Raw genomic sequence first — 121896 nt, forward strand, 5'->3', positions numbered from 1 at the left:
TCGCCATATGCACTGTGATAACTACTGCCCTATATGTGGGGACCCTGATGATTCAGTAACTCATGCCATCTTTGAATGTCCACCGGCCCAACAAGCATGGACACTATTAGCAACACAGTCCAGGTCAAACATCTTTCCATTACCAAGTGCTTATGCCAATATGGATTATCTTTTTGGAGTAAGAATAGTTTTGAAGATCAAGAGCTGGATAGGGATCCTCCTATGGATAATCTACTATATATGGAAATATAGGAATAAAAACTATTCATAGGGATATACATGGATCCCTCAAGATCTAATCATACACTCAGAAGGAGAATGCCAAGCTTTGTTCTCAGGGAATGTGATTGTTCCTACAATATCACATCCACTAAGTAACACTGACTCACAAGCCATATACTTGGTAACCATTTGTTTGGTAGATAGATCATGGACTCAAACCTCTCAATTAAGTGGATGCGGTTGGGTATGGAAATACATCTATGGACAAAACCAACTATTTGGGATAAGGAACCTTCGACGCCGAGAATTAGTTTTGCATTCAGAATTAGAAGCACTTATTTTCGCGATAGAGAATATGCTGAAACATTTGACTCGCCATAATTTTAGGACAGACTTCAACGACATTATGACAATGATTAAAGAGCCTTATGCATCGCCAAATTTTTCAACAAAACTAGAAGAGATAAAGACCTTCCAAAGTCGATTTCAAACATTCAAGATATTTAATTTATGCTCCACGGAGGCAAACTGCAATTTCTGATTTTCTAGCTAGAATTGTTTGATCATTCCATATGGAACTCTATTAAGTTGGTTGTTCTATTCCGGTCTAGTTTTCTGGATCATCTCAAGTTTGAGTAGTAAAATAGCCGTTAGATGTTAAAAAAAATATCGAGTATTAATTTATAGAATTACTACTATATATATTTTAGAGTTATTCTTGGGTCAGCCGGTGAACCTCTAGGTTGACCAGTAATAAAATAACCAATAAAAAATTGCATAGTCCTATTATGTTTTAAACATAAAAAAAGAGGTAACAACAAATAAAAATAGTAGTAATTACCAAAAAAAAGATTTTTTTAACGTTGTTAACACCCTTAGTAAAACCATAAACCCTAAATCATAAATCATAAATACTAAACATAAACTCTAAACCCATTGATAAACCCTAAATCATAAATCATAAATACTAAACATAAACTCTAAACCCATGGATAAACCCTAAACCCTTGGATAAATTTTAAATTTTAATAGGTGTTCCTCAGAGTTTAGGGTTTACCCAGGGGTTTAGAATTTATCTAAGGGTTAAGGATTTACCCGAAGATTTAGGGTTTACTCAAAATTTTAGAGTTTAATGTTTAGGGTCTAGGATGTTAACTACGTTAAAAAGAAAAAAAATTTTGGGCAATTGCAACAATTTTTTATTTGTTTTTTCTAAATTTTAGAAACATAATATGATTTGATAATTTTTTTTATTAATTGTGATACTATTTGTTGATAATCGACCAATAATGAAAATATTTTTTCTTTTCTTTGTTCCATAATCTTGTTTTAATATTTCCCGATTTAATGAGTAAGAATCGGTCTTTATTGAGATGATATCTTTGATTTCCTTTTTTTAGGATATTTTGTGGATCCGGTTGTAACTTTGTCTTCCATATAAGAATGTTTACGTTGTCGAAAACCATTAACTCATTCTGCCAATTAACTTCTATCTTGAAACTTTGATCTAGACGTATCAGTTGCTATCAAAGCTTTTATCGTGGCATCATAGATTAAAGCTCTGATACCAATTGATATGGTTAGATCAAAGCTTTAATGTAGAGGTAAATTTGCAGAAAACATAGAAAGATGTATTTAGACTATTAACATCTTGCAATTGGATTGCCGCCTCTCATTGAAAAATAATTAGTTTCTTAAGGAATTTGGTTCATTCGATTCCACGATTCTTTCGTTCTGATGGGATTTTTTTTTTGATTAATAATTCTTAACTCTACTGTTATTTGATTGTATGTAATTTGATAAGGGAATGTTGGAGTGTTTTTACACAAATTATGTGAGTTTTTTTTTTTTTGAACACATTATCTGAGTTTCTTGTGATTAAAGGTTATACTCATACCTTTTTCAAATAAAAAGAAGGTTATACTCTAGAAAATACAAACCTACTTATCGAGATACTTGTTCCAGATTTAGTTTTATCTGAAAATTAATAAAAGCTTAGATGGTTTTGGTTTTTATCGTCTTAGGAGTCATCCTTGGTTTTCATTATTATATGTACATCACCTTGTCCAAATTGGCTTTCTGTGCCAAGCTAAACAACAATACACACCTTTAGCCAAGATGAGGGCAGACGAGTATGCAAAGAGAATTGGCTGTTTCGATTAACTAAATCAAAATCCGAGATACGTTGCAAGTGCGTTGTGATGGCAAAAACATAACCACGACAAACTCTTCTTTTAACGTCGAAGAATCCTTAAGAGTAAACAAAGGCCCATCAATGTCCCATCCAATTAAGGCCCTGCAGACCAAACTGTTGGACAAACTAAAGCGCGTATTAATTACTATTAAGACACGTGAATGAAATGATGGGCTTAATTTCATAAAATTGTCTTTTGGTAGTTTGTTCTTGAGAAAGAAAGGTTGGCGTGTTAAGATGATGTGAGTTTCTTGCCATCGAAACATAAAACCTATATTTATATATTTGACTAGGGCCCGCCCTACGGACGGAATGAAAATTAACAAATAATTTAAGTAAATAGAGTACATATTATATATATTATATATATATATATATTGTTATTATTTAAAATATACATATTAATTATATTTTGTACATATTGTATATGAACACTAAATAAACAATGTTATCTGAAAAATTAGTTTTTTTTAAAAAATTAAATATTAATTTTTATTTTTTAAGATGATTTTATTTGTTAAGTAATCTATGTTTTAATTATATGCTAAGAATTGGATGTGGCATTACATCATCATCTTTTTTGTTAGTATAAAAGAAACAACCTTGTAAATAAATTCACATATTTTTTGTTTAATTTTATATACTTTAGTGGATTATCAAATGTTCTTATTAAATTTAGTTTTTGCAGTAGATTATTGTTAAAATTTTGTTTGAGTTAAAATGTATAATTAATTATAAAATTATATATGTAATATTAGATACTTAATTAATATATTTGACCGAGATAATAGAAAATATACATGTTTGATATAACTTTTTATATTTAGTATATTTGAAAATAAATTAAACCATGTTTTTTTATATAAATGATTATTATTTGTGAAATAAATGTTACTGATTAGTTGACAAAAATGTTACTGATTAGTTTTCATAACATAAATTTTAAATTTTAATTTCCTAAAATTCATTGTTTTTATTATAAATTTACTAAATTTTACGATAGATTATTGTTGAAACTTTATTTGAGTTAAAATGTATAATTAACTATAGTATTATTGGTCCTTCTTATGAACCACATACCTACGACTTAAGGTTTCGTACCAATTAACATGATTTAACCCGAGCTAGGCCTAAAGTACTTGCCATTAAACCATGGCTATAAAGTACAAGTAAACAAATCCAAGCAAATCAGTAATAATATTCAATTGGTGCCCCCACATTCTTCCCAGTAAACAATGGATTCCCATATAATATTTAATCTATTAAATCAGAGTTCTATTTTTTCTCTAATGTTAACAAGTCATACTATGACCATCTAAAACACTACTTAATATGACCTATTTCATTATTTACATTAATAATAAAACAAATATAAATATAAATTTATTTTTAAGTATAATAAAGTCTGTTGAGAAAGAATCTAACAAAATCCTACCAACCTTCTAAATATTTTTATAAAATAACACTTAATTAATTTCGTAAATACTAATATAACTTTATAATTCAATGTTAATTAAAAATTTATTATAAAACAAGAAAATAAAATTCAATACTATTTTTATATATTTTTAAATTGTATTATATATTATTTTAAAATAGAAGTATTATATGAATTAAATATGGGTAAATTTATCTATTTTATTTTTAAATTTATCTATTTTATTTTTAAAATAGTTTCATTTAAATAAATTATCACTCATCATTAAAATGTGTTAAAATTCGTAAACTATACTATATTTTTTAGAAAAATAAATTTATAAACATAAATTTATTAACATAGGTTAAACTTTTATATCTACAACTACATATTATTTTATTTTTTATTTTGATACTCTCAATAATATATTGTTTAAAAAAATAATATACAAAAAATATAATAGTTTATAACTAACCTTTAGTTCATATACTATTTAAAAATATGTTATTAGACAACTATGAATTTAACAATTCATCCAAAATATCAATGACAAATCAAATTTTAATTATAAATTTAATATTTATATTAATTTTAAAAATATTCTGAGAGATATATAAAAATCTTACCGACATTAAAATTATTTATATAAAATAATGTATTAGTCTAGTAACAAAACAATTTCGAAAATCATATAATCTCCCACCTCAAATATAGTTGTGTAATTTTCCAAACAATTTTGATAAAATATAAAACTTTAAAAATAAGTATGCAAACTTAAATGATAATGTTTTAAATTTTTCAAAAGGTATAATCATATATAATAAAGAATAACTTCTTGATATGTAACACAAAAAAAAAACTATGTTGTAAAAATTAAAGTAATCTAATATTTTGAAGTCTTAATTTAATAACAAAAAAAAAGAAAACTTAATATCATAACATCCAAAAAATATTCTATATCAATAAAATTTATTAAAATAATATGATGGATGCTACCAAGTATACAATTTACGAAAATAATAGGTTTATATTCACAATATATAATACTAAAATTAAAATTATATACTTAAAATATTTATAATAAATCAAAAGTATACATTCATAAAATGAAAAATATCCGCACGAATTTGCGGATCAAAATCTAGTTAATATTAATACACCGGTCAATAAGTAAATCTAGTTTAATATTTTTTTTTAATTTAAGAATTTGTTTTATTTTTGTGTGGGTTATTATTTTTAAAGTTGGTTTCTTTAAAAAAATTATCATTTTTTGTTGGACTTGCTTGTTGTCAGAGACTCGAGGAATTTTGTTACTATTAAATAAGTTTTATAATTCAATTATTGTGATTATTAATGAAGTTGTGTTATATTTTTATTACATCGGCATAGATATTTTAAATTATTTGTTTAATATAAATTATCTAATTTATCTTTTTTATTTATTTGTTATCTGGCTAATTTATATTGTGTCTTTTTGAATTATATAAAAAAAATTCAATTTTATAAAAATTAAAATTATTTTTGAAATTATTTAATACATAATAATTTAATTTTTATATTTTTTTATTAACACCAATTTAATGAAAATTCTTACAATAATATATTTTTTGTATTTAATGAAAAGTCAAAGCTATTTTAATTTATTTTCAATATATGTAACATTAATTTTCTCAATTTTAAAATTCTAATTGATTGGATTTAATACAAAAACATAGACAATTCCTTTTGATATGTTTATTTCTTGTATTTAGTTTAATTTTGTTCATTTTTATTAAAAATCATGATTTATATGATCATGAAAAGGAATAACTGTATCATTATAACGAAAAACGTATTTTAAATCAGGTACACAACACAAAAACCTAATACTAATTGATTCTAATTAGAAAAGATACATGTTTGTTTGGATTTTTTATATGTGTGTATTTAAAATCCAAATAAACTATACTATCCTAATAAATAACTATGATTTTCAGAACAAAAGATACTGATTTATTATTAGAAAAATAATTTTTAATATTAACCTCATCAAATATAATTGATTTATAATGTATTAACAATTTACTATCTATTCTATAACTACATCTAAATAATTGATTGTTATTTATTGATATTCTTATTGTACTTCAAAATTAGTTACTTATATATAATGTAAAAAATATTATTAAGCTATTACTTTTTTCATAGTAATAATGATTAATGATTATATGACCATTTAATAAATCTCGTAATTTCTAACAAAATAGTTTTTTCACAGCATAAAAGTAAATGTTAAGATGTTAATGACAAAATGATCAAAAAAGTGAGAACTAATTTTCAAGTTTATATATATAGAAAGTTAAAAAAAAAATTATATATAGGTAAATTTTATCGGCCATATTCGCTTTTTTTTAAACGAAATACCCAATAGGACAAATTACAAAGTCTGATAAGCCCATTTCATTCTATTTACATCCTTCTATTGCTAAGGGAAGAGGAAAAAAAAGTCACACGTCTGTACACGTATTGAGGCATGAGAAAAGAAATTTTGAGACGGAGACGTCACCAGCAATTCTAGGAACCTTCATAGTTCCGTCGTCGGGGATATCAAACATCCGTTTAGCTCCTTCTTCACTGTGTAATCCAACGTTCTTCACGGCAATCTAAATACATTTAAGAAGCATCACACTTGATCTGTTGAACATTTAGGTAGTCGTTTAACCTTTCAGCCTAAACTGTGAACATTGTTGAGCAGAGAAGACCTCAGGATCTCAGTCATCTAAAGCCAAAATCTGCCCAAAACCAGAGAAGCAACTCTTACCCAATAAAACAGAGGCATGCATAGCCTGCTATAGTCTCAGAGAATCATCAGCCCAAATGTCGCTCCCATCGTTCCTGTACATACACAGAAAGAAAAAAGACAATATCATGAGAGAACATAATGGGTTTCAGACTTGATAAGATTAAGAGTCTTTCTGCCTTCATTGTTGTTGCCCGCCATGATATAAGCTTATGAAGCTCGGAACTCAAGCTTTTCTATCTCAGATTATCAATCTACAGAGGAAACTCCACCCATACCTAATTAAATAAGCCCACCAAAAGGGAAGACAAAGATTCTATTCCTGTACGCAAGAAAATCTGAAAACAACAAAGGATTGAAAACCACATATCAGATTTCGTGTTCAAATCTGAAAAAAAAAACTGAATCTGATTTAGATAGAAGTTAATATATCCGGTTACAATCATGGGACAGATCAATTTGTAACCAGAACCAAAACATCAAACTAACAAAAGGTATAAACAATTGATTCAAAGGATGAATCGGAAGGGAAGAACAAAAAACGTTGCTTTTCTCTCTCTCTAAGATGTGTAGAGAGAGAACTGACAGAGAAAGATCACCATCACGTTTGACGTTCCTCGCCTCCCAGAACCGCAGGAGACGTGCCTCGACGACGGAAGAGCACTTGCCGGTTTTCATGTCGGAGAAAAAAACTCTCAAAATTAGCCATAACAACACGAATCAGAATATTGGAAGAGATAGGAAAAGAAGATGAGTTTGAAGCAAGAAGAACTCACATATTTATACAGATCCATACCGCATAGGAGATACAAAGTTATAACTCCGCCCGTTTCAGTCAGAGGAAAGAATCACAGGCGTCATGGGTTGCCGTCGCAGGAATGGAGAGACGGAATGCAGATCTACGATCGAGCAATTAGGGTTAGAGGGTTCATTCAACCGTCTCGGGCCGAACAGAACAACAAACCGGAGGCCAACACGCGATGAATGTCAAAAGCCCATAAGAACTGGCGTTTAAATGAAACGATGGGTTTCGTTACTGAGTGACACGTGTCGGCCTGAGAGAGCTCGACTTATCTATGTGGCAGAGGATGTGGCGCAAGGAGAAGGGATTAAACTATACTTTATAATAATAGATTTTATGTTTCATGTTATTTTGTAAGAAAATAAGTTGTTTTAAATGCAAACAAGTATATAAAAATACATAATTTTTTAGATGCGTCAAAGATTTAGCAATTAATAGAAGATTTTACACCGATAGATTGAGTTTTTTGGACATAAGATAAAGAATGGAATTAGATTACATATGAAAGTGGTTTGAGTATTGATCCAACGGTACGAACAGAAGTTATGCACATTTAACTGAAAACTAGTCTCTTTTCCAGATTAATTATATTTGCTATTTTAGAGCATTTGATGAGGTTTGCACAATCGGACGCCAACCTTGATCTCACCCTTCAACTTTATTTTTCGTCAGACTTTAGAGTTTTATAGTTTTGGGAAGACAAATTTGTTCTCTATCATACAATGTTTTACTTACTAATACCGTTTCCTATATATTAATCCTGGAGCATTAGTCACGTTTCATCACTAAGATGATTTTTAAAATCCTTAGAAATTGGTCCATATAAATGTATATTATATTTTTATTAAACTAACTATCAAATTGATTATCAGTGTACAAAGGAATATTCTCAATTCTTTCTTTAAATAAAAACTACAAAATTACCAAATACGATAAACATATATATGACAATTAAAGATTATGACTAATACATATTTTATAACCATTTTTGTATCCTTTATATTTTATGTTTAATTTTATATTATTAGAAGAAATTAAACAATCACATCATGCATATAATAAAAATATTATATTTTTTCTTATATGTTATATTTTGAATTGTTTTAAACGACTAGAAATTACTAAAAATTGTAAAAGTCCCACATTGAAAATTTTGTGACCAATGGTTTAACTTTTTTTTTGTTAAAGTAAAATACAAATGATCATAAATCTTATGAATATGAAGTCTCATTAATAAATATTCATATTATATATGCATATTAATATCATTTAAGTAAAATTATGTACTATATAAAAATATAAAATATGTTAATTTCAAAATTTTCTTTGAAAACTTATTTAGATCCTAATATTAAATGATAACTTATACCAAGGCAATAGTAAACAAACCGAGAGCAGAAAGCTTAATCCGTTTTCGTCATCTTACAATCGATGTTGTCTTTCTGGTTTTGGTGATTTGTGTCAGCCGCAAAACTTAATTTTTTTGTGCATATAAAGTCTTAAAAATAATTAAAATGATTTATAATACGTTAACTCTTCAACAATGGTGATACATTAAGAGACCAAAATATTAGTATAAAAACTCAGTCCGCTATGCACGTGGATTATCATCTAGTTATGTAGTATTTATCATTGATCTGTGTATTCACCAGAGTAGATCCATAATTAATTTTATAGTTTAAACGAAACCCATGGATTGATGATTGTAATCTGTTAGAATATGGAATGGAATAATCTATCAGTTTCTTCATCCAATTTTATTATAATGCTTGAACTTGATGGATCATCTAGTACATGATTCTTAAGTTGGTTAATGCACCAAAAGTGAATGTTTAATTTTTTAATATAATTTTAGATGAACTAGTATTCTTAACCAACATAAGTTGATATTAGAGAGTTCCCTGAACCAATCAAACCAATTATTATTGCATGTTTAGGTTGGTGAATTTAATGGGAGGTAGTCATCATATATTTGAACATACGGGTTAGTTGTTCAAGAGAATGCTAGTTTAGCTAAGAAGTTTGAATTCTATAATAGTTCTTCTTGCATTCACTTTATAACCCGAGACCTAACACTTTTTTATTCATAACTTTAATCATTTAAATTTTTTATTATTTACTTTCCTGCATTTGAAAACAACAAAACAAGCACTTGTTGTCATCTCCACTCTCTCAAAGATTTGTAGTGTAATCTTGTTGATTTCTGTAGATTCAATTTCTTAATTGTAATTTGATTTATAGAAAGGTAGACACTTATCGGAAGACCTTGAGATGAAGCAACTGAGAGCCACAACTCTTCCAGTTAGCCTTTGTACTTCCCGTTTATTCTTTTGGTAGGCCATTTCGATTAGTGCATTAATCTGCTTCAGGTTAGCGTCAGTTCCTCGGTATGTGACGATGAAGCCAAGGAATTTGCCGATGTTACAGCAAACCGGTATTTGGTCGGGTTCAATTTCATATTGTTCAGATTCAATCTCTTGTAGCATTCTCGCAGATGTGCGATGTGTTCACGTTCTTCCAGAGATTTTACAAGCATATCGTCAATGTAAACCTCCATGGTTTTCTCGAGTTGCTCGGAAAACATACGATTCACGAGTCTTTGATAGGCACACCTGCGTTCTTGAAGCCAAATGACATCACCTTGTAGCAGTACGTACCGCGATCGGTGATGAAATCCATTTTCTCACGCTCGTATGGGTTCATCATGATCTGATTGTACCCGGAGAGGTATCCATGAATGAGATGAGCTTGTATCCTGCCGTTGCTTTGACTAGACAGTCGATATGCGGCAAGGGGTAGCTGTCTTTTGGATATGCTTTGTTGATATCGGTAAAATCTACGCAGACTCGCCATTTTCCGTTTTTCTTTTTTTCCACCACAGGATTGGCGAGCCAGACAGGATATCTGAAGTCTGTTATGGATCCGACATTCAAAAGTCTTTCGACTTCATCGTTAACTGCAATGGCGCGCTCTGGTCCCAACTTTCGCCTTTTTTTGTTTGACTGGTTTGCAAGTCGGATCACATAAAGTTCATGACATGTTATGTTGATGTCAATACCCGACATGTCCTCTGCAGCCTAGGTGAACATGTGTAAGTTCTCCTTGAGACAGGCTATGAGATCCGTTTTTAATGGTTAAGCGCCGGTCTCGACGCAGCGTTCAGGAAACTCATCATCGAGGCATACCAAAATCACATGCTCGTAGGTCGGCTCACGTTTTTCTTCTAGGGCCTCGGCTTTCAGTAATTGCCAAAAGATTTTTGTTTCATCTTTTTCTGGGGCAAATTCGTCAGAAGCCGATTTCCTTTTCTTTTTCAAAGTAGTTTCCATCGGGGACTGTTTTCGCTTTTATTCTGCGGCAAAACAAATTTTCCGATACTTTCCAATCTCACCATATTGTTTCGACTTCTTCTGGAGTCGGAAACTTAAGGCACAGGTCATATGCTGATGGAATAGCTTGAATGGAATTTAGCGAAGGAGTGCCCATGATCCCGTTGTATGATGTTGGGCGGTCAATGACCAAAAATTCCACGACTTTGGTAATACTCGAGCTTTAACCTCGAGGTTAATTACAGAGGGTCATGGTAGTTTCCCTTGAGAATCCCACTATTGGGCTCAGACTTTCTGCGATTTCAGATAGTGCAACTTTCATTCTCTCGACGGTGTTTTTGAAGATGATATCAGCCGAGCCTCATGTGTCGACTAGTATTCTTGCGACATCGATGTCTTAGATTATCAATTCAATGACCATGAGGTCGTTGTGGGGTTGTCCAGATCGGACGTGCCCAATTTTTAAAAGATACGATGTCGCTGCCTGCTTGCATATTGTCCTTTGATCGTTCGGCGATTTAAAGTTAGAGAATTCGAAAGGTCCTCCTTCTAGCGCAAACTGTGGGAACCGAAATTCGTACTGTCGATTTTAGTGAACGGAGAAAAGCCAAGATTCTCGACTTTCCTTAAGGACCTGGATTCCCTGCGAAAACACACGAATACGAAAAAGAAGACAAATAACTGGAAATCGCAAGAAATTGCACAAAAGCATTTTAATGATTAATATGAGTAAAGTAATAAAGTTTCACCGAAAACAAGATGAACAGAAAATCGTCAACAATAGAGAACAAGAAAACGAAGCTGTAAAACGCTCTAAGTATGGAACTTGCTAGTCTAGCCGCCTAAGCTCTAAGTTTTCCTAAAGCTAACAAAAATTTCCTAAGGTCTAAATTTTTGGATCCCTTGCGCACTCTGTTTTGGCTCTCCTTATATATGCGTCCAAAGTCGGCGAGCTTTTTCTTTTTGCCCTCGATTCTAGTTTATCCCTTTGTGGACATTTCCTTATCTTCTCGATATTCATGTTTATCTTGAAAAATTAACATTTATCTTTTTTCCTGTTTATTTCTTGTCGAAACTGAAAAGACCGTTATTGTTGTTAGGCCAATTCTCGGGTTTTAAATCATACTAGACCTTGACCCGCCCGACCGGGCGGGTATTTATTTTATGTTTTTAGTTTTTTTTGTTTATATTAAATGACGTATTTGTAATATTAAAACATAAATTTATATTGAAAATTAATCTTTATAGTTATAATAAAAATAAAAATTAAAAGTTTAATAAAATATTCTGATATAAATTTTAAATTTCGTAATTAAAGACAAAGAAAATAAATTTATAAATACATAAAATATATAAACTTATTTGGAACTATAATTTCAATTAAAAGAAATTTGTTAAAGAAAAATAATCTTACTGTTGTTATTTATTTCTAGAGCTTGACCCGTGACCGTATAAATATTTGCTTTCATTTTATTTTTTTTCTTTGTACTAATGGTATAATATATATATGTAAATTAAAATATATTACATAACTGTTAATATAACATTTTTAAACATGACAATTTTATTTATTACTTTGAATGATTATATTTTGTGATTTTAATCGTCTATTATATCACAATGTATCATATAAACAAATCCAATATTTATAACTAATTGGACTTATATTATGAAAGCATTATACTAATATATGAATAAACTATTTTATATTTTATTTATATGTTATATAAATTGATTATGATGTGTGATTTTTTATTTTATTATGTATTACTTATAAATATTAAAAATATTGAGTATGTTAATACGAAATATATTAGGAAATTTATTTTGGTTATGATTTGATAAATGAAATCTATTATTTAAATTTTGGAAAGATATTAAATGCTTAAATCTATGATTTAAATTAGGAAAAGACAAGCATGCTTAAATATAGGTTCAATAAATACCTCAATGGCATTCTAATGTAAATAAGTAGTAAAACTAAGGGGTATTTTTATTTTGTACTTCTGTTTTAATAAAGTAGAAGTGAACTTTTATCGTGTTCTAGACCGTTTGGGCTATTTTACAATTCAAACATTTTTACGATTTCTTTTGGAGAATTTGTCTTTTATACGATGTTCGTTCCCATATCGTTGGTTTTGTGGAACGATGAACCCTCTGTTGAATTTTTCCATTAAAAAAAACATTAGATCGTCCCTGTAACATCAATGCGTCATTTCTATTTGTTTGCACCTTGAATGATATCTAATCCTTCTTTCATTTGCATCTTTATCATCTTAAGTAATTAGTATGAATTTTACAAAAAAAAAAAAAAAGTAATTAGTATGAAAAGCTTATAAAGACTCATCTAAGGAGAAACGTTGAACAACTTCGTCTGAGGATAAACATCTAATATATTAATTTTTCAAAGTTGAGACATTTTTTAAACTCGGATTTATAGGAAGTTGTTTGGTATTTTTGACTTAAAATTTTATATGGATTCTGATATGAGTTTTTTTTTCTACAAGTATTTTCAATAGGCATATCTAATACTCAAATATTGCATACGCAAATTTATTTGTCAATAAATTTTTTATTGTGAAAAATTTGAAGTTAAGACTAGGCATTGATCTGCACAACCGCTCGAGTGTTTGCTTTCATTTTTATATACATAAATGTTTTTATACATCGTTATTAGTAAATATTCTTAACATTAACCATATTTTCAAACGTTTATGGTTTTGAACAAAATAATGTTATAGTTAACATGTATGGTTTTCTTCTTCTTTTACTTCTTCTACAATTTTTGCAGATAATTTCATAATTTTAAGGTTATATATTTGTTTCCTATTACTCAATAAAATTTTGTAGTATATATTTTAAATTATTTTTCAGAAACAAAAACGTATATCACAAAATAAAGTTGCATCTTCAATTATAAATTTAGATTAAAAACTAAACTATTCAGTTATAAAAAAGTTAAACTAAAATTTTAATAAAATATTATGATATAAATTCCAATTATTCATACTAAAACAATATAAGGTTGGGTCATAAATCTTTCTAATTCCAAAATTTTAGTTCCTCTTTTAATAAATAAATAAATTTAAAAAAATTAGAATTATAATTTCTATTAAAAAAATTTGTTAAAAAAAATTATCCTGTGTTGTCATTGTTTATTGCTAGAGTTTGACCTTTGACCATTTGAATTTTTTTTTTCACTTTAAAATTTGTTTGTACTAAATGGTATAATATATATTTTTAAATTAAAATTTATTAACTAATTGTTAGTATAAAATTTTAAAACATAAAATTTTTATTTATCACTTTTGAATAATTATACTTTTGTTATTTTAATCGTTTATTATATCACAGTGTTTCATAAATCCCATATATATTAATTGAGAAACATTACAATTTCTTTTTGTAGCCACGTGTCATCACTAGGATGATTCTTAAAATCACTAGAGAAATATGTTGATCCATCTAATTATATAATAAGCTTTTTCTTAAACTAACCATAAATTCATTATTAATATTAATTTTTAATTCCTTAAATAAAAGTTCCGGAATTGGCTAATGTGGTTAAAGTATATAGAAAAATAAATTATTTTGAGTAATAAAGATTTCATAAAAATTAGTGTATATTCTATCATTTTTTTTTAATTTTAAATTATTAAAATAGATTAGAAAACCAAATTAACCATATAATAAAATTTAGATTTTTCTGTATATGTTATATTTTGAATTTTTAAAAACGACTATAAATTACAAAAACTGTTAAAAGTCTCACATTTAATTATTTGACCCATGATTTAAAATTTTTGTTATGATACAATATAAATGATTACAATATCATATAAGTAATTTAATTAATCATTAAAATTAAGAGATATATATATATATATATATATATATATATATATATATATATATATATATATATATGTTGTTTTAAATTACAATATATACCATATAAAATCCATAAATATTTTAATTTCAAAATTTCACTTGAACAATTTTTTTGATAAAATCTTTAAACAAACATTCACAACTTAAAATTTTAAAAATTATAAATTACTAAAACTATTAATCCAACAATGAAGATTTTGTTATTAGCAGTTTAAACTTTTTGCTATAAATGATACAAGTGATCAAAAAAACATATGAGTAGAAATATACTATATATGTTATATCATTTAAATTAATTATATATTCTATCAGATAGAAAAAATTATGGTTTGCATTAATTAAATTGATTTATATGTTCACCTTAATTTAATTATATATGTAATAGTTACTGACTTTTAATTATTCAATATATATTTATTATTTCATAATATGTAAAAACAATAATTTATATATAATGTTTATTCTGCGCAAGGTGCGGATCTTAATCTAGTTTTTAGTATAATGTTTTTCATATATATAAGTCCAATTAGTTAACTGAATTTATATATATGAAAACATTATACCAATAATTATGAATAGATTATTTTATATCAATTTATATATTACATCAATTTATTATGATATGTGGTTTTTATTTTATTATTTATTACTAATAAATTTTGGAAAAACATTAATACGTAATACGAAATATATTAGGAAATCTATTAGAAAATATATTTTAATTAAAATTTGATTAAAAAATCTATAATTTAAAGGGAAAATTGCCAAAACGGAACAAAAATTCAGCATAGTTGTCCCTTTAGTATAAACACTTTTTGTCCATTTTTTCTCTCTTTTGCCCTTTCCAATTCTAAAAGTTAATGAAATAAATAGTTTCATAAATAAATGTTTTTTGTAAAAAATAGAAACAATTGATAAAACACCCATATATACAAACTCATTTTTTTGGTTGAAAAATTTGATAAATTAAATATTAAAATTATGTTCTACTAAAAGTAGAATTCATCTTCTACTGAAAATGAGTTAGTAGAAAGTGAATTCTAGACTAAACAAGTTTTTCTATTATTTTTAGAACGAACAATCTACTTTTACTTGAAATCCTAAATAGGGAGAATGTGAATTCTACTAATTGTAAAGAAACTACTTTTCTATCGAATGCAACTTCTACTTTTATTACGTATTCTATAACTCCCGGAATGTTAAATCTAGACACTAATCTGACGGCTACATGAGGTAGAATCTTCTTATGGAATTTTTGTCTTCGTTCTACGAAGTGTAGAAAGTATCTTCTACAGATAAAAAATCTGATTTTTATGAACAATTAAGAAATTTCAGTTAGAAAAATATTCTAAAAATATTTGAAATATTATAACTTCCTAAAACGTATACATTTGGCCACAAAAATATTCTAAAAAATATTTGTAATCTCCGTTCTTGCTAAAACGTTACAAAAATATATTTTGATTTTTTATATATATGTATATTTATATATCCAACTTTTTTATATATTTAAAAACATATATCGACTAAAAATTATATATGTAAATTTATTTTTGTTGATATACTTATTTATAGAATTATTTGAAACTCAATTGTGTATATCACGGTAATATATAAATGTTTGGTCTATGCATGAGAATATTTTATTTTTAATTAACTTTATATATTGAAATTAATAATTGAATTTTAGTATATAAGTATCGTAAAAATATTAGTATATAAGTGTTAGTTATTATGACTGTTTAAAGTATAAAATTTTTTATCAAATTTGATTTCTCATTTAAAATATTTAATAACAATTTAAGATATTTAAATAATTTATAAAATAGTTAACATACACTAAAAATTATACTAAAGGGATAACTTAATGATGATATTATACCAAAAGGACAACTATGTTGAATATTTGTTCCGTTTTAGCAATTTTACCATGATTCATTTAAAACTAATTATATGCAAAAATATTTATGTATTAAAACTCCCGATTGCAAATATGTTAGAAATAAAAAAGCTCTCTCTCTATGGTATCATGTAGAGTTGTCATCTCCTATATAGTAATCATATAGCATTACAACATATTTTCGAAGCCACGTGTCATTACTAGGATGATTATTAGAATCCTTAGAAAAACAAGTTGGTCCATAATATATATTATATTTTTTTATTAAACTAGCTATCAAATTGATTAGTAGTGTACAAAAGAATATTTTCAATTCTTTTTTTTAAATAAAACCTACGGAATTACCTAATATAATTAACATATTTATGACAATTAATGATTATGAATAATACATATTTGATAACAATTTTTGTATCTTCTCTTTTTTGTTTGTTTAATTTTATATTATTAAAAGAAATTAAAAAATCACATTAAGCATATAATAAAAAAAACAAGATTTTTTCCTTATATGTTATATTTTGAATTTTTTAAAACGATTATAAATTACTAAAAATGGTAAAAGTCTCACACTAAAAAAATTGTGATAAATTGTTTAACTTTTTTTTGTTCAAGCTAGATAAAAATGATCATAAATCGTATAAATATGAAGTCTCATTAATAAATATTCATATTATATATCTATATATATATATATATTAATATCATTAAAATCAAATTATATACTTTATAAAAATATTAAATATGTTAAATATGTTAAATTAAATTTTCATTGAAAAGTTATTGAGATATTACTATTTTAATTTTGAAATTCGTATTAAAAAATCTCACATTAAAACTTTCATGATTAACAAATTAAATTTTTGTTACAATAAATATACAAATTTTAATAAACTTATTTGAGTAGAAAGTGTCAATAATAAAAATTTATATTAAAATATACTATATATATGTGTATATATATATATATCTATGTCAATATCACTAAAGTTTAATTATATATCGTATAAAATTATTGTTTTGATTTATTTACCAAAAACATGATTGTAAATAAACAAAAGTTATTGGTTTTGATTTATGTGCTTACTCTAATGTATATACTGTTATGTATACAAATTATTTTTTAAATAGGTGGTTTCTAGTATGTTTTTGATCTTGACAATCTGAGAAATGCACTTCTTCAAATCGAAGTGATTTTTAATATTGGAAGCACTATATATATTTATATTTTTTTATTCAGATTAAATAATTTAGTCTTGATTTTTATTCCTAAAAAGTTTTAATGAATTATCATGACAAAATTCCAGTCACCTCCTTTTGAGTTTGTTCGAAGAGTGAGATATTTGATCATTCGTCTAATATTTGTTTCTTTCTAATACCCTATCTACCTATTATAATTGTAAGAATGAGAGATTTGAACTATTTATTATATGTTTTCTGGTTTATCATTTAATACTTTATACACATAGTTTACATATACTAGAATAGTAAAGTATTGTATATATAAAATATATATATATATATATATATGTATATATATATTTTATTGGTATACTCGTAATAACTAAAACTTAAAAGTGTAGGTTAATAAAATAAGTAATTTTTGTTGTTCAAGAATTAGATGATTTTTATATCGAAATTATGAATATATACTAGGCACACATTTATATTTTGAGTTTGCACTTATATTCTATAACAGCTTGATATAATTGATTTGAACACTAACGTGTGAATAGAGTTTTTCTGGTGATTTTTTCAAAAATTTGATTCTTATATATGTATCTGGAGTGGAACTAATTTTTACAAATGTCCATCTTTTTAAATTGACACTTATGTAATGCACCGAATTCACAGAAGAAGTTAAAAAAATAAACAAAATTCATATCAGTGAAACAGAAACGAGAACGAAAGCATAATTTTAAAGAGGTAAAAAATGAAATCACTTATGGAGAGTCAATAGTAAACAAATCGAGAGCATAAAACCTAATCATCTTTCGTCATCTTACAATCGATGTTGCCTATCTAGTTTTAGTGATTTGAGTCAAGCGCAAAACTTAATTTTCTTTTCTGCATATGAAGTCTTAAAAATAATTAAAATGAGCTGCAGTGTGTTAACTCTTCAACAACGATGATACATTTAAGATACCAACATTTGTAATCGTCATTTTACCGTTGATAAAAAATTATAGTGTTGCAAATTGTTAAAACTATTTAATGAACAAACATTAATGTAAAAAATCACTCTGTGCATGCACGGATTATCATTAGTTTTTATTAATCGTCGGAGTGTTAAAAAGAAGTAGGTGAACCACATCTCACGTACCACTTGGCTTGGGATGAACACTATAAGCTGATAGTCGATAAAGCTATATATCACATTTTAAATATTTTATTACATTTAGTTATGTTGGACAATCGGACGAAACAATTTACGTGGTGTGAGTGGGTTTGGCAGCATCATAACACATGCCTGTTCGAGAATAGTTCTTTTATTGTATAGTACTTAAATGATAGCGTTACAGTAATTAAATAAATAATGAAATGACGAAAAACAGTGTGGATTATGTTTTGTGTCACGTTTCTACTTTCTAACAAGTTCGGGAGAGTCCAACGGCCGAGAATGAGATCACACCATCGCCAATATAATGGCGTTTCAGCGATCGGATGGGCAAAAAAGAAGATGACGATAATGCTTTAAAAATACCCATTTAAAGCAGTGAAAAGCCCACTCTCAGTGCAGAGAGATGCCGTTTGGACTCTCTCTTGCCTCTGCCATTCTATTTCTTTATTCCTGAAAATGCATCATGGCTTCGCCCCCTCTCGTCCCGTTCTCTCTGTCAATAATAACATCCCCGCACGTGCAAAACTCAATTCTAATGTTAAAAATCTTGAAACAAATGGTTCTAATTGGTGACCACATTTTATGAAAAAAATAATGGTAAAATTCTTATTCCTCAATTTTGATACCAATCATGTTGATTTTTTTGTCAAATTACAAACACATGGGTCCTACTCTATTCCTCTCATTTCTTCAAGGATGAAAGATTTTAAGAAGCAAAAATTCCTCTTCCATGTTACCAAAAAAAAAAAATTCCTCTTCCAATTTTGAAAGGGAATAAATTAAACATAAATTCCTATATTTATATCTTTTCATTTCCTCTACTGATTTTTTGTTCTTTATTTTTTTTTTCATTTTTCTGTTCAATTAAACGGTTACCAATTGAATTACATGCAGCATGCCTCTCTTTACATTTTTCTTTAAACGATTTTGATCAAATTATTTATCTTTCCGTTCATCTAAAAATCCTCTTTGGATATCTTTTGGCATTGATATCATACATGCATGGTAACAAATGTTTTTAAAATATGTCGCTTAGATATCTATACACATACGTTTTAAAAATACCTTTATAGATTCCGTTTTTGTCATTGATTCACATACACGTTCTTATTGATTTGAGTTGCATATTTGCATAGTTAACGTGTTTAATAAGAACTTTACTTGCAAAACAAATGTTAGGGGAAAATAAAAGCAAGTCATAAAATTACTGGAATCAGCACTCCACCTTCAAATTTATAGAAAGAATTCCTAAACAAAGGATTAGCACTTCAACAAAAGAAATCACTTTCTAGATGCCAAGTATTACTTCTTTTTTTTCCTTTTTTCTTCCAAATGACAAATAATCATATTTTTTCTCAAAAAAGAAGAAGAAATTTTAAGAATGGCAATTTGCAACTTTTAATTAGGAAGATGATTCTATAGGAAAAAAAACCTATGTAGAGAATCAAGTGAAATAACTTATCTTCCTCCCTATTCTCGGGTCTCTTGCAATGAATAATTTGGCTATGCATATACCTTTCAGAAAAAAGTTGCTGATTTCATATTTTAGAAAACTGATAAATGAGATATTATGAACAAAAAAACAAGAAATAAGTACATCGAATGTAAAAGTGCCTTTATTTCATTCAGATTTGCATTCCATCACATGCTTTTATTACTATATATTGTCTTTTTTCATTTACATATCCACTCTTTGAGCCCAAAATATACAGGCACAAGTATTCCTTTCATACTTCATTCTATTATCTTTTCCCTCTTGTTTTACACTTTCATATCTAACTTGACACTATGATGTTAAGCTTTTCTTTTGACATTGCTTTACCATTATAGACATATATATATATATATATATATATATATATATATACATACTTTTATACATACCCCACAAACTACTAGTGATGGTTAATAGCATAAGACTATATACATTACCACTTTCTTAGTATTCTATGATTAGTCCCCCAAGAGGAGCACGGTGCGGTATTCCCTTCCTTCGTTTTGCAATTCGACGATACACGGCAGATAGAGGTGGTGTTGATGGTGTGAAACTATTATGAATCATGTCATCATTCTTCTTGAGCCTCCCTATACTAGTAGAACTGCTATACGAATCATTAGAATCTGAAAGATTGTTTGTCCAATCCTTTCTTTTCTTGTCGAAACTCTTGGATATTCCAGAGATCTAGTAAAGAAAGTCAATAGAATTATTTACAACGTTAGGATTACGGTTATCATAATAGTTATTTCCGACAAGGAAGAAGATGAATGTAGAAATCCATGAAAAGAACGTATGAGAATGAAAAGACCATTGCTTAAGGACGAAGCCTTAGATTGACTAAGATTTTTCTCCTCGTCAACCCAAGTGCTAGTAGACTAGTATTATTTTTTTTTCAAAACTCCACAATTTCTTGAAGTTGGCTATCATTGTCCCCACATATTTTCTCGCCCACCCAACAAGCAAATCTGTTTTTTTATTTGTCATTTTCTCAATTCCCATCAAAGAAAGATCTATACTATTATTTGCAAAGTAAATTTTTGGAATCGAGTTCTTACGTTAAAAGTTAGAGTGATTAATATCGTTTATACTCTTAATGAATAAAATATATAACTAAATTGAAAAATAAAAACGAAATTTAATTTAATTTATTTGATTAGATAATTGATTAAAATTAATAATAGTAAGAATTATCCAAAATATGAAAATATAATTTTAAAAGGAGATAATTTATGTATATATTGTTATCTGAAAAAGTCTTTTAGTAAAAAGTTAAAAACATGAATTATATAACTAAATACTAATCAAATAAAATTGAACTTTTTGGAATCGAGCTCTCACGTTAAAAGTTAGAGTGGTTCATATCGTTTATACCCTTAATGAATAAAATGTATAACTAAATTCAAAAATAAAAACAAAATTTAATTTAATTTATTTGATTAGATAATTGATTAAAATTAATACTAGTAAGAATTATTCACAATCTGAAAATATAATTTTAAAAGGAGATAATTTTTTGTATATATTGTATTATCATCTGAAAAAGTCTTTTACTAAAAAGTTAAAAACATGAATTATATAACTAATTACTAATCAAATAAAATTCTTAATTATATAATCAAAAATAGAATATTGAATTATCCAGAATCTAAAAATATAATTAAAAAAAGATAATTTCGATATATATTGTATTGTTATTTGAAAAAGTATTTTATTAAAAAGTTAAAACATAAATTATATAATTAAATACTAATCAAATATTTTTTAAATTATATAATTAAAAATAGAATATTGAATTATTTTAAGATTTATTTTAGTATAATTAATATAGTGTACTAAGAACTTTTTAAAAATTTATGAAAATGTTTAAGTTCGCGTCGCGGGCAAAACACTTAGTCACCGAATAAAATACGGTTTAAGTAGAAAATCAATATTAATAAAGAAATGATTGAATAGTAGTTAGCTTACCTATTCAACCAAGTTTATACTTATTCTAATATTCTCCTACCTAAAATAGCCTTTTGGTTCAGGATATTGACTCCCTCGGTTAACTTTCTCCACAAGTAAATATATTGATATATATATATAGTATATTTCCAAACCCAAAATACATAGAATCTCTTGTTATTTTCTCAGACTTCATCAACCAAACAACATCCAACTAACCCTTAAAGCATTTAAGTTCAAAGATATTAACTCTTTTGACTCTGTTTTTCACCCATTTTTACTGTAATTTCGTTTCTCCTAAGCATATTTTTCTCGAGAAAATAAACAAAAAAAATGTTTTCTTTTTCTCGTTACCTTGCAGCCAAGAGAGCAGAATCTGAAAGAATCAACGAGGCTTCGATAACAGACTTCGCAGGTGTTGACGACACCTTTGCCTGGTCGAGGCTGAGGTCTCTCATTCAAGAAGACAACCTTAGCACTGTTAATCACATATGTCTGAACTCCTGTAATGTCCAGAAATTTCTGAATCTCTGATACTCTGATCACATCGTGATACGATGATCTCCTTATCTGTGATATAAACATCACCAAGAAAAACGAATGAAAACAATTTAGTAGATCACCAACAAAACTAACAAAAAATCAACAAGATGCTTTTTTTCTTTTTCTCTCAGTAAAAAAAAAATATAAACTTTCTGGTTTAATTAACTGGAAAGAATCTAACAAGAGAGAGAGTCAAGAAATAATTACGAACCTGAATGGCATGATGATCCTTGTGGAAAGAGAGGCAGAGAGAACAGAGAGGGCCACTGGTACAGTCTAAACAGTACATGTTACACTCACTCTTGTGTGAATCTGCGTGTAATTTGCATTGTACGAAGAACTTCTCTCGAAGCAGAGGTTTAAGCCATGGAGGCCACATCTTGTTTTTTTCTTCTTCAGCTCCCTGTTATCAAAAAGAGGATCAGAATTAAAAAAAAAAACCAGAGAATGAGACATACTGAATAGATACATGTTCTTATCGGGAGAGAGTATAGGTTTTTGACAGAATCAATTTGGGTGAAAAACATTCGAACTTTAAAGAACCCAATTCGGGAAAAAGAAAGATTGATTAGAGCTGATAAAGACACGGAGATGTCTTGTTGAATCAATCTCTGAAGTAAAGATAAAAGCAGAGCATTTATAACCAAAATGAAGAGAACCCATTTGAGGAAATAAATGGATTATTATTATAATTACCATGATGATTCTTTTGTTCGTCGGTTTGCTTTCTCTGACAGTAGTAGCTTGCTTATTCTCTTCGATCCCCAGTTTCTAGAGGAGAGAGAGTGGCAGAAGCAGGGCAAGAGCAGAGGAGAGAGAAAAAGATGCGCGTGTAAAATCAAGAACGAAGAAGCGTTTTTATCCGCACAAGTCGACTACTCCCGAACCTAAAACCGAACCTGAAACCCGAAGCTGAGATATTGCTTTCGCTATGGAGAGTTCAATGAACATATCCTTCCACTAGGCATGGACACATATATACGGAACTGAAAAACCGAACCTAACCAAAAAATAAAGTTCGGTTTGGTTTAGACCCTATTAATTTCTAGGGAAATTTGGCTGTATAACCTTCAAACAAATTATAATTCACTAGATAACTAAAACCCCTAACTTTCATCTACAGTACATATATTTTATGTAATAATGCTATATTACCCTTCAATTTAACCTGTGTGACCTGCTGAGAGTTATTTATCAAAAGAAATATTAAATAAATAATTTAATAAATTGTGGTTATCATTCTTCCACATCTCTTTATCTTCTTCTTCCTCTTCTCCTCCAATCTCTGTTTTTTTATACATACGAACACAAACCACTAGATTAAGAAATAATATGGATTTTGGACTTGTGGAATTGAGTTTGGAGGAGAAGATGACACCGTAGACAACAACGAGGTGACATCACAATTTCTTTTTTTTTTAGTTTTTTTCAATGTTGTTCATCTTGATTTTTTTCATTGTTATTTAAATTGTTATAGTATGCTGTATTAATATGGTATGATGAAGAATAATTACTCTGGACTAGTGAATGTGTGTATCACCATGTCTGTAAAAAGAGGAAGATGTGAAGAAGATGAACTCGTCGACTATACTATATGTAGTGAAAGAAAATTATAGTATAGTACGATTCTTATATTTTTGTAAAATTCGCAAGTACCAAACTAAATAGTATGCTACGGTTGTTGTATTATTGTACCATCGATTGTTTGATAAATTTATTATTTATCAATTTCTTGTTTACAACTATATGTGCTATACTATTTATTTTGTTCTATACTATTTGGGTTTAGAGTTTATACTTGGGTTTAGGTTTAATGATTAAGATTTAGGGTTTAGTATTTGGAAGGTGGGGGTTGATGTTTGGGTTTAGTGACCGTATTATGTATGTTCTATTTGACGATTAAAAAAGAGTGTTTTTTTTTTACTTACCAATTTATACTATACTATGTATTTTGTTCCATTCTATTTGGGTTTATAGTCTATACTTGGGTTTAGGGTTTAGTGACTAGGATTTAGGGTTTAGTATTTGGAAGGTGGGAGTTTAGATTTGGGTTTAGTGATAGCATTTTTGGGTTTAGTATTCAAAAGTTAGGTCTGAGTTTAGCATTGAGGAGTTTTGTTTGGATTTAGTTTAATATTATATAATATCATATACTATTTTCAGATTTTGATAATTGGGTTTAAAGTTTATATTTGGGTTTAGGGTTCAGTAATTAGGGTTTAGGGTTTAGTATTTAGATGGAAGGGTGATGTTTAAAGTTTAGGGTTTATTATTTTAGAGTTGAGATTTGGATTAAAGTAGTATTTACTAGGTGATAATTAATTGTGGGGGTGTCAAATGTGATGTCATCAGTTTCTCTCTCTATTACTGGCAACTTGAACAAAAAAAGGGCATTACCGGATAGAAATTGACATAATTGTTATGGACTTTATTATGTCAAAATCAATGCTATACACTTAATTTCCTTCTCAAATTTGGTCATTTAGCTAATTCACCCTAATTTCTAAGTGGAGCCTATATTCTTAGAACAAAAAAAAGTTTAAAATGGAACCAGAACCAAATCAAATATCAAATGGTTACCCAAATTTTAATAATATAGTTTATATAAATATTAACTATATTTAGTTCAAAAATAATCAAATAAGTTAAAATATTATTTATATATCAAAATACCCAAAAAGTTCAATTATTAGAATATTTTTATCCTAAAACCCGAAAATTGATATTTAATCTCAAAAATTCAGTTTTTTCTATTTTTAATCCGAATTAACCAAAAATCAGATCTGAGTCCGAACCAAGTGGGATCCTAAATTACTTGGGATATTAACCATTTCTCAACTTTGTTATACAAATGGAAAATCAAAATAACCGAACCAAATTTTCTAAATATCTGAACAGATTCTAAACCTGAAGAAATGAAAAAACCAAACCTGGTCCCATCGCTACCTCCCACTTTCCTTTGTTCTTCTTCTTTGTCACACTTATGCGGAACAAAAGGTCACAGTCACTCATCCCTCTGTTATCTCCCCTTCTTCTATGTCCTGGCATTCCTCCTCTATTGTCTGATATACCATACTTTTTACCACTTTTAATACCATGGCAAAAGTCCTTTATTGAGTCTATTATATGTGTTTAGAGTGCGTTTTAGAGTATTTTTAGGTTTATGTACGTTTTGGAGAACTTTGGTAGTTTTAGAGCTATCAGAGGTGCATGACTGCACATATGCATTAAATGCTTAGCTATGGATGGAAGACTTTACATGGTGCGATTGAGCTCATATTTGGATACAATATAGAGTTTTGAGTTAGCTTTCCGTGTTTGAATTTCATTCGACGGTTAGATCTGAAGTTATGCCCACTTTACTGAAGAGTGAATTGTATAACTCGCGAGAGGAAGTTGTTAAAGATATTAAGAAGTGTCGGTCGACACTAATACCTTAGTGTCGAATGACAATGATGCCAGAAGACGGGCCGATTCTTTTCATGGCCGACGTGGGCCCATAAGTCACCACAAATTACCCGAATGTTCCTGGACGACTTGATACCTATTTTTTATAGTTTTCTAAGCCATTGTTGACGGCTAAGCTATATTATATTGTCTTACTTTAGGTTTTCTCTAAGGTTTGGAGAGAAGATCAATTCTCATTTATAGATTGATTGTAACTCCTTTGGTTTTATATATGATTTCTATTACAATTTTTGATTTATGTTTCGGCTTTCATGTCTGAGTAGAATTCCTGTTAGATTTAGGGATTTGATGAGCTTAATGTCAAACTGATAATCTGCTAGGATTGCTAGGGTTGTTATAGATTTCTACACCAAGGTGGATTGTAATACTAGGATCTAGAGTAGTTGGAATAATAAGTTATTGTGTCTAATTGCTTGAACTTAGAATCATAGGACAGTTGAGAAGCACGAGAGTGCAATCAATTAACGGAACCCGAACTTTGATGGATTACCTAGGCGAAATAGATATTTGCTCTAGGAATTTAGTTGAATAACATCGCTCTGAGCTTAACACTTGTTTAAAAGAGGTATCGATCGACACTTTATAAGTGTATCAATCGTAATTCGTTCAGTATTTACATGCGAGAGTATGAATATAGATTTACTCATGTAGACTCACAGCGAGAGCTGGATATCTTACAATTGAATTCAATTTCTAAAATTAAACATATAAAACCCTTACCATGCTTGATTTGTGTTTTGAATCCCTTGATTGATAAATCTCTAGATCTAGCGTTGTTTCCTCCTTATCGTTTACGACCGTTCTATTTATTTATTGCTTTATTTACTGTTTTCTATTATTGATCTAGCTTAGTCTGAAACCAATAGACTATCGTGTAAAAGATATAGTCTCTGTGGATACAATCCTCAAGTACTATATCAAACCTCTTATTTGAGAGAGTAGCTTGAAGGTTAATTTTGAACACATACTATATCCTCATTATCCTCCTCGATCCCAATCAACGGACTGAAACGTGGCGGAGATCCAATGGTCTTTGATCCCTCAGCCTGATTAGACTCATGAACACTGACTATAGACTGAGAAGCTTTAGTTTACACTGTAGACCAATGCCCTACCTTTATAGCTGGAAACACCTATGTAGTAGGCTCAGGGAGCTGTATCCTCGGGAACCCTCCCTCGTCGGTTCCTTAGGAGCTGCTTGAACTGGGGTTATAGCATTGAGTTCAGGAATCAAGTCAAAAGTTTCATTGGCCACTGGCTTAGCTTCCTTCATAACCTCCACATGAACCAAAGCAAACTTCAGACCCATCTCCTCCTCTATCCTCTTCTTCATAATATGCATTCCTTTCCCCTTACACTCCACTCCCTTATGCCCCTAGCTTCGAATTCCCTCGCTTATTCTTAATGGAAATCTTTTCCACCGATAGCTTATTAAGATCCACTTCTACTAGAACCCGAGCAACATCCAAGCTGATACATTGTTATGTGTTTGGGTGCAGTTTCACAAAATGACCCAGCACTCTAGACAGACATTTCAAGCTCTTATGCGAATAGAGATCGTTTGGTACTCCTCGAATATCAACCCACAGCTTGCAGATAAGTCCAGAGGGTAGAAATCAGATTCCGGCATCCAAACATTTACCACTAATGGAACATCCGCGATGTGCCAGTACTTACACTGATTTACTTGAGCACGCATTTGACTGTTCTCTATGCGAAATAGAACCGTTTTCTTCTCGATAAATTGAACATCAATCTTCGTGCCAGCATTTGCTGAAGACTGGATGCAGTTCACAGACACATGAATCGAACCGACATGGGGAGCATCACCGATGAAATAGCCAACCAGGTAGCTATGCACAATAACTATGACTCATCAAATATCTCATCTGGGATCTGAATCGAACCAACCCCATTTACAATATCAACCTTCGGCTGAACATCACTCGGAGACGTTTTTTTCCACGGTGAGGAGCGATTCAAAATCTCTTTCACCGAATCCCCTCCTGATCCATCACAAGCCCTCATCTCTTCAATAAAAACCTTTATCCTCCTATCACCCCCTTTTGTACCATTGCAAACCTTTGCCCCTTCAGTGACACCCATCAAAGTGCTATCACCCAAATCCCTCTCTTCAACATCGCAGGTTTGATATAGTTCATAGACCCGAGCTCTTCGTGTGTTGTTGGCTCAACCACCAGATTTAATCCTTTTGAGAGAGATCTCGCCATCGCTATGGTTATTGGAGAAATCATTCCTATTGTCCCTCGATCAAAAAAGAAAAACTCAAATATCCCTCTTCTAATAATAATTATTCATTATTATTTTTTTGGAAATCAAGTCATTTACCAATTTACCCCTAGACCTAATTATAAAACGTGTTCAGTTTTTTGTTTTTCCTCACATCCGTCTTCTTCTCTTATCATCTTCCTCTCTCTTTTGCTTCATCTCTTCTTACTTTTCGTTTTTCATCTTCTTTCTTCGTAGATCTGAAATCCAGGATATAAAATGTATCCACGATGACTCCGCCTGATGTAACACCGACATAGCTTAGATCCACGACGGTTCAGCCAGAGAAAACGGTGAAGAAGATGACGAAATTACAGAAAAAAAAAGATTTGAAGAACATCTGGGTTTTGATTTATGATTTTTCTTGTTCTGAGGTTTTGATTTACGATTCTTATGGTTCTAGATTTAAGAATTCAAGGTTATTTAGGAGAATCCTGGTTTTTCTATGGTTTTAGGGTTCTTCTTGTTCTTATTCTCCCTTTCAAAATATTTTTTTCTGTTTTTATTTATTTAGTCTTCAGATCTGGATTTAGTATAACTCAGTATTACTAACTTAGTCGAACTCGGTACAACTAGTCTAATATTACTTAGTACTACGCAGTATAACCAGTATAACTCAGTCGAATTCGGTATAACAAACTCAGTTTTATGCTGTATAACCAATACAATTATGTAGAACTTAGTAAAACTACATAAGCACAACTACGTAGAATTCAGTTAAACTACATAAGTACAACTAAGTAAAACTCAGTACAACTACATGAGTATTACTAATAGAACTCGGCACAACTACATGAGTATAACTAAAAGAACTCAATATAATTAGTTGAAGCAATATAACTAATTGGACTAGTTGTCCATCGATAATTAAAATTTGAACTTTAAAAAAGAAAAAAATCAAATTTTGAAAATTTGAAATTCTGGAAAGAGGGAAACTTTGAAAATTTGAAAATTTAAAAATTTGAAAATTTCAATTTGTTCTAAAAATAATAAATAATTTTTTAAAAGAATAAGGGTAAAATCGGGTTTTCATATTTTTATTAAATGTTGAAGGGTATTGAGATTAGTGAGGGATATAGCAGATTTGTTTTTATCAGATAAGGGCAAATGAGATGATGGCTCTGGTTATTGTCGCCAAAAGGGTCGCCGTCATTGTTCATGCGAAATTAATTTTAATTGATATCTACTGTTCACATGACATTACCATTCACAATATTATCTATATTTAAATTAATAAAGTATTGCCTAATATTTTCTAGTATTACGTAACATTATTTAGTATTACTAATTGTAAAAAATAAAATAAAAACAATACATGTCGAAACCCAAAAAATAAATAATATTTTTTGTTTAAATTGTTGAAGTATTGCGTAGTGTTACTTAACATTGTTTAGTATTACAAATTTTATAAAAACCTAGAAAATCCGAAATGTCAAAACCAAAATTCAATATTGTTTTTCATACACTGAACGAAGTATTACCTATTATTTGAAATATTACTTACTATTACCTAGTTCTACTAATTGTGAGAACCTGAAAAATCAGAAGTGTCAAATTCATAAATTCCAAAAAAAATTTATAAATTGTCTAGTATTACTTATTATCATACAATGTGTTCATATTGTAAGTTCACACTATAAGTTTACACTATATGTTCACTGAAGAATTGACATGTGGCAGAGTAAAAGACCCTTAATTTTCATATAGTTATTCATATGTTTCAAGTATTATTTAGCTGCAAATAGTTGTATTTTTTTGGTGTTTTAACTTATATAGTTTTTTTAGTGTTCCAAAAAAAAAGTGTTTCAAAAAAAAAACTTATATAGTTTTACCTTACATTAAAAAAATATTTTGTTTTACTGATGATTTAGGCGATTAAGGTAGATTTTTTATTTTTCCATGCATTGATATTTACTAAATAATGTTTTATATATATTTTTCATCATAAGTCATTAATATTAACAAAGTGAACATAAAAGTATAATGTATTGTTGTGTAACCATTATAATAATGACCTTAAATCTATAAACTATTTTATGTAACTAAAAATGATTTTATTTATAAAATTTGTTTATAACATATATTTTGTGACTTTTTCCTATAATTATTTAGTATGAATCAATTAATGATATTAATTATAATAGTTATATTTTTGTCTATTTTTACCTGTTGTACACTGATGTAACTCAAATTGAATGATTTCGGGTTGAATCCATTATGATTTATAATGATTTACTTATAATTATCTAAAATTGATATCTTTATTTTAATAATAATTATTATTATTATTATCATTATTATTATTAAATAATGAACGGGTCGTGGTTCTTGGTTGGATTGGGTCCGTCCAACCAAAACTTATTTTTATGTTTTTTATCTTTAGTTATTTATATCTAATAACGTAAGCGTTTATTTGAAATTTCTTATTGTCATTAAAGTTGAGTTTGGTCCAGGAGTATATCGACTAAGTGAGGGTTGAATAGATTTTTGGAGAATGGAGCATTTCAGCCGTTATCCCTTTTAGGCTCTGAGTGGATGGATAGATATTTTAGAGTAACAATTTACTCTAAAATTTAAGTTACTCTAAATTCAATAAAAAATTCACCAGTTAAATTATATATCAGTTCTGATATTTATTCTCATTACTGTTAAAAGAATGAAATAGAGTAATATTTACTCTAGGTTATATTAGAGTTATAAGATTTACTCTACCTTTTCTCTTCTTCTTTTTTTTTTCATTTTCACCTTTTTTTATGTTTTCACAATTTCTTATACTTATTTTTCCTCCGTTTACTCTAAAACGACCAATCACACTCTTATTATTATTAAATATTTCCAAAACAATATATAAATTCTTTGTTCAATACCTTGTGTGATGGGAAATAATCAAAATATTTTTTTTACTTCAAGACTTATTGGAGACAAATAAAAAGGTTAATTTGCTAAATGACTAAAATCTTAATAATATTAAGAAAATAGCATATGTAATAAAAAATAGATCATTCTATAACATTTGTTCCTTTTTCCTTTGGTTTTATCCCTATCTATATTGATTACGGATGAGTAAATAATACGGCGGTGATAAAACCAAGGAAGCGGAAACGGTCAAAGTGGCAAACCGGAGTAAGCGGCGACCATAGATATGAAGGAAGCGGTTGTCTTATGTAGAAGCATAATTGGTGGTGGCCATGATAGTGGCGGTTGGCAGGATGCATATATGGTGGAAATAATAATGTGTATGTAAGAAGAAATTTAAACAATATAAAATGAAATGGATCAGATTAAAAATATAATACATATTACCGAATTTAAATTTATTTAGAAAATAGAAGAAATGGAGGAAGATGAGAAATATAAGGATGAGGAGGAGTAAAGTGATCATATTTTAACCATTAAATTCAGACCGCAAGTGCACATCACTGCATGAAAGTACGTAGAGATCAAATCCAAAAGGACCAAGGTTACACAACAACTCTCGAGATTAGAGTAAAGTTAAGACAAAATAGATTTATTTGTAATTTTAAGTCGCAAGAATGTAAACAGAATGTAAGGATAATTAATAAAAAAAAAACAGGTATCGGGAAATCTCAGGAAACACAAACTGAATGAATTGATTGTTCGATAGGGAATGTACTAAGAACCGTTCTAAAACCCAAATCTCTTAATTAGACTAGCCTACTTCCGAACTACTAAAGCCTATTTACTAGAGTTCTTATGAGTAACTTCCATTTAATTCCATATATTAAATGGTTAAATCTATCAAACTTGTTCTTATGAGTAACTTCCATCTAAAGATTAACTTCCATTGAATTTCAGATTCTAAACATGCAATAAGAACAATTTGGTTAGATTCACAGAACTCCCTAACATCAAATTCCGTTGGCTAAGAATATTTCGGTCATGTAAGTTAGTTCATGCATTTAATCAAACACTTTCAGTGCATTAAATAACCTATGGATCAGGAACTAGGTGATCAACCAAATTCAAGCTTCAAGAACAACCTATATGAAGAAACTCATAGATTATTCTCTATTCTAATAAATGACAATCAACATTCCCTGAATTCTCTTGAAACCCAAACCTAACCAATGAACTACACATACAAGGCATATAGACACAAAGAGATGATGAATATTTCATAATCTAACAATACTAAAAGGGAGATATGCTTAAAGGAGAAGCATGTCACATCCTCAAAAAAAATCAACCAATCAGGATATTTTAATCTACCAGGTCAGCATTACTTATGTCGACTAAAGATGAAAATAGGCCCTTACATTTTTAAACGGTCCAATTTATGTTTAAGTTTTATTTTCGTGACATATGACCCAGCAAAATTATCTCTTCCTTCTTCACGCCGAGCAGTCTCTTCATTTTCCTATGCAATTTTGATTCTCAACTGTAATAGTTGCTCTCCACTACTATAATAATTCATCAAGGCCTCTTCAATACTATGAATACAATGGCAAGCAACCCCTTCATTCTCCCTTTCTTCACCTTATATATGTTACTTTGTTTTATCAATTCTCCGTAGAACTGCTAACAAATAATCTACTGCATCCATGGCAAACAAAACTTGGAAATCAACTACAACGGTTTCAGCTGCTATATTATGTTGTCTCCGGATGATGAAAAGAAATGATGTAGCTATAAGATGAGACTATTTCTCTGATAGCACTAACCCTCAAACTTAAGAGGACCTTGATCTTCATGACACCGGTTTAGAGCCGGTGGACAAGTCAAACGGCCATCTCATTCTGGGTTTGTCTTAAGTCTCTAACTTTTAATCTCATTATCTTAATTTAATTGACTGGATTCGATTTTGAGCTCAGACAATGTAGCAGTGTTTTCTTTAATCAACATTGTACACAACTATACAACAAAATCCATACATGTCTTGGTTTGATTCAGAAAAAAAAATCATTTTTATTTGCAGGAGGTTAATTGGCTACAAATTCGGTGAAACCAGAACTTACTGCTCTCTGCTCACATTGGCGGTTCTTTGTTTAAGTGGATATGTTTCAGGTGAAAGCTTTGCATCACAATGTTACTAGCAAAAAACTTTGGTGTGGGCGATCCTCACTCTCATGTCTTTTAAAACTTTGAGGCCATATTCTTCTCTTAAATTATAATCTCAGTTTATGTGGGGGTTAATTAACACATTAAAACTTTACTCTCATGTTTGTTTTGCAGTGATATTGCTTTGTCGATGGTGATGAAATATGCAGACAATATTGTAAAGATAATAAATTGGCAAATGCATATTCAAATCGCCAGCATATGCCCTAAGTAGTAGTCACTTTTCTACACAGGGATTAGCCTTTATCAATCTGTTACATCAGGGGCAATGCTTTATCATTGTATTTCTATTCAGTTTCTGTCTTCTCTTTCCTCGGCTCAAAGTAAAGTTAACCACATTTGCCTCTGCCAATACAATTCATCTATTATTGTACCATAAAATTTCCTAACGAAAGAGCTGATACTTATTGTGTTCCCACTTTGCAGGGTCGTCACTATTTCAGTATATTTGTATTTCGCTGGGAACCTACGATGCTAGCAAATAAGGATCTAAATACTTCAGCTGCCAGAAAAAAGAATGTCACTATTCTAGCACATGGATAAATCTTATTTAACAAATGAGATTTTGTATACCCGGTAATCTTCGCATTTGTATTCCTACTTCGGTTATATTGTCTCAGACCATGCATTTGGAGTACTTGCAAGTTGCAACATCTTCTCATGATATGGTTACGAAAACAAACTTACTTGTGCTTTACAAGCTTAGGCACATATATGGTTCTTTACATAATAACATGCTATATTCAGCATAGATTGTTATAGGACTTAGGATACTAAAGAAATTTTCCGTCTTTTCAGGATAAGCCGGTTCATAGTAGGAGTCATCAAAAATATGGAAGCTATTAAGCATATATTTTCTCTTGGTATCCGATTCAGAATGAGATTTAAAGGAGAAGAGTCCCCTGAGAGGATGTAAGATTCCATTTTTATCCTTTTGATCATTAATTCAGTGTTTTTGATTATTGATCATTGAGTTTCTTCAGATTTTACAGGGTACGATTCCAGGAACTGGAGATCTATCTTCACAATTGCCAGCTTCTCAATGGAGATCATTGCAAGTTCAGTTAACCATTCAACGTTCTTTCAGTTTCACCGCTTCTTCTTATTATGCAGTTATCGTTTTCCTATACAAGATTGTCTCTTCCTCTTTAGGTCTAATGGGATGAGCCAACAACAAAGTAGAGACCCGGCAGAATCTTGCCATCTTCCCCTGTTTCAACGCCTGCTCAACCATCACAACCAAAGTGCAAGGGGTCAAGACCAATCAAATCATCCAGAAAAGCAACTTAAAAATACATATGGAGTTCCCAGTTGGCAAGAACCCATCACTCCAAGCGCAGCTAATGAGCCGTAACAAAAATTGACAACCTAACCAAAGTAATCATTTTATCACTTGAAAACTCAGATAGATGCATTGCAACAAAGTTCTGAAATGTGATCTTCTTTGAAATTGGATTCAAAGGTACAAATGCAAGGTATCTGCTGGTCGTGCGGTTGATTTACGTCTGTTGAAATGATTAAAAAGCTTGGAGAGATGTTTGAGATCCAAGGACAATTTCTTCCTCATAACAAATGGATTGTTGTCTTCACAGATGATGAAGGAGACATGATGTTTTCTCGAGATAGATCCATGGAAGTAAGCAATTATCACATGTAGTAAAAGCCGTTTTCTGTTTAGTCTGAACTAAACCAGATCTGGTTGAAAACTATTATTACTCTTAACGGTTTGCTAATAAATGTTTTGTTTTTCTATGGAATTGTGCAGTCAGTGTTGCAAGATGGCCAAGAAAATATTTATATATACGAGTGGTGAGGTCAATAGAATGGCAACGAAATTGAAGATTTCTTTGTCGTTAGAGAATGAAGACATAATGGATTAATAATCGTCATTAAATGTGATAGTTTATCTAAGTTAAAGTTATTTAGCGACGTTGTTTTAGTAACTTATGGTCGTAACGGTCTCTAGGCTATAGATTATCAATCTGTGTATAAAGACTTCCATAGTCTTGGGAGTTATTTTCCCCGTTCGTGTCGGTTTTAAAATTGGCAATCTAAAATATTTTGGTTTGGGACAGTGATTTATGGGTTGGTTCCATAACAATTCAGTTTTCAAACCAAGTACGTCATTACAAGTTTACAGCATCAGTAAAACATGGGTGGGATGTTTGAACACATTTTCGTAATCAAATAATGTTATACGAGCTACTCAAACTTGCAACAAGAAGCAAGATATGGTTACTGAAGATGATGAGAATGATCAGCGCATCCAAACTTCAACATGTTTTAACTCCAGTGGTTGTATATGTACCTCTTTTAGATAAAATGTTTATAAATGGGATAAAATATTCTAATTTCGGTCTTCCGATAAATAGAATTTGAGAAAAAATCAAGAAAAAGTTAAAGCCATCACAATTATTTGATAAAATCAAAGTCCCTCAAAACTATGAAGTAATAAAGTGAACTGCATATCTTTGTTAAACAGTAGTATTTTTTTTTGGGTAAAAAAACAGTAGTATTAAGCATTAAAACGTAGGTTGTTTCATATGACTGAAAATATTATATAAGTGGTAAGGTGAACTGACAGAATACTATGAAAACAACGTCTAAGCAATAAAAAAGAAATCTAAAACAAAAATATATATTTTTCGTAAGCAAAAATATAGATCACTATCATAATATTTATATTTTACAAATTTTTAATTCATCTCATCTTATAAACTAATAAATTTATTTACTAAATTCATTATTGTATCATTAGAGATATTTAGAAAATGGTCTTAGGTCTCGATTGACAAAGCATTTATAATGCATTATGCTCTTTACTATCCAATCAACACTTATTGGAAAAACATTTACAAGATTCAAAAGTTTTCCAAATTTTTTTTTGCTGAATACTTTTATATGGAGCTTTTGGTAAAACATTTGCATTTAGAATATATAAATTAAAATTTAATTATAAAAAAAATAGTTTATTTTATAATAAAAATAAAAAATATTATACTAAAAATAAATTTTAAATATAATTTTTTATACAATAAACATGATTCATTATTTCGACACAAAATAAAAAAAATTAATATAAATATGTGTACATATATATATATATATATTATAGATAAACAAATAATATATCATATACTAATTTTATGATAATTTTATATGTAAATTATTTACTACTTTATAATTTTATAACGTAAACCTAAATAATATTTTAAATATAATATCGGAGTATTTATATCTCCATGCATTTGTTTATGATGAATTTGCGATTTTTTTTAACTAAAATAATACAAACCATATAAATAATAGTATAGAGTTACTAAACGTACAAAAAAGGAATCCCAACTACCTTCATTTTTGGTTTCATACAATAGAAATATAAATAGAAATATATTATACAATATCATAAACTATGTGCTATAGTGAGAAGAAATTTAAAGCTAAAATTCTACATATCTACGAATAAGTAATGGTCATAATGCCATTAAAAAAGATTTTATTTCAACAAACATATTTCAACAACTGAGAACAGATAATAACAACAAACTATATTACTCTTGTTTAATGTGCTAAATATCAAAATATTTTTTTTGGTTTCAATAAAACATATATTAGAATATATGAAGATACATGATATAGAATTTAAAAGTTAACAATCACACTTTAAATTTATTGGAATAAACAAAGAAAAAATTAATACAATTATTTTGTTAAAACTGGTTAAACTACAAATAACAAATATTTATGCAAAATAAATACAAGTTCAAGAAAAAATAATAATATACTAATAAAATGAAAAATTAACAAATTAAAAAATACAAAAACCGCGCGAAGCGCGGCGAAAGACCTAGTTGATTTAAAATTCAAAAACAAGGTTCATAAATCTTCTTTAAAGTTATCGGTTTGTCTCCCCAAAAACTCCAAAACAACAAGTCTGGTAAAAACAAATGTACCTGAACATTATAGAAAAATATTTTTATAAATAGTATTAAATTTAAAAATAAAGAAGAACTAGGTAATTTTTCCGTGCTCATGCACAGACATAAATATTTATAAAATAAATATAATATAATAATTAATTGATATTTACTTTTAATTTTAAATTAATTTATATTAATTTATTTTTTTGTATGTATAATTTATATTAATTATATCATATTACTTTAATTAAATATTTATCTAATTGGTTTTGTTGTTTTTTCAATCAATTTAGTTGTCATTTGGACATATTGGATTCTATCTATTTATTTGAATTCAACTATAATATTTATTTTTGTAAATATATTAATTTTGATTAATTTTCTTATTTGCATTTTAGGTTGGTTGTTGTCTTAAACATATAAGTATATTTTATTAAGATTATGTATAATTTAAGATATATTGTGATTAGAATGAAATAAAAAATAAACTAAAATGTCTGATTCCAAATTACATAAATTAATATAATGATAATATTCTAAAGTCTCATGCATATATATAAATTTTACAAAAGATCTAAAATGTAACAGTGAGTTAATATTTTATTTATCATTTGTTAATATATTTTAAGTCATCATATAATTTAAATTTATAAAATAAATAATTTATTATTATATAAACAAAATAAATAAATTATACATTCTCATTGTAGTTACATTTATGATTTTATATAGGGGAAATTACATGTTTACCACTTTTATAGTACCACTTTTCATTTTTACCATCACTAATGAGACATTTTCAAAAATACATTTTTCATTAAGTTGCAAAAGACTCTTATGCTCTTGTTATTTATATATATAATAAATCATTATTTAAATAAATAAATAAAAATGTAAACTTTTTTTTATGTTTTTGAATTATACTTTTCAAATTCGAACTTTTTTATAAAAAAAAAATTTTGAATTTTTTTCGAATTTTTTTATTTATTTTTGTTTTCAAATTTCTTTTTGAAAAACGAAAATTATGTTTGAAACTATTTTTTAAAATTTTTTATATATATTTTTAAGTATTTATATATTTATTAGAATCATAAATTTCACATTACAAAAACCCTACCCCACCCCTTAACTCTAAACCCTAAATCTAGATTAGTTAACCTAAGGGTATAATTGTATTTTACCGTTCATTAAAAATGAAGATAAAAGTAGTTAGTGTAAACATGAAAAGTAGTATTATGAATGTGGTATTTGTGGCAATTTCCCTTTTATATATAAGTTGGGTTAGTTGCTAATAAATTATATATTCTTATTGTAGTTACATCTATGATTTTTTAAATATAAGTTGGATTAGTTGTTAATATGTTCATTTGTTAATATGTTTATTGCTAAAATTTATTTTTAGTTTTTTCAATATATCTTAAAATATGCAGTAAAAATGTGATTGTATTTTATAAATTATATTATATAAGTAAAATAAAATTTATTTATTTTTCCGTAATTGTAAGATACTATAGTAAACTAAATATATTAAAAACATAAAAAAAATATTTCAATAATAATAATAATAAATTATTTTTTGTCAACTAAAACAATATACGTTTATGTTACTTAATTATTTTATGTAATCATTAAAAAATATATAGATATATATCAAAAAATTCAATTACTTTGAAAATATATATTTGTTTTGTGTAAAATTATGTTTTAAAAGAAAAATATTTCTTTTCTAATATCATGATCATTTGTGTGAACTTTGTTTTATGAAATCACATTATATACAAATATATTTTTTCATCTAAGAAGATGTAGATAAAAAATGTATTTTATTACTTCAAAAGTATATTTTTTGTTAATTAAAGATATCTTTTAAATAGAATATTACTATTTTGTGAACTTTCCTTTTTTTATAAAATCATATTATATATACATATATTTTTCGTTTTTAAATAATTTTTAAAACTTTATAAATATTTCCTTTTTATTTATATTGTTATTTGGAAAATTTTAAAAAGTAAAAACTAATATTTAAATGTACTTTTTTTATTTCATTAGGGGTATTGTAGTAATCAACCATCGTGAAAGTTAACATGAGCGTGACACCTAGAAAAGTGACTTCTCAAATAATGGGGGTGATTGGTTGGGCTTTATCTCTATACTTTAGCTTTATTTATTTTTAAATCACTAAATTTTACCAATCATGCTTTAGTTTTACTTTTAAAAATTAAAATCTACATCAAGTTTTTATTTAATTTTACCAATCATGCTTCAGCTTTATTTTTAAAGCTACAGCAAAAAAATAAAGCAAAACTTTTTATTATGCATTTTAGGCAAAAATGCTACATAATATTTTTATAGGCTGTAGAATCTGTAAAATGTAAAAAAAGATATCTATAATATCAAATAAATTATATAATCATAATAAAAACTTTTATAAATATTTTAATTTTGAATTTGAGTGTTTTTTAATTATTAAGATTTTTAAATAATATAAATATTATTAACATATCACTTTTTAAATTACAACAAATTTTGATAATTTATAAACAAAAATATTAATATAAATTATTTTAATTCATATAAAGTAATAATTTTATATATACAACACATATTTTATATATTTTATTTTAAAATATCTACAGCCTATAACTTACAGGTACAACAAATTTAACTACAGCAAAAGTCTACAGTAACAACTTTACAGCTACAACCAATTTATCTACAGATAAATTTTTTAAGCCATAGAGATTGACTATTCCAACTCATTCATTTGGTCACCACCATTTGGACCCTATATAATTCCTTAATTAAATGAATGAGTAAGAACATTAAGGAAAAAGTATTCTTTATAAATGATATCAAATCTAAGAAATAAAGAGGAGTTGACTATTCTCATTCCTTCTTATCTTAATGTGTTTCATGTTTCCCATTAAAAAGATTTTGGATGATCTTTTTTTGAATTTTTTTTTGGAAGATCTTTAATCGTATTATAATAATTTAGTATATCTTCCATAACTGATTTAAGAGTATTACTCCCCCATTATTCGTTCTTAATCGTTCCGAAACAATTAAGCTCCTCTCTGCTCTTTCTTCCAGGTTTTGCTTCCCTCGTCTCTCTTATCATTCGTTTAGTTGATAGACAAACACTTTTTCGTGTTTTAACTTCTTAGTCCTAACCTTTTTAAGTTTGAAGGAGACAAAACACTCCAGGGAAATGTCTGAGATTACTAAAGAAGATTCTGGTATGCGTTTGAGTATTTTTCTTTTCATGCACTTCGTTCTTTAATTGTTTTAATCTCAAAATACTCCTCCGTTTTCTTGCTATGTCCTACTCTATGTTTTCATGGTCCGTTTTTATTCAAAATTTGTTATTTTTTAATAATTTTCATACCTATCCCACGCAGCAAACCCTTCTGAATTATATGGGACATATACATGGAAGATTGGAAAATTTTCAGAAATATGTAAGAAAGAGATCCGTAGCAATGTTTTTGAAATTGGCGGCCATCAGTGGTAAATGACATTTTGTTCTCGGGTGGATATATTAATACACTTCAAATGTTCTTAATCTATATCCTATTTTCTTATTTGTTCTATACCTATCATAGGTATATTGTATTCTATCCACAAGGGTGTGAAATATGCAACCATCTCTCTGTGTTTCTCTGTGCTGCAAACCATCAGAAACTTCTTCCAGGTGAGTATTATTGTCTCGATCGGCAAACCTATTTAAACTAATTTATCATTGAGGTTAACAGCTTTTGGAGACAGGTTGGAATCATTTTGCTTTGTTTACGGTATCGTTGATGAATAACCATCCAAATAAATCGAAGCATTCAGGTTATTGTTTGACGCTTTTACTTTATCCCATTATACCTAGACTAAACTGAACAGGTTTCTTGCAGATACATTACACAAGTTTTATAAGAGAGAGCATGATTGGGGATGGAAAAAGTTTATAGAGTTACCTAGATTACTGGATGGTTTCATAGACGACTCTGGCTCTCTTATAATTAAGGCTCAAGTACAGGTCATTAGGTACATCTGCGAAGATTTTGAGTGTATCTAGAGTGATTCCATTTTTTCATGGCACCATTGACACACAACCAAACTTATCTTTAAAGTTGATCCTTGCAGAAAGAGTGTGAATGGACCTTTTCCCTGCCTTGATAGTCAGTACAGAAAGGAACTTCTTAGGGTTTATTTTACAGTTGTAAAGCAGATTTTTTTGAGGTTTATGAAAGAAAAACGAAACAAGTTGATGGAGGACAAGACAAGATGGACAAGGTACATTTTTCATGTTTGTTAATTAATTCTTGATAAATTTTCTCAAAATGTTTTAAGTAAATTAATTGCATCATATATAACAAAGAATGTATCCTGTTAATACCTTGGTACGCAGCTTATGCGCATTCTGGTTAGGGATGGACCAAAAACCAAGGCGAGCGATGTCTCGAGAGAAAATGGATGTGATTCAGAAACTAGCTGTGAAGCACTTTTTCATCAACAAAAACGTTACATCCCCTTTGGTGATGGATTTCTTGTTTAAGGGGTTAAATTCTCTTGTTTTGGATACCAACAAGGAAAAAATAATACTCACAATCTCAAAACAAATTGTGAGGCTCCTCAAGGATGATTCGGATGCTTCGGAAAATACATTGAAGACTCTTGAAGACGAGCCTAAGAAAGAGATAGCATTTGCTGCCAAAGAATTGGCAGTTCCCATTGTTAGTGTGGACAATGATATGTTTGTTTTAGCTGATGATGCGATGTTACTCCTGGAGAAAGCTGTTCTTGAGCCATTTCCAGATGAAAGGGTTCCTCCAAACCGTATTGAGGTTAGTTTCACATTGTTTATATGGCTCCATATCGATTAAAAATTATTTTTATTGATGGTCTTATATTATTCTTTAAGGTTGATTATGACGAAGAGAGTGATGATGAGAAGCTGTTAACTGAATATGCTAGACACACTCTGGAGGTATTTGTTCTTGATCATATCTTCTGCAACAAAATTGAAATTGCATATAAAGAAGCCAGTGAACTGAAAATGCATGAGGAGCTTATTCGTGAAGAAGATCTGAAGAAGAGAAGAGTAAATTCAACTAAAAGTTCGTGAAGAATAAGAAGTTTTTGCTTTGTTGGAAAAACTAAGTCTACTAAATTTATTTTAGTGTCTGATTTCTATAATCCCTTTTTAACAAATAACATCGTTCTGATTTTAGTCTTTCTCTATATATAAGCAAAGATACGATAAAATATGCTGGTTCTTGCTCAATTTTATAGACTCTCTCCATTTTCAGAAATATTTTTTTGAAATATTAAATTATTAATGTTTTAAAGCAATTTTATTAGTTAATAATGGTAAATTATAAATTTTTAAAAATAATTGAATATATTGAGTTATAATCAATTAAAATTGTTAACTATAGAAAATTTTAATCAAGTTTTAATAAATTTAAGAACATGAAAAAGCCTATAAATTGGAAATAGAAAATATTTTGTTAGATCCTTAATTGCTGACAAAAACTCATTAGAAACAAATGAACCGTTTTACACTCCCTATGTTTCAAAATGTATATCTATACTATTAAAAGGGAATCACTCCTAAAAAATCTACTTAAACAAAATTGTTAGACCATTTCATTAGACTTAACTATTTATTTGATCTTAACTTATATTTCTCTAACTATATAAATACTTTACATAATTTAAATGAATTCATTTATTATTTTCTCATAATCTATTATATAATTGCTCTAACAATAAATCCATATGAATATATGATAGATTATTCAAATGTGATCATTACCACATATAATTCTATTAATAGTATAAATTTTCAATGATTTATTTATGTTTAATAGATATATAATTTGTATTTTAAAATTTTAAGTACTCATTTGGTCCTTACTTTGGTTTCTATTTTTTCTATACTCTATTATTTATGAAATTCAGCTTAATTTTGAGTTTTTTTTCCCAGTTTGGCACGGTTCAGTGCACTCGGGTAAATGTACTCAAACCTATACATTATCTCTTATATAAGAAAAATTTATTTAATTTCAAAAATAAATCCGCGCTTTCTAAGCGCGGGTCGAAATCTAGTAGTTTAGTTAAAAGCACTCATATTAAGAATGTGGTTACTTGTTAAAAGCATCATTTAATATATATTTCAACCAATTATAAAAAATACATAATTTAATTGATCATATAATATTAAATAATATAAATGTTGTATTTAAAAATTTAAAACTACTTACACTGTGGAACATTTTTTTTTTAAATTACTTATATCGAAATAGAGTGAGTCTCACTGTCACAATTATATTTGTTACCCTTTGGGCGAAATAATAAAAAAAATACAATACAAAACAGCTTTTGAATCATAAATAAGAATCTAACGCAATTATTTAGATAGATTTTAATTAACAAATTACTATATTTTATTATTAAATATAAAAAATATTTTTATATATTAAATATTTACATTTTCTCTAAAATAAATAAATAATATAAAGTTTTTTAAAAATATTATTTTGTTATAATTTTGGATTAAATAACACTCATTAAATTATCTCTTTTAAGCATAATTTTTAAAACTAATATAAATTTTATTAGTATAACTAAATTTATTAATTATATTATTTAGTATATTATGTTAAATGTTTCTGGTTTAGGATAGAAGTGACAAATGACATTTCATATTCTTTTCGATGTGTTTATATTTATAATATATCTAAATTATTAAAAAGATAAATAAAATTTTATATTCATTTCAAACTAATATTTATATATTCAAATAAAATATTGATATGATTTGATATATAAGTAAATAATGATACTAGCTATTACTGAGTTTATTGCTTAAAAAGAAAATTTAGTCTTAAAGGTATTAATATATATATAACTAAATTACTAACTTTATTATTTGTTAGAAAATTGTATTGAAAAAATATTTATGATTTTAGAATTCATGGTTTAATTGGATGAAAGGTAATATTAATAATAAAATAGTGGTAGACTATTTATATTAAGAGGATGAAAGATGCGTGAAATTTCAAAAAATCTTACAAAAAAAATTATTGATAGAGAGATGAGAAGAGACATTTCTTTGTAGACTATATTAAATTTCACTGGGTCCATGTCGAAAATAGCAGGGCAGTATGCATATGGACAAAATTTTTGGTTAAGTGTTTTTTTAATTAACGTAATGTATGGCCTAAAACATTACCTCATATTCATGTGGCGTGAATACGAAGTGTACTGGAGGTTTTTCAAACCTAGGCAGGGGCGGACCCAGTAAGGGCTTGGGTGGAGCTTGTGCCCCATGCTGAATTTTTTTTTTACTTTGAAAAAATTAACCCATAATTTATGTGTATGTCCTTGCTTTAAATATATTTTACATTAGTGCCCCATATTAATTTGGTTGCTGGATCCGCCCCTGAACCTAGGTTACTAAGCAACCTAAAGTGTGTAGTACTTTATGATGTAATGTAAAGGAAAAAAATGTATATCCTTCTTAACCCAACCGCACAGTTGGGCCTAGCACAATTCTAAGCATGGGGCTTTTTTCCATAGGAAAGAGGCCTCGAACTGATACGAAAGGACAAAAGTGCATCTGGAATCAGTCGTCAAAACCGTTATAAACATAAATATAGAAAGGCTCCACCACACATTGACATGGGCAATTTAGAATAAGAGAGGTTTAGAGAGATTCTATAAGATTTTATGTTCGAATAATGATTAATTATGATATTGAAGATCATCAGAAATCTCTTGTACTATGAAGTTTTTGTTTGGCTTATCACTAAATCAAACAAGTATTATATTATATCCTCTGTAATCATCATCATTAACATTAGAGAGTGTGAATAAGGTGACACTAGAATCTGATCCATATCCTCTTCACAAATTTGTTACTAACTTTTGGCTTACAACCAAATTTTAGCAAAAAAACTTTTGGCTTACAAGATGTTAACCAAGAATTTTTTTTTTTTTTTGAACTTTGGTTAACCAAGACCTTGATTTGATGAAACACTATTTGTTACTTGTCTAAAATCAGAAACAAGAGACTGAAGAAACAGAGAGAGGGTAAGAGAAGTTGTTAGCATACAGAAAGGAGAGTGTCTGTCCAGGAGCAAGAGGTTGACCGTCTTTAACCAGACAATTATCATAGGAAAGTCGCCTGAAAACTGTAGGGTTAACCAGTCTGACCGAGCTAAACCAGCCATAAGTGACGTTGATCACCGTGATCTTACAGTCCGAGACACATGGTGTTGAAGATCTCAACTGTGAAGGCAGGAATTCCATATGGAAGTGAAACCGTTGAGCCTTGAAAGACAACAATATCATCTTTTGAGCAATCTTGTCTGATCCTTTTGTCCCGTCGACAGTATCTGAAAATATCCCCCGAAAATGCGTCTTTCACGTTATTATAAATGAAAACAAAGATATATCTTTGATTACGGTGAAATAACGTATACATGGAAAAATTTTCTGATAATTTCTCTTTAGGGTTCTTACAACATAAAAACAGAGATATTGATCTTTTAACTGATATGTGAAGCCAACAATGCCTAGATGAGTTAATGGATATAATCATTTGTCTGGGGATCCTCAAAACATAAAACAGAGACTGGTGTTATATGTGAAGTTGATATTAACACTCGATTCGAGAGAGAAGAAATGAGCTGGAATTTTTTTTAATTCACATTAATGTTAACTATACAAACTTAATTACACGCTTATATACATAACCGGTATGTACAAGTAAACCGGGTTGTCATTTAATCAACAATAACCGGACTGTACCAACTATCCTAAGACGCCCCCTCAAGTCTTTAGCTTCTGTGTCTGGTTGAAGATAAAGACTTGACATTGAGAATCGCCGTAAGAGAGAATGATAAGGACTAGGATGCAGAGCCTTGGTTAAGATATATGCAAGTTGATTACCTGTAAAGACATAGTGTTTGTAAACGACATGCCTTCAGCTGATCTCGTACCGTGTGACAATCAATGTCAATGTGTTTGGTACGTTCGTGGAAGACCGAATTCATGGCAATATGGATCGCTGATTTGTTGTTGCAGAAGAGCTTCACAACTGAAGTGACTGAGATATGAAGATCAGGAAGCAACTGTTGCAACCAAATCAACTCAAAAGTAGCAAGGGCCATGCTTTTATATTCTGCTTCCGTACTGCTTCTACGCACGACGGACTGTTTCTTAGACTTCCAAGATACCATAGAAGTTCCTAAGCAAACACAGAATCCTGTAACAGAACGCCTTGTATCTCTACATGTTGCCCAATCTGCATCTGCAAAGGTGTTGAGTCAAAGTTCTGTGTCTGCAGGATAGAACAAACCAAGAAATGGATTCCCTTTTAAGTAGTGTAACACCTTATGAGCCGCTTGTAGATGAACATCAGTGGGGGCTGATAGAAACTGGCTCAACTTGTGAACCGCAAAGGTGATATCAACTCTTGTTATAGTCAGATAGGGAAGACGCCCAATGAGCTCCCGATACTCCATAGGACTAGGCAGTGGCTTCCCTAAATATTTAGACAAATGAAGAGAAGGATCCATAGGAATGGTGCTAGGTTTACATCCCAACAATCCAGAGTCTTCAAGGAGATTCAACGCGTACTTCCGTTGACATACAGCAATGCCTTTAGAAGATCGAGTTATCTCAAGCCCAAGAAAGAAATTAGCCTGACCAAGATCTTTAATCTTGAACTCTGATCTCAGTAAATTATGTAACTCCAGCAAGACATCATTGTTATCACTCGCAATCAAGATGTCATCAACATATACTAGTACTGGAATAAAAGTAGTCTTGGTCTTCTTCACAAAGAGTGTATTATATGCCGATGATTGTACGAAATTGGCACCAAGCAAGACAGATGAAAACCTCTTATACCACTGACGTGAAGCCTGCTTAAGACCATATAAAGACTTCCGTAGCCTGCATACTGGATTAGGAGGAAGATCAGTGCCTGGCGGAGGAGTATAACCCTGTGGTAAACGCATATAGATCTCCTCATCCAACTCGCCATGTAAGAAAGCATTAGACACATCTATCTGATTCAAAGACCATCCTTTAGCTGCAGCCAAGCCAATCAAAAGCTTCACACTTGTGAGTTTCGCAACAGGAGAAAAGATATCCATATAATCAAGACCCTCCTGCTGTGTAAAACTCTGAGCAACCAAACGTGACTTTGGCCTCTCGATAGTACCATCAGCATTGTACTTAAGAGTATGAACCCATTTGCAACCCACCACATTCTTTCCCGGAGACAAGCTCTCAACATCCCAAGTTCCGTTTTGCTCGAGAGTCTCAAATTCCGCATTGACAGAACCGTACCACATCTCATATGCCATAGCCTCCTTGAAAATTTTTGGTTCGGTTTCAAGGGTATAGGCGAGTATAGAAGCTTGGATTTGAGGATTGAGGTTATCATATTTCAAGACAGAAGATATTTGATAAGGTGTTTTCTGCTCAGTGGGAATAGATGTGGAAGAAAAAGAAGTAAAAGGGAGCAAAGCACAATGATACTCAGATAGATAACTAGGGGGCTTAGTCGATCGTTTAGGCCTAGCAATGTCTACAGAGCCAACACCAGTATCTAATGCACTATCCATATTAGCAGTATGAGAAGATGATGCATGATCACTAGCAACAACGGGAACAGACTCAAATAGATGTGAATCATTAGCAGGAACATAAGAAGTCAGAGGATGAGAACAATCAAAATGTAAATTCTCAAACAAAGAAAATGTCTCAACAAATTGAAAAGGAACAGGTAAAGGCAAAACACTATTTGGAAACACATCAGCAGCAGTAGAGACTAAATCATTTTGCATAAAAAGAAAATCTGATTCATGAAACAAAAACATTCCTAGAAATTGAAACAGAGTGAGACTCTAAATCTAGGACTTTAAAACCTTTATAACCAAGAGGATAACCCAAGAAAATACAAGGCTTAGCCCGTGGAAAAAACTTGTTTCGATCTTTCAAATTCGTAGACACATAACACAAAGAACTAAAAGTTTTCAACAGTGAATAGTCATGCTTCGTACCTAGCATTAGTTCATATGGTGATTTGAAACCAAACAAAGGAGAAGGCAATTTGTTGATTATAAACACTGCAGTCAAGACACAATCACTCCAATATGCTAAAGGAACCTGAGACTGGAAAAGCAAAGCACGAGCCATATTAAGAAAATGTTGGTGTTTACGTTCAACTACTGAATTCTGCTGAGGAGTGTATGCACAAGAGTAGTAGTGTGTCATACCTTTTTCCTTTATAAGATCCGGAAAAGGCTAATTCAGAAGCATTATCAGAGCGTATTGCTTTCACTTGAGTCTTAAATTGAGTTGAAACAAGATTTAAGAAAGCAAGGAATGAAACTGAAACACATTTTTATTTCTCAGCATATAAATCCAAGTCATTCTTGTAAAATCATCCACTAATGTAAAGAAATATCGAAACCTTCAACAAACTCTGTACTAAAAAGACCCCAAATGTCTATATGAACTAAATCAAATGGTTTAAACGACAAGTTGTTATGAGAAACATAAGCTAGCCTTTTCTGTTTAGCTAATGGACACACTGAACAATGAGACTCTGTAGAAGATGAAACCGACTTCAAACTTGGTAAATCTTGTAACAGTTTTTGAAAAACACCAGACGAAGGATGTCCTAGACGAAGATGCCACACATGCTCATCAACCAATAAAGATCCACAAAAGAACGTAGCAGGAGATGATGTTGAGAGGGAAGGTGGAGATGTCTCAAGAATTTAGAGATTGTGAAAAAGATTACCCCTCCCAATCATCAATCCTTGTGAAAGTTCTTGTAACAGACAAACATGAGCAAAGAAATGAGCAAAACAAAACAATGTCCGTAAAAGACTATTCACACTAATGAGATTAAAATGAAAATCAGGAACATGCAAAACATTATGTAATACTAATGTATTTGTGATATGAATAACTCATGTATGAGTAATGGGAACTTTAGAGCCATTAGGTAAAGTGACCCTAACATCATGAACAGGTGTGAGCTCTGTGAACATTGACAAATCTGAACAAACATTACTTGATGCCCCACTATCTATAATCCAAGCATCACGTGGAAGAAAGGAATGAATCGTGGAAAGACAGTGATCACGAAAAGTAAGGGCAGTGTGTTCATACTCGAGAGTGGTAGAAGGAAAAGTAAATGTACCAGAAGAGGAGGCATGAGCTATAGCACCATGTTCTGTGATCGTGGCTCTGGATGAAGTAATGTGAGGCTCTTGAACTCGAACTTGATAATTGGACGGAGAGATTAAATGTTGAATCTGCTATGGTATGAACTCTTGAAGAGTCATATTAGCACCCCCACTGGTGATGTGAGGAACTCCAGGTTGACCGTAAGAGAGTTTTGAAAAACAAAGATCAGTATGAACATTAGCAATAGCATTAGCCTGTTGAGAGACAGAAGGACTCGTAAGCTGTAGTTGTTGTGACACAGGACGAGCTTGTTGTTGTTGTTGATTCTTTGGAGCATGCTGATTCTTTGATCCATAACCAGAACCATTTGTCTTATACCCTGAAGGAAAGCCAATCAGCTTGAAACATTTCTAGATAGTGTGACCACTCTTGCCACAATGAGTACAAACAGGACTTTGAGTCTGTTGACGAAGTGTGTTATACACTGCAATATAGGCATTATTCTCCAATGTAGCCAAGGAAGAATCAGAGGTTGGTGCCATCGCCTGGAAAGCGACATTATCCACCTTTGTAGAAGGCTTAATAGCACGTTGTCTCTCATCTTGGGTTACAATGTTGAATGCTTCCTCAATAGTCGGTATCGGCTTCAGCATAAGAATATGACACCGAGACTGCTCATATGATTCATTCAACCCATCAGAAACTTCGTGACTCTACTCCTCTGTTGCAACTTCTTCCAAAGATGAGCAGCATCACACTCGCAACGACCACACATACACACAGAAAGCTCCATATAGTTCTTATGCTCCTCCCACAATGTCACTAACTCAATATAGTAAGTAAACGTCCATTGAACCTTGTTATATCTTACTCAATCTCTGCTCAAGATCATAAACCCTGGAAGCATCATCCTGCTTAAAACGTGAGATCAAGTTGTTCCAAATCCTTTCAGCCGTGGAGATGAACAAGAGACTCTGTCCAATTTTCTTAGAAACAGAATTCATCAACCAAGTCGCGACAATGTCATTGCAACGAAACCACACGCCATAATCTCTATGAGTAAGATGAGGACAAGGAATCGTACCATCAGTGAAGCCTAACTTGTTGCGAACATTCAACGCCACACGAACAGATCTCCTCCAAGAATGAAACTCTGATGCGGTATTCAATCGCTCATAAACCAGAACAAGGCCAGGATGATATGTATCATGCAGATAGTATGGATTATCATACTGATTATGACGAGATACATTCGGATTCATTGTCGCCGTTGCACTCGGAGAAATCGATTCCGAATTCAGATTCACCATCGCGAAGAATCAAGAATCCGAAAAACAAACAATCAAGCAATATGAAACGACGAAAATTAGAGAAATCGTTCGTAAGAGGTCAATCAAAGAGAAATGTAAAGAAAAAGAAAGAGAAAACAGCTCAGAACTCCTCAAAACAACTCATCAATGGCGAGAATCATCAAGAACACGAATCGCAAAATTTGCAGCAATGGAACACTCGTGATGCAAATCAAGTGAAGCAGAAGATCAATGAGATTGCTCTTGTATCATATTAACACTCGATTCAAGCTCGATGAAGATCGATACAAAGAGATTCGAGAAAGAAGAAACGAGCTGGAAAAAGTTTGTTATTCACATTTGATAAAAACCTCCCAAGGAATACACTCTGAAATTAGTAAGGGTTAAGCCTTGCACCGAATGAGTCCGAAAGCAACAAACAATCAAGGGATGTGGATTGAAAGGTGACACAAGAGGCGCAGAAAGTCTCTTGATACTACCCTATAATGACCGCCTCTAGATATGACACACTAGATTAGACCAAGTTAGACTGAAGGATATTACACACCAACAATCATAAAAATTTTGACCAATGGATATGACACACCATGATCGAAAACAAGTTTGAGAATCACTCTCAAGGTTCCAAAAATATAAACTCAACTCTTATTTTATTGCAATAGAGATTACAACTTATTTATAGGAAACAAAACTTGCTCACAAAGCTAGATATTTATTACATTGAAAATGATAAAACAAGTGCATAGATGAGAGAGAGTGTTCTTGAAACAAGGATTCCTTGTATGTAGGAGAGAGAAGCTTTTCATGCAATTAACCACCTAATTTTCGTAACTCTTCTTGGACAGCAAATAACCCACTTGTTTATGAATATTTTTGGGCTTGTAACTTGATAAAAATGGGCTGGACATGCTACCTAACATCATGGATCAATTTCTGAATGTCTTTCATGTCCATAGCTTCATATATCAGCCCATGATCACATCAACATTAATGTTAACTATACAAACTTAATTACACGCTTATATACATAACCGGTATGTACAAGTAAACCGGATTGTCACTTAATCAACAATAACCGGCACTGTAACAACTATCCTAAGAGGTGAAGTCAAACTTAAGATGAATTATTACTATTGTTAGGAAGTGTGATAAATTTTTTGAATAGGTCTCTTTAGAGTTTCATAAAACATACAAAAAGAGACTCTGATCTTAATGGATATCTTAAGTCAACCAAGCAGTGTCTGAGTTACCAAGAGATAGCATAAGCTTTTCTGGAAACGGCGATGTGGTTATAGTAATTGAAAACAAAGTTTATTGCATTGAGAATAATGCCTTTTTTTATCATTGGAACCTTCCAAGACGTTACACTTCATAACAGCTGCAACAGTGATAAAAGCCAAACATGGAAGTAGTAAGGAAAAGACAGAAGAGAATGAGAGAGGTATAAAACTGTATTTAAATGAAGCAAGAAGACACAACAACATTTCCAGTCTTCCAAACCTATAAAGATGACAATTATGTTCAGCTTCTTCTCTATTTTATAGATGCATAATACACATGCACGCAGGGGAGACCCACCTGTATAGAAAGTGTGGCACGGGCCCATGCTTTTTAATTGTTTTTTCCTTTAGTAATCAAAAAAGAAAAATCTGTATATGAAAAAAGGAAAAAATAGAAGTGTCCCACCCAACTAAAACTAAAGGTTCATTTGGGTGAATAACCAAAACAAAAATAAAAATTAGGTAAGTGGACTTTTTTTTTATTAATTGGCAAATCAGGATAAACAACTGCATGGAAAGTCCATATTAACCTTGTTGCAATCGACGGAATCCATCTCTATTTTACCTGCTACCGGCTACTTCTTTGCCAAGCTTTGGGTTGCTGCTTCTCCAATCGCTTCCCCATCCCCAAATCCATCATTCTATATTTTGAATTACAAAATTTAGGATTACTTCTAAGATCGCCGGCCGTTCCGGCGCCCCCATGATCTGATTTCTTCGAGGCTTCTGATCTTCTCATCCTCGTATCTTCCTGTTTCTGATCTCACACGCGTTGCAAAGAGACTACACAAAACAATCAGAATAAAACAATACATTATCAAATCAGACAAAACAAGTTTATGACCTTCCAGAAATTCAAAAAAAAAAGCATAGGACTTTCCAGAAACCAACAAAAACCTTTAGTGAAAGAGAGATCTATAAAGAAATGAATCAAGAACATGAGAGGATTGCATTATTACCACAGAGACTGAGCTGCTAGAAAGACGCAACTTCTGTTCATCTTCTCAGCACAAGCACAGTCAATTATTAATTTTCGAGGCCAACCTGTTCAAGAGAAACCAAACAGAGTCAGTGGACATTTGATCTGGTTCCCTATAACAAGAAGAACCAGGCTAATGAGAGAAATAGAGAGAAATAGATCCTCTGTTTGACTTACCAGTACTGTACCACCAAAATCTGCTTTTCTATGTCCAATGATAAAAGTGCCAAAGGAGAGAGCCATAGTGCACACGAGATCAAGATCAACTGGGCGGATTGTACTGCAACACGAGATTATTGCAGAGATTCTCCCGATCTCTAAAAGAGGGATCAACAAAATAAATCAAAAACAAGAGAGAGAGATTGGATTATTACCAAAAAAATTGAAAAAGTTTCAGGGCCGATTGAAAGAATTAGGGTTTTAAGCCTTGTCTGAAATTTTTTGTCAAGAAAAAACAGTTCTTGATTTAGAAAAAAAATAGGACTTTCTTCAACCAAACAAGAAGAATAGAGAGAGAGAGAGAGAGAGAGAGTGAAGTATAGACTTAGCTCTACGAAGAGAGAAGAGAAACAGTTAAAATTAGGTCAGATTGTCAATCTATGCACACAGGTTTGTGGGGTTGAGTAGGGTTTTTATTGGTATTAATAAAAAAGTACAATTGCATATCCATTTGCCTAATAAAATTTTTATCTATAGTTATGGACCGCAAATTCCCAAAACTAAAATACTACCCAGTTAAAAATATGAGTAAATATTGTAGCATAATTAACAGTAAGATTAAAAACATAGCCCACTTAAGATACAATAATCTAATTATAACCTACAATAACTATCAGACTCAAAATGTGTTCCGTACTGTGGCTCCTTTAAAAAAAAATAGAAAAAAATTATTTATATACTTTCTTCTCGCAATAATTTGTTGTTTGGTGTAGAAGACGATTCCATAAAACCTGTTTCGACATCTTTGCTAAGTAAATATATATATCGCTATGTAATAATTTGCTATATATTTTTCTTTTTGCTAATTCAATTTTGCTATATATTTGTTTCTTTAGTTTAGTCACTTCTTCTCATTGTTTATCATGTTTTAGAATACTAATATAATTTTTATTAGGTACCGATGGGAAAATATTTTCGTGCCACAGTCTAATTAAATTTCTAGATCCGTCCTGCATGCACGCCTGCACGGTGGGAGAGAGAGATAAATACTTGAAAAGAAACTTAAGAAAGGCAAGGTATGTGATTGCATGTATGTCTGCTGGTTCCAGAAGGTATGGACATATCCCTTGTTCCACCTCAAAATCTATCGACCTCGAGATTCATACATGCATAAATATTACCAATCTTTTCGTTAAATTTTTGAAAAAGAGCTAACACGAAGATGCTGTCCATTAATTACACAAAACCGTACCTATCAACTTAGTTTTGTTTGGCACAACATTGTTATCTATTTTATTTCACATTGACCAATACACTACGAGAACATAGAAAAGTTCAAACTAAGAAACAAAAAGATAAAATCTTGATCACTTGGTCTTTAATTTGATGGGGGAAAGCAACCTTGTTCCATTTATACATAAAGTGGGAGTAAACACTCAGTTATATAACACATGCAAACGGTTAACATTTCTTTAGCAAAACATCAAGTTTCTGGCTTACAAAAGAAGCATCATGTTCCTCCACAAGCCTGAAATCATTTCCGTGTATGTTGTAAAATTAAACAACACTCTTTTAGGAGAGGGGACTACAAAAAGAAAAATCCCACACTCTTTTAGAAGAGGAGGCTACAAAAAGATAAATCCCAAGAATCATCCATTTTACAAGCCTTCATTCATGTCAAAGCTAATAAGGTGGATGATGCTTGGGATTTATCTTGTTATCACCCAAACAAAAAGAAAGAGTGGACAGTAACACACTAAGAGACCTGGCACATTATAAGACAAAAAAAGATAAATCCATTTTCACTCAGGACATCATAGTCCTTTACTCTCTTAAGACTTTGCAAAAATCGATTCATGAGATCATTATAAGTCACTTCGTTTGGGAAAGCAACACTTGATTACCAAATGCAGTGACTTATAATACTCTCATAAAACAATCTTCAGCAACTTCTCAAGAAAAGATAAATCAAGAGAGAGAGAGAGTAAATAATATCTGCAAAAACATTTTGTTATATACTTAATCGGATCCAAATACCCTGAGATCCGTTTCCATCCCACCTGCAGATATAAGATCAAATCATCATAGTTCAATTGAAAAGCCAGACTATCCAGATTTATCAAGAATAGTTTAGGATCTACCTTTTCAGATTATGAAGTTGCTTTCTTCGCAGTCTCAATGGATCGATTCTTGCTCGAGCTGATTGAGATGGATCCAGAGCTCTGTTTCGTGAGTAACAATGTAAACGGCGTACGGCTTTACCCTAATAGAGTTCGTTTGAGTGGAGGAGCGTTATTATTATTATAGGCTAAGATAAGAAAACCGGTTAAGCGACGGTTTAGACTTGCCAACCCGGTTAAAGTAAAATTTAGGAAAGAACGGGTGTGCCCTAAATCCCTAGGTTAGCGTTTTTACTTTTAGATGTTAAATCTATTCTATTAAAAGGGAAGCAATCTTAATAAATCTACTTATAAAGGTTGTTTGGACTCTTTCATTTCTTAGTCCAACCTATTATATATAACTAAATCTTATAACCAACCTATTTTATAGCAACCAAATAAAAATCTCCTACATTTAAATAAAACATATTACTGTTTATTGACTTTAAATATTATAATTTAAACTGTCGACCTATAGCCTTTTAAATATGTACGTAGGTTTTGTATGAACCATTGTTTTATTAGTAATGTTTATATAATATGTTTGTATCGAATGATGGTATGAAATTATTATAAACCAACATTATACCTCATATAACATGACTTTAATGAACCATATATTAGATATCTATTATTTAAATGAGTCAGTGTTTTCATCACAAAATATAACAAATTAGTGTTTTCATCAAAGCATTTTAACAACTTGCAGGTTTGGTAAAATGTTCATACTTAAGAAAGAGTTATATAAGAGTGTACATATATTTGAACAAAAAAAGAATACATACAAAATCTTAAATAAATTAATTCATGAATTATATAATTTAAATAAGTTATTTTTTGACATCATATGATTTTGTAACATAATAATTTACAACATTTTCAAAATATTAATTCACAAATTTTGTATATAATCCAAAGGAAAACCCGCGCTTTCAAAAATCTAGTTGTTAATTAATAATTAGGGTTACTATTACTGAGCCTGCTGCCTGGCCCGTAGAAAGCTCGGCCTATCATGAGCCCGGATCCACTATAAACCCTCCACATTGTACACGAGATATAAGTTTAAAATTTTGATTAGTTGTCATATTTTATCAAAATCACTAATTATCAAAAGAACAATACTTAGGTTCACCCCAGGGGTGAACCTTTAAATTCACCACTTTCCTTATATCTAATAAATTTCCATATATATAAATAAACAGTATATATTAAATTAAAAAGCTAAAATAACTAAAAAAATAACTAAATCCTAAACTCTAAATCATAAACCATTAAACCTAAACCCAAATCCTATACCCTAAATTTTAAATCCGAATCATAGATCATAAACTCAAACCTTATATCCAAATTCTACACCTTAAACCCTAAATCTAAACCCAAATCCTAGATCCTAAACCCTAAATCCTAAACCCAAACCCTAAACCCTAAATCAAACCGTAAACCCTAAACCCAAATCGTAAACCCTAAACCCAAACTTTAGATCTTAAACCCTAAACCCAAAACTAGAGTTTAAGATCTAGAGTTTGGGTTTAGGGTTTACGGTTTGGGTTTAGGGTTTACGGTTTGGATTTAGGGTTTAGAGTTTAGGTTTAGGATTTAGGGTTTAGGGTCTAGGATTTAGGGTTTAGGTCTAGGATTTAGGGTTTAGATTTAGGGTTTAAGGTGTAGAATTTGGGTATAGGATTTGAGTTTATGATCTAGGATTTGGGTTTAAAATTTAGGGTATAAGATTTGGATTTGGGTTTAGAGTTTGTGTTTAGAATTAAGGTTTAGTGATTTATGATTTAGAGTTTAGAGTTTAGTTATTTTTTAAGTTATTTTAGCTTTTTAATTTAATATATATTATTTATTTACATATATGGAAATTTATTGGATATAAAGAAAGTAGTGAATTTCAAGGTTCACCTTAGGGGTGAACCTAAGTACTGTTCTTATCAAAAATGGAGGTTTGCTGGTTGTTTTTTCTTTTGTCAACGATGCTGCTGGTTGGTAAATCACTTCTTCAAATAGTACGTATTACAAAGACTATTGTATTATGTGATATTATTTTAATTATATTAGTTGTTTTTAAATTTAATTATTTTTGTTACTTGCGACTAAGCGGGTCCAAATCGGGTAAAAACTTATCTAGACACGAAACAGACTTCAGGTTCCGTGCTCACTCCTAATATGAGATAGCTTCAGTAATTAAAACGTCTATAAAGTAAGTCATCTCAACGTCTTACTAACTATTCAAAGTATTCCAGTTTTTTTTTTAACTTATAAAGAAGTCACTAAACGTTTCCATAAGGATGATGATGATGAGGCCCCGTCGGAGGAGGAGGGTACGCCGCGGGTGGTACAGATGTGACCCCGGGAGGATTATGCCTGTAACCATGTCCTATAACTGGCGCAGGAGCCGGCACAGGGGCGCCATGAGTCACGTGACCTTGAGAAAGGTGGTAGTGAGATTGCTTAGCCATAAGCTTTTCCTCGGCATGAGTAGCTTTAGCCATGTGCATATCCATGTTAGCCTCTGCTTCCTTGGCCTTTCGACGTTGGTGTGCTATCTCTTTTTCCTCTTTTGTACGTGCCATCGCCTGTTCCGCCTGTCATGATTAACATTCAAGTTAACCAAACAAGTCGTATAGTTAACTTCATATCAAACGCTAAACATAAAATAAAAATAAAAATTTGATTAGAACCTTCTCAGCCGCTTTTGCTTCACATACCACCATCCTCTCCTTGGCGGTACTAGCCATATCGCTTAGCTTCTGTTTCGCCGATTGCATTTTTCTCGTTAGGCTCTTTCTGTTGTGTACAATTGAATTGGGATTTTTTTGTTTCATTTAAATAAAATGTATGAGCAGCCTCGTTGGTTTCAAATGAGGTGATATTAATGGCACGTGTTATTGATGTCGTTACGTGTCTTGCTGAAAAACACGAAGCTGCCAAATAGCTGCCACGTCGAAATAACTGGTTGGCCAGATGTGATTTACGCGATCTATCCAACAAAAATTGGTCGCAAATCGTTGGTTTAGCAACCGAGATCACTGAATTTGTTAAACCGGAAACTCTCTTCCGGTTCATGATCTCTTCTCTCGGTTGCTCTCTCTCTCTCTCTCTTATCTTCAACCTTTACACGTAAAGCCCTTTAGAAAAAATGGCTCTGGTATTTCACTGTACATCTTGTACTTGGCTTCAGAGAAAGACTTTTCCGATTAATCGGAGATATTCTACGAACATCCGACGAGGAGCTACGACGTGTGAGTATAGAATTCCAGTAGAAATCTCCAGTCCAGCAGATAGAGGAGCTTTGGCTGTTCCTTCGCACAAGGTCACTGTACACGATCGTCAGCGAGGAGTCGTTCACGAGTTTGAGGTTCCAGAGGTATATATTATTCTTTGCTAATATGATGTTTCTTCCTTCGTTATATCAAATTAGAAGCTGAATCAGTTCATAGCTTAGGTTACTTATACAGTTGGACTGTATGCTTTAGATTGCAACTTAGAACGCAATGTATCCTCTGGATCCTAGATTCTTTGTTATGATTAGAGCTATTTCATCTGGATATATTTATTTTGCTAATGGTACAAATTGAGAATCTATTATGGAAATGCAGGATCAGTATATATTGCACTCAGCTGAATCTCAGAACATTAATCTTCCCTTTGCTTGCAGGCATGGTACTCTCTTCTCTTCACTCCCTCTCTTTTTGTTTCCTAAGAAACACCTTCTAAAGTTTGTTGTATGTGTTACTGTTTTCAAGGGTAATGTAGATTATTAGGATTTGTTAGAGGGATGATATGCATGACGCATAGTTTACGTGCTAATAAAATTCCTTGGCAGTCCAAATGTGTTGGTGAGGTTTACCTGTTTAGAGTCGCTTTGCCTAAGCGCTTCAACTCGTCTACAGTTTTGAGTTATGAAGGCTTGAATGTTCCTTCTTATGTTGGTAGGTTGCTGTACTAGCTGTGCCGTACGTGTTAAATCTGGAGACCTAAGGCAGCCACAAGCATTGGGAATATCAGCTGAACTCAAGTCCCAGGTAATAATATCCATTTACCTTAGTGCTGGAGCCTACAACTTCATTGACTAGCTGTCTAGCAACCCTTATTGAGTCAACGAGAACAAGGCTAAGCCTTAACCAATTACTCGATTATATGTTGATTTTCCCTACATTATACAGTGTCAAAGAGAGAATGTCTAGCGTAGTTCAGGTGGAATAACTTCCTCTTCTTAGAAATCAAATTATATTGAAGCATATGGTTAAACCAATGGGTGTACTAATCCTTTACAAAGCATACTGGTTTTGGGTCTTAGATCTTTTATTTCAAGTTTATCTTGCATCCCATATATAAGTTATGTGGCTTTTTACATGTAGGGATATGCACTTCTGTGTGTGGGTTTCCCTACATCTGATCTTGAAGTAGAAACCCAAGATGAGGACGAGGTAACTTATTCATAAGTAATTTACTCTTCTCAAAGTCCAAAAACTGCTTGCAGGTTGCAACAATATTTATTCTTCTTTCATTTCATTCTAGTGACACAGTTCTGTATGTTATGGATCACACAGGTCTACTGGCTACAATTTGGAAGATACTTCGCTCGTGGACCGATTGTAAGTTCTCACAGCAAAAAAAACAAAACAAAAAACCTTGGTTCACTTTTCTTGTTACAAATCTTCTAAATCTAACCAACGAACGAGATGGTGAAGTAGTTCTATCTAAGTCGATAGATTGATGGTGAAGTGTATAGATAGATTGACTGTTAAGAAACTCAGGTTTACTAGGACTATCTATATATAATTGATGTTGTCAAAGAAAATCAAAACATAGTATTATCTTATCAAGACGCACAATAGTATATAACTCTTTCTAGTCTTGGGATTTGAACAGTTGTATCAACGTTACATTGCAGGAGAGAGATGACTACGCCCTTGAACTCGCCATGGGAGACGAGTAGAAACAATAAGAGTTACAGAAGTGAGTGTTACTTTTTTTAGTCCTGAATCTCGTGGTGCATCCTTGTAAATCTCTTAATGAACTCGACTATATTCCGAGAAAACTTCCCAACAAATCAAACATTTTATGAAAGCTTATGAACCTTCCCATCATGAACTCCAAATTTCAAAACATAACATATGTTTGCACATCTCTAGCCTCTAGTGAACTACAACATTTGGTCCTGTCCTAATTCCTAAGTAATGGTAGAAAATTGTATTCTTCATTGTTGGATTTAGAATACATAATCACATGCTTGTGGTCTGTTTGAGAGGGGAATGTAATGCTCTTGTGACCATAAGAGACTAGATGAGATAATAGTGTGGGGATTTGATGTGCTTTTGTTCCTTTGCTCTCCACCTAGCTTTATTCTTGTACATGCATATAGATTTTATTTTAGTTAAGTCTAGACCCTTGCACAGAATATACCTAATTGATATTTTCTCAAGGATGGACCTCTTTTGACCTAACGACACAACCGACGGAAGAACACACACCAACCCTTTCCATAGTGATATGTTACTTTCTCAGTTTTTGTGTGCAAAAACACCGAAAGTTTCTGGCCTGATTTAGTTTGGCAACTGTTTACAGCTGTCAGATTTTCAATGGACTCTTAGAGCATGAGCATCAAAGGTTCACGGGAGAAGTTCTCACACATCCAAAAAAAAATATATATAATAATAGAATCTGATGAACTCGTCTCGCAGGGGTGCCTCCGAACGAACCCGGTTCATCACTGTTTCGCAGGCCCCACGCCACGTGGTGGCTCTCTATTGGTCCGCATATTTTTTTTTAAATCAAACGAAGAAATTAATAAACAATTAAAGTTGTGAACCCCTCCCTCCCTCCGGTTCATTGATGCGCATGCTCTTAGATGGTCCATCATCCATGTACTTTTTGAATGTGATGCATTCCACGTGGTGGCTCTCTATTGGTCCGCATATTTTTTTTAAATCAAACGAAGAAATTAATAAACAATTAAAGTTGTGAACCTCTCCCTCCCCTCCCCCCCGGTTCATTGATGTGCATGCTCTTGATGGTCCATCATCCATGTACTTTTTGAATGTGATGCATTCCCCTCCAGAGTAGTTTGGGTCCCCGATTGTTTTCTTCGTTTCTTTTGGCGTGTATGTGTTCGTTTCGTGTATTTTTTCACATTTATATGTTTTGTTATTTTATTGAAAATATCCATAGGATCGTTTTTTTCTAAATTTTTTGTCACAAAAATAATGAGAAAAAACAAAGAAGTTTAATTAAAAAGTAAAAATGCATTTATATTCGGAGTTTTTGCCAAAACTAACCCACAACTTGATTTTAATCTCAAACTTATACCCAAACTTGAATCAAATGCAAAACTAACCTAAAAGCCTAGTGAAATTACAGCTCAGCCCCTTATGACAAAAAAAAAACAGAAGCCATTTTTACGAATATAGCCCCAGTAAATCGTCTGAGTCGTCTGAGATGTTGGAAGTCGTTTGGACGACTGAAGTGTAAGTCGTCTGGTACCAGTTTATTTTAAAAATAATTTATAAATCTTGTAAAAAAATATTTTGATGCGTAAAAAATAAAAATCAAGTAATTATAAACAGTTTTAACTGATATAAATTAAGATATGATAAAATTGATTTGTTTTGAAGATAAATGAGTGGAAGTAGTGAATCATGAAATACTTTGGTTTAGGAGTTTGGCAAACATATGTTGTAGTATTGTATAATATTGTTAGGGTTAGATTTTGGAAAACTAAAATGTTTTTTTCAAAAATTAGTTTTCACCTATATGTGTTTATTTCTGTGTATAGTAAACATTTTTCAAGTTTGATTTGGTTTTATGAAGTGTTTAATTAGATAATTAAGTTTAGGGGTTATGTTTAGGGTGTGGACGACTTATATTTCAGTCGTCTGTTGAATAATTTACCCGGACGACGTATATTTCAGTCGTGCACATCGTACCGAACCTTATATTTTACCAATGTACGTTTTAACCTAACCGGATCATTTTACTCGGACGACTTACATTTCAGTCGTCTGGTGAAGAAATTAAAACAGACGACTTACATGTAAGTCGTCCAAATATTCCCGCCTAAAATTTTTTAAAAAAATTATTTTCCCGCTTAAATAATTTAAACCAGACGTCTTACTTGTAAGTCGTCTGGAAAGTCTTCTATTTTAGTTTCCCGCTAAAAATATTTAATTTCCCGCTAAAAATATTAAACTCTTCTGGACGACTTACATGTAAGTCGTCTGTTTTAATTTCTTCACCAGACGACTGAAATGTAAGTCGTCCAGGAAGTCGTCTGAGTCAAAAATATTTAACCTAATTGGATTTTTTGTCTCCATATATAAAGAAAAATTTACACATTCTCTATCCTCCTCTCAAATGGCTGCAACAAAAATGTAATGTTTATCATTCTAAAACTCTCCAACCTCTCTCTAATCTCTTTGACTTGAAAACACCAAACTTTATATGAATTTTTCAGTTTTGTCTCATGTATTTCTTACTAATCTATCTCTTTTGCAGGTTTTTAATCAAATGGTACTCATCTTCCACTAATTTAGAGGTAGATCTATTAATTTTAGATATGTATTTTTGTGTGTTCTATAAATGTAGATTTATCTAATCTTCCACTCATTTTCTCTATTTTTAAGTCATTTGAACGTTTTTTGATATGCAGGTTTTTCAGATTTGGATTTGATGTGCAGGTTTTTCAGATCTGGAAGACTTCTGGGACGACTTACCTGTTAGTCGTCTGGAAGTCGTCTGAAAGTCGTCTGGACTTCTTGGAAGTCTTCTGACAAAGTCGTCTGGACTTCCAGGAAGTCGTCTGGACTTTTAGGAAGTCGTCTGGATTTTTCTGAGCGTTTTGGTAAGTTCTTATGTCTGATTTTTCTTCATTTCGTAACTTCTTGTTGTATAAAGTTCTTACTTTTTTCCCAAACTAAAACTCTTCAAACCCACTCTAATCTCTTTGACTTGAAAACACCAAACTTTATATGAATTTTTCAATTTTGTCTCATGTCTTTCTTACTAATCTATTTTTTATTGCAGGTTTCTAATTAGATGGTACTCATCTTCCACTAATTTAAAGGTAGATCTATTATTTTTAGATATGTATTTTTGTGTGTTCTGTAAAGGTAGATTTATCTAATCTTTCACTCATTTTTTTCTGTTTTTAAGCCATTTGAACGTTTTTGAATATGCAGGTTTTTCAAATCTGGATTTAATATGCAGGTTTTTCAGATCTGGAAGACTTCTGGGACGACTTACGTGTTAGTCGTCTGGAAGTCGTCTAGAAGTCGTCTGGACTTCCTAAAAGTCATCTGGACTTCCTGTAAAGTCGTCTGGAAGTCGTCTGAACTTCCTAAAAGTCTTCTGACAAAGTCGTTTGAACTTCCTGGAAGTCGTCTGGACTTCTTAGAAGTCGTCTGGTCTTGTCTACTCAAGTGGAATCCAAGCTTGTCTTTGTAGATGAATGATCTATAATAGTTTTGTTTGTGGTCTGTTTTGTGAATTGCATGTATACTCTTTTAGTTGTGAATTGTTTGTAAAATCAGTAATAATGTTTTCCAAGATGTATTAAATGTGCTAACAATGTGTTTACACATTTACAAATCAATGAAATAATAGACTTCAGTAGCATTTTTCTTATCTTTGGATCTCTCATATGCAATAATAAACTTCAATAGCCTTTTTCTCATCTTAATAAACAAGAATGTTGGTAGCTTCATATTGATACAACATTTTAAGAAGCATTTTACCCTTCTTCCAACTCATAACAATAGTCATCATTATTTTCTATAACAATAATACTTAAGAGATGGAAACAAACAATAGTAACTAATCAAAGCATATCATATTTTTTATAAGTTTGCATTAAAAAACTTAGTCAAATTTAGTAAAACTAAGGGAGAGAACATATTTTGTAAATATGAGTTTTACATATCTTGAAGTTACTTATCACTCTTAAAAATACAAGTTATTCAAAAACTAACGTAGAAGACTTAAAAACTAGTGGAGAAGACGCGGACGACTTCAATCTAAGTTGTCTAGACGACTAAACTATATGTCGTCTGGTCAACGCAGAGGTTATTTTTGCAATTGACTTTGAAATCTGTTATTTCGGACGACTGAAAGTTAAGTCGTCTACTATTGTTTGGTTAAAAAAAAAACTCCAAAAAAGCTAGACGACTTACATTTCAGTCGTCAGAGGTTAGTTTTGCATTTGACTGGATTATTTCAGAAGTTTGACTTTTTGGACGACTTACATTTCAGTCGTCTAGTTAAAATTAAAATAATAATATTTTTTAAAAGTAGACGACTTACAGTTAAGTCGTCATAGGTTAGTTTTGCAATTGAAAAAAAAACTTCAAGATTTAATTATATACAGACGACTTATAATTCAGTCGTCCACGAGACGACTGAAATGTAAGTCGTCCAGGATTTACGAGGTTTGACCAGAATCTCGGAAAAAAATCCTGGACGACTTACAATTAAGTCGTCTGGTGGACGACTGAATTATAAGTCGTCTGTGTATAATAAATCTTGAAGTTTTTTTTTTCAATTGCAAAACTATCCTATGACTACTTAATTGTAAGTCGTTTACTTTAAAAAAAATATTATTATTTTAATTTTCGCCAGACGACTGAAATGTAAGTCGTCTGGGGAAGTCAAACTTCTGAAATTATCCAGTCAAATGCAAAACTAACCTATGACGACTGAAATGTAAGTCGTCTAGGTTCTTTGGAATTTTTTTTGAAACCAAACAATAGTAGACGACTTAACTTTCAGTCGTCTCAGGTTACAGATTTCAAAGTCAATTGCAAAAATAACCTCTGCGTTGACCAGACGACTTCCAGGTAAGTCGTCTACAGCCAGACGACTTCCAGGTAAGTCGTCTACAGCCAGACGACTTCCAGGTAAGTCGTCTACAGCCAGACAACTTCCCAAGTAAGTCATCTGACGAACAGATCTGGAAAAAAACTCGATGTCATACCTTAAATTGGTGAGATAAGTTCCTTAGCATACATAAGGCTTCTCCAAGCACACAGAATCACAAACGAAAGTCACCCACCCATAATCGTTAGCTTCTATGACTCTATGAACCATAAAATTTTTAGAATCAAAATCTTGGGTTTTTTTAGCTTGTTGTGGAGAGAAAGTGAGAGATATGTTGTGTTTAGTTCACAAGAATGAAAAAAGAAGAAGGGTAAATCGATTTTGGGAGCATTAAGAGCTTCAAATTGGTTGTTCATGGTGGTTGTGGTATTGATGACAGTGACAATCTTGTAATTACTTGAAGATGATGAGGGTGAGAGAGTAAAAATGTCATTTTCGAAAAGAAAAAAAAATTGATGGCATTTTCGTAAATTATATGAACTTGTGGGGTGAATAGGGCAAAACCAATTTAAAAAAAAAAAGAGGTTAGTTTTGTGTTTGACTTTAAGTTGTAGGTCAATTTTGCAAAACCCTTTTATATTATAGGATTAGCTAATCTAGAATTGAGGTTTATAATTAAAGGGTAGGGTTTTGAAGATAGGGTTTCAAATTTTAAAAAATAAAAAATTTAAATTTAAATTTTCAAAATAAAAAGTGGACATTTTGATCATTTTTATTGAAGATTATTTTTGTGATAAAAACATAAAAAATATTATTTGAAAAAATTTCCTATTTTACTATTTGTTTAACAAAAATGTTTTTTATCAATTCTGGTAGAAATGCACTTAGTGATATAGTGCGAACTCTTTTTTTAAAGGGCCACCATAGTGTCAGACCGAAATTTGAAAAAAAATAATATGAATTATGCTATATAATAATCAGATAATCTGTTATCAGATTAACACATAAATTGTATGAACTGAAATCATAGCTATATTTTATTGTGTTTATTTCTGTTTTTCTATTCCTATATGTAGTTTTCAAATATTATTATTTTATATATAAAAGATCTACTAGAGAGAATGTTATTCAATAGTGAATTTCAAGTTTAATTATCTTAGGTTCCATAATCAATATCTTTTCAGTGATTAGTTTTAAATTTGTTATATTAAAATCTAGTATTATTGGTTATTATATTTAGAAAATTTTAACAAAATATTTTTAATCTAATGTTATTGATTTTTCTTTATACTCTTTTTCATTAAGTGTTTTTAAAATATTTGAATATAACTTTTTGAAAAGTTATGTAATAAATATTTGATAGATTATTATAATTTAACTAACTTGAAAATATGAAAATAGTTTTGAGTATAATCTCATATATACACTATATCAAAATCTGACATTTTACAATTCAGATTTATAATCATTGCTTATTATCTAAACTAGAGTCTTTGTCCGCGCTACGCGCGGAAAATGGGTTTAAATATATTATGTTTAGGATTTAAATCTGTAAATAATATTAAGAATTTATTTGATATGTTTAATTAAGTTTTGTTTCAATGTTGATATTGAAAAAAATATATGAAAGATAATTGTGTGTTGACTCTTTTAATATTTGGCGTTAGTTGTGTCAAAAAATATTACTTGTTTGAACTAATTTGGACCCGGTAATTAAAACTAAAAAATTGTAGTTGCATGCTTTTAATGTGAAACTCATGCAGATGTTAATTATATGATGCCTATTATTAAATATATGGGAGCAAAGTTTATTTGATATTATAACGTACTACTATAAAGGTTTTAAAAACCAAACTGTTTCCAAAGTAAATGCAAAAGTATGAAATAAGCAATTTGAGAAGGAAGAGTCAAACATAACCAAAAATACTGAAAAGTGAAAACAAATAAGTTTGTTGAACCATGCAGTCTTCGCAAAGATGAGAAGCCAATAATTGGATATGCTATTGGTTCTGGTATAGATGGTGGAGCAAATGGAGACAGGACTTTCGTGTCCTGGAATAGATGGTGTTCTGTTATCACTCATGTCCTACTAGATAGATTGTGCTCAGTCACCTTTACATTAAACTTGTGTGTTTATCATTTGAAAAGACGCTTCCTTCTCTCTTTAAAAAACCTCTCTTCCATCTCAAAGAAAAAAAAAACCTAGATCTACCATTTGGGTGGTCGGAGTTTCTTCGCCTCCGGTCACCCCCTCCCCCCCCCCCCCACCACCCTCTTTCAATTTATTTTCTCCGTCTCGTCTCTCTACAGCCCTCCCTCTGTGTTTCCTTTCCTGATGCTCTAGGTCCTCACCACCGCGGTTCTGTTCTGGTGAGTTTGGCTCGGAGTCTCGGAGAAGCTCGGAGGTCGGTTATGCTGAGGGGTTTCTTTGGATGGGCTCGGTGGCGGAGGCTTTCGATCTGGTGTCAGATCTGGTCTTTGGAAGTGGATATCCTCCCTTCCCCTGGCTCCCCTGTCCCTTCTTCTCGGCGTGGGGGAGTTAACTCTCTCGATCTGCATATGTGCCTGGGATTTCTGAGACTGCGGGGGTTCGGTGTTCCTGTGCTTGTTTCTTAGGTTTCGGCGGCGAGTGTCTTAGGGTCAGACAGTCAAGCTCTCGTTTGGCCTCTTCGGTTGCTCAGGTTCAGATCTGGTAAGCTCTACTGTGGGTTCTCTGCTGTGGGCGCGTGAGAGGAGGTTTGTTGTCGGTCTTGTCAACCACAACTCTCGTTTTTGGTGGCGTTGCGCGTTGAGACAGCTAGCTTCAGGAGCATGATCTAGGGCTGCTTCCTGTCCTCCCTTCCAGGTGGTGCGTGCTTTCTCTAACTTCTTGGTATCGGTCCATGGCTTGTGGCTAGCTTCGGAGGCCATTCTTTCCAAATAAAGCTTGGTCTAGTCTTTGCGGGTGTGCTTGGCCTCTGCTGGTGTTGTCTCTTTGTGTAGGTGGGTGCTTAGTAAGCCTTCTGCAAGCTGTTCTTGGTGGGGCCGAATCTTAAAGAGTAGATCATCGGGGCGGCCAATTATACCGGGTTCTAGCTCTCGGTTTAACTGCGGCTCTTCTCTTTGCGGCAAGTGGTTCGTGCTTTCTAAGTCAAGTCTTCGGATAGCTCTTCAGTCTGTATTTTCTGTCCCCAATTGTCTAGTTTAAGTTTGTGTTTAAATTTATGTTTATGTTTTCTGTTCCTTGTTCTCCTTTTTCTTTTGTCAAAAATTTTAAAAGCTGGTATAATAATTTTACATTCTTACCAAAAAAAAACCATCATTTTTTTCCATTGTCCTGAAATGTGTAAATATTGTTGTCGGCTATTATGTAATTTTTCATAGCTGTTTTGTAGTGTTGTAAAATATTTTATAATGACATAAATATAATGCTGTAATTTAAAATAAAATAGTTAAAATTAACTAATTAAAATTAATTAATAAAAAAATATTAAAAAACGAAAATTAACTTTTAATTATAAATGAAATTTTATTTATTAATTAAAATTAGATTACAATTAAGTATAAAACTAAACCAGGATAAAAATTTTAATAAACCAGAATACATTAAACCAAAAACTAAAATAGATTAAACCAACACCTAACTAAACCAAAACTAATAAACCAAAACCTAAACCTAATCTACGCAGCCGTCGTCATCTTCCGACTCCATCCTCCTCGCATCTCTGTCTTCTCTTCTTCTCCGCCTTTCTCTTCTTCTTCTTCTTGCTCGGCTCCATTACCACCACCACCGCTACCTTCCTTTGACATCTCCACACCACACCACAGCTTCTTCATATCCTGCTTTTCGTTTCTCTACAGAAGAATCAAAACACAAAACAATCAGAAAATAAAACTGATGAGAAACCAATACATAGCAAATGGAACACGATACAGAGACCGAATGTGCGAGTCGGATAGATGCAGACACGGCGTGGTTCATTGGAGTAGAGAGGAGCGGAAGGAGATGTGAAGAGGGAGATAGATATTGGAATAGATGTATTTGATATTATGTAGAAGTCAACCTGGTTTGAACACCGTATGGAGATGGAGGGATGCAGATCCAGCCTTACCACGGCGGTCCAAGAACCGGAGACTTCAGGAGCTACAGCGCCTCGTACGCGACGACGACAAAGAACAGCAGAGGTACACACAGGTCCTCTATGGCTGGTGATTGAAAAAAAACAGGCCCAAACGTAAACAGCAGAAGCAGGACGAAGCCCACATGTTGAGGCCCGTCTGATGTGTAAAAAAAAAGAATATGATTGGTTAATTATTTTGAAATATGTGGCATAGCTATATGATAAGGATATCTTCATTTTAGTACAGTATAGATTTACGTTGTTGTGAAAAAGTTTGTGGTCTCATTAAAACCTAACATTCACCTCCTGAGAAAAATGATTTTATCATTATTTGACCAAACAATCTTTTTCCACAAGGAAAAGCATAAAGAAATATCTTATAAAGTTCAACCTTTATCACATTTTATTTTTCAAACACAAATCATAACCTTCTTCATAAATTAAATACAACTCTCATCTTTTCACCAAACCCAGATTTTAGTTCTATGTATATTTAATAGGGTTCTTAAAATTTTGATATTACATTTTAAATTAGAATTTTCTTACAATAAAGTTCAATCTATATTATTATTTGCGAAATGATTTTCTGTCTCTGGGCTCTCACGTCAAAAGTTAGAGCGGCTATAGTTGTTATTATCACTAATAAATTTATTAATTATATTTAATTATCAGTCAGATATATTTAGAGAAAAAAACTAGGATAGCACCAAACCAAGTTTTTGTTCCCAAAGTAGCACTCAAGGCTCAAAGTCACAAAAATAGGTTTCATTAAAGAGGTAAATATACATTTATACCTCTTAGGTTAATTAATCAAAACTTTAGGGTTTAGAGTTAAGGGGTGGGGTTTTGGAATTAGGGTTTAAAATTTTATAAAAAAATAAATACTAAAATAAAAAAATAGAAATTTAAAAATAGAAAAAAAGTATTTTTAAATTATAAAAAAATTGAAAAAAATAATAAAAAAAAAATTTCGAAAAAAAAATTTCAAAAAAGAATTATAAAAATTTCGAATCTGAAAACATATAATCTGAAACTATAAAAAAATTTCTTTTTTTCAGTTTTTATTTATTTTTATTTATTTTTGTTTGTTTATTTAATTTTAAACCAAGGGTATTAGGGATATTTTACCATTTAATGAATGTCATTTTTCTGACTTTCTCCTTCTAGTGCTATTTTTGAGACATAAACTTCAAAAGGTGCTATTATTGACAATTGCCCATATATTTATCATATTATAATAATCTGAAAATATTATTTATTTTGTTATTTTCTAAAATTATTATATATTATTATGTTAAATATTGTTTATTGTCTTTTTATCCAAACTTTCTTCACAAAGGTTTTAAGTGTTATTATCCAAAATTAATAAGTATTATATCAAATATTGTATATTATTACGTAAATTATTATATATTATTATGTAAAATATTATTACTATTATGCAAAATATTATATATTATTATGTAAAATATGTTTTACTCTAACGAATATTTATCGATAATTTATTATATAATTAACAACAAATTTTATATTAACAACTTTATATTTATTATTATATTACATAACTAATTATAAGTTAATAAAATAAAATAGGTTTAAAGTTATTTTAAAAATAATAATATAATTCTCAAATATTGTGTTGTTATTCAAAAATAATGTTTTAGTCATAAAAAGTTAAAGTTTAGAAAATAAAACGAAACATGTATATTACTATCCATCCATCAGTTAACAACATTTACAAATTTTCAATATTCAAAAGTTTGCATTTGTTAGTAACTATGTTTTTAGCTCTGGCCTATGTGTTTAATTTGTCAAAAGGTTTATTGAATTAGCTACTGTTAGGTAGTCAAACCTCCTCTTAATCCTCTCTCATTAATTCTCACCAAAGCCGTGCTTACAGCATATTGAAAAAGACATTTGTCTAGGGCCCCCAAATTTTGTAAAATTTTTAGGGCCCCTAATTACAAATTTTTTTTAAATGGTAGTTAATGTATTCTCTTAGTTAGATTTTTATTATTATCTGATTCTAAATTTGACTTTTGTTTAAAATAATTAATTTATGATCAATTTTACTATATTTTATAGAAAACTATAAAGATTCTACTTCAAATTAACTGCAAATATTTGATCCACATTTGTCTTCTTTGTATATATTATGAGTTAAATTTATTTTATATATTTATAGAATTTGATTAAAAATTTATAATATTTTGAATATATAGTTTATTGTATTTAATTTAAACGCTAATATTTGGCTTTTTAACAGCGACCAATATTTCAATCCAAAACGCTAAGAATATAGAGTTTGGTTTTTAGTTTATAAAAGTCTGGTGCATAAAATTAAAAAATGTTTAGGTAATAAATCAAAACTTTTTAGTGTTATATATATATATATGTTTTAAAAAAACAAATTTTTATATAATTCAAATTTAAATAGAAATATTTTCAAAAAAAATATCATGTAATTTTTTTTTAACTCGTCTCGGGCCTCCAAAAACCTTCGCACGGCACTGATTCTCACTGTTGTCTTTCCACTATTGTCTCCTGGTTCTCATTAAAATTACTTTTTTTTCTCTCTAAAACGTGGTTGAAGTTACTTCTTCTCCTAATTTAATTTGACTATTTAAATTAGCTTATAATCTCATGAATATGATGTATCAGAAAATCTATGTGAGCCAGTAGAGGATGGGTTTACACTTCACCTATTCAACTTACTTTTGGTCATTGCCAAATTTTAACTGGTGACAGTAATTACCTGGATTAGTTTTAAGCTACTTAAGCTTTGCTCATATGATAATTGATTAAAAGCATAAAATAATAATTTATGATGCTGGCCTTTAAATTTATAATGTTTGTATTAATAAATATTCGTAAGAAGATTATATAAATCAAATGATATGATGTTGAATTAATAAATAAATTGAGATAGATTAAAATGTCTAGGTAAATCTTATATCTTGAATTGTAAAATGAATTAAAAGTTAAAATCTGATTTACTTACAATTTATTAGTTTTGAACTGAACTTATACAACCAGTAACACTCTCTAAATTGAGTTTTAATATAGATTTATTATTATATTATGTATTATACAAATTATTGTGTATACGATTCTATAATCGACAATTCTAAATATTTTATGAGTGCCTAACATTTTTACTTATGCTGCCAACTCATGAAGATCGAAATATGGCAGTTCTACTTATGTCCCTTTAAAGATTTCATGTATCTGTTTCCTCCCTTAATCAAAATAATTGTTGTGGAAGTCATTTTGGTTCAGTGGTTTGACCAAGGGTTCATTAATGCTTCTACACTAAGAGGTGTGGATTTCAATTTTTGGAGAAGGCGTAATTATGTGAATTAAAAGAGAAAAGATTTACAAGAGATCTGCAGCATGGCGCAAAGAGTACCGTCAAGCATGGATCTCATAGGGCAGCTCATGTGATGCAGTCAGGCACAAATCCTCATACGTCAGGTAGAATTGTCTGCTGTAGAATCATCTGTAATATTTCTCATAGTTGTAATAGCATAATTATCCAGTGTTTAAAAAAATTGTTAATAAAAAAAATTGGACTGTAATCCCAAACTGACTTTCAGGTGTAAAAACACTCATTTAAACAAACTACATTTAAAAACGTCTTCAAAAATGCTGTTTAAGAATTTCAATCTAGTTTATAAGAAAATAAGGAAATGATGTGTTTTAGATTTTTTTTTAAACCTTAAAAGTATGAATTCTAAGTGTTGAGTTTGTTTTTCAAAAGTAAACTCAATTATCTATTTTCAGTTCATTTAAATTGGTAAAAATAATGTTTATAGGCATTTTGTTATTGAATGAAAGAGTTTGTATTGAAGTTATTTGGTTTTTGACTATCTTCAATTTAAATGGATTTTAAATTTGAAACTTATTCCTTAGATGTGTTCTGAAGCGTAATATTATTTATTTCCCACTAGCAGCCATATTATCTCGTGCTAAGTTGTTACAATGTTTTTTTTGGTCCACCATATTATTACCGCTTATCTCTTATATATTATTTGAGCCACATTACAACATTTGAGGTATACCATGGTCATCACCATAATAATTCATATATTTTTTAGAGGAATAAGTTGGTTCATTTAAACATATACTGTAGTTTTATTAAATTAACCATAAAATTAATTATTAATGTACTAAATGTTCTTTACTCCTTCCTTACATAGAAGCTAAAGAATTATCTAATGTGACTAAGATATATATGACAACTAATAATTTTGAATAATAAATATTTGATAACAATTTATGTATCTTCTATCATTTTTTAATTTATATTATTAAAAAAATTAAACAATCACATTAATCATATAATAAAATTTAGATTTTTAGGGGACATCAAACCTTGAATTTCCTGATTTTGAAAATGAGCTCGACTAGACCACTCCTGAAGAGAACCGGAAAATTTGTAAAGAGACTACTGAATAGTCTAGTATTTCCATGTATAATTATTATGTTTATAAGTTCTAAGTGACTAATGTTTTTTTAACATCACCTAAATGTATAATTATTGATTGGTGACATGAGTTAGAATTGATTTAGTTTGATTTAGGATTGTAACTCAAAAATGTTACCAATCATGCATTAATTTAAAAATTTTGATTTTAAGTTTGAGTTAATATGTGTTATGATTGCTGTATAATTTTGAGTTACTTCCTTTATAAAATTGCTAACTCAAAAGTTAACTCAACATCAAAGAAAATCTCATGTTTTAAGGTTGAGTTAGCATTTAATGATAGGAGTGGAGTAGTAATTAGTATTTTTTGTCAGCGTAATTAGTATTATTTCCTTTATTTATAGCCGTTCTATATGATAGTGACTTTAGAGATGACTAACATAACTATATATTCTAAAACCTATTAGGTTATTTTATGGTACATCACTACTAACTATAATAAATACATGATTAAACTTAAATCTGACATTATAATACGTACTATGTAATATATCGTTAATATTTAAATGGTAGGAGTAGTAATTAGTTATTATCTATACCAGTTCTATATAAAATTTACTTTAATTTTGTTATAAGTTGATAATTTATTCTCAAGATATCATGAAAAATAAACGGTTTGATTTACCCCAAAACCAATTTTTATTTAAAAAACTGTAAAACATGATTGCATGGCTTATTTTTGCATATATATATTTGATAATGCATAATTAAACATACTGAATGAAATTTAAAATATGATTTGAAATGCACATTATTTTTACTATTAATTTTAAATTTTTAATTGAATTTATTGATAATTATGTAAGTTATTTTATTATTTATATTAGCATATATTATATTGTTAATAATTATAAAATTTGAAAATAATACATTATGTAGCTTATTTATGAATTATTAAAATTGCATACATAATAATGGGTAATGATTGTTTAACTATTTTAATTATTATTTATTTCCTAATAATTACTTATTATTTATATTTTAGTTATTTTAAATTATATAAAAGTATACTGCAACTTGTACATCAAAAATGTTACCAGTCATTTATTTTAGTGAAAATGGTAACTTATATTTTTACTGCGAACATACTACATAAATCTACAGTTTTTACCACATAAATTTTACTGCAAATTACACCAAATCATAAAACATATTACAACTCAATGTTAATACTACTTGTCACCAAGCGGAGCCTGTATGTTATTTATGAATGGATTTCACGTTTTTCTTTATTGATGTCTATGATATTTACAAGATTGGATCTAAATGCTAGTACAAAATCCAATAAGCAGACTCGAGAATTTTGTACATCTGATAGTGGAACAACACGCACTATTATGAAACAAAATAAATATATCTATAAAATAAAAAATATAAAAATTATTGTCAATAAGATATCAGATCTTGCATAATTGATTGAAGGAATTGGTAAGGCCAACTTTATCGTTGCCAAATGGACCAAAATTTTAAATAAGCAAGGGTCTGTATTCTCTGAATTCTAAAAGAAATGTACTGAGTTTCATAGACATATACGTTTCGCAGATATGATACTCAGTATGTAACTGAGGATGAAAATAAGTACACATATGTAACATTTGATAAATATAACCAAAGTCATATATTGGAAAAGTTTCCGGAATTTATTTCGTGATTTCATCATTCTTATATAGATGCAATCAAATAGAATCTGTTAATGAAAGAAAATCCAGAAGATTCACATTATGATATAATCGCCTAAGTCTCCCATACACCACAGTGGATCGTAAAGTCGTAGAGAACTCACGTGTTCATTCACTCACTGAAAAATCAAGAGATTTGTCAAGGTAATAAAATGAAATATGTTGCATATTCTCTACAAAAATTGGCCACAAGGCCAACACCAATTAAAAATAAAGAATAATTAAAATTTCGTGAAAGAATTCAAAGCAATATATATGGTCTATGCATTTGTTTATTATCATCTCGAAATGTGATGTTTGTGAAAACTGTAATTCAAATAATCAAACAGCGAACACAATTCTCTTATTATACTATTAAAAAAATTAGGTTAGACAATATTGATGAATTCACATCTCAATATTCAATGACTATTGTATGGTAACAAAAATTGAAGAAAATGTTCATACATAAAATTGGTTTGGTGAATCATTAACTAATCGTCTTCAATTGATTGTAAAATCTTAAGCTTTTATTCTTGAATATCACTTTTGCAGACTGGTGAATCAATTTATCAAAAAAAAAAAACAGATACATTGAAGGGAGACAACTCTATACAAACAAACAAAGAGACCAAAATCAGAAATTTTGACTAATTACTATAAGTGAGTTAACAATTACTATGTCGAACGCTATATTACTAATATACATGTAAATAATACATGGACAATAATGATGTTGGATCGTTTGATGATATCAAGCCACTAAGTTTTATAATGATTTTTAAATAATATTTTGAATTAGTACATGTCAGCCTTAAAGTTAGAAGTTGTATTTTTCATGCTCCTAAAACCATATGATAGACCTACTCAAATATCAGTGATTCATCGATGAGTAATTCTAATTTGTATTGATTAATAATCTGTGTAATATAACATGGAAAATAATAATACGAAAACATTAATCGTAGATATTGTATTTTTGGTTAGTCAATAAAAAAAAAGCTTATAGCATATAATGACTAATGGTAGTTGTTGTAATTAGGCTAGTAAATTAAAAGTTTTTGACTATTATTGGTGAGAGAGGTTGTGGTGGTGGTGACACATAGGAAATGACACTGTTGTAAATTACACATGAACTAAAGGTTCCTCATCGGGATTTATCAATTTGGATTGGATAAGATAAGATGAACCGGTGTCGTGTTTAGTCTGCATGTTTTGGGCCAAATAAATTCGGTCACTGAATGGGCTAAGGCCCACGAATATATAAAGTGGCACCGCTTACGCCGCCAGAAATGTAAGAAACCGAACAAAGTTTCTCTCAGCGTAACCTTTTGCCTCTCTCTCATCTTCTCAGCCGAGCCATCGCCGATCAGTAAGTTTCTTCGAATCTCTGCAGCTCCATCGTCGAATCTTCGTTTACGATCCATCTATTTCTGATAATTGAATCTGGTCATGTCTGTGGTTGGTAACCATCCAATTTTCGAATCTATCTGTTTTTTTTTTTTCAATTGATGCAGATAGAGGAAGGAGATGGGTTGTACGGTAAGAGATAAGCACGTGAGAGCGGCACGGAAGATCCGACCCGCGTACAAACCCGAGCTCGATCTGGATAGGGTTGCTCTGTCGAAATCCATCGTTGAGTCGAGCCTGAAGAACCTTGTGTATCACCCAGGTCTCACTGGCTCCACCTCGGGGGCCTGTTGCGTCCATAGCGGGACTGGTTTCGAGGAGAGCGTGTGGGGTTACTGCACGGAGGAGAATCTCCAGGAGATCTTGCTCAAACATTTGGAGTTTCTGTACGACCAAGCTGTCTCCAAGCTCATTGATTTGGGCTGTGAGGAAAGCGTGGCCATGAGAGCCGTTTTGAGTAACGGCCACTGCTATGGTGAATCTGATGTTTTGAAGAACATTGTGAATAACTCTTTGTCGTATTTGAATAGCAGCAGCAGCAGCAACGGTGATCAGTCAGAGACTGGTTTTACCGATTTGAGAGATTTGGAGGAGTATTCCCTTGATGGTATGGTTTATTTGCTGCAACAAGTCAGACCTAGTTTCAGTAAAGGTGATGCTATGTGGTGTTTGTTGATGAGTGAGCTTCATGTTGGTAAGGCGAGTACTATGGATCTTCCAAACAGGGGAACCTGTTGTGCTAAGGAAGATAGCCATGGAGAAGGTACCTTAGATCTTGCTGGTTTTATGGCGCCTGCCTTGTGCCGTTTCCATGGAGGTTGGGATTTTGGGAACGGAGGAGGGCCTGAGTTTTCTGGTAAAGGGTTTTCTATGAACAATGCTGAGTTGAAATTGCAGAGGGAGATCGAGTGTCCCAGGAGGTTTAATCTTTCTCCAACCATGAAGTCCTTGTTGAAGCGGAATGTCGCTGCCTTTGCTGCTGGGTTTCGTGCTAGTATGAAGCAGAAGAAGATAGATGATGGAACTAGCGGTGAGGGGGCCGATCCTACACATGTGGAGAGTGAAGAAAGTGTCGGTTCGGTGTTGGAGAAGTTTCGTGACCTGAACCTTGATGATAATCTGGAATCTGTTGGTGAGGATGATAAGGATGGTGTGATAGTCACACTGCTTCATCAGGTCAAGGATCTCGAGAAGAAGTTGAAGGAAAGGAAAGAGTGGGCTCAGAAGAAGGCAATGCAAGCTGCCCAAAAGGTCAGCGATGAACTCACCGAGCTCAAATCACTGAACAGCGAGAGAGAAAGTATCCAGATGTTGAAAAAGGGGAAACAAGCTGTTGACGAATCGACCGTGAAAAGATTGTCCGAGTTGGAAAACGCTGTTAGAAAAGCTACCTGTCAGCGTGACACAGCTAATGCAATTGTAAGAACGCTTGAGAATCAAAATGCAGAGATCCGAGCAGAGAGGGAGGGTCTCAAGTTAAGTGCATCAGAATCAATTAAAGCGTGCACGGAAGAATCAAAGAAGGAGAAGAAGTGCATGAAGAAGCTTTTGGCATGGGAGAAGCAGAAGTTGAAGCTGCAGGATGAGATTACAGCTGAGAAAGAAAAGATCAAAGCCCTTTATAAGTCATTAGCTCAGATAACACAGGATGAAAAGGAAATTGAGGTACGGTAGTTTTCAGTTCTCTCTAGATCGTTACAACTCTCACTTGAGGGGTGCATCTAGTTACCAATATTGTACTGTCTTTAGATGGTAGGTCGTTACTTATGCCAAATTAATGTCAAAGATCATTCAAGAGGTATAGTCTGCATCTCCCACATTTCTTTTTGGCTAGGGGTATGTGATATGAATACCATCTTTGGGAGAATCAGTTTGAAACCTGGCTAAAGGATTTGTTATGCCTCTTAATAAGATTCATGAGATAGGTTTATCTCTCTCTAAGCTGTGGGTACATTCTCTATTTGAAACATTAGTTAGTCTATCGAATTCTCTTTACGTTTAGATTAATATGTTATTGGCAGGCGAAAAGGGTAGAGGAACAGAAAGCCAAGGAGCAAGCTCTGGCACAAGTGGAGGAAGAACAACGCTCAAAAGAAGCAGCTGAGGCACACAACAAGAGAAAGCTGGAGACTCTCAGGTTAAAGATCGAACTAGACTTCCAACGGCACAAAGACGATCACCAAAGGCTTGAGCAAGAGCTGTCTCGGCTCAAAGCCTCTTCAGATACTGACTCAAGCCACTTATCCAGCAATGTTTGGGAACCCGAAAGATCTCAAGGAGAAAACATAGCTAAGCTGCTTGAAGAACTAGATAGGCTTGAAGGGTCTTATGAGAGTGAAGCAAACAATGATAGGGAATGCATAATCTGTATGAAAGATGAAGTCTCGGTGGTGTTTCTTCCGTGTGCGCATCAAGTAGTGTGTGGTAGTTGCAGCGATAATTTCTTCTCGAGCAACAACGGTGGCGGAGGCAAAGTCACTTGTCCTTGCTGCAGAGCTGTGGTTCAGCAGCGAATCCATATCTTTGGAGCAACCTCGTGAAAACTGAGATAGCTTCTCTTTGGGATTTAAAGAGAGCATCACCACAACTTCAGGTTTTACTTTGCAAGTTCAAAAAAAATAAATGCTTAGCTTCTTCGGCAAAGCTTTTTATACTTGGTATTTTATTTTATTTGGAAAAAGGTTTTCTACGATGTACAAAAAAAAAAAATTGTGATCGTGATGGAAACTTTTTCGACCTAATCTTGTTAAAGGTTATCTTCAATTAGAGTAGAAGGAAACAAATAAGTAAAAACTTGAAATGGTTTGGTTTGTTTAAATCGTGACTACGATTATGGTTTTAAGTTTGGTTTGGTCGAACCGACACTTGTCAGTAAAAACAAATGACAACCACAAGTTCTAGATTACCGCAATCATGAACGCTTACTTTGTCTAGTTTTGTTCTTGTGGCCGTTATTTGCAAGAAATGGCTTCGTGTGCCATCTCAAACCCAATTCATTCTTTCAAGATCTTGAAGAGAAGTCCTTACAACAGTTTATTTGGTTGGAACTCTGGCGAGAAAATAGACAATCCCCGGTCGCCGCAGAAACTGGTCTACCATGACGACGTCCAACTTCCTTTCTCTCTTTCGTTGGTAAACAAGACCTTCCTAAAGGGTAATATATATATATATAATGCATTTTTCATTCTATAAGACTCGTTGAATCCGTGTGAATAAGCTTGTTTTTATCTGAAATTCTTTTTAATCGTTAGGAAGAGAATTGAAATGTTGCTACAAAGCAAGCATCGATGGGTTTAGTGCTACAAAGTTCCACGAACGTTGCGATTTCCAAGGTCCATGTGTAATCATAGCTTACACCAACGACATGTCCTTCAAGTTCGGCGGGTTTAGCCCTGAAGGCTATCGAAGCACTGATGATTATTACGATACATTCGACGCTTTCCTCTTCTATTGGCTCGACGATAGCGATGAACCAATCGTACTTCCTAAGGTTGGAGGAAGTGGAGCGGCTCTGTTTGATTATGCACGCGGAGGGCCTCAGTTTGGAGCTGACGGACTTCTTATTGGACCTCCTTTAGCGCCCGTGATGGGCGGGTTTGCGGGTCCGGATACGAACTCAGGGATTGGTGATTTGAGGATGGCTAAATCAAGACTGGGTCTGTCATACGCTAAGAGGAAAGATGGGAAGGAATCTATCTTTGGAGATGAAAGTAAGGTTACTCTTGACGATGTCTTGGTCTTTTGTAGCCCTTATATTGCTTCTTTGTATTAGATTACAATTACACTAATAATTTGAGAACAAATTTGAAGTAAAAACGTTAGAATGTGCTTCGCTTTAAAATGTGATATCACAAACATGACGTGTATAGATAACTCAGGTGTGATTCAATTCCACTTTAGGTTTAAGTTCTCAAAATTTGCTGAAATGACTAATGTGAGATTAGATTAACTAAACTCTTCTTAGTTACAAAATATTAACATATGTCGTGTTATATTATGTGGTTATCTTTATCAAAAAGGAAGAACAATCTGAGAATAATAAAAGAGTACGGTTTGTATTGCAAGATCACTGTTTACAAGAGAAACACCCGAGAGACTCTCTCTCACACCCTTTAAAATATATGCATGTTGTGAAGTTGAGAAAAAGGATGCTGAGGTCTCCACCAAAAGTTTTGCAATAAAACATATTCAAAACCAATATAAATCCATCTAAACACCGCAAACGTATGCGATAAAAAAGAGTGATACATATAAAATCATTCAGATTCAACAACAAGGTTGCATGACTTGGAAGCCATGATCACAGCAGGCAATTCGTTGAGCATCTCTCGTCTTTTTGCTAACCTGAAAAGCCTTTTCGGTTCAATGGGATCGATGATGAAAGTTGCCTTCTTCAACTGTTGTGCATTGCTTAGAATGTATCTAGCCACTTCTTTCTCCTCTTCTCTTATCCAATCAGGTCTTGTCCATACAAATGTCTCGAGATGAGACGACAAACATTCAGGGACATTCTCTGGTTGATTCCATTTCCCGGGGGGCATATCTTTCTTGTCAGAAACCAGCTTTGGCTGATGAGACGAACGCTACACAAGGGAAAATGCAGTGTGTATATCTTCAAAATTAGCCCCAACGAGAGACCATCAACATTAGTTACCTAACAAATAATAAAATGGCTTACGTCAATAAGCTTCAGAACTTGTAGTTTAGGAGAGCTATCAAGCATGAGCGCAAGTAGATTCCACCACGCCACTTTATGTGTATACATCTCAAGAGATACCAGCTGATGGAAGACCATTCCAGTAGGATATGCAATCTATTATCATGAGACACTTATTAGTAAAGGGAACAACAACAAATAATTCAACCCGGCAAAGTTACCTGCAAAGGTGATAAGTCCAGGGAAAGACGTTTGGCTGACTTGAGAGACCCCATAATAGTCTCATTGGTTGTATGAGAAACATTTATAATATTCGCGTCTACTAGCTCAGGCGCGTTCTCAATCAGACAATACTCATAACCTTTTAACATTTGAATAGTCAAGTGTTGCAAAGACGGAACGTTTATCACATAGCCCCCATTCTGTTTTCCATAAGTCTCGCCGCCAGAAACCAATAATGTCTTGAGAGATGGAGACTCAATAACGAATCTCACTCCATCATTATAGTGGAAACCTCGTTGGACGACCAAATGTTCAAGATTAAGGCAGCTAGCGAAAAGGTTACGAACCGATTCACTGTCTTTGTACACCACAGAATGAAGGTGAAGAGTTCTAAGGGACTTGAGAGATACCATAGAGGGAATATCTAGAAGAATGTAGTGCTTGAGTTTCAACGTCTCAAGTGTGTCAAAACACAACAAGCAGCTCGGGAACCTGACTGGGTTGCCACAAAGATAACCGAGATCCAGCTCGAGCTCACGCACATGGCGTGTAACTGCAATTCCAGCCCATATTCCAATGTATACATCCTCGCATCTATCGTTCACTTTCAGATGAAGAGTCTCCAAGACCGGAGATTTATGTGAAAGCAACGACATGGAAACATTCTCTGCGAATTTCTGTATGTTCCCTTTGGATTCGAACCGGAGAATCGGTACTTTTTTCCAAACAGACCGCCATCGCTTAGAGAGGACACTTGTGGCTATGACAAGTTTTGTTGGGAGTAAAGACAATATCTGCAGAATCAAAGGTTCCGGTAACGAACTGATTCTGTCCTCCCTCACAACATATCGCTTCCTCAAACTATAAAATCAAACAAGGAAAATATTAAGATTTAAGAGTCAGAGTTTGCAGCTTACTGTCAACAACTGTTAAAAGTAGGATTGATTGTAAGAGCAAAAAGACAGTCGAACAGAGAAAGTTTTACCATGGTTCCATGTTCCACAACTTCAGATTCGTTCCTTCCCAGACGAACAACTGGGCGCAGACAAAAAGTACTGAGGAAAAGAAATAGAAACTTTTAAGAACCTAGGGCTTCATGAGTAAAACCAATCGGTTTTGTTTTGTTCCGACTGAGCCAATCCTTTTTTTTTTGGTCGGCCGACCGAACCAATCCAATATAGTTACTTTTCGTCTAATGGGTTATAATATTCAGTTAGTACTAATTTATAAAACGAAAATGAATAGTTCAAAAATAGAAAAACTCAGTCAATATATATTTAACTTTTTAAAAACAAATACTAAAAATTGGATGCCGACAAGATATATGAAAAATTAGTAAAAAGTATATTATTTGATTATATGTTAAGAGTTTTTTTTTTTGTAAAAGGATTTATGTTAGAGTTTGTTGTGAATTATTTCTTTTATGATTTCCATCAAACATGTAAACTAAATAAATCAATACAAGAATATTTAAAATCATATGAATTAATTCCTATCTAATATCAGTTCAAACAAAATTTGATTAATGTAAAATAAATTACAAACTTCTTAAATTGTTTCAAATATAAAACACTAAAACTAATATCAATGTAAAACAGCTTCTAAATTTTAGATCAAGCTAAATGACACAAAGATTATTGATGGACTATGAAGTCTAAACATGTGTTTCAAGAAGAAAAAAATGAAGTTGGAAGTCTAAACATGTGTTTCAAGAAAAAGAAAAAAGAAGTCTAAACATATTCTAGATGACTTTCAGTTACACTAGGTAACCAGGACTATGTGGGACAGCTACACTAGATAATTTAGAAGGTACCTAAACTCATTTTACTGCAACGGAATACAATCCACCGGTGTCTTGGATATGAAGATTTCTGCAGAAACCGCAATTACGGAACATCTTAATCTTGAGCTCTTACATTTCTGAACGGTCTCCATGGGTCAGAGGCGATTAAAGCTGAATACTATATCAGAACCTCGCAGACCATAAAATGGAATCTGGCTGGGATGCTCATGTACAAATTCCATGGCGTTCTGAAAAGAGGAGTCATCCAGAGGATTGCCATCAACGCTTGTAAGTGATTAAAACTACCACCAAGATCTGTTAGCTTATGCCTGATCCCATTTATTATAGAAACACTGCAAACTAATTAAAACTTTATGATGGTATACAGAACTACATCAACTTTTAATCAAACATTGAAACTTGTTACAATCTTACATCACAATCTGATATTTTACAAGACTTTATTTCATCTTACACAGGAATTCTCTATCAATATAATATACAAAGTCTCATCCTTTTCAAGTTTTGGGTCCCAGAATCCTCGAAAGCTCCTTGAAGATTGGTTTCTCCTTGATAGTACTATCGTTACTCTCAATATGCCACTTCCTCGACATGTTTTCGGCCTGAGATTATAAAATCTTTAGTGTTAGTATCAATGATTGTGACCCAACTCTGTGGCAAGAAGATGAACATGCAAAGCATTGGTTTTAACATTTACCCAAGTTCTTAAGGGCTCTACTTTTTCCTTCATTGACTCCATGTTAGGCTGAAACAGATCTTTGCCTTTGGTTCTTATGTCATCAGCCTACCAGAAAGCAAAATGATAAGATTTAAAAATGTGAATCCCAAATATTTATCTATGAACAAAAGAATCATCTGCAAACTTACATTACGCATGTCAAGCTTTGAGGCTGCCGTTCCAAAAACCAATGTGGCTGAGCCAAAGACGATAACAGTGGCGGCTGCAAATGCTTTTCCAACTACAGATACAAGAAAATCAAAGGGCGGTTTACGAATCAGACAAAAGACTCATCTGTGTCCTACTATATCTCGGTCTCTTTTAACAGACTGGTTTTGTATATACACCTCAAACACCATCTCTGGAATAACATTTTGTAACTATAAAGCACCAGCACAGAAAGACAGTCAGAGTACTAAAACTTAACCAAAATTGCCTGATGTAAGTTTTGAAAGCCTGAAAATGAAACATTTAGATTATTTGTTCATAAAAAAAACATTCAGAAAGATACTCATGAAGCTTAGCAACTACCAAAAAAAAAGAGAACTCTCCAGTTTTCATTAAAAAAAGGAGAGAAGTGAACATACTATGTTGAAGCCCTTCACCAGCAGCTCTCAACTTGTCGGGATTAACAGGAGTTCCGTATCTGTCTCTTCTCAATTCATTAGCTGTTGACGCCAAAACCGAACTCTCAGATTCCGGTATATCCCATCTGCAATCCAAAACCGGATCAAATATCAAAATCTTTCTAGATACTACGAAGCCCCGAGTTGGATAAAGTTGGAACCTTCTGCGGCCAAAGGTGACCTGAGGAAGAGAAACGTAGCCTCTGAGAGGATTCAAGACGTCAGGGGAAATAGAAACGACTGCGTTTGGGTCTGACGGGAGATTCCATTTTGAGAACTGGGAGAGGGAAGAAGGGTCGGGAGGAGGGCCGTAGAGTCTAGGAGGAAGAGAATGGCGCAGAATCTCCGGAAGAACGTCCGGTTGAATACCCCCCGGAGAAGGAGGTGGAAGCTTTTTGCCGGTGGGTGGAGATTTCTCGGCGATGCGGTTAACGGCGTGTTTGGATTCTTGGAAAAAGTAGGCTGCTTCTTTTCCCGCGAGTCTCCCTCCCAGAAAACTCATCTTCTTTCCTTTTTTTTTCCTTGTATGTTGTTGTTGATTCCTCTCTCTCTCTCTTTGCGCCTCTATTTATTTATTTTGTCGAAAGATATGTTTTTTTAATCAGAAATAAACAGAGGATTAAAATATCGATTTCTTAGGCTTGGAGATCAAGGTTGAAGGCAGGAGAAGATTGGCTCTTTTGACTTCTAACTAGAGGTTAAAGAAAAGTCAAGCCGCTTTACTTTCTTACCAAGGCGAGTTCAATGTACATTGGTTGATTCACGTGGATAGCAACGCTTCTGATTCAACAAGACCAATGCCCTTGTTGCTTCCTTTACTTTCCCATGTTTGCCTTACGCATTGTGATCATCGCATTGTAAAGTGACAACATTAGGTTTGATGTTCTCTTTTGATGCCAATCACTTGAATGTGTTTTTTTGCCTCCGTACGGTTACCTTCTTTGTAGTATCTATCGATCAAATTAGTATTAGTAATTGTGTTAGGCTTCACGTCTCTATCAATCATCGTGAACAACCACTGCTTTGCCTCTAGCAATCGTGTTACAAGTATAACCATCAGCGCAAACCCACTTCTTCTCCATCACATCATTAACCCTCCATGCATAATCAATCCTACCTTTTTTTGTAGTACCCATTAATCAAAGTATTGAATAACACTCGAGTGATGTTAACTCCATGGCTCTACGTCTCTTTAGCCAGTATCTCAACTAGGAATGGGCATTTCAGTTTAAATTCAGGTTCTGTTAGGTTAGGTTAGATTTGGTTTGTTTGGGTATATGAAAATTTTAGTCGAAGTCAAACGCAATTGGTTTGGTTTGTGTTCGGTTTGGTATGGTTTTGTTTGTGTTTTTTTCTGTTCAATCGATTTAGTTTTTAGTTTTGTTCTACTTTGGTTACGAAAATATAATTTATAAAACATAAAACAAATTATCATTTGACATTAAATTAACAATTTCTTCATCTTTGAACGTAAAGCAAAATATCACAATAAATATGTAGAGGTTGTAATCTAATAATTTTATAATATTATCTTTCAACCTTATACAAATATCATAGGTATTTTTTCGGTTTTGATGATAGTGTATTAAGATTCATATTATTTTATTTCATTTTATTGTCAGTTATGTTCTTCTATTCATTTATAAGTAAAATTTACAAAATTATGTTTAATTATTTAGGTTAAATGGTTAAATATATTAACTTTTAATATTATTATAATATTTAGTTAATCTAATTAGTTAATAATTCAGTTCAGTTGTCGATTAGGTTAATTCACATAAGAGTTTACCAAACTGAAGCAAATAATAATTAGTATATTTAGTTAATCTAATTAACAAAACTTTACCAAAAAATAATGTAAACATTGCCTCTTCCATAAATACCAGTAGAAATGTTTGCAATTATGTCCCCGTAGAGATTTATAATATAAACCGCTTTGTGGGAAGTTGATAACGTTTCGAAACAATTATATAAACCGCTTTATTCTGTTCCGAACCACTTTTTAGCGCTAAAAATCAAAAGTTCTTTTCCACGAGTGTTTGCGGTTGCGGACGATTACGGTTGGATAATTTAATTTAAAAAATTAAATTAGATTTAGATACATCCTAACTAATCACAAACAAACTAATCAATTTTGTTTTTACAATAATTTGTCAACGTTATATATATTGACGATAAACCTGTTAACCCCTCTAGTTTCTATTTATTGAAATCATGGCATCACATAAGAAAAAATAATAGTCATGCCATAAACTTCATTGTTTTCGGTTTTTGTTATTATTTTGTTATTGTTTTTATTTTTTAATTTTTTTTATTGGATTTTAAGATTATCACTTTTACTTATAACTTTATTAATTATTTTTTGTCTGTTAAATAATTTTTAAAATAATTAATTTTTGCATTTGTGGGTAATTATTAATGGCCAGATGTTCAACTATAACCAGATGTACGTCATCAACCAGATGTCCTAGCGGACAAGATGTTCCAACGGACCAGATGCCCCAATGGATCAGATACCCCAACGGGCCAAATGCCCCAACGGGCCAGATGCCACAACGGGTCAGAAATCCTTTCGGACCAAATGCCCCAACGGACCAGATGCTCTTTTGAACTAGATGCTCCAATGGGTTAGATATCCCAACAGACCATATATTCTTGCAGATCAAATGTCCTTGCGAAAAAAATGCCCCAACAGGCTAAACCATATACATTGTGAGATGAATATTTGCAATGCAAAAGTACTGATAGATTTACCTGAAGACATCACGAACCTTGTCAACACTTCAATACTGTAGGCCTTCTGTGACAAGAAAAACTTTTTCTCCCTATCTCTAAAGATTTCCATCCTTAGAATCTTCATTGATGCACCCAAATCCTTCATCTCAACTTCAAAACCCAGAAGCTCCAGCTTCTCGATTTCACACTTCTCTTCAGCTATCACCATGTCATCCACGTAGAGTACCAAACAGATGAACGTCACGTCCTTCAACTTACACATGTTGACTCACCAATCACAAGGACTTCTGATGTAGCCAAACTTGATTATATAGCTGTCGAATCTCTTGTACCATTGTCTGGAAGATTGATTAAAACCACAAAGTGACTTCTGAATCGTACACACATAAACATCTTTTCTGGAAACTTGACAACCATCTGGCTGAGTCATGTATATCTCCTCTAGCTCTCCCTGAAGAAACACTGTCTTCACATCAAATTGCTCAAGCTCCAATTCCTGACGTGCATGCTACCAGCGCTAGCAACACTCTGATTGAAGTATGTCTGACCACCGATGAGAATATCTCATTGTAGTCTATTCTCTCTCCCTGACTGAAACCTCTTGCAACAATCTGAGCTTTATACTTAACTTATTTTGTCAGTGATGCTCCACCCTTAATCTTGAAGACCCACTTGCATGTAACATCCCTTCTCCCTGATGGTAATGTGACCAGATCCCAAGTATGATTCTTCTGATGACTTTGCAACATGTTGTTTCTCTGACTCAGGACTAGAAACAGCTTCTATGTAAGTAGATGACACATCCACTTTCTCTGCAACCCGAAGTGCATAACCACCATATCGTCAAAGCGATATCTCTCTGGTGGCTTGACATCAACCCTTCTAGGTCGATCCTTTGCAATGTTATGCTCTGTAACATCCGGCGGTTGAGTCTACGTAGACTCCAACTGAACTTTTTCTTACACGTTCCTCTTGATTTTCTGTGTGTTCATGCACATCGATCACTTCACGATCATCTTGCAGCTCCACCAGTTTATCAGTGCTACGTTTTTTCTGCTTCAAAACTGGACCCTGAGCTTCTAACCATACATGTTTCATCGAAGACAACATTCCCTTTTAGAATCACTTGTTTTTCTGTTGGAGACCAGATCATGTATCCCTTGACTCCATTACGTACTCTGTTGGGGTCAAAATCGGTCACGACAAGATCAATGCCTGAAAGTCCGTAAAAGTCAGCATAACCGTTTTTACGAAAAGTAATCTTCGTAAAGATATCTTTACGAACAGCCTTGCAGTAAAATATCGTTCAAATCTCAATCGTACCACTAAATACCGATTTTCCGAAGGCAACGGACATGTATCCAAATAGGCCGCGGACAAGCTCGAGTATGGAAATCAGACCGCGGACAAGCCAAGCTCGATCGATACGCGGCGACCAAGCATGCACACAGCTCGGTCGCTACGTAGCGACCAAGCTCGAGCCAAGCTCAGTCGCTACGTAGCGACCGAGCGTCCGTCCTGCTCAGTCGCTACATAGCAACCGAGCACGAGCCAAGCTCGGTCGCTACGTAGCGACCGAGCATCCGTCTCGCTCGGTCGCTACGTAGCGACCGAGCATCCGTCTCGCTCGGTCGCTACGTAGCGACCGAGCTCAAGCCAAGCTCGGTCGCTACGTAGCGACCGAGCGTTCATCTCGCTCTGTCGCTACGTAGCGACCAAGCATCCATCTCGCTCGTTCGCTACGTAGCGACCGAGTCCGAGCCAAGCTCGGTCGCTACGTAGCGACCGAGCGATCGTCCCGCTCGGTCGCTCTACGTAGCGACCGAGCTCGAGCCAAAACTCGGTCGCTACGTAGCGACCGAGCGATCGTCCCGCTCGGTCGCTACGTAGTGACTGAGCTCAGCCAAGCTCGGTCGCTACGTAGTGACCGAGCTCAGCCAAGCTCGATCGCTACGTAGCGACCGAGCGATCGTCCCGCTCGGTCGCTACGTAGCGACCGAGCTTGGGCCAAAGCTCGGTCGCTACGTAGCGACCGAGGGCTCGTCCCGCTCGGTCGCTATGAAGCGACCGGACTCGAGCCAAAGTTCGGTCGTTGTGTAGCGATTGAACCTTTCCGAACGTCAATACGACACCAGTTCTTGCATTCTCGTCAAAACCTTCGAATGCTATCTCCCGAAGACCGTAGCAAGCTCAGTCCATGTTTCCCGCCATTCTAATTCATCGATCAAACTTCGCGGATTAGAAACCGCGGAAAACTCGTAGTAAACGTGTCGAGTCGGAAGACGGCCCAAAGGGACCCAAAACACGACTCGAGGCCCATCCTATGATTTTCCTAACCAAAAGCCCGTAAACCACAGCCTGGTTTACGCTTGGTCCACAAGGAAGGATAAATGTCAAGTTTCCGCGGATAAATACAGAAGTTTTGAAGATAATTGTGAAGATCGGGAAAAATAGAATATCTCCATTTTTATGCTATGACGGCTTAAGGACAGAAGAGTAAAAGCGTAAACCGACCTTGGAGCTAGTATATAAGGAGTCCTAGGCGAGGAGCAAGAGGGAGAGAGCTTTTTAGACTCGGAATTCTCTGCACTTAGAAACTTTAGGCTTTATTCTCGACAAGTTCGGTTTCTATGACTGGCACTCAATTACTAGACGAACTCGCCCAGGCAGTTCGATCTCTTGTCCAGCTCTATCAATTGAACTACGTTCGGCTTGATCCTCGAAAGGGGTACGTAGGCAGCCTTTAACAAGGTTCAGTCCGAAATCAATCAAAAACCTTTTATTTATCTTTTTCGTCTTTTGTTATCGAGCTGCGACTCATATAGGTTTGAGCTTTTAGGCTGCTAGAACTAAGTAACTCGCTGACAGCCTTTGCGGCCAAAGCTTTTATGATCCCTTTTTATGATCGCAACGCTCTTACGCGGACTCGAAATAAGATCTACTGTTTTCTCTAAACTCGTTTGTTATCTTTTCATGATTTCCGCATATATTCGATCACTTGTCGTTGGCTCTCGCAGAGATCCGGGACCTCTGAGAAATTAGGGTTTTCCTAGTTTCCTTATTTAAACGGAAATCGACAGTGCGAATTTCGGTTCCCACATACTCCATAAACAATTTTAAAAGTAAATATTCAGTAGATCTACCTGACCACACTCAGAAGGTATCATGCACTCGATTCTTGTGTGGGGACCGATATTTATTAAGTAGGAAGCCGTGTTAATTGCTTTAGTCCAAAACCGCTTCTCTAAACCAACACTCGAGAGCATGCACATTACTCTCTCTAGCATTATCTTGGTTATCTGTTTTGTAACACCATCCCGCTGTGGTGTTCCTTTATATGTAAGATGCTTGGCAGTTGTTGCATTCTTACAAGACTATTTGAACTCTTCCGAGCAGAACTCTAAACCAATACACAACGAAGCAGATCTTGCTTATACAAATAGTGCATCCCATGATCACCCATATGTTTAAGCCTCATATGTCATAGCTTAGTCATATCTTCCTCTGGGATCTCTGGCGATGCGACATTTGCTGAACCGGTCACCGTTTTACCGTTCATGAAACCATTCAGAATCACATCTGAACCCCTATAGACATTCAAAACTCCATTGCCACCCGAATATTTGAACCCTCTACTGTCCAGAAGACTCACGGATATCAAATTCTTCGTAATTGATGGAACATGCCTAACTTTTCTCAATGTTCAGAATTTACCATCATGTGTCATGAGCTTGATTGAGCCGATCCCATCAATCTTGCAGACAAATTGTTTGCCATCTTAATCTTGATGTCAAGTACCTATGTTTACTCAGAAACCACTCTTTCCTCGGTGTCATATGGTAGGATGCTCTCGTATCAAAATTTCACACATCAAAAGAGTGTGTGTGTCCGTGCACAACAAGAGCAATGTCGTTGTCATACTTGGTTTCATCCTCGGCTACTGCAACAGATCCAAACTGCTGCTCCTTCATCTTGGGATAATCTAACTTCCAATGTCCCTTCTCTTTGCAGTAGTTGCAAATATCAGATGGTTTAGGACCCCTTGGAAACGACTTCTTATCTTTTGAAGTACTTATGTTCCCATGTCCCTTCACACCACTGACAAACAATTTCGATGCTTGATTGTCTGTCCCTGAGTTTGATGTCTTATGGCGCAATTTTTGACTATGAAGCGCCGACCTAACTTCTTCCAGTTTCACTGTATCTTTTCCAACAATGAATGATTGCACAAAGTTCTCGAAGGAGTTCGGCAGAGATACCAACATGATTAGTGCCGCGTCTTCATCTTCCACCTTAACATCAATGTTACTCAGCTTCAGTAATATCGAATGTAACTTGCCAAGATGGTCGCGAAGCTCAATACCTTCTTGCATACGCATGGCATAGAGGCGTTGCTTCAGAAGTACCTTATTCGTTAGAAACTTTTTCATGTACAAATCCTTCAACTTCTACCACAAATTAGCAGCCGTTTTCTCATCCGACACTTCGATGATAATCTCGTTTGCCAGACACAACAAAATTGTTGAAAATGCCTTCTCTTCCAGAGCCTCCAAATCAGCTGTTTTAGATTTCTTCTCTGACATGGTTCCCAGATGCCTTATTGATTCATCAACGCCTGAATTTATATATGCCAAAGACTGAAACTATTTCTGCCACCAAACTTGTCAATCTTCGCGATTATTCCAAACATCTTTTCACCAGATCACCAACCCCTAACCTGGCTCTGATACCAATTTGTTGTGACGGATGTGAGAAGGAACAGATGCGGAAAACTAATGAATAAAAGTGATGTAACTACGACATATATACTTAATGTGGTTCACCCCTAAGGCTACGTCCACGGGCAAAGAGAGATCTTATTATTGTAGGCGATATTGAGCTTATAAAGTGCAAGTTTAGGATTACTTTGAATACAAGATATATATATAGTAGAATCATGTATCTAAAACCCTAGACTTTATGGACTCATGGGCCTAAACCCACGATCAAATGTAACATCCATAATAACTTGATGCAACCGAGTCGATATGATGTATGTGATGTAACATCTAGATTCAAGGCATATCAACAAAGAGGTTAAGCCCATTCTTTGAAGTACCACATAAGAAAGTCTTGAGTCTGCCATTCAAGCAGACTTTGTTCTTCCGTATTGAGTCCACCACTTTCCACGGCATATGATTCATATTTCCCTTTACATCGTATGTCTCAAAGTAGACCGGAGTGTGCATTGCATCCATCACCTGCCCAACCGCGTAGTCACATCGATGTGGATAGCCGTCACGAGTTTAGGCTTGAAAATTGTACATCAGATTCTAAATTCGAAACGTGGCAGTGATTCTACTGAGACCCTTCACGAGAGAGGTCGATCGGTAAGACATTTTCTTCCTACAACTGCAGCTATGGGTAAGACAAAGATGATCAATGACATGATTTTTGAAAAGTGAAAAGCAATTACTAGTTTACAAAACATCATGGAACACATGTCAAAAAGTTGACTAATGCAAGAGTAATTAACATCATGAAAAACATGTCCAACTTTATTCCAATCAGATTAATTTATAAACAAAAATATTCTGCTCTGATAACACATAATAGAAACCACTAGCATATAACTGAGTTTGAACTGAAAACATGTAGATCCAATGGAACATAACTTCTTAGTAACCAAAAGAAGATGGATCAAAATTCAAAACCTAAACAAGTAATAAGTACACTAATGAAACTTATACAGTACCTGATACAAGAAAATACAAATCTGAGTCTTGGTTTATTTTCTTTTCCTTCTGCTACAAGTAATTGAGCAAAAAGTAGAAGGATTTTTTTCCAAATCTAAAACACAGAGTTGGTATACGGAGAGGCTTGAGGTCTAATCTAGTTTTTATCTGTTTCAACTTTCAATCCAAACATATAATGTCATGTATTAATTTTCTAAAAACGCCAACAAGATCCAATATTGATACAATAAACCCAATTAGTTGTTCCTTTTTAAACATTTCCCCTCCAAAAGGACTATAGTCGAAACCTTCTGAATTGTGGGGAAGGTTTGGGTCACATTATTTCCTGACGATGACATTAAGATGAGGCCTTTGTTTTCTGCCATACATCTAAAGATAGAAAGCACTAAAGTTAACAAAGTCCACTAAGAGCTCTCTTTACCATCTTCCCACTTCCCTTTGAGAAAGAAAACAGAACAAAGCAAAAGAAAGAAAGCAAACAGAAACAAATGGCACTGAGAATGTGGGCTTCCTCTACAGCAAACGCTCTCAAGCTCTCTTCTTCTGCATCCAGATCTCATCTCCTTCCAGCTTTCTCCATCTCCAGATGCTTCTCCTCAGGTAAGAAAAACAACAACATCGTCATCCTTGTACACAACTTGTGTGTTGCATTGCTCTTGTTTTAGGACTCTTTAATTATCTTAAAAGTGTTTTGGGTTTGAAGTGTTGGAAGGACTTAAGTATGCAAATTCACATGAGTGGGTGAAACATGAAGGCTCAGTGGCTACTATTGGCATCAGTGACCATGCCCAGGTAACAAAAACCAGAGCTCATCAGAGAACTTGTTTAGATCAGATTACTCTCTGAAAAGTAGAGGTTATATAAAAATGCTTGATGATGTGCAGGATCATTTAGGAGAAGTTGTGTTTGTGGAGCTGCCTGAAGAAAAAAGTTCAGTGACCAAAGAAAAAAACTTTGGAGCAGTGGAGAGTGTGAAGGCAACAAGTGAGATTATATCTCCAATCTCTGGTGAAGTCATCGAGGTTAACACAAAGCTCGCTGATTCACCTGGCTTGGTAAGTTTTTCTTTTCATCTGAACAGTTAAACCAAGTGTGTGGTGTGGTGCGTATCAAAACTTATTTGTTGGTTTTTCATTTGAGTAGATTAACTCAAGCCCTTACGAAGATGGTTGGATGATAAAGGTGAAACCAAGCAACCCCGCAGAGCTGGAATCCTTGATGGGTCCAAAGGAATACACCAAGTTCTGCGAAGAGGAAGACGCTGCTCACTAGGGTTTCTTCGTCTTTCCCAGTATGTCCTAAACAAAAAGCAAAACAAGAGAGGACCCATGCTAAATGTTTCAATCTTTTCACTACTTCTCAATGTTTCCTACCTCTGTATCAAATTTGTATCTCTGTAATACTGTTTTGGTTAAAAATCATTCGATGGGTCTCAAGAGAGCTTTAACTAAGAATAACACAGAGAAGAAAAAGTTTCGTCAATTTTCAATCATATATAGTTGAAGAGGGTCTAACTTTCAAACAAAACCAAAGTCGTCTGCATGAGAAAGGAAAAGACTTTGATCTGTACAGTTACTCCTATCAGACAGCTGCAGCTGGTGAGGGTGAAGGTGACTCGTCGTAGGAGATAGAAATCAGCTCTGATCTGAGCTTTTCCGCATCTTCAGAGTTTCTTTTAGTGACGACTCCGTTTGTTGTAGTAGTGACGACAGGTTTCACATCTGAGGACGTTATAGACTCTTGCTCCTCTTCAGGTGAAGTGTAGGAGATGGCAATGAGAGACTCACGTGCTTCTTCTTGAGAGATATCGTTACTCGGTTGTTCCATCAAACAATCAATGCCTTCACACGCTTTCTGCATATTTTTTTTTAGCATAGAAACCAAACACATACTTATCAATGTAACAGAAACACAATATACATTACACGACAATTCAAAACCCAAAGCTAACTTGAAAGAAAGTCTTGACCAATAGAAATGAAGAAATTACATAGAAGCTTAAGACAGAACATATGTTAACGAATCAATCACTAACAAACCAAGCGTATAACTTAAACCTTCAAACACAGCCCTAAAACTCCGTTGACCGAGTCAAACTTTAACCACCAAATATAAAGTCAACGCAATTTATTTAATTTTTTTCGTAATTTCTTTTCCATGCGATGTTATCGGAGGGAATCAGTAAATCAAAAACATATTAAAACAAAAAGAATTATCCAAATTCTATCTTTCCCTCCGAACAAATCTCTCCTTGTTCTGGCAGGGAAAAATAGTATTGAACAATAATCCGATACAATTGATTATAAACACAAGTGCGAAAGGAAGAAAAAACAGAAAAAGGAGATCGATGAAACTGAGGAATGACGAAAGGGACGGAGAAGCTGAGGAAGAGAGAAACGTACCTCTTTGTTTCGTACTACGGCAATTCTAAGAAAAAAAAAAAATTAGATAACTGGTTTTTATTGGCCATTTTTTAACATTCCACGTTTTTTTGACCAAATTATATTCTTTGCCAGCTAATTCCCACGTCGATAAACTTTATTCAATTACCAAGTGGGTTTTCTTATTCTAGATTTTAGCATTCAATCTTCTTATCAATAGACTTTTCTGGATAACTGAGTTTGATTTTAGCCTACTATTCTTTTGACATGCTATACTTTCCACATTATTACCCCCAATTTGTTACCATCAAAAACTGATTTCTTTTTTAAAGTTATTATAATTCATAATAAATTTATAGATTTTTTAGTATTCAGTGTAATCAAGTCTAGATTTTGATATGTAGAAAAAAGTTTGGATAAGTGAGAAATCAACAATGGTTATAAATGGAAAAAAAATAATTATAGCAATCAGATAAGATTGAAAAATATAGGATACGTAAAATAATATGATAAGGCTGGGAAAAATATGTAAATCCGAAGAACGTATCTAATCCGATTCGGAAAAAATAGTATTGAACTGTACCAAAATTGGTTAAATATTCAAACGGTTTCAAAATTTTGGTATCTAGAAAATCGAAAACGAACCTGATTCTAACTAAAATATTTCGGATACCTGTTTGTATCTGAAATAGATTTATAAACCTAAGTATATTGATTATTTTAAAATTTAGGATATATAAAAATATTCAAAATATATAAGATATTTTGACATTGTCCAAATACTTGAAAGTATATACATATAGTTAAAAATGAATGTACAAAATAGCTTAAAAAATACTCAAAACACCACAAATAGTTGAAATATAGATTGATTATCTATCCAAATATTCAATCCAAACAAATTTATATCTTAAGGTAAGTAATTTGGCATACATTATTCAAATTTATATAGGTAAGGATTTTTTTTTTTGAGAAATTTTAAATTTAAAGCATATGATGAATTGTAAACTTTTAAAATTAATTTAAACCAATTTTTTGAATCTGAACTGAACTTAAAAGATCTGAAACGAACTGAAACCAAAATTTATAAAAAAAAAAAAGCGAATGAAGCTGAAATATTTATTCCAAAATTTTTAAACCTTAATAAACCAAAATTTATTAAAAAAGCGAATGAAACTGAAATCTTTACTCCAAAATTTTTAACTTGAATAAATCTGAATGGCTACCCAACACCTTAAGAAGATAAATTTTTTTTTTCTATTTATGTTTTTATTTTTGGGCTTTTTGCAGAATTGACCTATAACTTAAAGTCAAACACAAAATTAACCTCCTTTTTTTTTGAAAATTGGTTTTGCCCTATTCACCCCACAAGTTCATATAATTCACGAAAATACCATCAATTTTTTTTCTTTCGAAAATGACATTTTTATTCTCTTACCCTCATCATCTTCTAGTAATTACAAGATTGTCATTGTCATCAATACCCTAACCACCAAGAACAACCAATTTGAAGCTCTTAATGCTCCCAAAATCGAGTTACCCTTCTTCTTTTTCCATTCTTATGAACTAAACACAACATATCTCTCAATTTCTCTCCACACTGAGCTAAAAAAACCTAAGATTTTGATTTTACATTTTTTATGGTTCATAAAGTCATAGAAGCTAACGATTATGGGTGGGTCACTTTCGTTTGAGATTCGGTGTGCTTGGAGAAGCTTTATGTGTGCTAAGGAAGTTATCTCACTAATTTAAGGTATGAAATCAAATTTTTTTCCAGATCTGTTCGTCAGACGACTTACATGGAAAGTCGTCTGGCAGTAGACGACTTACCTCAAAGTCGTCTGGTCAACGCATAGATTATTTTTGCAATTGACTTTGAAATCTGTTTTCTGAGACGACTGAAAGTTAAGTCGTCTGATTTTGTTTGGTTACAAAAAAATCTCCAAAGAACCTAGACGACTTACATTTCAGTGGTCATAGGTTAGTTTTGCATTTGACTGGATTATTTCGGAAGTTTGATTTTTCCTGGACGACTTACATTTCATTCGTCTGGTGAAAATTAAAATATCAATATTTTATTAACACTATACGACTTACAATTAAGTCGTTATAGGTTAGTTTTGCAATTGAAAAAAAACTTCAATATTTAATTATACCCAGACGACTTATAATTCAGTCATCCGTCCGACGACTTACATGTAAGTCGTCCATGATTTTATTCCGAGATTCTGGTCAAACCTCGTAAATCATGAACGACTGAATTGTAAGTCGTCTATATATAATTAAATATTGAAGTTTTTTTTTTCAATTGCAAAACTAACCTATGACGACTTAATTGTAAGTCGTCTAGTTTTAAAAAAAATATTGATATTTTAATTTTCACGAGACTACTGAAATGTGTCGTCCAGGAAAGTCAAACTTCTAAAATAATCCAGTCAAATGCAAAGCTTACCTATGACGACTGAAATGTAAGTCGTCTAGCTTTTTTGGAGTTTTTTTTAACCAAACAAAAGTAGACGACTTATTTTTCAGTCGTCTCAAATAACATATTTCAAAGTCAATTGTAAAAATAACCTCTGCGTTGACCAGACGACTTATATTTTAATCATCTGGAATACTTAGATTGAAGTTGTCCGCGTCGACCTAAATGGACGACTTCCCTGGATGTCTACTAGATGACCTCCGTGGATGTCGTCTGCGTCAATGTTTAATAAACTTGTATTTTCTCTAAAACTATAAAGAATTTTTTAACATTTTCTTGTTAATTCATGTTTATTAATGAATATCTGGGCTACTGAATGAAATTTATAACTTAATTGGTGATATTTATGAGGTTACCAACATTTACGTTAATTAAAGTTTCTAACTGATCCGAGAAGACTTCTATGTAAGTCTTCTCCGCTAGTTTTTAAGTCTTCTACGTTAGTTTTTGAATAACTTGTATTTTTAAGAGTGATAAGTAACTTCAAGATATGTAAAACTCATATTTACAAAATATGTTCTCTCCCTTTGTTTTACTAAATTTGACTAAGTTTTTCAACGCAAACTTATAAAAAATATGATATGCTTTGACTAGTTACTATTGTTTGTTTCCATCTTTTAAGTATTATTGTTATAGACAATAATGATGATTATTGTTATGAGTTGGAAAAAGGGTTAAAATGCTTCTTAAAATGTTGTATCAATATGAAGCTACCAACATTCCTGTTTATTAAGATGAGAAAAAGGCCATTGGAGTTTATTATTGCATATGAGAGATCCAAAGATAAGAAAAAGGCTACTGAAGTCTATTATTTCATTGATTTGTAAATTATTACTGATTTTACAAAAAATTCACAACTAAAAGAGTAGACATGCAATTCACAAAACAGATCACAAACAAAACTATTATAGATCATTCCTCTATAAAGACAAGCTTGGACTCCACTTGATAGGGAAGAAGACTTTGTCAGAAGACCTCCAAGAAGTCCAAACGACTTTTAGGAAGTCCAGACGACTTTGTCAGAAGACTTTTAGGAAGTCTAGACGACTTTCAGACGACTTTACAGGAAGTCCAGACGACTTTGTTAGACGACTTTTAGGAAGACTTTGTCAGAAGACTTCCAAGAAGTCCAGACGACTTCCAGACGACTTTGAGACGAATAACAGGTAAGTCGTCCCAGAAGTCTTCCAAATCTGAAAAACCTGCATATCAAATCCAGATCTGAAAAACCTGCATATCTAAAAACGTTCAAATGACTTAAAAACAGAAAAAATAAGTGGAAGATTAGATAAATCTACCTTTATAGAACACACAAAAATACATATCTAAAAATAATAGATCTACCTTTAAATTAGTGGAAGATGAGTACCATCTGATTAATAACTTGCAAAAAAGATAGATTAGTAAGAAAAACATGAGACAAAACTGAAAAATTCATATAAAGTTTGGTGTTTTCAAGTCAAAGAAATTAGAGTGGGTTTGGAGATTTTTAGTTTGAGAAAAAAGTAAGAACTTTATACAACAAGAAGTTACCAAATGAAGAAAAATAAGACATAAAAACTTACCAAAACGCTCAGATCTATTATGAAAGGGAGACTTCGTCAGACGAGTTCGAGGAAGTCCAGAAGTTACCAAATGAAGAAAAAATAAGACATAAAAACTTACCAAAACGCTCAGGTCTATTATGAAAGGGAGACTTCGTCAGACGACTTCAAATCCAGATCTGAAAAACCTGCACATCCAAAAACGTTCAAATGACTTAAAAATAGAGAAAATGAGTGGAAAATTAGATAAATCTACCTTTATAGAACACACAAAAATACATATCTAAAATTAATAGATCTACTTTTAAATTAGGGGAAGATGAGTACCATCTGATTAAAAACCTGCAAAAGAGATAGATTAGTAAGAAATACATGACACAAAACTGAAAAATTCATATAAAGCTTGGTGTTTTCAAGTCAAAGAGATTAGAGAGAGGTTGAAGAGTTTTAGAATGATGAAAATTACATTTTTGTTGCAGCCATTTGAGAGGAGAAGAGATAATGTGTAAATTTTTCTTTATATAGGGAGACAAAAAATCCAATTAGGTGAAATATTTTTGATTCAGACGACTTCCTAGACGACTTACTTGTAAGTCGTCTAGAAGAATTTAATATTTTTAGCGGGAAATTAAAATATTTTTAGCGGAAAACTAAAATAGAAGACTTTCCAGACGACTTACAAGTAAGTTGTATGGTATAAATTATTTAAGCGGGAAAATAATTTTTTTTTAATTTTAGGCGGGAATATTTGGACGCCTTACATGTAAGTCGTCTGTTTTAATTTCTTCACCAGACGACTGAAATGTAAGTCGTCTAGACCCTAAACATAACTCCTAAACTTAATTAACTAACTAAACACTTCATAAAATCAAATTAAACTTCAAAAGTGTTTATTATACACAAAAATAAACACGTATAGGTAAAAAGTTAATTTTTCAAAAAAGCATTCAAGCTTTCCAAAATCTAACCTTAAGAATACATACAATACTACAACATATGTTGCCAAACCCTAGACCAAAGAATACCATGATTCACTACCTACACTCATCTATGTTGAAAACAATTCAATATTGTTATATTTTAATTTATATCACTTTAAACCGTTTATAATGACATGATTTTAATTTTTCGCTTATCAAAATATTTTTTAAAAAATTTATAAATTATTTTTAAGATCAGCTACACCAGAAGACTAACTTTGAAGTTGTCCAGACGACTTTCAACATCTCAGATGACTCAGACGACTTACTAGGGCTATATTCGCAAAAATAGCTTCTGTTTTTTTGTTTGGTCACAAGGGATTGAGCTGTAATTTCACAAGGCTTTTAGGTTAGTTTTACATTTGATTCAAGTTTGGGTATAAGTTTGGAGTTAAAATCAAGTTGTGGGTTAGTTTTGGCAAATTTCCCTCATTTTTTTTGTCAGTTTGCATTTATGTTTTCACTAGGTGAAGATAGCATTAATTTTAATAAAACTAAAAATATACGTTTCTATAAAAGAATAGTCAATTTAGATCTATAAGGGAATTACGAATAGAAGTCAATTAAATGCACGTAGGATCGAATCAACACTGAACCCTGTCATTCAATATCGTGTTCCAGCTTTTCCTTTGTAATGATGTGCGCTTGACAACTTGTGATATGTATCTAACTTCATGAGAAGCAACGACGATGGTGCTATAGCAAATGAAAAATAGATTAAATAATCAAAATTAGGTGCACGGGGTGGACATGAATTCGATTAGTATAAAATTATATATACATTTTTATATAGTACATAGTTGTCACCTATATTTTTTGTATATCTAATTGTCACTTATATAAATTATAATATATTTAAAGATATATCATCAATAGTTTATTATATATGGATGCTGTTAATCATGCATGTACTTATTAAAACTTAATTTATAAATTGATATTTGTAATGCTTATCTGAAAAATGTAAACTGTAAAGTTTATAGTTTAGAACCAGTGATTTGTCGGCGCTACGCGCTAGGTTTATGTCTTTTATTTTTAATAAGTTTGAAATTATTTTTTTGATCTAGTTGATAGTGGTAAGTAAAAAGTGTTTATTGGATGATCATTTTTTTGTTTGTGAATCACTGCGATAATGGTTGTTAACACAAATTTTTGTGGGAGAGAAAAAAAATTAAAGGAAATCACTATTTATGAATTGCAAAGAAAAGATGCAGAACAAAAGAGAGAAGGCAAACGATCGCAGTTAAGTTTGGGGACACAAACGTTTGTCAATTTCATTTAGTTATTGATATATGTGTTTCTCTTGTTTCACTCGAATAGCCAAACTCTGAAGAAATTTAATTAGTATTACTAATAATTCGTGATGTTTAATACAATAAACGTGAACCAACTAAAACGAACCGAACCAAAATAAAGAAAAAATAAAGAAAATGGTTTGGATCTGTCAATATCATATAAATCAAATGTTTTTTTTCTAAATCGCAGTACACAGATAGAATTCGGTTATAAACCAATCAATCCGAATAAACCAATAAATGATTACTTTAAGGATAGTAATTTAGATATCTGATCAATTATATAATATAAATAATATATATAAATTATTTTAAAAAATACCGAATTAGCCGTTGATTTTAGTGAAAATGTTTTTCGAAAGTTTTTTTATTTTTACCAAACTAAATAAACTAAATGTTTTTCGAAGGTTAAGTTTTTTTTTTCATTTTCACCAAACTAAATAAACTATGTTTCGATGACATATCTATTTTTTGTTAAATTTTGTTAATTTAAAATATTTTGATATCACTAACTTTTATCATGTTTATTATATGATAATTATTACAATTATTAATCTTTTTACTAATTTTTTATATTTATATAAAACAGAAATAAATTTCTATTTAAAATTAGGTTACTGAAAATAAATTTGTGTGTTTAATATTATCCATTTTCTAATCATATAAAATATTATAAATTTAAATAATATTTATGATTTGGTGGTATAAAATCAAATAGATCGAAGACTGACAATATATAAATTAAACCAAACTAATGTAAATATGGTTTTAATATGATGGTTAATTTTTATAAACCAAAATACTTAAATCCTTAAAAACGAACCAAAACTAAATTTAAATTCAAACTGAACACCTAATATCTCTTTTGGAGTTTTTGTAATTTACTATTTTTTTCTCTTCAAACGATAATCGTTCAAGTGTTTTTTGTAATAGAGTTGACAAAATAACACTTCATATCGTGGGCTTTTGGCTGGTGACAATAGATTTGGCCCCTGATTTTAATACAGATTATTACAGAACCAAATCATTAGCAAAAAGAAAACAGAAGAGAAATATGCTTAATACTTGAAGAAAATCAAGACCACCAGAGATTCGTGAATTGGAACCCAGCAAGGCAGTATCTCCAACAGGGCTTCCTCCTATTTCTGCATGTTAAAGTATGAAAAACTACAAATATATAATGAAATATGTTTCAAGTATGTGTTGGATACTGATACACCTTGAGACTTTTCATATCGATATCAACTAATGCAACAAAAACACACACAAGCTTCAGTCGCATCATATGACAGATGGGATCTTAAGCCTCGGTCCAATGTGTTTCTTCGAGCAATACTAATAGTTAAATTTAGTTTACAAAAGAAAAAAAAATACTAATAGTTAAAGCCGCTTTTATCATATTCAAGAATACGGAAACTCAGTTGTAACACTCTGAAAACCATCATGTGTGATCATTTATATAGCATATTAGCATGAAGTAGAAAATATTCAGAGTTTGATGCTTCTTCTATAGAACAACAAAGTAGAGAGAGCATCTTAACAAATGCAGTATTACATCAAATCTTTAGTAAAGAGCGGTAGATTCTTTCACGGTTGGTTACAATCTAAATCATCATGCAACTAATCAGATACTCATAACATCATTTACCAAGCAAGCGTTATTCTAAAATAGTGGCAAGACAATCATGGTTAAAATTAGACAAGAATATGAAATAACAATCAAATAATCATGCGACAGGTTTTTGGTAGATGGTTCTTCCTCATCCTTCTTGTGATAATGATATTGGATAGTGATTTCTTCTGTGTTATAAACTGGTATATTTATCACAGCCGGTGCCGACGGAGAGTATAGTTTTAAACGTATTTTTGTTTTGTTTTGTGTAGTTTCAAACCAAATATGTAAGAGCACTCTAATGGAAATCTTTCCGTTGGGGTTCTTAATATATATATATATATATATATATATGTAAAAGTAATTGCTGGATCCACAATTTTTGTGGAACCCCATAAATAAGAATTCTTAAAAGCTTATTTTAAAAATACTTAAAAACTCTTATTCATGGGATTCCACAATAATTATGGACTCCATAATTATTTACGTATATATAATATATATATATATAAATAATATATATATTAAGAATCTAATGGGGGAGAAGCCCCATTGGAGATAGTTAACATATTTAAAATTTCGTTGTTAACTAACATAACGTGTTAACTATCAACACAGTGGTCCTTAACATTGAAATATTATTTTATTGATTATACAAGTTGCAAACATGAATGTCAAACCTAATGATGGCTGAAGAAGACAATGTAAATAAAACTTCAGAAAATGCAGAGAACTCTTCATATGGGTAACTTAAGCAGCTAAGCGTTGCGTGGTTTCTTGAGTGCCCTCTCTGCTGCTGCAACATGTCGTTCCGTTGCTGAGCTATCGCCAACGGTGACTTGTGCAGTTGTTGTGGTTTCAGGTTGTGGAGCCGTTTGGTTCATTGGAACTGCAACATAGGTAATGCTAGTGTGTGTTGTAGCTAGCTTCACCATCAGAGCAGGGACTAAAAAGTAAGCATCTAGATGAAAGTATGCAGACCCGTGGTATGTATCTCAGTAATATTACTTAGAGTTTGATAAATCTAAAAAATTAATTTCTTTGTCAACCTTGACTTTGTCTATACGTGAAAATCTTGGCATTGACATAGTTTTTTTTTTTTTTTTTATCTATATCTATTCTTACTTCTCTATTTTTATATTCATATTATTGTTATGTTATTCTTATCTTTGATATTTTTAATCACTGTTTTTATCTATTTTTTCTTATTATCATAATTTTCTTGTTAATAATTTTGACATTTTCTGTTTGTTAATGTTACTATCTTATAATAATTTCTTTTGTTTCAAAAACTCTATATCTTTCTTTGTCTCTCTAACCTTTTTTCTCTCTCTAATCTGAGGACAAGCTTGATATTAATACATGGCATCCTTGCCTTAAATCAAATAATTTCTTATACAATTTGCTTTGGAAAACTACCAGCTATTAACCAATCATTGATAATATAATTTTTTTTAACATAGTTACATGATATATCATGGATTTTACCAGTTTTTAGCCACAATATATAAGTATTTTAGAATCTATATATTATGTTTTGAAGTTTTTTTAGAGTATTTACAAGTTTAGATATATTTTGGAAAAATGTAGTGATTATGAAGCATTTTGAAGATAAAGACAGAAGGAACTCGTAGCTATTCTTGGGACCAGCCAGAGACAACATTAAGAGTCAACTGTTGATCGACAAATATCACTTGTCGTCGATCGACAACGAAGCGCGAAAGCGGGCCGCGCGCTTGTTCATGATCTAGTTGAATCCCATGTTCCACATATTTACAAAATTACCCTGGCCGATTTTAACCTAAAATTTATGTGTTCTGCAATTGTGTTGGGCAACACACGCTTTTTTTGTTTTCATTCATTCACAACATAAGGTTTTTAAGATTTTTAGTAGTTTGGAGAAAAGATCCAAGACTCCTTCAAAGCTTTGTATTGAAACTCTATTTTTTCTACTTTATTATATTTATGCAGTTTATTCAGATATTTGCTATGTTCTACTTTGCTATGTCTGAGTAATTCACTTGTTAGATTTAGGGTTTTATTAGGGTTATGAAGGATTAGCCAAAACTATAGAATTGCTAAGATGATAATTAAAAAACCTTCAAAAAATTGCTATTAATGCATGTGTTCTAGAGTAGCTAACTAGGACCTTGATGTTAGGATTGTGGACAACTAAACGGTAGGTTATGCATCATAATAGATTCTCTTGAGCTAGGATTGGTAGAAACAAGCGACAGTGAACAAATCGATCAGCTCGTTAAAGCTTTTCTAAGGTAGCATCGATCGACGCTAACTCAGCAGCATCGATCGACGCTCAATCCGTATCAACACGCGACGACTGAGATATTGGACTTAGCCAACATATTTGATTCACAGTGAAATATGGACATCTTATGCATTAGACATCGAGTTCTAGGATTGTCATCTGCATACCTTAGGCATCCTATATCTCTATAATCCTGATTATCTGAACCCTAGATCTAGCTGTTTTCTTTTATTGTTTACAAAGAAAACAACCAATCAATCTGCTAGTTCTGAGTTATTTACTGCTTTATAATTTACTGGCTAGCTTAGTCATTGACTGCTTTAGATCTATTGTGTGTTCTCACTCCTTGTGGATTCGATCCCTAAGTACTACAACTGAACCTCTTATTTGAGATAGTAAAGTCACTCCTTAGGGTAATTTGAGTGATATCATTACACATAGATAAGATAACTTCGTGCCGGACAAGAAAACGGAAACTCTGTATAACATAATATAGCTGTGTGCTGGACTGCAATCTGAAAATGGAACCAAGCTCAACATATCAACAGCCAAACTCTGATGAACTAGGAAAATGTTATGGAGTGAGAGAGTGATGACATATAACATGTGAAACCCGCCAATGCTAGGCATTGTTAGGGGTGATTAGTGTTTTTCTCAACCTCGTACCCAACGGGTTCAAGGAAACCCCTTATTCGCTGGATCGGGAAGACTCAGAGGAACGAGGTCATGACTTATGGCTGAGCACGACGGTGTAACAGTAGAAAGTGGCCCAATTGTACTGGGGCTGCTGACACCTGGCAGTGACCCGAAGGTACGGTGGGCCGCAGTCGGTTGAAAATTTCTTCTTCTTGTCTTTGTGATAAGAAGATAGGATATTAATGAAGGAGAGGAGGAACACGAAGTCACCAGTGTTGTGTTGTGTTGAGTTATAGTGTTGTGTTGAGTAAACGGTGTGGAACCCTAGAGTGAGTGTAGCAGCGATATACGATCTTACGAGTTTGAATTGAGTCGTAGTTTATTAGTATCTTGTTATTGTGAATTGTGATTGGATATTGGTTGTTGACTTGTTTTCATGCAGGTTCCCGTTATTTGAAGTTAGATCATGGAAGGAAGCCGGACCTAACTTAGTAACAGTTTGATTAGATAATAATTAAGTTATTGATTTTTGATTGATTGTTTAGCTTTAGCTTTGATTGCATGCTAGGGTTAGATTGATTGTTATTTTGGGTTATCTGGGTTAGTCACTAGGTTGCGGGTAGAGGCAGCCAGCTCATTGAGTGACATTAGTTTACTTACCCAACTCTGTTGTCCTTTGTAGGTAGCTTTAGTTATGGTCGATTAGATTGCTTGGAGCTGGACGTCAGGACCACCGTAGTATATTTTAGTGTCTTTTGTAAACGGTATTGTGATTTGTATTTAGTTGACTAAATTTGGCATTAGGCCATGCCTAGTCTTGTATTATTTTAATTTATGGATATTTCTTGAATTAATAAAGTAATTTTTTTTCATGCGCATCATGAGTAGCCTGATAATTGAATAGTCCGGTCTAACACAATATTAGGTTTTGGTACGGGTTAAAAAACCTTAGGTCTTGATCTGACGGGAATGCTAATTCTTGGCACGGGTTGCAAACCCTTAGGCTTTGATTTAGGGGACGTGTTAGTGGATGAACTGGTCTAGGTTATGGAGTAAGTTCTGTGACTCCAACCAGATAATTCCTAACCTGTCATGTAATACTTCTCTTACCATGTAATATGCTGAACGATCAGTCATGTTCTTGTTTGATTGTTGGCTGGCCAATCTGTTCATTTCATCTCCAACCCTTGGTGTTGATCGGTCTGTCGGTCATGTTCTTTTTAGATTGTTGGCCGGTGGGTTGGCCGATGGGTTGGCCGATGGGTGGGAGCTAGAGGAAATAATTCTTATGGAACAGCCTCATGGATTTATCAGAAAAAGAGATGAGAATAAGGTGTGTATGTTGAAGAAGTCCCAGTACGGATTGAATAAGTCTCCAAGGCACTGGAATTTGAAATTTGATGAATTTATACAGAAGCTAGAGTTTAAAAGAAGCAAGTTTGATTCATGTGTCTTGATTGCAAGCTCATAACCTGAAAACAGAAAAGAGTAAGAGCAAGTTACAGTAGAGAGAGAGAGAGAGAGAGAGAGAGAGAGAGAGAGAGAGAGAGAGAGAGAGAGAGAGAGAGAGAGAGAGAGAGAGAGAGAGAGAGAGAGAGAGAGAGAGAGAGAGAGAGAGAGAGAGAGAGAGAGAGAGAGAGAGAGAGAGAGAGAGAGAGAGGTAGAGAGAGAGAGAGAGTCTTATCTCGTAGAGAAAAGCGACGAAGACGCGGAGGAGATCCCGTAGCTTCTTCTATAGATAATCCAATTACCGGTGGTGTATTTCGGAGGTAATCTCGAGTGTATGAGATTTTACCAAGACTGTATCGATTAAATGAGATAGTACATGCTTAAGAGTTTCAATCTCTCCCAGATTAGTAGGAAACAAAGTTAAGGTAACCAATCTCATTGTTCTTTACGTTTATGCTCTTAATCAATCCATAATCATTGAAACAAATCGAGTAACAAGAGATAGGATCATAATCGTATCATAGATCAAAGGTAATCAATTGTCAAAAATCATAAAGAGTTCATGGTGGAGGAAACCATTCTAAAAGCCACAACTCAGGTTTTCTTTCCCTAGAATTGGAATATTCCACTCCATGTGTTAGGTTGAATTCGGTCATAGCTGGAAGTTTATAATAAATATATATTAAATTATAAACAATCTAAACATTACTAGAAACATCTATGGTTTTAGTTACATGTTTTGAAGTGGAGCTACAAATATTAAGATTGAAGGAATCTGACACAAAACGCCTACCCCTGCCATGAACTCTTTTCCAATGGAAGACATTGCATGAGCACATAGCCGGTCCTAGGTTTTATAAGGCTACAAGTCCAAAATAGAAAAAGACTGAAAAATGAATTTTTTTTTTTTGCACCTTATAAGATTTAAACTCGGACATCTCAGCTAATTCTGGTGCATCACTAACCACTAAACCATTGATAGTTTTTGGGAAATTTTGGCTGGTTTAATACTTAATAAATGGCGGCCGGAAGCATGGGCTTCATTCGCTTGGGCCTAAGGCCGGCTCTGCATGAACATATGATTTGTCCGATGCTGGAAGACATTTGCATTGGTTTTCCAAAACTCAGATGCAAATGTGATCCAGAAACAAAAACACATGCACGAACACACAAACACATGATTTTTTTTTTGACAGCAAAAAACATCTACAGACTCAACTTGACCCTGTAAACCAAATCGGTAACTCCACATCCATATGAACGACAAAAGATGGTTGTTTCCTAGCACTGCGTTCTAAGCTATCCGCCCGTAGGTTCTCCATCCGTGGTACATGAACGATGTTTGAATTGAAGAAACTTCTTTTTAAGAGCTTAATGTCTTCCAGATAGCTTTCAAATGCTGGCCATTCTTCTGGTTCCGAAACCATCTTCACCAATTGAGAACAATCCGTTGCAAACGTCACCTGAAACTGTCTTAAATTCTTCACACAAACACATGATTTTAAATAAAATTCAAAAGTCAAAATAAATAATTGTAATAATCCGAATGAATGATAATTCCTTTAATATTATTTGAGAAGTATTACAACCTTTGAGATGTGTCATGTGTCATCACTATAGTGATTAAAGTCTTAAGTGATTAAAGTCTTAACTACAGAATTAAGTTGGTGCATCTAAATATATACTACATTTTTTTGATAAACAAACCATAAATTAATTATTAATACAAAAAGATATTCTCCTTCATACTTTAAATAAAAATCTACGGAATTAACTAATATGATTAAAATATATATGACAACTATAATTTTAAATAATAAATATTTGATAACAATTTGTATATTCTCCATCATTTAGTTTTCAATTTTCTATTATTAAAAGAAATAAAACAATCATATTAACTATATAATAGAAATTTAGTTTTTTTTTCGTATATGTTATATTGAACTTTTTTCTATATGTTATATTTTGAAATTTTTAAAAGAATATATATTACGAAAAAATTTAAAAGTCCCACATTGGAAATTTTGTGATCAGTAGTTTATATTTTTTTCGTAACAAAATACAAATGATCATAAAACCATAAGAGTTGAAATTTTCATTTAATAGATATTCATATTATATATATATATATATATTAATATCATTAAAACTAAATTATATACCATAAAAAAACACAAAAATATTTTAATTTTGAAATCTACAGTGAAAAAACATTCAGAACTTAATATTTTAATTTTGAAATTTGCATAGAATTTTTAAAAATAGTTATAAATTACTAAAACTATTAAAAATCCCACACTGAAATATATATATTTGTATCAGTGGTTTAAAGTTATTGTTATAAAAATATATAAATGATCATTAACCATGTGAATAGGAAACATTATTTAATAGATAGTCATATTAAAAATATACTATATATTTATGTTATTATTATTAATATTTAATTATATACCATATAAAATAGATAAAAGTGATTATTTAGATTTATTTACCATAAAATTGTAAATAAAAATGCGTAATTATTTTGATTTATGCGTTTACACCAATTTAATTATATATAAAATAATTACTAATTACTAAGTACGTAAAATATTGTGTATACAAAATACTCATTATACGCAAGGAGCGGATCTTGATCAAGTTGTTATTAGAAAGACATTGGGGAGAAAATAAATGATGATAAAATCTTAAGCTTTTGACTATTCTTCAAGAAATCTGTGAAAATTTTGATCACTAGTAAAAACATCAAAAAAACATACCATATAATATTTCACCACAAACTATCACAAAATCTTTTGAAAAATTATCAATATACAATAAAACTCTCATATATATAAGCCAATATATAAATAAAAGACAGCCACTACATCGGAATGAAGAATTAATTTGAGACAGAAGAACTTTTTAGTCCCTCTTAATGAGAATTCAGGCTCAAAACATGGAACGCACCCAAATTCATGTATCTTCGATAATAACGAGTATACCAGGTAGATGGTGTTTTACAGACGGATCTTGGAAAAATGAGGATAGCTTTTCAGGGCAAGGATGGTATAGTACCTTGGAAGGTTACGATGGACTAATGGGAGCAAGGAACACGAGAGCGAGTCAGTCGCTACTACACTCAGAGATAGAGGCCCTTATATGGGCAATGGAATGTATGAGAAATCTTAGACAAGTATGTGTTACTTTTGCAACGGATAGTGCTCAATTGGTGAAAATGGTGTCAGAACCAGAAGAGTGGCCAGTCTTTGCAAGCTATTTGAAAGACATAAAAGTTTTAAAGAGGAGTTTTAACAGCTCAGAGATCATTCATATACCACGGACACAAAACTCAAAGACGGACAGTCTCACACGCAGTTCAAGAAAGCAACCGTCGTTTGTCGTCCATATGGATGCAGAGCTACCGGGGTGATTCGCAGAGTCTACATGAGTCTGCTTTGTTTGCTGATAAAAAAAAAAAAAAAGAGAATTCAGGCAGTTGATGTGGAAATTATCGGAGGATGCTTTCTTCTCTGCCTCTTTGACATGGAACCAAATTCGAACAAAGCGTGAATATATTTTGAAATGGCATGAAATTGTTTGGTTCACATAGAAACCTCCTAGACATTCTATTATTTTATCGGGAAAATGGCCAAGTTATACTTAAAGTATCGCTATATGCTCAATTTGTATTAAGTATAGTACCGTGTAAATTCATATATAAACTACGAAAAATTTCAAATAGCATACATCATGTTTAGTTTTGGCCTAAAGCAAACTTCAGTTGCCATATCAACTACTACATTATCTAATTTTGTTGTGAAAAGGATGACACGTTATCTAATTTTGATAATATGGATACGATGTATATAACAACATTGATTTTCTTTAGAAAAAATAAACAAGATTTTTTTTTTATAAAAATAGAAAATGTAAACAAAAATATTCATTTTCGTATTGTTTAAAAAATTACTTTTAATAAAACTAAAAAAAAAATATTTAAGGGGAATGCCATGATCGGTATTCAGAAAATTCAGATTTATCTATTGTGAACAATCAACCAGATATTATTGACTTGCTAACAAGCCATATGCTTACAAAACATTTGTCTGGTGGATGGTTACTGGACTTCTATGTCACAATTTAGCGGATGTTGATGGATTTGGAAAGACATCAGAAAAAAACACAACTAATGGATACAAAAACTCAAAACAGAAGAGAGTCCTCATTGCACATTGAGCTCGAACCCGTTTGGTTGGGCACTGAAAAAATGTTTTCTCATTTTACATTTCAAAACTTTTGAACGGACAATAAAAACTTAATAGCTATGATTCGGGGACTAAAAGTATGGTCAACCTTCTCGACCGAGCTAAAGGAAGTAGAGGCACTGTTAGGATGATTCAATGATTTTAAGCTTTCCTATATCCCGAGAAGACGAATTGTTATTGTTGACTTTTTATTTAGGACTACTAAAGATTTTCATATGGATTTTTTCTTTACTGGTTGTTATTTTTTGGTGTAACTTTCCAGACTACTTCTTGTTTGAGTAATAAAATGAATTTTGATGTCCAAAAAAAATCTTTACCAAAAAAAGTAATTTAGATGATTTGGTTAAACATTTTACCCCAAAAGATGATGTGATAGTATCCATGTTCGAAAACACGTCCGTCTAGCCGAGAACTCGCCCGATTAAAGGATCATCGGAAGGTCACCGTGGTGTAGAGGTGAAATCAGTTGGTTTAGGCGGTGAAACTAAAACTCACGCAAAGATCGAAATTTTGGGTGCTAAATCATAGATTAGGTATAGATCTATCATATTTATAGAAAATCCACAAGAATAGCTTGCAAAAGCTTTGAAATCGTGCAAAAAATGAAATAGGACAATTAAGCTCTATAAATAGCAGAAAAAGTTGAAAATAAGGATAAAATTGTCATTCATACTCATTAAATTTTTTTTTTTTTTAAACGAGTGTAAATGAACCTACTTTGCCTCAAACCGCGAGCTTTAATACAATAAGTATAATAAAAACCACTAGACCACCTGATCTCGTTGGTAATACCTCATATATTTAAGATATATACGTATTATATAATTAAAATATATAAAACCTAGGTTCTGCGTATATCCTGTTTAATTTTCGATTTTTTTATAACTCGCTAGGTGTAGGATCGCTACCCGACTAACGCCTAGCGTAGTTCCGATCAGGGGATAGTATTAGTATGTTTGTTAGAGTTTGAATATTCTAAAAGTTGTAGAACCACGACTTCAACGTTCTCATTATGTTTTCTAGTTGGCCACTCTAGTTGTATAAAAATGATGAAATACTCATTTTTCACGTGTTTAGAAGTTAATATAGAAATTATATATATATATATATGTGTGAAAATGTAAAGAAATAAATGAACTGCAACTTAGAACATGCCGTAAGTTTAGAATATAGTTCTTCTAACTTCTAAGCCACAGTATTTTAATTAAATATTTACATGTTTCGAAACCTAAAAGCAAATCAATCTTAGAAGCTTTTGATTATTTAATAAGAGATACGGAAACCTAAACGTTAGTGCTGAAACGATACATAAAACGATCCTAAGATCGGACATATACAATACCGAAATAGGAAAAATAATTATATCAGAACACTATGAAGTGGTTTTGGCGTTGCCTAACTAAGAGATTAAGAACTTAAGAGTTATCTCAGAAATAAAGGTCAAATAAGTAATATATATATATATATATATATATATATATTGACCAGATATAGGTTATACATTTTAAGGACCTAAATAATATTGTTGCTAGCAATAAAACAAAATATAATATCACTTAGAATTGTGTTAGTGCTTGTTTGTAAAAAAAAAAAAGTGGTACAGAGCTCTACAAACACATTCGCTAAAGAAAAGAAAAAGAGAAATTGCATCCTATAGCATACAAAAAAATTATAATTCATTATCTAACCAATTAACCTAGTTTACATAGATATATCATGTATTTTATATAATAATACACTAATACCCTTGTAAGTCACCGATGAAACCTGCTACCAAACTAATTTTAAAAATAAATAATATGTGAATGTAGAAGGTAATATGTGGCTCTTTATTATTCACACACTATTCTAAAGCTATTTTTATTTGATAATTTTTGGGAAAGTGAATATTTTTCATCTCAGATTTGCAAGATCCCTCAACGCCACCGTATACACTCTACATACCCGGTGAAGTACAATGGAGGAGAAAACCACTTTCGAAAGCTACGGCATTAAGGAAAGGGGAAGCTTCTCAGATTTTAAAATATACAGTCCCAAGGAAGATGGAACAAGAGAGGCGGCGAGGTGGATTAACGCTTGCAGATTCAAGTTCCCAAAACCGTATTGCAGTAGAGAATTTCAATCATGTAAGGTGCGGTTGTTCTGTTATTGTTTCTTAATCTGAAGTAATTCTTTGTTGGAGTCAGTATGTGGAAACGATGTGACCCGAAAGTTTGAAGCTTTGTGTTTAGACTCCACTCCATTGTACATTCTATTCCATTTTCAAAGTATTTGTTACCTGAATACAAATAGAATAGTTTTGAAAAATCTGAATCTGAAGTATTTTTTTGTTTCCTTCATTTTATGATATTTTCAAGTCATATATGGTACGAGAGTAACATGGAATAAATGTGAACAGTCTGCTTGTTCGTATTGTTGTTGCTTTGTGTATGATCCAGTAAGCTGAATAGAATACCAACCAACAAAATTAAATAGAATAGTTTGTTGGTTTCCATTCTCATTTTTGTTCACATTATTGTCGTTTGTCTATACATACCGTTACATCTTTTATGCTTTCCATTCTACATTTTTGTTATACTATACATTTTATTTCACATTTACTTTGTTATATGGATCCTAACAATTGCTTTGTGTTGCTCAGGTTACAAATGGATGATTTAGACTGTCCAGTAGATTGTTCGAAACTGGATTCGAACCATTTCGTGAATATATTCTCATTTATATGTAATGGTGCAATGTATATATAAATGGAATAGACCATGTGTACGTAAAATAGAAAGATTATACATGTGAAATGGAATGTATGATATTTGCTATTTGTTTTATTCTATTCTATTTGCAGAACATACAATAAAAATATGCTTTTACAGTGCATTCGCATAAGTTATGTTTTGTTGTTGTATTATTGATATGAATCCTAGTGTATGCGTATTGATCAAAAATTAAGTATTTAAAACTCAATTTTATCACTTCTTTAACCACATCAACATAAGTCTAAACTTCACACAAATTTCGTTAACCACATCCAAATTTCATAGTTTCACCAATATGTAGTATGATATTTATTTTGTTATATTCTATTTGGATTGAAGATTTATATTTGGGTTTAGAGTTTATATTTAAGTTCAGAGTTTAATGATAAAGTTTTAGAGTTTAGTATGCATGGGTTGGAAGTGGAGATAAGACATGATTAGGATTTAGGATTTAGTATTTTGGGATTAGAATAAGATTTCATATTTAAGAGTTACGGGTAAGATTTGTATCCTATACTATTTCTCCGATATGGAATACAACTTTTACTGAAAATCTATTTCTTTCCATTCCTTTTACAGCATTTATTTATTTTTGTATTTAGTTTCTTCGTTATCTGGTTGTTATGAAAATAGACTTACATTGTATTGTAAATAGAATATACCACTCTTAGAAAGTATTCTATTTTTATCCATTTGTTTTACATATCAATTAAATTTGGGGTAACTATGCATGTGACGTAAGTGACTTCATGTGCTTTCATTATTAATAGTGATCAACTCATGTTTCTTTCCTCTCACCGATGTCACTATTTTCTTCTTCACCGGGTACTTGCAAGCTAAAAGGGTATAACCGACTAAACTTTAGCATAAATGTTAGTTTATTAAATAGGTCAAAATCAATGTCATATGCTTAATTTCCATTTTTGTTTTGTATATTGAGCAAATTCTCCCAAAGAAAAACCAGACTGTGTTTTAGGCTTTTAGCTTTGAGATAAATAATACACAACCACAAGAAAACAAATGATTAAATATACTGATTTTAATCGAATTAACTTCAGTTTTAGTTTTATTTGTTTCAGTAAACAGTATCCATTATTCCATTTACTCCACAATATTTCTGATTCGATGTTACCAATAGTTCAGTTTGTCTTCTCCTTAATTTTTCTTAATTAAATATTAGTTGATATATGAATGCGAACTTTTACGCAACTTGACATCACCTTTGTTTGGTGCAAATAACAAGGAATAACATGAACAGTAAGGTAGTAGACGCACTTTCGAAAGACGAGACAAAAACGGGCAAGACTGTACAATAAGACGACACTGACAACGATGATAAAGAATGTCACGAAAGGAAATTATTTTTATTAAAATCTGCAAATGCCATACTTAATAACCACCATACACACATAAGCCAAGTGGACAAGTAGGCTACTAACTCATGGTTAAACGTTTGAGTTGAATCGAACTGAAATGAATATGTACTAAATATAACTTTCAATAAAATTTACAACAACTAAACACACATTTTGTTAGAAAGCTAAGTTGTACAAACCGCATTAGAGCTAATTTAGAGATATTTATAAATCAAATAACCTAAACCCAAGAAACATGTTAACAATAAATTTTTTTTTAATTTTAGAGATATTTATTAGGGCTTATTTACCAAATAACCAAAAAAAAAATGAAAATTAGATTTTGGGAGAAAGAGTAGAAAGAGATAGGAAGAGAAAGTAAGAGAGAGAGGAAAATTTTGGTTAGTTAGTGTATTTATTTTTTTTTTATGTATATAGGGTGCAATTTCCCTATATACATAAAAAACTTTTTAAGCATCCCATATGCAATCTTATTTTGATGGGATTGTCATTGTATGTCGGCTGACCTCATTAGATTTAGATTTAATATTAGATTTAGATTTAATGTGAGTATGTAACTTTTTTTTTCTTGGACAACGTGAGTATGTAACTTTGAACTGTAAATATTGATCATAATTTGATAACTTAGCCGAATGGCAAAATGGTGGAATGACGTTTTAAACGCGGTTCCGCAAATATTTTATCAATCAACAAAAATTACGGAACGAAAAAAATTACAAAAAATAAATTTGCCTTTTTGCTGACAAAAATACAAATAAATTTTCATTAAATGGAAACAATGAATTTTAGTATATTGTGTACAAAATCAACACTTTCATATTATTAAATTATTTTTTAATACCATTTTAAATTTTTAAATAAATAGCAATAAATTTTTAAATGATAAATAGCTATGTTGTCAATAAATTTAGAATATAATTTTTATAATATTATAAAATGTCAGTCTATTATTTAAACGTATTGAATGATAAGCTAAATATTTATAATAAGAACTAAAGTATGTTTAATAAATTTTAGTTATTTTCACATTTTTGTAATAATTAATTTAATTATTTATATTAGTATTTTATTTTTTTTAAACGTGAATAGCATATAAAATAATTTTACTAATTTAACATGTATTCTATCACTCCGTAAGTTTTTAAACTTTACACTGCTTAATTAATTCTTCTGCAGCGTAATTATTTTGCAGTTTTGTATACCATAAGTGTTACGTATGTCTGAGCAGTACAAATACTTGGTTGCAAATTTTTTTTTTAAACAATCAATATAGAAAGTTTATTTGAATTGTTAAAGAAAAAAATAAGACGGTCGATTCACGATAAAAGCATAATGAATTCATAACTTTTAGATCAAAGCAAAATTTAAGAATTTCAAATAGTTGTCTACATAAATAAAATATTTGTAATTAGTATTTTTTAACTTAAATACTTCCACATTCTGTAACACAATTTTCATATTCCAACGTAGCCTTAATTCGAAATAAAAATAGAAAGAAAAATTATTAAGTATATAAAATAAATTTACTATTTACTTAAACTAAAACTGAAACATGAATATATATATATATACATATACTATTTTTTCACCAAGTTAATTTTTGGAGGCTTGAAATATTTATTTACTATTTCATGGTTTTTTTCGTGTTTTGGTCTTACTTGCACGGCATCACTAATGGTTTTTTTCTAAGGATTTTTACTCTGATTTTGGTTGGATCTACTCGGTGACAGATTGAAATATTGGGTTTTTGATGGATATTTGTTTGATGGTCGGAATAGGGTTTATGGATGGTTGGGTTGAACGGATTTGATAGATTAAAACACTAAGGATTGCGGAAAAGACCTTAGATTCTTCACTCTCTCACTCTGGATTTGACACACTAGTCAGATTGAGAGCTTGTTGATTGTTTTGGGTTCACACACCTCACAATCAAGAGAGAACAAATGAATCACCAAAGAAGAAAAGAGTTTTTGATAAAAAATAATAATAAAGTTCAGATCTGAAACAAAACAAAGTTTAAAAGGAAAGACAAGTCAAATTTGTGCATGAGCACCTAGGAAACATAAAAAGTCATGCATGAGTACTTAGGAAAAAAAAAGTGTGGTTTAGGTGGTGGATTTCCAAAGTGTCCACTTTGAATCTGCCGAAATTCCTATAGCTCCGAAGTTCTCAAGGCGGCTTTCTAAAGTGCACACTTTAAAACCGTAGATAGAAAAGTAGTGAATTCATTTGATACTTCTAAGAGACCGAAAAGTGATTGTAGACGGTTGAGCTAGTGTTTGCTCGGCCCAATAGCTGATCCTCAATATCTATGTTCTGAATAATGCACGACATCTTCTAAATAAGCTTCTTGGACTTGGATCTTGTAATAGGTCCAACAGAGATTGCAAATGGATCCTTCTTTTAGTTATCTTCAGTTTGAGCCGAGAGAGACACATCTTTAGTTTGGTTCTGGTCCATATCATCTTCTTCATAATCACTTGACAGTTGCATTTATTCAAGCTCATCATCAGGTTTCTTCTAGGGTTGGTTCATCCTGGATTGCATAATCTCCTCCTCCTTTGAAAGGATGCATCCTCAATGATGCCAAGTCAGATACATTGAAACATGAACTCACATTATACTTACCTTGGAGATCAATCTTGTAGGCATTGTTGTTGATTCTTTCAAGTACTTTGAAGGGACCATCTCTTCTTTTCATCAATTTGGATTTTCTTTCATTTGGAAATCTATCTTTCCTGAGGTGTATCCAGACCAGATATCCAGGGTTAAAGATCAGCTCACGCCTCCCTTTGTTGGCATACTTCTCATAGTGCTTTGTTGTTGCTTCAATGTTTTCCTTAACATGTTTATGCGAAGACACAACAAATTCGGCCTTCTGCTTGCCATCAAGGTTAGCTTGTTCTTTCATGGGTACACAACAAATTCGGCCTTCTGCTTGCCATCAAGGTTAGCTTGTTCTTTCATGGATAGAGACAACATATCCAAATGAGTCAAATGACTAAATCCATAAACAATCTGGAATTGAGAAAACTTAGTAGCCCTATGAACTGAATGATTGTAAGAAAATTCAACATGAGGCAAACAATCTTCCCAAGTTTTAAGATTCTTTTTAATGATTACACGCAAGAGAATAGACAAAGATCTGTTAACTACTTCAATCTGTCAATCACTCTGAGGATGACAAGTTGTAGCAAACAACAATTTGGTTCCAAGTTTAGCCCACAATGTTTTCCAGAAATGACTCAAGAACTTAGTATCTCTATGAGACACAATGGACCTAGGACTTCCATGCAATCTAACCAAATCTCTAAATAACAAATCAGCAATCAAAGAAGCATCATCAGTTTTGTGACAGAGAATGAAATGAGCAATCTTAGAAACTCTATCAACCACACCAAAGATGGAATATCTTTCCTTCTTAATTCTAGGCAATCCAAGCACAAAATCTATTGAGATATCTATCCATGGTTCAGACGGAATAGGCAGAGGCATCTATATACCTTTGGTTTGGTTTGTTGCTTTGGCTTGTTTGCAAGTAACAAATTGATTACACAGCTTCTCCACATCTTTTCTCATTCTCGGCCAGTAGAAGTGATGCTTCAAACTCTTCAAAGTTTTGTCAATGACGAAGTGACCCATCAATCCTCATCCATGTGCTTCCATGACAAAGAGATCTCTCAAAGAACAGTTAGGAACACACAGTTTTGATTCATAAAGCAGAAAACCATAATTTTTGAAATGTTTTTTTACAGCAACCTCATCACACTTAAGATAAACTTCTTTGAAATCAGAATCAGTTGCATAGTAGGACTTAATCTGATCAAAACCGAGGAGTTGAGCCTCCAAAGTAAAGAGAAAAGTGTACCTCCGAGAAAGGGCATCAGCAACCACCTTCTCCTTATCTTGTTTGTACTGAATGACATAAGGAAATGTTTCCAGAAAATCCACCCATTTGGCACGTCTTTTGTTAAGCTTTTATTGACCCTTCAAGTGTTTCAAAGACTCATGATCAGTGTGAATGACAAACTCCTTGGGCCAAAGATTTTGTTCCCAAGTCTGGAGTGCTCGGATCAAGGCATAAAGTTCTTTGTCATAGGTTGGATAGTTCAGAGTTGCACCTCCAGGTTTCTCACTGAAATAAGCAATGAGTTTCTTCTCTTGCATTAGAACTGCTCCAACACCTACACCAGAAGCATTACACTCTATTTCAAAAGATTTTACAAAAATCAGGAAGCATAAATAGTGGTGTATTAGTCAACTTCCCTTTCAGCAGATTGAAAACCTCTTCTTGAGCTGGACCCCAAGTGAATCCCACAGTTTTTTTATCACTTCAGTGAGAGGTACAGAAATGGTGCTAAAGTCCTTCACAAACCTCCTATAGAATCTAGCTAAACCATGAAAGCTTCTTACTTTTCCCACGGTTTTAGGTGTTAGCCATTCCCTTATGGCTTTCACTTTCTTTTCATCCACCTGTATACCCTGAGAAGTCTTAAGAAAACCTAAAAAGACAAGGTTATTTGTTCCAAAAGAGCATTTTTTAAAGTTAGCAAACAAGACTTCTTTTTTCAGGACATCTAAAACCTTTCTCAAATGTTCAACATGATCAGACAAAGTTTTACTGTAAATTAAGATGTCATCAAAGTAAACCACAACAAACAACCCTATGTAAGACCTCAAAACATGATTCATCAGTCTCATAAAAGTGCTAGGGGCGTTCGTTAGACCAAAAGACATCACAAGCCATTCATACAAGCCATGTTTTGTTTTAAAAGCAGTTTTCCATTCACCCCCCTCTTTCAGTCTAATCTGATGATAACCACTTTTCAAATCAATTTTAGAAAAATAACAGGAACCATGAAGTTCATCTAGCATATTATCACGACGAGGAATGGGATGTTTGTACTTTACCGTAATGTTGTTGATGGCTCTTCAGTCGACACACATACTCCAAGTTCCATCATTCTTTGGAACAAGCAGTACATGAACAACACAAGGACTAAGGCTCTCCCTGATGTGTCCCTTCTCCATAAGCTCAGTGACTTGTCTCTGAAGTTTCAATGTTTCCACAAGATTAGAATGGTAAGCTGGTCTGTTTGGCAATGAAACTCCTAGCACAAAGTCAATTTGATATTCTATGCCATGGATTGGAGGCAGGCCTTGTACATTCTCTTCTGCAAAAACATTACCA

At 32.1% G+C, this 121896-nt stretch overlaps 10 protein-coding genes and 3 long non-coding RNA genes across 18 annotated transcripts; 6 read left to right on the forward strand and 7 right to left on the reverse strand.

Annotated features, from left to right (window-relative positions):
• Nucleotides 1–20466: 20466 nt before the first annotated feature.
• Nucleotides 20467–23802, reverse strand: LOC106361635 (protein RGF1 INDUCIBLE TRANSCRIPTION FACTOR 1-like). Its single transcript, XM_013801416.2, has 4 exons — nucleotides 23554–23802; nucleotides 23069–23260; nucleotides 22669–22884; nucleotides 20467–21054 (listed from the first exon to the last, which is right to left on the reverse strand). Exons 1-4 carry the CDS (start codon nucleotides 23554–23556, stop codon nucleotides 20812–20814), a joined length of 654 nt encoding a protein of 217 aa, XP_013656870.2. The 5' UTR covers nucleotides 23557–23802; the 3' UTR covers nucleotides 20467–20811.
• Nucleotides 23803–40508: 16706 nt separating this feature from the next.
• On the forward strand, nucleotides 40509–42888 carry LOC106360029 (TNF receptor-associated factor homolog 1a-like). Of its 2 annotated transcripts, XM_048739029.1 has the most exons (9): nucleotides 40512–40706; nucleotides 40804–40852; nucleotides 41015–41123; nucleotides 41219–41307; nucleotides 41382–41450; nucleotides 41516–41648; nucleotides 41748–41897; nucleotides 42013–42448; nucleotides 42526–42888. In XM_048739029.1, the coding sequence occupies exons 2-9, from the start codon at nucleotides 40825–40827 to the stop codon at nucleotides 42727–42729; spliced, it is 1218 nt and encodes a 405-aa protein (XP_048594986.1). In that variant the 5' UTR covers nucleotides 40512–40706; nucleotides 40804–40824; the 3' UTR covers nucleotides 42730–42888. The 2 variants fall into 2 exon arrangements, with proteins under 2 accessions (XP_022573450.2, XP_048594986.1); XM_022717729.2 differs by having other exon boundaries at nucleotides 40509–40852.
• Nucleotides 42889–52425: 9537 nt separating this feature from the next.
• On the reverse strand, nucleotides 52426–56018 carry LOC125577584. The gene is made up of 4 exons (XR_007315997.1): nucleotides 55693–56018; nucleotides 53570–55611; nucleotides 53373–53457; nucleotides 52426–53196 (listed from the first exon to the last, which is right to left on the reverse strand). It is a non-coding gene; the product is annotated as an uncharacterized LOC125577584 (long non-coding RNA).
• Nucleotides 56019–57821: 1803 nt separating this feature from the next.
• On the reverse strand, nucleotides 57822–58549 carry LOC106360031 (late embryogenesis abundant protein 6). The gene is made up of 2 exons (XM_013799637.3): nucleotides 58395–58549; nucleotides 57822–58298 (listed from the first exon to the last, which is right to left on the reverse strand). The coding sequence occupies exons 1-2, from the start codon at nucleotides 58536–58538 to the stop codon at nucleotides 57984–57986; spliced, it is 459 nt and encodes a 152-aa protein (XP_013655091.2). The 5' UTR covers nucleotides 58539–58549; the 3' UTR covers nucleotides 57822–57983.
• A 91-nt stretch (nucleotides 58550–58640) lies between these two features.
• LOC106361636 (ferredoxin C 2, chloroplastic) lies at nucleotides 58641–60806 on the forward strand. The gene is made up of 6 exons (XM_048739030.1): nucleotides 58641–59080; nucleotides 59313–59376; nucleotides 59650–59738; nucleotides 60075–60143; nucleotides 60267–60311; nucleotides 60611–60806. Exons 1-6 carry the CDS (start codon nucleotides 58853–58855, stop codon nucleotides 60653–60655), a joined length of 540 nt encoding a protein of 179 aa, XP_048594987.1. The 5' UTR covers nucleotides 58641–58852; the 3' UTR covers nucleotides 60656–60806.
• An 8208-nt stretch (nucleotides 60807–69014) lies between these two features.
• Nucleotides 69015–70340, reverse strand: LOC125577586. 2 transcript variants are annotated; one of them, XR_007315998.1, is made up of 2 exons: nucleotides 69446–70340; nucleotides 69015–69360 (listed from the first exon to the last, which is right to left on the reverse strand). XR_007315998.1 is itself a non-coding variant. In XM_048739031.1 (2 exons), the coding sequence occupies exons 1-2, from the start codon at nucleotides 69861–69863 to the stop codon at nucleotides 69187–69189; spliced, it is 468 nt and encodes a 155-aa protein (XP_048594988.1). In that variant the 5' UTR covers nucleotides 69864–69878; the 3' UTR covers nucleotides 69015–69186. The 2 variants fall into 2 exon arrangements, 1 of the variants encoding a protein (XP_048594988.1); XM_048739031.1 differs by having other exon boundaries at nucleotides 69570–69878.
• A 6675-nt stretch (nucleotides 70341–77015) lies between these two features.
• LOC106361637 (MND1-interacting protein 1-like) lies at nucleotides 77016–79931 on the forward strand. Of its 4 annotated transcripts, none has more exons than XM_048739033.1 (3): nucleotides 77016–77142; nucleotides 77288–78845; nucleotides 78930–79293. In XM_048739033.1, the coding sequence occupies exons 2-3, from the start codon at nucleotides 77301–77303 to the stop codon at nucleotides 79065–79067; spliced, it is 1683 nt and encodes a 560-aa protein (XP_048594990.1). In that variant the 5' UTR covers nucleotides 77016–77142; nucleotides 77288–77300; the 3' UTR covers nucleotides 79068–79293. The 4 variants fall into 4 exon arrangements, with proteins under 4 accessions (XP_048594990.1, XP_048594989.1, XP_022546633.2 ...); XM_048739032.1 differs by having other exon boundaries at nucleotides 77017–77142; nucleotides 79202–79931; XM_022690912.2 differs by having other exon boundaries at nucleotides 77096–78845; nucleotides 79202–79931.
• A 161-nt stretch (nucleotides 79932–80092) lies between these two features.
• LOC106367123 lies at nucleotides 80093–81021 on the forward strand. Its single transcript, XM_013806832.3, has 2 exons — nucleotides 80093–80334; nucleotides 80432–81021. Exons 1-2 carry the CDS (start codon nucleotides 80145–80147, stop codon nucleotides 80950–80952), a joined length of 711 nt encoding a protein of 236 aa, XP_013662286.2. The 5' UTR covers nucleotides 80093–80144; the 3' UTR covers nucleotides 80953–81021.
• Nucleotides 81022–81332: 311 nt separating this feature from the next.
• Nucleotides 81333–83254, reverse strand: LOC106367125 (F-box/FBD/LRR-repeat protein At3g51530). The gene is made up of 4 exons (XM_013806833.3): nucleotides 83045–83254; nucleotides 82059–82920; nucleotides 81859–81993; nucleotides 81333–81763 (listed from the first exon to the last, which is right to left on the reverse strand). The coding sequence occupies exons 1-4, from the start codon at nucleotides 83053–83055 to the stop codon at nucleotides 81437–81439; spliced, it is 1335 nt and encodes a 444-aa protein (XP_013662287.2). The 5' UTR covers nucleotides 83056–83254; the 3' UTR covers nucleotides 81333–81436.
• Nucleotides 83255–84180: 926 nt separating this feature from the next.
• Nucleotides 84181–85791, reverse strand: BNAA09G24300D. Its single transcript, XM_013806834.3, has 5 exons — nucleotides 85369–85791; nucleotides 85169–85293; nucleotides 84731–84822; nucleotides 84561–84647; nucleotides 84181–84465 (listed from the first exon to the last, which is right to left on the reverse strand). The coding sequence occupies exons 1-5, from the start codon at nucleotides 85707–85709 to the stop codon at nucleotides 84361–84363; spliced, it is 750 nt and encodes a 249-aa protein (XP_013662288.1). The 5' UTR covers nucleotides 85710–85791; the 3' UTR covers nucleotides 84181–84360.
• An 8081-nt stretch (nucleotides 85792–93872) lies between these two features.
• LOC106436238 (glycine cleavage system H protein 3, mitochondrial-like) lies at nucleotides 93873–95114 on the forward strand. Its single transcript, XM_013877198.3, has 4 exons — nucleotides 93873–94278; nucleotides 94382–94470; nucleotides 94563–94733; nucleotides 94822–95114. The coding sequence occupies exons 1-4, from the start codon at nucleotides 94167–94169 to the stop codon at nucleotides 94948–94950; spliced, it is 501 nt and encodes a 166-aa protein (XP_013732652.1). The 5' UTR covers nucleotides 93873–94166; the 3' UTR covers nucleotides 94951–95114.
• A 25-nt stretch (nucleotides 95115–95139) lies between these two features.
• LOC106436239 lies at nucleotides 95140–96104 on the reverse strand. The gene is made up of 2 exons (XR_007315999.1): nucleotides 96081–96104; nucleotides 95140–95532 (listed from the first exon to the last, which is right to left on the reverse strand). It is a non-coding gene; the product is annotated as an uncharacterized LOC106436239 (long non-coding RNA).
• Nucleotides 96105–114190: 18086 nt separating this feature from the next.
• LOC125577587 lies at nucleotides 114191–115450 on the forward strand. The gene is made up of 2 exons (XR_007316000.1): nucleotides 114191–114702; nucleotides 115218–115450. It is a non-coding gene; the product is annotated as an uncharacterized LOC125577587 (long non-coding RNA).
• Nucleotides 115451–121896: the final 6446 nt, after the last annotated feature.

Source organism: Brassica napus, chromosome A9 (genome assembly GCF_020379485.1).
Source record: "Brassica napus cultivar Da-Ae chromosome A9, Da-Ae, whole genome shotgun sequence".
Lineage (NCBI taxonomy): Eukaryota > Viridiplantae > Streptophyta > Magnoliopsida > Brassicales > Brassicaceae > Brassica > Brassica napus.

Bases quoted from the DNA above. Each gene is read 5' to 3' on its own strand.
- LOC125577586 (XM_048739031.1), bottom strand. From the start codon at position 69,863: ATGAAGATATCCTTATCATATAGCTATGCCACATATTTCAAAATAATT. The intron at 69,361-69,569 runs GTTGACTTCTAC...ATTCTTCTGTAG, and splicing joins CCATACGGTGTTCAAACCAG to AGAAACGAAAAGCAGGATAT.
- LOC106436238 (XM_013877198.3), top strand. From the start codon at position 94,167: ATGGCACTGAGAATGTGGGCTTCCTCTACAGCAAACGCTCTCAAGCTC. The intron at 94,279-94,381 runs GTAAGAAAAACA...TTGGGTTTGAAG, and splicing joins CTCCAGATGCTTCTCCTCAG to TGTTGGAAGGACTTAAGTAT. The intron at 94,471-94,562 runs GTAACAAAAACC...GATGATGTGCAG, and splicing joins GCATCAGTGACCATGCCCAG to GATCATTTAGGAGAAGTTGT.
- LOC106361636 (XM_048739030.1), top strand. From the start codon at position 58,853: ATGGCTCTGGTATTTCACTGTACATCTTGTACTTGGCTTCAGAGAAAG. The intron at 59,377-59,649 runs GTACTCTCTTCT...TTATGTTGGTAG, and splicing joins TCCCTTTGCTTGCAGGCATG to GTTGCTGTACTAGCTGTGCC. The intron at 60,312-60,610 runs GTAAGTTCTCAC...GTTACATTGCAG, and splicing joins ACTTCGCTCGTGGACCGATT to GAGAGAGATGACTACGCCCT.
- BNAA09G24300D (XM_013806834.3), bottom strand. From the start codon at position 85,709: ATGAGTTTTCTGGGAGGGAGACTCGCGGGAAAAGAAGCAGCCTACTTT. The intron at 85,294-85,368 runs GTTCCAACTTTA...TTTGGATTGCAG, and splicing joins GTCACCTTTGGCCGCAGAAG to ATGGGATATACCGGAATCTG. The intron at 84,823-85,168 runs GTATGTTCACTT...TTGTATCTGTAG, and splicing joins TGGTGAAGGGCTTCAACATA to TTGGAAAAGCATTTGCAGCC.
- LOC106360029 (XM_022717729.2), top strand. From the start codon at position 40,825: ATGTCTGAGATTACTAAAGAAGATTCTG. The intron at 41,308-41,381 runs GTGAGTATTATT...TTTTGGAGACAG, and splicing joins CCATCAGAAACTTCTTCCAG to GTTGGAATCATTTTGCTTTG. The intron at 41,898-42,012 runs GTACATTTTTCA...CTTGGTACGCAG, and splicing joins GACAAGACAAGATGGACAAG to CTTATGCGCATTCTGGTTAG.
- LOC106367123 (XM_013806832.3), top strand. From the start codon at position 80,145: ATGGCTTCGTGTGCCATCTCAAACCCAATTCATTCTTTCAAGATCTTG. The intron at 80,335-80,431 runs GTAATATATATA...TTTAATCGTTAG, and splicing joins AAACAAGACCTTCCTAAAGG to GAAGAGAATTGAAATGTTGC.
- LOC106361635 (XM_013801416.2), bottom strand. The intron at 22,885-23,068 runs GTTCGTAATTAT...TTTATATCACAG, and splicing joins AGGATCATCATGCCATTCAG to ATAAGGAGATCATCGTATCA. The intron at 21,055-22,668 runs GTAACGAGAAAA...TTTCTTTACTAG, and splicing joins TCTGCTCTCTTGGCTGCAAG to ATCTCTGGAATATCCAAGAG.
- LOC106367125 (XM_013806833.3), bottom strand. The intron at 81,994-82,058 runs GTAACTTTGCCG...TCATGATAATAG, and splicing joins TGGACTTATCACCTTTGCAG to ATTGCATATCCTACTGGAAT. The intron at 81,764-81,858 runs GTAAGCCATTTT...TCCCTTGTGTAG, and splicing joins AAGTTCTGAAGCTTATTGAC to CGTTCGTCTCATCAGCCAAA.
- LOC106360031 (XM_013799637.3), bottom strand. From the start codon at position 58,538: ATGAAACAAAAAAATCCCAATTCAATTGTACACAACAGAAAGAGCCTA. The intron at 58,299-58,394 runs GTTCTAATCAAA...TAATCATGACAG, and splicing joins AAGCAAAAGCGGCTGAGAAG to GCGGAACAGGCGATGGCACG.
- LOC106361637 (XM_048739032.1), top strand. From the start codon at position 77,301: ATGGGTTGTACGGTAAGAGATAAGCACGTGAGAGCGGCACGGAAGATC. The intron at 78,846-79,201 runs GTACGGTAGTTT...TGTTATTGGCAG, and splicing joins AGGATGAAAAGGAAATTGAG to GCGAAAAGGGTAGAGGAACA.